The 144179-nt window shown below is 45.5% G+C and overlaps 1 protein-coding gene across 1 annotated transcript; it reads left to right on the plus strand.

Moving 5' to 3' along the window:
• The first annotated feature begins 22723 nt into the window (after positions 1 to 22723).
• Positions 22724 to 102691, plus strand: RCHY1 (ring finger and CHY zinc finger domain containing 1). Its single transcript, XM_069230291.1, has 9 exons — positions 22724 to 22876; positions 57361 to 57480; positions 61088 to 61203; positions 72350 to 72428; positions 76759 to 76803; positions 77234 to 77292; positions 77392 to 77418; positions 91500 to 91620; positions 102333 to 102691. Exons 1-9 carry the CDS (start codon positions 22814 to 22816, stop codon positions 102459 to 102461), a joined length of 759 nt encoding a protein of 252 aa, XP_069086392.1. The 5' UTR covers positions 22724 to 22813; the 3' UTR covers positions 102462 to 102691.
• The last annotated feature ends 41488 nt before the right edge of the window (positions 102692 to 144179 follow it).

The raw sequence follows: 144179 nt of genomic DNA on the forward strand, positions 1-144179 counted from the left end.
ACATGGCCCTGGAGGGCGAGACAACGGAGTCTGAAGTCACTAGTGGGACGGAGGGCGAGGGGAGTTCCACAGCGGGGACAGGAGCTGAGACCAGCGACACGGACTCCTCCTCTGATGGGAGCTCCCTTGCGGTGGCGGGTCCCTCTGTGCCCACCGCATCTACAGGTACAGCCGCCACCCCCCCTACCACCTACCAGCACCGCCCTCCCAGCAGCCCCTCAGCATGTGCCCCGTGGCCGCTCACCAGGAGGGTGGGCATCTCCTTCACCCCAGGCACCTCAGCCCCTGCCCCAGTCAGCCCTGCTGCCCTCAGTGAGGAGGCCATTGACCTCCTCAGGTCCCTCACTGTTGGGCAGTCTACCATTTTGAATGCCATCTAGGGTGTAGAGAGGCAGTTGCAACAGACCAAAGCATACCTGGAGGGCATTCATTCTGGTCAGGCAGCCCAACAGCGAGCTTTTCAGACTCTGGCCTCAGCACTGATGGCAGCCATTGTCCCTGTGTCCAGCCTCCCCCCTCCAACTTCTTCTACCCAGACCCAATCCCCAGTACCTCAGCCTATCCCAAGCACACCATCAGACCAGCATGCACACACCTCAACACACAAGGGAAGCTCTGGCAAACATAAGCACCACACATCCCACAGGCACTCACACAAGCATCATACCCATGCACACATACCAACATCCACTGCCTCCACTGTGTGCCCCTTCTCCACGTCTCCCTCCTCCCTCCCAGTCTCGTCTCCACTCACACCTGCATGCACTACATCTTCATCCACTACGTCCATCACCAGCACACCGATCACCACACCCCGCTCACTTGCACTCACCACCCCCACTACCATTCACACATCCCCTGTGTCCTCTCCCAGTGTGTCTGTGAGCCCACCTCCCAAGGTACACAAACGCAGCCACACACCCACCCAACAGCCATCCACCTCACGACAGCCTCCAGCCCATGCACCTTCACCCAAAGTCAGCAAACGTACACATCCTACAACCACTACCTCTTCCTCCACTACCAAACCCCCTCCATCTACCCGTCCCAGGGTGTCCAAAAAACTTTTCCTGTCCAACCTTGACCTCTTCCCCTCACCTCCCCCACCCCTTCAGTCCCCTAGGGCCTGCCTTTCCAGGTCCCAACCCAGCACCTCAGCCACCACATCACCGGGCACAGTGGTGCCAGCAGTAACCGGCTTCTGGAGTGCGCCAAGCAGCAGGGCAGCCAGTGTGCCAAGGAGCCAGACCACAGACAGTCCCCCACCTCAAAAGCATAAAAAGTTGGCCAGTGCCCGGCGGGAGAAAGGCAAAACATCTACCGCCAAAGCCTCTCCCAGGAGTACAATTGGGAGTGGGAAGATAGCTGCGCCACCATCCAAGGTGGGGAAGGGGCACAGAAAGACAGGCAAGTAGCCGAAACCCTGCACGGCGGACAAGAACGCCACCAGCACCGCTGCCAAGGACACCGCCACCACAAGCACCGCTGCCAAGGACACCGCCGCCACAAGCACCGCTGCCAAGGCCACTGCCGCCACAAGCACTGCTGCCAAGGACACTGCCGCCACAAGCACCGTTGCCAAGGACACCACCGCCACAAGCACCACTTCACAGGACACCGCCGCCACCAGCACCGCAGGCCAATAAGCGCCAAAAGCTCCGACGCTACTGGGGCGGCCACGAGCAGGATGAAGCACTCTGGGCACCAAGCCCCCTCCAGAACCAGTGGAGAGGTACATCCACTACCTCAGTCCTTGGCAGGATGAAGCACTCTGGGCACAAAGCCCCCTGCAGCACCAGTGGAGTATCCCATCCACTACCTCAGTCCTTGGCAGGATGAAGCACTCTGGGCACAAAGCCCCCTCCAGAACCAGTGGAGAAAGACATCCACTACCTCAGTCCTTGGCAGGATGAAGCACTCTGGGCACAAAGCCCCCTCCAGAACCAGTGGAGACTGTTATCCACTTGAGAGACTGTGGCTTTGCACTCCCCAGGATAAAGCAGTGGGCAAACCACCCACTGTATAGACTTGTGAGACTGTGGCTTTGCACTCCCCAGGATAAAGCAGTGGGCAACCCACCCACTTGAGAGACTTGTGAGACTGTGACTTTGCACTCCCCAGGTTACAGCAGTGGGCACACCACCCACTGTAGAGACTTGTGAGACTGTTGCTTTGCACTTTCCAGGATAAAGCAGTGGGCAAACCACCCACTTGAGAGACTTGTGAGACTGTGGCTTTGCACTCCCCAGGATAAAGCAGTGGGCAACCCACCCACTGTAGAGACTTGTGAGACTGTGGCTTTGTACTCCCCAGGATAAAGCAGTGGGCAACCCACCCACTTGAGAGACTTGTGAGACTGTGGCTTTGCACTCCCCAGGATAAAGCAGTGGGCAAACCACCCACTGTAGAGACTTGTGAGACTGTGGCTTTGCACTCCCCAGGATAAAGCAGTGGGCAAACCACCCACTTGAGAGACTTGTGAGACTGTGGCTTTGTACTCCCCAAGATACATCAATGGGCATGGAGCCCCCTTGTGGATCTGGTGTTGTGCACTCATCCGGTTGAGGTGCCCCCCATTCCCTTCCCCCTGAGGTGCCTGTTGTATTTCGAACTGATGCCCCAGCAGTGGTCTCTCCGTTTTGATCGGGTATCTTGTGTGGGCCTCGCCCATGCATTTTGGGCCCAGTGGTCCACAGACTTTAATGGTGGAATACCTTGGACTTATGTTATTGGTGTATATATTTGTTAATAGTGTATACATATATTTTTGAATGCTGAATTTTAATAGATTACAATTGTTCACCTCATTTAATTTTGTCTTTGCATTCTTCCGGGGGGTTGGAGGGTGTAACTGTAATGTATCATGATGTATTAGTGCGTGTGTTGTCGTGGGTGAGGGTGGGGGTGGGAGTTTTGCGTGTTGCATGTGTGTGTCACTCTCTTTTACCTCCCCCCTCCCCTCTGTCGTAGGTGCAGTACTCACCGTGGTCTTCGCCGCCGGCGTTCGTGCTCCTGGTAGAGGAGCAGGAACACAAAGGCAGGGAGTATCTGGAGTTCCGGTTCCATGGCGTCCTGGTTCCTCGTGGGGTGTGTAGAGGTGAGCGTTTTCCCTTCCAAGTCCTGTTTCCGCTGTGTTTTTGTTTGCGTTGAATCCGCCCCGGAAAAGGTGGCTGATTGGACTGTTGTAATACTGTGGGCAGTACTTTGTCCTCCGCCTGCCTGTTGGCGGTTACCGCCGCGGTGTTTGTTTGTACCGCCGTGGCGGTCGGAGTGTTAAAGTGGCTGTCTATGTTGGCGGTTTCCGCCACGGTCGTGATACCATTTTTTTTTACCGCCGGCCTGTTGGCGGTTTTACCGCCGCTTTAACACCAACCGCCAGGGTTGTAATGACCACCTTTATATCTAAAAGTATATTCGGACACATACACTGGCTTCACATGTCCTTTCTATATGGTCCTCCGAGGTATGTGGCTGCCATTCCAATGTCACATCTGCTCTAGGGAGCACAGTCAAATCAAATATCAGGTCCTCTGGAGTGGTATTCTGTGGGACCCTTTTAAACCATGCCACATTTCGAGTCACCTCTTCTTTAACTCCATTGACTCTTGCACTTTTTCAACTATCCATGGTTGGCTCTCAAATGGTGTGCAAAACGTCCATCCTGAGTGTCGATCCTTGAAGTGCACCTGATTCCCCACTTCAATCATTGGGACCTAAGCCCTTTTGGCTTTGCTGACCCAGATGTTGTTGTATCCCCTGATTTGGCATTGTCCATATCTAGAGCTGTCCAGAATGAGATTAGTCCCACTGGAATGCCATCTCCCTGGCTTGTTGAACATAAACGTAATGAGCAAACATTGTGTGGTTCTGTGAGGCATTTTCCTGTACATGCTCAGAAAACTGTGCAGGGTCTTCCCCTTGCTGTACCCCTACTTGGAGTACCTTATTCAGGGTTCTCATAAAGAGGCCACTGTGACTTTATTTTCCAGTGTCTCACCCTCAGCTGACTCAGTTAGTCACCGAATTCCACCCTAATGGGGTGTAAAATTCCCTTGCATGTGGAGGGCGTGCACCCCTACCCTGAATGACTCAATTCTAATGATGTCTGGATCCCTGATGCTGATTTTTGTTGTCATGGGCAAAGATGGATCATGCGTGTACGCCATCACATAGGCCTGTCTCACAGATTGTGGTCGTTTTTGAGTGGGAGAGGTACTCAAGGGACTGTCTTTGGACTTAAGCAGCACAAGTGTGGTGGAGGCAGCTTACCATGTAATGATCAGTAGGAGTCAACAGGTCCTTTTTTACCTGTGTCACTTGAGTGAGGATTACAGGCCCACTTATTTAAAGTTAAAGCTCACCCTTGGCCTACGTGGGTTTGGTGTATAATGCTTTGTAGTGCATGTTTGTTATGTATGTGCTGGGTGCATGTGTGCCTGTGAATGTTACAATACATGGATGGCGCAGTGCTGTGCAGTGCCACTACGTTATATGAATGTGCTGGATGTTTGCCTGTGAAAAGTACAACACATGAAAGATGTAGTGATGTGCATTACAAGTATGTTCTATGACTGTGCTGGGTGTATGTGTGCTTGTGAATTGTACAATACATAGATTCTGGGTTCCATTTTAGCATACCCAGGGCTAACTGGAAGAACATGAGGAAACAGAGAAATCTCCCCAGACAGATTTATGGATTACTGCATTCCATTGAGCTAGGTAGGACACACTGCAGGCAGACCCATGCTCTACAGTGCACTACAAAGGGTGATCTTTGATTCAGAGAGAGGTCACTATGAAAGAGCCTGGGCACATCTCAAGAATAGGTGGGTTGATAAAAGAATCATGAAGAGAAGGACTGAGGCCTTGGCATAATCTTTCTATACACATATCACTGTGGCTGACATCCAGGTATGAACCTCTAGTCTGTGTTTTGGGCTATCAAATGTGGTGTCTTCCTGCAGTGACAGACTGCTTTCTGGAGGAAGGGCAAGGCAGAGGAGAGAGTAGTTTAAAAGGAAGTAGAGCGCAAACATAAACTTCAAAGATTCATACTCTAAACACATTTGGTATCTGGACATGGACTATAAGGGGAGCAGGCGGCCACCCAAAATTGTCAACAGTCAAGCTGCCAGTCTGGCTATGTCAGGAGGAGATGCTCTGCAAGATATCTGCCTGTGACCAGGGCTGCAAGCAAAGGCCTGCCAGTCTCCCAGCAGGGTGAATGTAGGAAGTTGGCTCTGTATGTGCTATTTCAAAGTAAGGAATAGCATGCACAGAGTCCAAGGGTTCCCCTTAGAGGTAAAATAGTGGTAAAAATAGATAATACTAATGCTCTATTTTGTGGTAGTGTGGTCGAGCAGTAGGCTTATCCAAGGAGTAGTGTTAAGCATTTGTTGTACATACACATAGACAATAAATGAGGTACACACACTCAGAGACAAATCCAGCCAATAGGTTTTTATATAGAAAAATATCTTTTCTTAGTTTATTTTAAGAACCACAGGTTCAAATTCTACATGTAATAGCTCATTCGAAAGGTATTGCAGGTAAGTACTTTAGGAACTTCAAATCATCAAAATTGCATGTATACTTTTCAAGTTATTCACAAATAGCTGTTTTAAAAGTGGACACTTAGTGCAATTTTCACAGTTCCTAGGGGAGGTAAGTATTTGTTAGTTTTACCAGGTAAGTAAGACACTTACAGGGTTCAGTTCTTGGTCCAAGGTAGCCCACCGTTGGGGGTTCAGAGCAACCCCAAAGTCACCACACCAGCAGCTCAGGGCCGGTCAGGTGCAGAGTTCAAAGTGGTGCCCAAAACACATAGGCTAGAATGGAGAGAAGGGGGGTGCCCCGGTTCCGGTCTGCTTGCAGGTAAGTACCCGCGTCTTCGGAGGGCAGACCAGGGGGGTTTTGTAGGGCACCGGGGGGGACACAAGTCCACACAGAAATTTCACCCTCAGCAGCGCGGGGGCGGCCGGGTGCAGTGTAGAAACAAGCGTCGGGTTTGTAATGGAAGTCAATGGGAGATCTAGGGATCTCTTCAGCGCTGCAGGCAGGCAAGGGGGGGGTTCCTCGGGGAAACCTCCACTTGGGCAAGGGAGAGGGACTCCTGGGGGTCACTCCTCCAGTGAAAGTCCGGTCCTTCAGGTCCTGGGGGCTGCGGGTGCAGGGTCTCTCCCAGGTGTCGGGACTTAGGATTCAAAGAGTCGCGGTCAGGGGAAGCCTCGGGATTCCCTCTGCAGGCGGCGCTGTGGGGGCTCAGGGGGGACAGGTTTTTGTACTCACAGTCTTAGAGTAGTCCTGGGGTCCCTCCTGAGGTGTTGGATCGCCACCAGCCGAGTCGGGGTCGCCGGGTGCAGTGTTGCAAGTCTCACGCCTTTTGCGGGGAACTTGCAGGGTTCTTTAAAGCTGCTGGAAACAAAGTTGCAGCTTTTCTTGGAGCAGGTCCGCTGTCCTCGGGAGTTTCTTGTCTTTTCGAAGTAGGGGCAGTCCTCAGAGGATGTCGAGGTCGCTGGTCCCTTCGGAAGGCGTCGCTGGAGCAGGATCTTTGGAAGGTAGGAGACAGGCCGGTGAGTTTCTGGAGCCAAGGCAGTAGTCGTCTTCTGGTCTTCCTCTGCAGGGGTTTTCAGCTAGGCAGTCCTTCTTCTTGTAGTTGCAGGAATCTAATTTTCTAGGGTTCAGGGTAGCCCTTAAATACTAAATTTAAGGGCGTGTTTAGGTCTGGGGGGTTAGTAGCCAATGGCTACTAGCCCTGAGGGTGGGTACACCCTCTTTGTGCCTCCTCCCAAGGGGAGGGGGTCACAATCCTAACCCTATTGGGGGAATCCTCCATCTGCAAGATGGAGGATTTCTAAAAGTCAGAGTCACCTCAGCTCAGGACACCTTAGGGGCTGTCCTGACTGGCCAGTGACTCCTCCTTGTTGCTTTCTTTGTTCCCTCCAGCCTTGCCGCCAAAAGTGGGGGCCGTGGCCGGAGGGGGCGGGCAACTCCACTAAGCTGGAGTGCCCTGCTGGGCTGTGACAAAGGGGTGAGCCTTTGAGGCTCACCGCCAGGTGTCACAGCTCCTGCCTGGGGGAGGTGTTAGCATCTCCACCCAGTGCAGGCTTTGTTACTGGCCTCAGAGTGACAAAGGCACTCTCCCCATGGGGCCAGCAACATGTCTCTGGTGTGGCAGGCTGCTGGAACTAGTCAGCCTACACAGACAGTCTGTTAAGTTTCAGGGGGCACCTCTAAGGTGCCCTCTGTGGTGTATTTTACAATAAAATGTACACTGGCATCAGTGTGCATTTATTGTGCTGAGAAGTTTGATACCAAACTTCCCAGTTTTCAGTGTAGCCATTATGGTGCTGTGGAGTTCGTGTTTGACAGACTCCCAGACCATATACTCTTATGGCTACCCTGCACTTACAATGTCTAAGGTTTTGTTTAGACACTGTAGGGGTACCATGCTCATGCACTGGTACCCTCACCTATGGTATAGTGCACCCTGCCTTAGGGCTGTAAGGCCTGCTAGAGGGGTGTCTTACCTATACTGCATAGGCAGTGAGAGGCTGGCATGGCACCCTGAGGGGAGTGCCATGTCGACTTACTCGTTTTGTCCTCACTAGCACACACAAGCTGGCAAGCAGTGTGTCTGTGCTGAGTGAGAGGTCTCCAGGGTGGCATAAGACATGCTGCATCCCTTAGAGACCTTCCTTGGCATCAGGGCCCTTGGTACTAGAAGTACCAGTTACAAGGGACTTATCTGGATGCCAGGGTCTGCCAATTGTGGATACAAAAGTACAGGTTAGGGAAAGAACACTGGTGCTGGGGCCTGGTTAGCAGGCCTCAGCACACTTTCAATTGTAAACATAGCATCAGCAAAGGCAAAAAGTCAGGGGGCAACCATGCCAAGGAGGCATTTCCTTACACAACCCCCCCCCAAACGAAAGAGGATGAGACTAACCTTTCCCAAGAGAGTCTTCATTTTCTAAGTGGAAGAACCTGGAAAGGCCATCTGCATTGGCATGGGCAGTCCCAGGTCTGTGTTCCACTATAAAGTCCATTCCCTGTAGGGAGATGGACCACCTCAACAGTTTAGGATTTTCACCTTTCATTTGCATCAGCCATTTGAGAGGTCTGTGGTCAGTTTGAACTAGGAAGTGAGTCCCAAAGAGGTATGGTCTCAGCTTCTTCAGGGACCAAACCACAGCAAAGGCCTCCCTCTCAATGGCACTCCAACGCTGCTCCCTGGGGAGTAACCTCCTGCTAATGAAAGCAACAGGCTGGTCAAGGCCATCATCATTTGTTTGGGACAAAACTGCCCCTATCCCATGTTCAGAGGCATCAGTCTGCACAATGAACTGCTTAGAATAATCTGGAGCTTTGAGAACTGGTGCTGAGCACATTGCTTGTTTCAGGGTGTCAAAGGCCTGTTGGCAGTCCACAGTCCAGTTCACTTTCTTGGGCATTTTCTTGGAGGTGAGCTCAGTGAGGGCTGTCACAATGGATCCATATCCCTTCACAAACCTCCTGTAGTACCCAGTCAAGCCAAGGAATGCCCTGACTTGAGTCTGGGTTTTTGGAGCTACCCAGTCCAGAATGGTCTGGATCTTGGGTTGGAGTGGCTGAACTTGGCCTCCACCTACAAGGTGGCCCAAGTAAACCACAGTTCCCTGCCCTATCTGGCATTTGGATGCCTTGATAGAGAGGCCTGCAGATTGCAGAGCCTTCAAAACCTTCTTCAGGTGGACCAGGTGATCCTGCCAGGTGGAGCTAAAGACAGCAATATCATCAAGATAAGCTGTGCTAAAGGACTCCAAGCCAGCAAGGACTTGATTCACCAACCTTTGGAAGGTGGCAGGGGCATTCTTTAAACCAAAGGGCATAACAGTAAACTGATAATGCCCATCAGGTGTGGAGAATGCTGTCTTTTCTTTTGCTCCAGGTGCCATTTTTATTTGCCAGTACCCTGCTGTCAAGTCAAAGGTACTTAGAAATTTGGCAGCACCTAACTTATCAATGAGCTCATCAGCTCTTGGAATTGGATGGGCATCTGTCTTGGTGACAGAGTTGAGCCCTCTGTAGTCCACACAAAACCTCATCTCTTTCTTTCCATCTTTGGTGTGAGGTTTGGGGACTAAGACCACTGGGCTAGCCCAGGGGCTGTCAGAGCGCTCAATCACTCCCAATTCCAGCATCTTGTGGACTTCCATCTTGATGCTTTCCTTAACATGGTCAGACTGTCTGAAGATTTTGTTCTTGACAGGCATGCTGTCTCCTGTGTCCACATCATGGGTACACAGGTGTGTCTGACCAGGGGTTAGGGAGAAAAGCTCAGGAAACTGTTGTAGGACTCTCCTACAATCAGCCTGCTGTTGGCCAGAGAGGGTGTCTGAGTAGATCACTCCATCTACTGTGCCATCTTTTGGGTCTGATGACAGAAGATCAGGGAGAGGTTCACTCTCTGCCTCCTGATCCTCATCTGTTACCATTAACAGATTCACATCAGCCCTGTCATGGAAGAGCTTAAGGCGGTTCACATGGATCACCCTCTTGGGGCTCCTGCTTGTGCCCAGGTCCACCAGGTAGGTGACCTGACTCTTCCTCTCTAGCACTGGGTAAGGGCCACTCCATTTGTCCTGGAGTGCCCTGGGAGCCACAGGCTCCAGAACCCAGACTTTCTGCCCTGGTTGGAACTCAACCAGTGCAGCCTTTTGGTCATACCAAAACTTCTGGAGTTGTTGGCTGGCCTCAAGGTTTTTGGTTGCCTTTTCCATGTACTCTGCCATTCTAGAGCGAAGGCCAAGTACATAGTCCACTATGTCCTGTTTAGGCTCATGGAGAGGTCTCTCCCAGCCTTCTTTAACAAGGGCAAGTGGTCCCCTTACAGGATGACCAAACAGAAGTTCAAAGGGTGAGAACCCTACTCCCTTCTGTGGTACCTCCCTGTAAGCGAAAAGCAGACATGGCAGGAGGACATCCCATCTCCTTTTGAGTTTTTCTGGGAGCCCCATGATCATGCCCTTTAATGTCTTGTTGAATCTCTCAACTAAGCCATTAGTTTGTGGATGGTAAGGTGTAGTGAATTTATAAGTCACTCCACACTCATTCCACATGTGCTTTAGGTATGCTGACATGAAGTTGGTACCTCTGTCAGACACCACCTCCTTAGGGAAACCCACTCTGGTAAAGATACCAATGAGGGCCTTGGCTACTGCAGGGGCAGTAGTCGACCTAAGGGGAATAGCTTCAGGATACCTGGTAGCATGATCCACTACTACCAGGATATACATATTTCCTGAGGCTGTGGGAGGTTCCAGTGGACCAACTATGTCCACACCCACTCTTTCAAAGGGCACCCCCACCACAGGAAGTGGAATGAGGGGGGCCTTTGGATGCCCACCTGTCTTACCACTGGCTTGACAGGTGGGGCAGGAGAGGCAAAACTCCTTAACCATGTTGGACATATTGGGCCAGTAGAAGTGGTTGACTAACCTCTCCCACGTCTTGGTTTGTCCCAAATGTCCAGCAAGGGGAATGTCATGGGCCAATGTTAGGATGAACTCTCTGAACAGCTGAGGCACTACCACTCTCCTAGTGGCACCAGGTTTGGGGTCTCTGGCCTCAGTGTACAGGAGCCCATCTTCCCAATAGACCCTATGTGTTCCATTTTTCTTGCCTTTGGACTCTTCAGCAGCTTGCTGCCTAAGGCCTTCAAGAGAGGGACAGGTTTCTTGTCCCTTACACAGCTCCTCCCTTGAGGGTCCCCCTGGGCCTAAGAGCTCAACCTGATAAGGTTCAAGCTCCAAAGGCTCAGTTCCCTCAGAGGGCAGAACTTCTTCCTGAGAAGAGAGGTTCCCTTTCTTTTGCTGTGTTGCAGTTGGTTTCCCAACTGACTTTCCTGTTCTCTTGGTAGGCTGGGCCATTTTTCCAGACTCCAGCTCTACTTTTTCACCCTGTGCCTTGCATTGTGCTCTTGTTTTCACACACACCAGTTCAGGGATACCCAGCATTGCTGCATGGGTTTTTAGCTCTACCTCAGCCCATGCTGAGGACTCCAGGTCATTTCCAAGCAGACAGTCCACTGGGATATTTGAGGAGACCACCACCTGTTTCAGGCCATTGACCCCTCCCCATTCTAAAGTAACCATTGCCATGGGATGTACTTTTCTCTGATTGTCAGCGTTGGTGACTGTGTAAGTTTTTCCAGTCAGGTATTGGCCAGGGGAAACCAGTTTCTCTGTCACCATGGTGACACTGGCACCTGTATCCCTCAGGCCCTCTATTCTAGTTCCATTAATTAAGAGTTGCTGTCTGTATTTTTGCATGTTAGGCGGCCAGACAGCTAGTGTGGCTAAATCCACCCCACCCTCAGAAACTAGAGTAGCTTCAGTGTGAACCCTGATTTGCTCTGGGCACACTGTTGATCCCACTTGGAGACTAGCCATACCAGTGTTACCTGGATGGGAGTTTGGAGTGGAACCTTTCTTGGGACAGGCCTTGTCTCCAGTTTGGTGTCCATGCTGTTTACAGCTATGACACCAGGCCTTTTTGGGATCAAAGTTTTTACCCTTGTACCCATTGTTTTGTGAAGAGGCTCTGGGCCCACCCTCCTGTGCAGGTTTTTGGGGGCCTGTAGAAGACTCTTTACTATTTTTAGTTTTGGTTGTCTCATCACCCTTCTGCTGGGGAGTCTTTGTGACCCCTTTCTTTTGGTCACCCCCTGTTGAAGTCTTGGACACCCTTGTCTTGACCCAATGGTCCGCCTTCTTTCCCAATTCTTGGGGAGAAATTGGTCCTAGGTCTACCAGATGCTGATGCAGTTTATCATTGAAACAATTACTTAACAGGTGTTCCTTCACAAATAAATTGTACAGCCCATCATAATTACTTACACCACTGCCTTGAATCCAACCATCTAGTGTTTTCACTGAGTAGTCAACAAAGTCAACCCAGGTCTGGCTCGAGGATTTTTGAGCCCCCCTGAACCTAATCCTGTACTCCTCAGTGGAGAATCCAAAGCCCTCAATCAGGGTACCCTTCATGAGGTCATAAGATTCTGCATCTTGTCCAGAGAGTGTGAGGAGTCTATCCCTACACTTTCCTGTGAACATTTCCCAAAGGAGAGCACCCCAGTGAGATCTGTTCACTTTTCTGGTTACACAAGCCCTCTCAAAAGCTGTGAACCATTTGGTGATGTCATCACCATCTTCATATTTAGTTACAATCCCTTTGGGGATTTTCAACATGTCAGGAGAATCTCTGACCCTATTTATGTTGCTGCCACCATTGATGGGTCCTAGGCCCATCTCTTGTCTTTCCCTCTCTATGGCTAGGATCTGTCTTTCCAAAGCCAATTTTTTGGCCATCCTGGCTAACTGGATGTCCTCTTCACTGGAGTTATCCTCAGTGATTTCAGAGTTGTTGGTCCCTCCTGTGAGGGAACCAGCATCTCTGACTATTATTTGTGGAGTCAGGGCTTGAGAAGCCCTGCTCTCCCTAAGTAGGACTGGAGGGGGGGAATTTCCCTCCAAGTCACTATCTTCATCCTCTGAGTTGCCATCCTCAGAGGGGTTGGCCTTTTCAAACTCTGCCAAAAGCTCCTGGAGCTGTACTTTGGTAGGTTTGGGGCCCATTGCTATTTTCTTTAGTTTACAGAGTGACCTTAGCTCTCTCATCTGTAGATGGAGGTAAGGTGTGGTGTCGAGTTCCACCACATTCACATCTGTGCTAGACATTATGCTTCTAAAAGTTGGAATACTTTTTAAGAAACTAAAACTGGTTCTAGAATCTAATTCAAACTTTTAACAAACTTTTAAACTCTAAAAGAAATGCTAACCAGGATCTAACACAAGGCCCTAGCAGGTCTTTTAAGAATTTAGAAAACTTTTCAAATTGCAAAAATCAATTTCTAATGACAATTTTGGAATTTGTCGTGTGATCAGGTATTGGCTGAGTAGTCCAGCAAATGCAAAGTCTTGTACCCCACCGCTGATCCACCAATGTAGGAAGTTGGCTCTGTATGTGCTATTTCAAAGTAAGGAATAGCATGCACAGAGTCCAAGGGTTCCCCTTAGAGGTAAAATAGTGGTAAAAATAGATAATACTAATGCTCTATTTTGTGGTAGTGTGGTCGAGCAGTAGGCTTATCCAAGGAGTAGTGTTAAGCATTTGTTGTACATACACATAGACAATAAATGAGGTACACACACTCAGAGACAAATCCAGCCAATAGGTTTTTATATAGAAAAATATCTTTTCTTAGTTTATTTTAAGAACCACAGGTTCAAATTCTACATGTAATAGCTCATTCGAAAGGTATTGCAGGTAAGTACTTTAGGAACTTCAAATCATCAAAATTGCATGTATACTTTTCAAGTTATTCACAAATAGCTGTTTTAAAAGTGGACACTTAGTGCAATTTTCACAGTTCCTAGGGGAGGTAAGTATTTGTTAGTTTTACCAGGTAAGTAAGACACTTACAGGGTTCAGTTCTTGGTCCAAGGTAGCCCACCGTTGGGGGTTCAGAGCAACCCCAAAGTCACCACACCAGCAGCTCAGGGCCGGTCAGGTGCAGAGTTCAAAGTGGTGCCCAAAACACATAGGCTAGAATGGAGAGAAGGGGGGTGCCCCGGTTCCGGTCTGCTTGCAGGTAAGTACCCGCGTCTTCGGAGGGCAGACCAGGGGGGTTTTGTAGGGCACCGGGGGGGACACAAGTCCACACAGAAATTTCACCCTCAGCAGCGCGGGGGCGGCCGGGTGCAGTGTAGAAACAAGCGTCGGGTTTGTAATGGAAGTCAATGGGAGATCTAGGGATCTCTTCAGCGCTGCAGGCAGGCAAGGGGGGGGTTCCTCGGGGAAACCTCCACTTGGGCAAGGGAGAGGGACTCCTGGGGGTCACTCCTCCAGTGAAAGTCCGGTCCTTCAGGTCCTGGGGGCTGCGGGTGCAGGGTCTCTCCCAGGTGTCGGGACTTAGGATTCAAAGAGTCGCGGTCAGGGGAAGCCTCGGGATTCCCTCTGCAGGCGGCGCTGTGGGGGCTCAGGGGGGACAGGTTTTTGTACTCACAGTCTTAGAGTAGTCCTGGGGTCCCTCCTGAGGTGTTGGATCGCCACCAGCCGAGTCGGGGTCGCCGGGTGCAGTGTTGCAAGTCTCACGCCTTTTGCGGGGAACTTGCAGGGTTCTTTAAAGCTGCTGGAAACAAAGTTGCAGCTTTTCTTGGAGCAGGTCCGCTGTCCTCGGGAGTTTCTTGTCTTTTCGAAGTAGGGGCAGTCCTCAGAGGATGTCGAGGTCGCTGGTCCCTTCGGAAGGCGTCGCTGGAGCAGGATCTTTGGAAGGTAGGAGACAGGCCGGTGAGTTTCTGGAGCCAAGGCAGTAGTCGTCTTCTGGTCTTCCTCTGCAGGGGTTTTCAGCTAGGCAGTCCTTCTTCTTGTAGTTGCAGGAATCTAATTTTCTAGGGTTCAGGGTAGCCCTTAAATACTAAATTTAAGGGCGTGTTTAGGTCTGGGGGGTTAGTAGCCAATGGCTACTAGCCCTGAGGGTGGGTACACCCTCTTTGTGCCTCCTCCCAAGGGGAGGGGGTCACAATCCTAACCCTATTGGGGGAATCCTCCATCTGCAAGATGGAGGATTTCTAAAAGTCAGAGTCACCTCAGCTCAGGACACCTTAGGGGCTGTCCTGACTGGCCAGTGACTCCTCCTTGTTGCTTTCTTTGTTCCCTCCAGCCTTGCCGCCAAAAGTGGGGGCCGTGGCCGGAGGGGGCGGGCAACTCCACTAAGCTGGAGTGCCCTGCTGGGCTGTGACAAAGGGGTGAGCCTTTGAGGCTCACCGCCAGGTGTCACAGCTCCTGCCTGGGGGAGGTGTTAGCATCTCCACCCAGTGCAGGCTTTGTTACTGGCCTCAGAGTGACAAAGGCACTCTCCCCATGGGGCCAGCAACATGTCTCTGGTGTGGCAGGCTGCTGGAACTAGTCAGCCTACACAGACAGTCTGTTAAGTTTCAGGGGGCACCTCTAAGGTGCCCTCTGTGGTGTATTTTACAATAAAATGTACACTGGCATCAGTGTGCATTTATTGTGCTGAGAAGTTTGATACCAAACTTCCCAGTTTTCAGTGTAGCCATTATGGTGCTGTGGAGTTCGTGTTTGACAGACTCCCAGACCATATACTCTTATGGCTACCCTGCACTTACAATGTCTAAGGTTTTGTTTAGACACTGTAGGGGTACCATGCTCATGCACTGGTACCCTCACCTATGGTATAGTGCACCCTGCCTTAGGGCTGTAAGGCCTGCTAGAGGGGTGTCTTACCTATACTGCATAGGCAGTGAGAGGCTGGCATGGCACCCTGAGGGGAGTGCCATGTCGACTTACTCGTTTTGTCCTCACTAGCACACACAAGCTGGCAAGCAGTGTGTCTGTGCTGAGTGAGAGGTCTCCAGGGTGGCATAAGACATGCTGCATCCCTTAGAGACCTTCCTTGGCATCAGGGCCCTTGGTACTAGAAGTACCAGTTACAAGGGACTTATCTGGATGCCAGGGTCTGCCAATTGTGGATACAAAAGTACAGGTTAGGGAAAGAACACTGGTGCTGGGGCCTGGTTAGCAGGCCTCAGCACACTTTCAATTGTAAACATAGCATCAGCAAAGGCAAAAAGTCAGGGGGCAACCATGCCAAGGAGGCATTTCCTTACAGTGAAGGTATGTCAATGAGGAAACCCAAAACCACCTTCCCCTGGAGACTAAAGCATCAGTTTCTCCTTGCCAAGACCAGTGTCTTCTGCGAGGATCAGGAGACCTGTGAACGGAGTGAGGTCAAAGTGGAGGATTCTGGCGATTGGATCCATGTAGCGAGGTATGAGGTGATGGCTACTGCACCAATCGGGTCACTGCCTGTGGGCATGGAAACATTGGTGACTGCTGTATGCCAGAGAAGGCCCACCTTGAAGTGAGCAGTGAGCACTGTTGCACCAATAGGGTCTTCGTTTGAGTGCAGTTTGGAAGTCAGTGACCCCATTTGGCAGGTAGCGCCTCCATGAAGATTGCTGCCATGCCCGCTGGGCCTTTGCCCTTGCACAGAGTGAAGTGGGTAACCCTGTATGCCAGGTGGGGCTGCAGTGAAGACTACTGCTGTACTGCTCAGGTCGTAGCCCATGTACAGCGTGATGACGGTGACCTCCTATGTGGGGGAGGGAGGCACTGGGAGAAGACAAGGAGCATGGGCTGGTCAAGACGACTGCAGTGAGGAGGAGGCCGTCATGGTGAACTGAGAAAGCCCAAGCACCAACTGAGGTCCAGTACCAGGCGCGTCTCCCCCACCCTCCCGTTGGGAGGATGCATGGAAACTCACTAGCATCGGAGAAGCATTGAGGACCCCCCTCCGGGCTGCTGCCTTCGCTGGACTGCATGTGATGAACTATAGGACACCAAACTGCTGCCCCTTCCGGACCACGTGTGAGGAACTTACCAAGGACAGCTGCTGAAGTTTCAGCACTTAGGAAGGGGCGTGCTTAGAGACTCCGGTTGTTCAGATTCTGCTAATGCTGGTAAGTTTGATTTATGGGCCACTACCATTGAGAACACTGTGGATGCTATTACTTCCATTATCAGGAAAGAATTATTGTCCATCATAACTGTTATCCTTCCATCCAGAAAACATCCAAAGTCCATGTATATATCTGTTCCCAGGGACTCATATGGGCCTTTTAACACCATCAGGGCAAAGCAAGGGCCATTTAGTCATCTGGCAGGCCCCCACCTTTCTCTCCACTGCTGCATCCATACATGGGAACCACACCTTGTTTCAGAAGTGGACCTTGGGCTTGTTAACCACTTGGTGTTCTTGGTGGGCTAGCTCATTCATAAAAATCATGTGGCACTACATCCTCAAGGAGGCCATCAACTAACACTGAGTTCACGTCTCACATTCCACAGCTGACTCATCATCATCAAAAAGCTTTGTTCGATTATTTAAAAACAATCATAAAAGCAGCACATAAATACATCACTGTCCAAAAAGAACAATTTCAATAAATTACACATGCAAAAGTCAGACCTCTTTGAAATATGAGGGTCCTGCGCTTGGAAACTGCAGATTGTAAAAAACTACCAACATTAAAACAAACCTGAATGTTAGGCAATGTTCTTAAAAAGTGCAAGCTTCATTTGACAAAATCCATACATATTAAGCACAGGTTTTAAAAACCTTTAAGTAAAATCGACATAATATTTACAAAAGAAGATAAAATGCTCTAGGGATTGCGCTGTAGTCTCATTACATGGATAAACAAGCACAGAACCAGTATCAAATTAGCCTAGGAGAAAACAAATAAGCTATCTAATGGTCCCTTGGCGAAACTTAGATAAAAGGGAGCATTCCCAGTGGTTCACAACCCAACTCAAGTATTGCTCAGAGTTGGGTGAGGTCTGTATGACTGCATAATCCTGCATGAGAGATTTAGGTGTCTACTTCTGTTCCCTGCATGTCCTTTTATGAGACATGAAAAAGCTTTTAACTTTGAGTACATCGGCCTTAGTGAGCGAGGCCGGAGAAACGGTATCCTCCCACCCAATTTCTTTAGCCATTAACCTCACATCGCTCAACCAGGGAATAACAGGCCGCTTTTCACAACTCAATCAGTAAAATTTCCCCATTGAGGGAGCAAGCCTCATTTGTTCAGAGGGCGATTCAAAGAACCTAAAGAGGGTGTGGTGTAATGGCTTGAGCTGCTGACTTCAGAGAGGGAGGAAACAGGTTTGAGTCTCTGCATCGGCTCAACATCCTGTGATTCTGAGCAAATCACTTAATCTCCCTGTGCCTACAACTCAGCGCCTTGAGACCCTTACAGGTGATTTGCTGTGCTTTACAGATCCTGTATTTAGCCAAAGAACAAGAGAGGCCACCTTAATCTGGTCAGTTACATATGGAATGACAAATTCATCATGTAGGAAAAAATTAGGAGTCAAAGGAGATAATCCCAAAAGACAACAGCAAAAGAAGTTCTCCTCCACCTGCATCGAGCCCAGGTTGTCTCATGGGATGCTCTTTTGTATCCCTATCCAGAACCACAGAAGGTACAGTGTCAGAGCATTTCATAGTAACCTTCCTGTCCACAGTTGTATTTTTCAAGTTTGGCTTGTACTTCGTGATTGGGCTTTCGGCAATGGGGCGACACCTCTTCTGATGCACCCTGGACAGGTTCAACAAAAAGCATTACCTCGTCCACCATGGAGACAACAGGCTCCTCTTGCTCAACCAGATTCTGAACCGAAATACCCCTCAAAGGATGATCCAAAGTGACCCCAAAAAGTGGGTGTTGGGTAGTTTCATGTAACTGTATGGATTAACGGCACCTGACACTCAAAAAGTTGGACCTGAAACTTTCGTTATCAACCCATTTGCTCCAATTGCTTCAATCCATCTTCTACCAACGGTTTAAGGTTAAATGGCACTGTGTGCCTGTGCCGGATGGTCACAAACCGGACTGTCTTATCAATGTGGAGCTTGATCGGCTCATTCTTAAAGCACCCTAGTCCTTTCAGTAGTTGCATGAAGTCTTCGATAATTTCATTTGTCTGTCTGTCCTGTGTCCTCCTCGCAAAGAAAACCAACTCTAGGTTCCCCATAGTGTGGCAACTGAGAAACGTTCCCTTCCCTCCCTGTTAACATCGAACTTGGCCTGCTTCTAAAGGTTCCTGCTGTTGATTGTCAAACCATAACATAAACAATCTACAGCGGTTGTTGCCTCCATAATCATATATTTAGATGCGGGTCAATTGTGATCAGGGACTTACAGATGGGTAATGTTTGAGGTCCACCACATTTAAAGATGCACATGTGTCTATGAGGATGGTTACCTGCTGGCCATCGATCTGAAGTGAACATGTGGGCTGTGGCATCCACCCCTCCAGTTCTGTCCTGCACACAAGATCAGTAAGACCTCTTTGTCCTCCTCATCATGTATGTGGAGCTCCTCACTTAGTGGGGTACATATGGTTTTCTTCTGGTTCCCATCCAGAAGCAGTTGTTGCAGGACCATGGAGAGTCCTTGTCACCCCTGTGTCTTGCGACTCCATTCTCCTCCTTGACACACGCTGGCTGAGTGGATGGGTTTACTGCACCTCAAGCACACCTTGCAATGTGCAGGGCATTTCTCTATTTAATGGTGTTCTAGCCTGCAGTTTCCGCACCAGGTCGAGGTATCAGTTGGTGTTCCTTCTGTCAGGGTCCAGGTATTACTTCTTTGTATAGCCTCCAATGTTTTTTCTTCATTCATATGCTATTGGGACTGCTCGCCTGAACGCCTCCTTTGGCTAGGACCATTTTTATCTCCCTTGCCCAGCTCTCTGATAGCTCATGGGACCTAGCCAGGTGAGGATATCCTCAAAGCGTTTGTTTGATTGTTGTAGAATGAGGTGCTACAGTACCACGGGCCTGCATCCTTTGATGATTTGCACCCTCACGTCTTTGATCTAGTCATCTTCAGTACAGGTGCTGGCTAATTTTCAAAGGCCTGCATAGCAACTCATAGACCTGCATAGCAACTTTCCAGCGTTTTACTCTTTCTGTCTGGCACACTTTGTACCACTCAAAATCTGGGTTGAGTTGGGGGGGTCAAAATGTGCATTGAGGGCCACAATTGCTGCATCAGTAATACTCATACCCTGTAGCAGGAGGGTTTTAAAAAGCTTGCTAATCTTGTTTCCAGAGAATTAAATAGTAACGATCTCGTGACGGTGTTTGTTTCTCTTCTGGCCCTGAAGTGATTGTTCAGCCAACTCACCCAGATTTTCTATTTGGGAGCAATGGTTGCCAGTTCTGCCAGTTCGCTGAAGGGTGGCAGGACTGTCAAGGAGATAAAACTCCTATGGCGGCGGGGTACTTGAGTTTGTGCTTGAGGTGCGGGTAGATCATCGGCCATGTTTCCTGTGCACTGTTGCCCTTGGTGTAGATGTTATGTTCCACTACATGTCCGTGTTGCTTTGGTGTGTTTGTTATTGTCACTTCCTCCTGCTGTTTCTTTTATTGTCCCATGTGCACCCTCTCTTTAACTGTTCTTTAAAGTGCTGGAGTATGTGTCTTGTACTGTGAAATGTATCTCTCTCTCACTTAAGAGTGGGCACTGCACTCGACGGTGTCCTCTGTGTATGCACAAATGATCAGGAATTGTGTGGTGCTCAAGTACACATGCTCGACATCTGCCGCCTCTGTATCACCCCGTTTTGCATGCAGTGGCAAGGCGGCGGATACCAGGGGGCACACCAAATTCTCTCTCTCATCTCTTCTCCGTACGCCGCTCAGCCCTCAAGTTAGGGCATCCAGCCTTCACCTGGCTAGCAACGTGTGGTCCCTGGCGTGCAGTCCATGCTCTTCACTACTGCACAAACCTGAACCAGCTGCCTTTAGTCTCCGTGTACCAGTTAGTAGGATGGTGGAGGTGTAACAGCATGCTGTGGGCCTCTGTGTACTGCTGCCTTAAGTACGCCTGCTTGCTGTGATCATACTGTTCATCTCTTCTTCCAGCAACGGATTCTCCGACACTCAGCATTCATGAGAGGCCATGTCGGTGTTTCACTGCATGAGGATGCCTTCATGTTGCCAGTGTTGAGCACGTGTTGCAGAAGGAGCTGGGCTACACATTAAACCATATACAATGCTGGTAGTGTGGGAGTGACCATGCGTGGTCGTCTTCCCATTTAACAACTCTACCCCACCAGGCCCTTGGGGTGCATAGTGCATGCACACAAATTAGAGTAAAGCAAGGTTTCTAAAGACAACTGTCTACAATCCTGAACTTCGCCCCTGCAGATCATAGATCTCAGGTGTGTTACCCTAATTAGATCAAATGCAGTAAAGCAAAACCCCGAATGTGTTACGGTATCATAGTGATTCTTAAACTTTTGACTTTGGGGGAGAGGGGAGGAAATCGATGAATACCTACTGGACACCACGGTCCGCACCTAACTGCAAAACAATACACAAAACGATAGAAACAAGTATACGTTAAAGAAACACATAAATTATTAAATATTTTAATACACAGATAATGGATACAAAACATGTATAGTTTAATAGGAAGCATGGAACGTATACAAATGTGGATTTATTTCTCAAAGATAAAGCAATTTGACTGATTCTAGCATATTGCTTTGTCTGTTTTTTATTCTAATGCAAAGATACTCAAAGTACGGCCTGCCCTCTCGACCTTGACATCTAGCCCCCTGGTGCACTCTGCTGCTCTTTACACTAATAGATGCTAACAATAAAAAAAAAGATGTTAAAGAAACAGGCAAGCATGTATTTAAAGCATTATTAGTGTTAAAAAAAAGACGGTAACTGTTAAGTCCTGCATCATTTATCTTTAGGAGCACCTTAATTTTAAAGTAATCTTGTAGCTAAGTGCAAACATATGATAAAGTTTCAAAATTCAAACAGTGTATTTAATTAACATGCAGAACCTTTTCACTTCAGTAAATCAGATTATATCAGCGGATTGAGAAGTATTATTTTTAAAGTTATCCTTTTCAAACATGAAGTTAGAAACATCAGTTCTTCCCCCTACCCTGACAATGCCAACAGTGAAATATGCCAAGTAGGTTGTTGTGTGCACCCTTTGGGTGACTTGGGTTCCTATTATACAAGTAAAACATTATAGGTTTTTTAAATCAAACATAGGAGACGTTTTTGTACAGCGGACATCATGAAGTCATGCATTTTTAGGTCCTGTTTATGTGCTAATGAAGGGAAGAGAAATAAAACTATTGCCTAGGATCACACAATTTGGTAAAGTGGGGAAACCGGGATTAATCCAAGGTTTTCTGGTTTATTTTGGGCAATTCAGCAACTACATGTATATGCTTTGTTTCATCTACACCCACCTTACAACCAATGCCCCCCTCCCCCCCCAATACCTCCACCCCAACCACACCCCGCTGACATCAATGCAGCCCTCTGACACATAACAGACCACATCTTTTGGCCCCTGGGAAAATGTTTGTGAGTACCCATGTTCTAATGCACCATATTTTTGTCTGGCGTAGTAGTGCTTTGATTAAGACCAACAGCTGACCATGCTACTGTTTGGTTCACTTGAACTACTCCCACGAATCAAGCTAAGGATACCAACTAAAATATTTGCTTGCAAAAAATTCCTTCACTCTTTTAAATTGTCCTTTACATTTATCTTATCTATATGCATATACTTTATGAATCTGTAATACTGATTAAATTTTAAAACGTCGCGGACCCCGGTTAAGAAAAGGAGCCACTAACCTATAACACAACGTTCAAGACTGAAACCAGTGTCCGTAGAGATCTGGTGGAATGTGGACTCCCAAGTTCCAGCTTTCCCGCCAACTATTAATTTTATGAAAGAGAAGCTGTTTTTTTCAACTAACCATGACCACCCTAAATCATCCCTCACTACAACACAAATGACAAATAAAATGTTAACCACTACACCCCACCAATCTTCCTATTAAAACAGTTCGCCAATGTTACAGTGAGCAGTTACCACCACCTAACGGCACAATAGAGAATTGCAGGTTTCTACGCCACAAGCTGGCATTTACCCCGTTTTCAGTTGCTTAATGTAAAACGCACCCTGATCTGCCATATGTAAAAGCGCGTCGAGTCCGTACCAGCATGAAATAAAATATGATTAAATAAGTTGTACACAAATCAACGCAGCACTAAAGTAAATCTCTCGCGATAACACCCATTCCCTTACGTAAGTGAAGAAGGAGGAGCTTTGTTGCTGTCCTCTAGCGTCTAGCGTGTCTAACAGACTCTCGAGAACGTCACGTCCAGTTCTAGAAAAAAGGGCCTTCTAGAATGGCGGCACCAGCAGACATCAGAGAAGGGTGCGAGCACTATAAGCGAGGCTGCCTGCTGAAAGTGAGTTATTGCACGCACAACATACTCCTTGCCTAAGCTGGTAAAAGAGCGCGTACTTCAGGGTATAGAGAATAAGGCGCACGGAAAAATGGCAGTGTTTTAAATGTCAATTTAAGAATGACCCAGTTTCGTGTTGCCTGACTTCAGCATGGCCGACATCCAGTTGAACATGGATGATGGATAGTTTACTGGTAACTGGCGCCCCCTAATGACCAGCTCTGGTTCCAGCCTGCCCATTGGTTCCCTATATGGAACTAGGTCATCCCATAGCTGCCAAATTTTCAGATTGTTTACCTGTGACATCTCTATGTTCCCGGCACGTGTATGAGTGATATTCTTTTGCCAAATTTGTGACGCTTTTTGTAGATAAAACCATGTAAAGAAGACCATGTGATGAGATAAATTTCCGAGATAACCCTTTTGAGCAATGGGATGTTCAAAAGAGCCATTGCAATTGCCTCAAAACCCCTGAAATGGAAGGCCAGAAATCGACCTCGTAGTTAATGCACTTTTTTTTAGAACTCTATGAGTAGTTTAGACACCCCTTGACTCATCATAAAATGACACAGAAGATTAAGGCACAATGTATAACATGGAGGTCATAGATTTATATTTTGTGCAGACAGCTCAGTGGGTTACTGCACTTGCCACAGTGAGTTTTGCGCTATCAGCAGGTTACAAGTTAAAATCCTTGTAATACAGCTCAGTGGGGTCTGACCTGGCATGGAGCTACATGAAAGCCTAATTGCATAAGTGTAGAATGTTACTCTTTTTTTCCACAGTCTTTCATTATGCTAAGGTTGGTGAGTAGCAATAAAGAGTTATGTCTAAGTGATGTACTCACATACACATTAATATACACTCACAAGCATATTCCCACACAGGTTTATGTATTAATTAGTTATAAATGATAAAAGTTAATAGCAAATTATTAGCTGTTCGAACCCATAAAGTGACAAATGCTTTTGCCCCAGTAAACAGACCAACCTACATACTGTTGATACTTTTGTGGTTAAGCACATATCTCACTTCCAAGTGTCACATATCATGGACTACACAGGAGCACAACTACCCATGTCATTTGCAGCATGCAAAAAACACAGTTACATTTTCCTAGCTGATCAATTTTATAGACCAGTTTAAAAAAACATATTGACCACGGGGCTGAGATACAGAATGTTAATAATCTGTGTGAAACCCTGTCTGTAACGTTACAAATTGCTTTAGTTGTAGTCCTTTCTAACTCCAACAGCCTCTGAATAATCGAAATGCCCGCATTTGCTGCCACTGTGCACAACAATTTTCATACCTTCCTGTTTCACAGCAACCAGGCAACAGGGTTGCATTGGTTATTTTATAAGGCATCTGACACACATAACAAATAAGGAACAAAATAGGCATCTAGCCTCCAAATCAAAACTAACAGCAGAAGGATACAACACTGGTGCGTGTGCAATGAATGAAAATCTAGGGCATTTCACTTCTCAGTTATAAACAGGTACCTGTACTTCGATATTTGTGTTTCATGAACAAGAGAAGAAGCTATCATTTTCAGAAAGATAAGAGAAAGGGTTTGAAAAACAATGCACGCATACTTGTGTTTTAGAGCTGACCTCTTCCAGGGCTGCAGATTTCACACTATCATTGTAGAAAGTGCGAGCATGATCATCTTCACCTCACATCAGAGCAGCACCTTGGCGGGATGGAATTTCACAAGAGGGGAAAACAGATGCGAAGTAAACAAGCTGGGCCCAGGCTGAGATGAAACCAGTTACCTCTTACCCACCCTGGGCCTGGCTTGCACTGCCTGGGAAACACAGTAGAGAAGCGTCTCTGGCTGTTCAACTGAGAACAAACTAAAGCGTCTCAAGTAATTTTCTCTGAAAGGCGCTTCAAAAAGTGTGAAGTTACTTACATTTTACTGCGGTAATGTGGAGGCCAACACTAGAATAAGTTACCCTAACCCCTGATGCGTGGCACTTGGCAGGGCTGTAATCCTCTGATACACTTAAAATAATTGAGAAATATGTTGTGTGTATCATGGCGAGTCTTCACTAGGTAAACAACTTTGAACATACAGTTCTTTCATCTAAAATAATGTGTCCCGTTGTATATACCGAAGAACACGGTGCCCTCAGAAGCTCTTTGGTGCCCTCAGCAGCATCTCAGAGAGTGGTGTAAAATGATCTGGAAATAGCATTTTTGTTTTCTATAACGTTTATCTACCCACCTATGGGACACCCTACTCGCATGATTAGCAAACCGCATCGTGTATAGTGTGGTTGGTAGGATGTTGTCTTAGTTTTGAGGTGGTTTAGGCGAAGGTCTTCAGACAAGAATCTGGAGCCACTGTTGCAAGGGGGATAAAGCCTTAACTGCAACTATCAGGATATTGATGCAATAATTAGGATGTGGAGGCACATGGCACATGCTGAGGCATTTTGCGCATGTGGAGAAATTAGAAGATGTTTTTGTGAGCTAGAAGCCCTGTAGCACATTTTTAGACTTTAATTCTAAACCCACCCTGCTCTAAATCAGGCTGACCTATACATAACCCTTGGCTAGAGAATGTATACCAGGGTAAGAAGCATCGGATTATTCACTCTCAACTTTACTTCTATTTTACAGCAGTCATGTTACAGTAAACATTTGACAACATTGTAGATCACAAACTACTGTAACAATAAAACAAAAGAAACTGCAAGTCCCATTAGACCTGTTGTAATTTATCACAAGTAATGTTTTGTATAAAATGTAGATTCTCTATTTCCCCGTTCCTTGCATTTTGTACACGCCTGCCTGTAGGGGTCCAAGTGTACCATTCCATTTCTCCCCCATTTTCCCCTTGTCTTCCCAGTTGGTTCTTACCAGTATTCTATAACCGTTGCTGTGACAGTTGACAGCTGTGAGAAGAAATGTTTGCTATCCGTTGTGGCTGGAGGCAGTTGTTAATTCATCTTGCCAATAAATTATTACTTAAAGAACATTAATGGAACTAAGGAGCCTTCATAATACTGGTGACTAATTGCTGGTGGGGGACAGCAGTCACGGCCTCCTCCCTTAAAATTTATAGCCACTCTTCTTCAAGTCACTTGTCACAGACCGACGCTGGAAAAAACAAACAGGAGATCGAGAATAATTTCCCTGTGGTGAGCGGAACTTTCAGTCTGGGAATAATTTGAGGAAATACTGTCTGTTTCTACTTTTAACCTGTCACGCTGTCTGACGCAGTTTATTATAAAATATACTCTCAGCATAAAGACTTGAACAACCAAACCGAACCATTCAAGGGGTTTGGCTAAATATACTGAGTACCAAATGACAATTAATACTATCTAGCGCTGCTTATGCTTCAGCACGTATTTTTTAACATATAAGTACCGGCAAGTTTATATTTAACTTCAGAATTTCCGCTGTACTTTTTTCATATACAGCCTGTCAGAGCAGCAATTAAGTAAAATATTTTTAGCCCTTTGTTGGCAACAAAAAGGGAGCTTTATTAACCTTGCACTATAATCAGATCTGACAGGCACAGCTGATAAATGTGTCTTTCAAGGCTAAAATAAACTAATGATACGCACTGCATTTCTCAACCGATTTTTAAGATTATAAACAAAATGATATTCAGCTCAACTCTACGAGCACAGACAAACCACACTCGGACAGAAACTACTGATTTGAATGATTGCCTCTCAACATATAATTAAAAGAAAAAGGCTCTTGTAAAACTTGTGGATCCATCCAAGAATATTTATATCTGTATGCTAACAGGCATAGCTTTAAAATAGCCTGTCGCTGTTATCACCAATTCGCATTTCTAGAAAGAAATCCTTCATTTCCCTCACGTTGTGACTGGAATCACTTCAGTTTTTGGAATCTTACATTGCAACTGAAATCTTTTTCTTTGTACGTCTGATTGGAGTGAAGGGGCAAGGAAAGCCGGCCCCTCCTGCAGGAAACTAGAGAGTAAAGACTAGAGCGCACACCTCAAAAAACCCTAACAAAATATAGCACCATCTTTGATTTAGTACTATTGAGAGCCAGCACATAGTCGTCACGCTGATGGGCACAGCTCATCAGTTGTTATTCTGTCTGCTTTAAGAGAAGCCTGTCACGCTGATGGGCACAGCTGTCAAGCCTTCCTGACCAAATCTGAATCTCATGTACGTTCACTGGTAGACACAGCTCTTTTCTGCGTATTTGCTCTATTGCGTAGAGAGGCTAATGACACAGCCTCAATATCCAATATCTGTGCTGGCTTGATATTCTGTATCTACACGCTGATGAGAACAGCTTCTTCATTAGTGTCTTCTAACCACTTCTGAAGAAGCCTGACACGCTGACGGACACAGCTTATTTTAACATGTTATAGTAGTTATTAAATACATTCGCTTATGGCATAAGTTTACTCTGTCTAGTCCCTCCCATTTAAAAAGAATATATGTTGGCTGAGGGCACAGCTCAACAATGAACTCCTCCATTGTTATAGTAACATATTGTCGATGATTTTATATGCCTTTCTCTCCTGATGTTAACAGTGAACTTTAAACATTTACGAATATACAGGGAGTGCAGAATTATTAGGCAAATTAGTATTTTGACCACATCATCCTCTTTATGCATGTTGTCTTACTCCAAGCTGTATAGGCTCGAAAGCCTACTACCAATTAAGCATATTAGGTGATATGCATCTCTGTAATGAGAAGGGGTGTGGTCTAATGACATCAACACCCTATATCAGGTGTGCATAATTATTAGGCAACTTCCTTTCCTTTGGCAAAATGGGTCAAAAGAAGGACTTGACAGGCTCAGAAAAGTCCAAAATAGTGAGATATCTTGCAGAGGGATGCAGCACTCTTAAAATTGCAAAGCTTCTGAAGCGTGATCATCGAACAATCAAGCGTTTCATTCAAAATAGTCAACAGGGTCGCAAGAAGCGTGTGGAAAAACCAAGGCGCAAAATAACTGCCCATGAACTGAGAAAAGTCAAGCGTGCAGCTGCCACGATGCCACTTGCCACCAGTTTGGCCCTATTTCAGAGCTGCAACATCACTGGAGTGCCCAAAAGCACAAGGTGTGCAATACTCGGAGACATGGCCAAGGTAAGAAAGGCTGAAAGACGACCACCACTGAACAAGACACACAAGCTGAAACGTCAAGACTGGGCCAAGAAATATCTCAAGACTGATTTTTCTAAGGTTTTATGGACTGATGAAATGAGAGTGAGTCTTGATGGGCCAGATGGATGGGCCCGTGGCTGGATTGGTAAAGGGCAGAGAGCTCCAGTCCGACTCAGACGCCAGCAAGGTGGAGGTGGAGTACTGGTTTGGGCTGGTATCATCAAAGATGAGCTTGTGGGGCCTTTTCGGGTTGAGGATGGAGTCAAGCTCAACTCCCAGTCCTACTGCCAGTTCCTGGAAGACACCTTCTTCAAGCAGTGGTACAGGAAGAAGCCTGCATCCTTCAAGAAAAACATGATTTTCATGCAGGACAATGCTCCATCACACGCGTCCATGTACTCCACAGCGTGGCTGGCAAGAAAGGGTATAAAAGAAGGAAATCTAATGACATGGCCTCCTTGTTCACCTGATCTGAACCCCATTGAGAACCTGTGGTCCATCATCAAATGTGAGATTTACAAGGAGGGAAAACAGTACACCTCTCTGAACAGTGTCTGGGAGGCTGTGGTTGCTGCTGCACGCAATGTTGATGGTGAACAGATCAAAACACTGACAGAATCCATGGATGGCAGGCTTTTGAGTGTCCTTGCAAAGAAAGGTGGCTATATTGGTCACTGATTTGTTTTTGTTTTGTTTTTGAATGTCAGAAATGTATATTTGTGAATGTTGAGATGTTATATTGGTTTCACTGGTAATGAAAAATAATTGAAATGGGTATATATATTTTTTTGTTAAGTTGCCTAATAATTATGCACAGTGATAGTCACCTGCACACACAGATATCCCCCTAACATAGCTAAAACTAAAAACTACTTCCAAAAATATTCAGTTTTGATATTAATGAGTTTTTTGGGTTCATTGAGAACATGGTTGTTGTTCAATAATAAAATTAATCCTCAAAAATACAACTTGCCTAATAATTCTGCACTCCCTGTATGCCAGTGATAACAATATACTCACAGCAAAGAATTAGTATCTGTTTACTTTATACATGGCAGCGACAAATATGTCTCAACCCCCACCCTTTTTGGATGAAGCAGGCGAACAACCATACCCTGGAAGGAATGGGAGAAAATATTCATCTCATATCTGATAGCAATAGGAGGAGAAACATTCTCTCCCTTAAGGAAACAACACATATTACTTCAAAACTTAGGTATTCAAGGAAGAAAGGTTTTTGAGAATCTGACAGATCCTGAAAGTGAGGATGAAGATTCAGATAGCCAAGCAGATGTTTACTATAAAACTTCCAACTAATTAGAGAAACATTTTGGTCAAAGAATAAACATCGTATTAGAAAGGCACAAGTTGTTTTGCAGAATACAAGGAAAACAGAGAAAAGTTCTAGCTACATTGCTGTGTTAAGAGGTTTGGCTGGTATATGTGACTTTGGCCCATTGTGTGATTCCTTAATTAGAGACCAGCTAGTTCATTGCTCGAACAACCACAAGATTCAAGAAAAACTATTAGCAGGGAATCCAGACTTAAAGGAAGCAGTAGAAATGGCTAAAAGTATAGAACACACAGAAGAGTGCATTTGAGAAATGAAACAAAAGAACAATTCAGACACTATCCCCTTAGTGAAAGATCACCAAGGGAAAGAAGTACTAGACGTAGGAGAAAGGAAGAAAATCCCAGATTCTCTCAATAAAAAAAAGTTTGAAGAAGAGAGAAAAGACAAATTAAAATGTTTTTGCTTTGGGAAATTTTAATCATTTAGCCAACAATATCAATTGTCCTGCACGTTCTGTAGGAAATGCAATAAGTGAGGGCATTATACTAGACTATGTAAAAACCTAAAAGATGAAAGAAAAAGTGTGCATGTTGTGGGAGATGTGGGGGAATGTACTAACAAATATGTTTTCCAAGTGGTAAGTGAAGTATCTACTACTGGGAGTAGTTATCCCACTTGTGACGTAGTGTTGGATGGGGTATTGTTCAAAATGTATGCTGACTCATGCTCCCACTACACATTGGTCAATTACAACAATTTTCAAGAGAAATTTAAGGACAAAACTTATGTTATCCTACAGCCTGATGTAGAGCCTGGGGGGGGTACAACAAGGATCCCATACCATTAGTAGGAATGGTGAATATGAATATAACCTTTAAAGACTGTTCCACTGCAGGAAAGATCTATCTAACAAAAAAAGGATCTAATTTATCAGGTTAGGCTCACCAAAAAGCTTTAGGAATCAAACTTGATCCTAACAGCCAAGAACCTGTGTTATCAATTGTGGAAGAAAGAGAGAACTCAGGATGGTATGAGAAACTATGTGAAGAGTTCTCTGAAGTATTTGATGCTGATTTAGGCCATCTAAAAAATTTCCAACATAAAATCAAACTAAAAAACAACGCAGTACCAGCAATACATAAGGTAAGACCAATTCCCCATTCAATGCGTGGCCCTTTACAAGAGGAATTGGATAAACTGGTCAAGGAGAAATTCATATAACCTATAGAAAGTTCCTTAAGGCTAGCTGCAATTGTAGTCACCCAGAAGTCTGGAAGGAGTCTTCGTCTCTGTGTCGACTTAAGAGAGTTCAATACAAATGTTTGGTTGGATAGATTTCCCCTGCCCAGAATAAATGAAATGATCAGCATAATTGGAGAGGCAAACCATTTTAGCGTAATCAGTCTCTCCTCAGCATACCACCAAATAGAGTTACACAAAGATTCAAAATCCTTTACCTCATTTCTAACTGCATTCGGAGCGTACAGGTACTGCAGAATGCCCTTCGGTCTTGCTTCAGCAGTTGCAGTGTTCCAGAGAGTTATGTAATTTTTTTTAGAGGGGATAAAGAATGTTTTATGCTTCCAAGATTACATACTTATATATGGCAATTCTACAACTAATCATGACAACTCATTAAGGGAAGTTCTGTCAGCACTCAAAAAAGCAAGTCTAACCATAAGAAAAGACAAATGCCAGTTGGGAGTCCAATCAGTAGATTACCTAGGACATACGATTTCCAAACATGGTAGTAAACCTAAAATTGATTTAGTCAACGCTGTAAAAGATGATCCTCCTCCAACAAACAAGGAGGAATTAAAATCCTTTGTAGGGTTAGTTGAATACATGACTAAATTAATCAAGAATTTTGCAGATATTACTGCACCATTAAGAGCCCTCTTAAAAAAGTACTCATTTCAAACGGGATGGGGAATGCCATGAAGCCTTTGAGTCTATCAAAAAAGTCATGGTTTAGTGCCCCTTCCTTGGGAAATTGTGACACCAGACTTAAAACCATACTAACCACTGACACCAGTGGGAAAGGAATTGGAGCATCCCTGACTCAAATGGTGGAAGGCGAGGAAAAAATCATAGTGTTTGCTTCCAGAGCATTAAAAGATGCGGAATGTAATTACTCCACAGTAGAGCGTGAAGCACTTGCATGTACTTGGGCTACTTCACACTTTAAATACTTCCTTTGGGGATTACCATTTACTGTACGCACTGACCATAAGCCTCTGATTTTATATATTTTCAATGAAGGGGAGGGAGACCACTACTCCTCGAATAGCTAAATGGCTCATAGGTATGGAAGGTTATAATTTAAAAATCGAATATGTTCCTGATATAAAAAACTCTAAAGCGGATTGTCTATCCGGGCTACTGTGTGTAAAGGAGGAGGAAAATGCAAATAAATCTGAAGAGCCTGTATTAATGATTGATATCCCTAGCATTACAAGGGAGGAGTGGAACATTTGCATGGAAAACAATCCTACTCTATTAAATGTGAAGGTAAAGATAGTCCAAGGATGGCCCCCAAGGTCTAATAACCTAGATCAGGTCCTTAAACATTGTTGGGCTGTAAGACAAGAATTAAGTATTGTTGATGACAAAGTCATGACAGGGGAAAGGATAATACCACCTAAGGGCTTGTGGGATAGGATTATGGATTTGGCCCATGAAGGTCACTTAGGTAGAAACATTTCCAATGCTAAAGTCAGGGCCACGTACTGGTTCCCGAGCATGGACCAAATTGTGGAAAATAAAGTCAAGGATTGTTTGACCTATGCCATGAGCGACAAAAGCAAGAATACCAAATGCGCACCACTATCCCCCGCGAGTGTGCCATTCAAACCTTCGGATGAACTTGGTCTCAACATTATTGGTCCATTAAAACTTTCCATGTGGGCTGGTATATGTATGTTGGTACTGGTAGATTATCACTCTCACTGGATCACCATCAGAGTAGTTAGCAGCATCACAACTCAATCGCTGGTGAATTTCTTAACCAATACATTCATGACAGAAGGTGCGCCTAGCACTTAAGTAACAGACAACGGTGTCCAATTAACTTCTGAAGAAATGCATGAGTTCTTACAAAGATTATTGATCATACATCACAAAACAGCATTGTATTGCCCTAGAGCAAATGGGTTGGTGGAATACATCAATCATATGATCAAAGAGTGTATCCAAACCGCACACATATCAAGGAGTCCTCCTGATAAAGCACTTCAAAAAATGATTTTGTCCTATCACACAAACCCTAATTCAGTTGCCAATGTATCACCCTTCTTAGCACTCAAAGGGAGGTTACCTGGCACCAAATTGACCCCCAACTGGCTCGGTGGAGGAGAGCCTAAGTGGGTTCATAGAGATAAAATGAAGAATCAAGTCAAAAGACATCAGGAATGGTACAAGAAAAGAAATGACCAAAAACATGGTTCCAAGTCAGGAAGATGTAATGTTTGCGAGCGGGTAATGGTGAAACTACCAGAGATATGCCAAGGGTGTGAATCTAGATTTTCCAAACCTATAAAAATAACAGAGGTGAAGAAAAATGTAGTAACATTAGAGGATGGCAGAACTTGGAGCATGGACAGATTAACACCTCATTGTCCAACTCAGAAGTATTCATGTATGGATGGAAAGTCAAATGATGTTTTGAAATATGATGGAAATAATCGCAGAGCTAGGGTTCGTGCAGTTCCTGTCTGGCACAAAGATTACATGCTCACTTGATTTCCCAACAGGGCATTGCCTTCATACAATCTATATATGTCTTCTATGGGAAGGAGGAGTGTTGTAATTTATCACAAGTAATGTTTTGTATATAATGTACATTCTCTATTTCCCTGTTCCTTTCATTTTTTTCACGCCTGCCCGTAGGGATCCAAGTGTACCATTCCATTCCTCCCCCATTTTCCCCTTGTCTGCCCAGTTGGTTCCTACCAGCATTCTATCACCATTGCTGTGACAGTTGACAGCTGTGAGGAGAAATGCTTGCTATCGGTTGCTGCTGGAGGCTGTTGTTAATTCATCTTGCCAATAAATTATTACTTAAAGAACATTAACAGAACTAAGGAGTATTTATAATAAGACCCAACAGTCTGTAGTAAATCAACACTTAGAAGTACATTTGAAAACATGCTTGACCACATAAGAACCACCTCATTTGGTGCCTTGAGGCCGTGTTAAGTACACTTTTGCGTTATACTTTCATTATGTGAAATATCAAACTTTTGTCTTTAAACAATTTTCTTGCAGGTTTTCTAATTGTATTTGGCACCATGTATTACTATTTCTCCTTGTAGTCACTGCTCACGTCACAACAGGCTTTCTTTTTTTTTTTTTTTTACTGGGTTTTTACACTGCTACCATTTTGATCTTCTGAAGTACTCCCACGGAGACAGAGTCTTCATCAAAAGCATGCCTCTATCATTGCCATTCCATTTCTCCTTGTGTGCGTGCCTAAATTGGCTTTAATTCATCTCCCTCACAAGCTTTGACGGTTTATGGAGCAGTTGCGTCCGTGCGCTTATCAGAGCATACCATTACCTGCCTTTGACTCACCTACTCGCCTTTATACTCACCATTGGCATTCTTTGCCCTGTCCACAGAACAGGGCTTTGGGCCAATTTCCTATTTCTCATTTCCCCTTTTATAGTAAACATGCCTCTTGGGAGAGGCTTAGGGTTGTTTTGTCCCTCATTAACCCTTACCTCAACGTTCCAGTGTTCAAAACACAGATGCCCAGGTTTAAAAGAGTTCATGATTGGAAAACAAATAATTTACAGCATTGGCAATAGGAGCAAGTGCATTTGACCTGTACTAGCTTCTATCTCGCTGCCGGGTGCTCTCCTTCATTTTACATATTTTTCCTGTGGTATTGGTGAGTTGGCCATTTATATACATATTCTATGGTGAAAAGAGTAAAAATGTTACCACTATTGGTGGCTTAAATTGATACTGCCAGAACAAATACTGCCTAGCCGAACCAAAATTTCACAGCCTAACTCCTCTAAAGCAGCAGTCGATTTGAAAAGTGGCAACATTGCCGTTTTTGTTATTGGTCCCCTTAGGCCAGATTGTACAAAAAGATGACCATGTCACCCTCCTGGGGTAATGGAAACACTACTGTCTCTTCTTTCTGACTCCTATCCCCAGTTACCTGCTTAGTATTCAGGGAGTGTACAATAAAATACTTTATGATACTTTTGACCCAGAAGAAATTAGCCACCCAGCTATTGTGAGTGGAGTTCGACTCCTAGAGTAGCCTCAAACTTGAAAGGTAGACTTAAGAAGGCCTTTCTGAAAAAAGTCCAAAATAGAATTAGGGCTGAATGCTTAAGGTCTTCACCTCAGGGTCAAGTATCTCCGACAAAGGATACTGACCCCAAATTGACCACATTTTTTAGCAAGTTTATAAAAGACCCTAAAAAGGACATACCAAGGTATAAGTCTTGATTTGTTGGTCCTGCCTTCCAAAATTCTGGATTTGGCTTTCACAGCCAACGAGTACGATACCCCTATCGACCATGACATTATTGCTGGTTGGGCACAGAGACTCATTTGTTTCCTGGGCGTTGCCATTTGTACACTGTCTTCAGATTACCGTTGGAGCAGTCTCCTGCGAATAGACCCCAACCTCTTTGCCCTCACAACAAACAAGGGAGTTCATTGTAGGGTGGGGAAGAATTGTAAGAAGTGGCAAAATGTGTTAGTACCTTTATGTCCCTAAAGCAAGCCCAAACTGCCCTAAAAGGTTTTTCCGCCTCACATTTTCACTAGGGCTGGCAAAGGGAAGGACCGTTCCACCAACCACTTATTTTACCACACTACTTAGCAAGGAGATTTTCAATGCAAAGGTTTGTCCAACAGCTCCCAAAGGGGGGGACTCATTTCTTCCAAATCAGAGGTCATGGCTGCAAGGGATTCTAACGTGGTGGCTTCCACAGAAGTGTTACTGATCCTTCCTTTCAAGATAAGCATTCCATCTTCTTCCCCAATAGGGCTACGTGGGAGGATTCAGCACTACTTTCTCAATTGCCAATGGATCATGCAACATGCATGGATTCTACAGACAGTTCTGAGGTTTTACCTTTAGTTCTATTTCACTTCTTTCCAGACCAGACTTCCCAAACAAATTCATTTTTCACCCCAAAAACAGAGATTTTTTTCAGATTATGAAATTTCTTAATTAATACATAAACCTGCTGTCAGACCATGTTCTCAGAATCCCAGTGGTTTCCTCACCAACATAAATCTCTACAAATTCAACATTTGGATATTTTCCAGACACTTCAAGATGAAGGGAGTCCATCTACTGCTAGACCTAAAGAGAAACTTCATGGTCCGGTTAGACCCCCAGATGCCTGTCTAGTGGAACAAATGTACCATTCCATTACTGTTTTCTTCAGTTTCAGTGGTGGCAGATAACCTAAGAGTTTTTGGCGCTTCCATTTGGCCTTTCGTCATCTCCTTGGTGTTTCAACACATTACTGAAGCCGGTTTAGAAATTTCTTAGAGCTCATGGAATTCGTTGAATAATTTATTAAGACTATATTCTGATGATGTTTCAAGTTCAAATCATTCTAAAACCTCAACCAAACACAATGTTGCTCTTTTTCAGAAACGTGGGTTTGTAATCAACCAAGCCAAATCAGATCTCTACCCCTCAAATCAGATGACCACCTTGTGTTTTTCCAGCGGCTCCATCTCATTTCTTCTTACCGATTCAGAAGGGTTGCAACATCAAGAAAGAGATTTGCAGAGTCGTCACAGAAGACAGGATTACTGTCCGTGAGTAGTAAGACTAGTAGGCCCCTATCCTCTTCCATTCAGGTTATCTTTCTAGGTCCTTTACAATAATGCACCCCTCAGTGATCAATCACTTAGGAAATGGTCTCCCATTCTAAAACTAAATTCAACACACAACACAAGTACAACAAGAACTTCAGTAGTGGCTTGATCATTTGAAGGCTTGGAACAGGAGGATCATTTTTGGGCCCCTTTCAGGCGTGATTATTGAATAGGACACCACATAGTTCTTAGAAAGAACTTCTCTACATATCAACTGCCTGGAACCTTTGGCAGAATCTTTTGAGATCCGTTCCTCCTCCCCTCAGAAATTCTATTACTGTATTATTTTGCAAATCAGCAGTTTTTCTGCAGTAATGTATGTGTGCCGTTTGAGGGGAACAAAATTGCGACTACTTGCATACATCCTCAAAGATTTTTGGCTTTACTGCCTGACTCAAAGCACATCTGTCCTAGCAGTGCTTCTCCTAAGCAAAGAGAACAGTGTAGTAGACTGGATCCCCAAAATCTCAGCGATTCAAGTGACTACAAACTCATCATTATTTGCCGAGGTAAAGAAGAAGTGTGGCCCATGCAAAATATATATTTTCACTTTTCTCCTGACCTTCCAGCTATCATTGTTTTACAGTTGTTCTGGCGATGGATGATTTTCTGCTGCACTGGAAGTGAAGTATCTATTTCTACCCTTCTGTATGTTTTTGAGAGTATCACTAGACAAGGAAACAAACAGAAAGCAGAGGTGACTGTAATTTTTCCTTTTTGGAGGACTCAGAGTTGGTTTCCAGGCCTTTCAGAACTATGCGGCCAACAACCCCAGATTCTCTGTCTTTCTGACTCTACTCCTAAACCCATTGGGCCAAACACATTCTCTGATCATCCATCAATAACTGCTTCTTGTGGCTTGGAGACTTTCCGGAGATGTTGTCAAGTGCTGGGACCCTCAGAATAAGCTCTTACCCTTATCAATAAGGCCCAGTCTGATTCTGCTTAGAAAAGATACTGATCAGCCTTTTGGCAGATCGTCCTGCTGTTGCATGGAATGGGCACCGGATCCTATGGCAACAAATATAATATTTATAGTGACCGTATTTGCATCACCATCAGCTGAAGGTCTCTTCTATATGGTGGTGTGCTTCTAGTTCTATAGGTCATATCCCTATCGCAGAGCATCCCATTTCGGAATACTCTTTGGTATCTAAATTGTTGTGCAGAAACTGAAGGCTTGATTCTTGACGCAGGTTGGTTGCTGTGGAGGTTTCTTGCTGAAAAATTTCTAAGTCCCAATGCAGAATGGGACGAAGTCGTGTTGTTTGGAGGTGCTTGAAACCATGACCGAAATAAAGCTAAAATCAAACTGCTGGTCTGATACAATTTCCCACGGATCCATTTAAAGCTCTTGAGGATCATTTTCCAAATTTTCTTCTGATACCCAAACAGCCACAGAGATTCACTCCTAAGGCCCCCTAGGACCTTTGGGGAGGACAGTCAGAGACGTTCAGGCAAAGACCAACAGAAAAGTCTATTCCAGATCTAGTTGCTACGGGTCAGCTTGACACTATCAGAGAAAGGCCTTTTACAGCTTGTTGGGTCCATGTAGCCACACACTAGGTCAGCCAGCTGACCCCTTGAATCCACTTACTTGCCTGGGTACAAGAGGGAGCAGACCCAGTCCTTCAGGACCCCTCCCAAGTCATAGACAGCAGGTCCAGTTCTCTTCTGATCTTCTGCAAGGCTCAGTTCTGAGGATGGTGCCTAGGGATGCGACGTTTATGCCTTGCATGTGCTAGTGGGTGGGTGACTCATGGCCACTCCATAACCAGTGGGGTATAAGTTCCCCAGAGCAACCTTAACCACTTTTCAGCAGTAGCAAACAATTTTACAGCGCCCCTCACACTCAAAATCCACAATGGGGAAACCCTCTTCCCTTGTGCAAAGCCTGAGTTCCCATCCAGAGGTGTGGCCAGGGTAATGAGCAGTCCCCTCCTCTATGGCTACTCAAGAACAGTTCTGGGGCAGAATTTGTCCCACTCTGTGTGGTGCCAGTCTGGCTATAGGGATACATTCTGGGTCTTTCCAAGTGTCATCTAACATTTGCTTGTGACATGGCAGGCAACTTTGAAGTTAAGTTTCTATGCCCATTCGAGTTGGTCTTTCTGCCATAGGAAGAAACACCTTCCCACTCCCAGCCCACTGTGTCTGCTCTGTGAGCAGTTGTCGCACCTTATTCAGTGTGAGTACAGTCTGGGAAGTTGACGGAGAGTGAATGTAAACTACTGTCCAGCAACTTCAGGCGGGGTAAGGATACATTTCCAAAAGCTACATTTCTCATATATTTAATAGAAATCTAGTTTTACCATTAGATTGTATTGTTAATAATTATAAAAGTCGTCGAAGGGAGTCCTGTGAAGCTGGTGTAGGGCAAAAGTTATAGATTACAGTGTATAATCTACACTTAAAATTTCCCTATGAACCAGTTCCAGCCTGACCTGTGACAATGCCATTTTGGGCCTAATCACTGGGGAAACATACAATTTATTATGTCACATGTTCCACTTTTAAGTACTATGTGCCCTAGCTTATTAGCAACAAGATGTGCTTAGGGGTGACTTACTTAGTATTTAAATAGCTTTTCCTGCCTATTAAGAGGGTGATTTTGGCAGGTCTGGGAAGCAGGGTTTAAGCTGCTGCTTTAGGCTACACAGAGTAGACCTGCACTTATGCTTCCATGAGTTAATACAGGGGTACTCTGTTGTCCACCTCAAAATCAAATCATGGTAATTTCGGGATTGTATCCTTCCACCACTGTACTAGATTGGTGTGAAGGACTGTGAAGTGGTGTGGTTCAGCAGTGGCTGTGTATCTGAGTGGTAATGTGGGTTATCTGTGAGTATACGTCCAGCAGTGCTCATCTAAGTGGTCCTGTTCCTAGCAGAATATTAGTGTTCCAGTAAATTGGGATTGAGAGGGCTGATGGATCCCCATCGTAGCAGTGTGGCTCCTGGGTTGCCAGTGGTGTGATTTGTTGTAATGCAGTGTAGTATTGGCTGTAGTGGGGTATTGTGTCAAAGGTAGTGTTAATGGGAGCTTGTGGTGATTGTAGTGTGTAGTAAGGATAACAGGGTAACTTTGAGTAATGCAAATTATTATTTGCTGATGTGTTTACACATTGTGTTTAAGTGCAGTGTTTCATATGTTGTTGATTTTGATGCCTTGTGTGATGCGGTGCATTGTTAGGCATGGTGTTGGTGGGTGATGGCATTGTGTGTTTGTGGTGCAATGTATTATAATGTGTGTATTCCAAGTGGTGTTTGTGTATGTGAAACATCATGCAAATTGTGGTGTACACGTGGATGAGTTTATGTCGCTGGTGAGTTGTGATCTCTTGGGTCTGGTCAGTTGGGTGTTTAAGTTTTGTGAGGCATGCTATGTTGACTTATCTTGTTTGATGTATGTATTCTATGTTGTGTGTTTGGATGTCTTGAAGTTGGGGGTGTAGTGGATGTCATCGAAGGGCTGGGTGCATTTAGCAATGAAGGGTATTATTAGGATGGTATGATGTTTTAAATTATAACTTTTTTACATGGGTATCTAGCATTCCAAAAGCCCTTCGACATATATGAAGCATGTGTGGACTTCAGTTTACATTCTTCGCAGTTGTAATGAGAGTGTATGAGTGTGGCTGGGAGTTTGGGTGTGACCGGGAAACTGAAGGGTGTTGAACTGGACGTCCTTGCGTTTCTGGTGTTCACTGTCGCCACTAGGTAGAGTGACGATAGCGAACATGCTACTACTTCCCCGACTTCTTTACTTTTTTGCGGCATTGCCTGTTGTAGTGCCTAAAAGGTTCTTCCGTGAATTAAACACAGTATTTTTGGGACTTATATGGGGAGGGGGCAGAACCCGAGATGCTCTTGCCACCCTGCAGCGTCCATTAAGCGAGGGCGGACTGGGAGCCCCAAACTTTGAATTGTACTTTGCTGCTGCGCAATTGCAATGGATACTAAACTGGATACACAGACCCGAATCGGCTGAATCCACAAGGATCATGAAACAGCTGCATGGCGTGCCACTGATCACATGGCTGTTGAATACTTTAGCAAGAGGGTCCTCCGGTAACCCATTAATGATAGCTGCACACAAATGCTGGACACGGTATATACAAAAGGGCCGATCAGGGATCCCATACTCCCCTCTTATTCCCCTAGGACAAATCCCAGGAAGGGGGAATATAGCTGGTATGCATTCTACCACAGTTTGGGCAGAGGCGGGCATACTAACGGTAGGAGACTGCTTTGAGGAAGGTGTACTAATGTCGTTTGAATCCATAAAAGATCTCACTGCAGTGGGACCAGGGCACTTTATAGCATATTATTTTATATGCCACTTAATTAAGAAGGCGTGGTCATCAGATGACCAGGAACCAACTATCTCCCCAGCGCTGCACCATATGTTGTTATACAACAATCAAACTAAATATATATAAAGTTTTAAACACATTCCCCAAAAACGGATTCGAAAATGTTAGAACCCGATGGAATGCTGTTCTACCCAACCAGCTAACATCTGAAGAGTGGTCGCAGGCCCTAAACCACACCCGTAGGGTGTCAAGAAATCCCAGGTTTCGGTACACTCAATTCAATTACACACACCAGACATACCTCGCATCTGCGCGGCTGAAGCGTATGTTCCCTGGGGTGGACTTTCTTAGCCCTCTCTGTGGCTCCCCGTCAGCCCATTTCTATCATATGGTCTGGAAATGCGGTCCCCTGGAGATGGAACGGCGGGGAGTAGTGGGTGACATTTCAGAGATAACAGACCTTGTATTCACGCTAGATCCCGGCTCCTGTCTACTGGGAGTTAGGCTAAGGAAAAAAAAGCACAGATATATTCACAGGTTTGCAGACCTAGCTTTCATAATGTACAAAAGGTTGATTGCTATGAACTGGAAAGCCCCTAAAGTGCCAGATCTGAAAACATGGCGTGCCTTAACACTGCGCGGGGCACGCACAGAGTATCAGGTAATACGTAAGCTATTAGATGAAGGTCAGACGCACACTGGGTGTGATGCCTGGGAAACATTTTTCGCCAAACTGGAGGTTAAAAACGGTGAGTGCCCACCATGAAACCTGGTAGCACCACGAAAACGTAGACAGTGGACATCCCATACACAGCCCCGCACGGGCCACATGCGCTCCACAAGGAAGTAACAAACATACAATTGGAGCATGCACTATAACAGATGCTATTGTATATCGAACCCCGACACACATACACGAAAGGTGTAAAATAAACAACGGTTTCTGTCAACTGCTAATTATAGTTCTAGTTATAACTTGTGATTCAGTTGCGCACTGTAGAAGATGAATACTGTGGATTGTGATTGGACCTAAGTTGTTACTCACGTTATATGTTATCTCGGACCAGCTAAATTCTACTACGACAATGCTACAATTGTTGTCAATAAATGTGCAGAAAACAATAAAAAGATGTTGAACAGGTGTAGGAAGTTGGCTCTGTATGTGCTATTTCAAAGTAAGGAATAGCATGCACAGAGTCCAAGGGTTCCCCTTAGAGGTAAAATAGTGGTAAAAAGAGATAATACTAATGCTCTATTTTGTGGTAGTGTGGTCGAGCAGTAGGCTTATCCAAGGAGTAGTGTTAAGCATTTGTTGTACATACACATAGACAATAAATGAGGTACACACACTCAGAGACAAATCCAGCCAATAGGTTTTGTTATAGAAAAATATCTTTTCTTAGTTTATTTTAAGAACCACAGGTTCAAATTTAACATGTAATATCTTGTTTGAAAGGTATTGCAGGTAAGTACATTAGGGACTTTGAATCATTTCAATTGCATGTATACTTTTCAAGTTATTCACAAATAGCTATTTCAAAAGTGGACACAGTGCAATTTTCACAGTTCCTGGGGGAGGTAAGTTTTTGTTAGTTTTACCAGGTAAGTACGACACTTACAGGGTTCAGTTCTTGGTCCAAGGTAGCCCACCGTTGGGAGTTCAGAGCAACCCCAAAGTTACCACACCAGCAGCTCAGGGCCGGTCAGGTGCCGAGTTCAAAGTGGTGCCCAAAACGCATAGGCTATAATGGAGAGAAGGGGGTGCCCCGGTTCCGGTCTGCTTGCAGGTAAGTACCCGCGTCTTCGGAGGGCAGACCAGGGGGGTTTTGTAGGGCACCGGGGGGGACACAAGCCCACACAGAAATTTCACCCTCAGCGGCGCGGGGGCGGCCGGGTGCAGTGTTAGAACAAGCGTCGGGTTCGCAATGTAAGTCAATGAGAGATCAAGGGATCTCTTCAGCGCTGCAGGCAGGCAAGGGGGGGCTTCCTCGGGGAAACCTCCACTTGGCAAGGGAGAGGGACTCCTGGGGGTCACTTCTGCAGTGAAAGTCCGGTCCTTCAGGTCCTGGGGGCTGCGGGTGCAGGGTCTTTTCCAGGCGTCGGGACTTAGGTTTCAGAGAGTCGCGGTCAGGGGAAGCCTCGGGATTCCCTCTGCAGGCGGCGCTGTGGGGGCTCAGGGGGGACAGGTTTTGGTACTCACAGTCTTAGAGTAGTCCGGGGGTCCTCCCTGAGGTGTTGGTTCTCCACCAGCCGAGTCGGGGTCGCCGGGTGCAGTGTTGCAAGTCTCACGCTTCTTGCGGGGAGTTGCAGGGTTCTTTAAAGCTGCTTCTTGAAACAAAGTTGCAGTCTTTTTGGAGCAGGTCCGCTGTCCTCGGGAGTTTCTTGTCGTCGTCGAAGCAGGGCAGTCCTCAGAGGATTCAGAGGTCGCTGGTCCCTTTGGAAGGCATCGCTGGAGCAGAGTTCTTTGGAAGGCAGGAGACAGGCCGGTGAGTTTCTGGAGCCAAGGCAGTTGTTGTCTTCTGGTCTTCCTCTGCAGGGGTTTTCAGCTGGGCAGTCCTTCTTCTTGTTGTTGCAGGAATCTAATTTTCTAGGGTTCAGGGTAGCCCTTAAATACTAAATTTAAGGGCGTGTTTAGGTCTGGGGGGTTAGTAGCCAATGGCTACTAGCCCTGAGGGTGGGTACACCCTCTTTGTGCCTCCTCCCAAGGGGAGGGGGTCACAATCCTAACCCTATTGGGGGAATCCCCCATCTGCAAGATGGAGGATTTCTAAAAGTTAGAGTCACTTCAGCTCAGGACACCTTAGGGGCTGTCCTGACTGGCCAGTGACTCCTCCTTGTTGCTTTCTTTGTTCCCTCCAGCCTTGCCGCCAAAAGTGGGGGCCGTGGCCGGAGGGGGCGGGCAACTCCACTAAGCTGGAGTGCCCTGCTGGGCTGTGACAAAGGGGTGAGCCTTTGAGGCTCACCGCCAGGTGTCACATCTCCTGCCTGGGGGAGGTGTTAGCATCTCCACCCAGTGCAGGCTTTGTTACTGGCCTCAGAGTGACAAAGGCACTCTCCCCATGGGGCCAGCAACATGTCTCTAGTGTGGCAGGCTGCTGGAACTAGTCAGCCTACACAGACAGTCGGTTAAGTTTCAGGGGGCACCTCTAAGGTGCCCTCTGTGGTGTATTTTGCAATAAAATGTACACTGGCATCAGTGTGCATTTATTGTGCTGAGAAGTTTGATACCAAACTTCCCAGTTTTCAGTGTAGCCATTATGGTGCTGTGGAGTTCGTGTTTGACAAACTCCCAGACCATATACTCTTATGGCTACCCTGCACTTACAATGTCTAAGGTTTTGTTTAGACACTGTAGGGGTACCATGCTCATGCACTGGTACCCTCACCTATGGTATAGTGCACCCTGCCTTAGGGCTGTAAGGCCTGCTAGAGGGGTGACTGACCTATACTTGCATAGGCAGTGAGAGGCTGGCATGGCACCCTGAGGGGAGTGCCATGTCGACTTACTCGTTTTGTTCTCACTAGCACACACAAGCTGGCAAGCAGTGTGTCTGTGCTGAGTGAGAGGTCTCCAGGGTGGCATAAGACATGCTGCAGCCCTTAGAGACCTTCCTTGGCATCAGGGCCCTTGGTACTAGAAGTACCAGTTACAAGGGACTTATCTGGATGCCAGGGCCTGCCAATTGTGGATACAAAAGTACAGGTTAGGGAAAGAACACTGGTGCTGGGGCCTGGTTAGCAGGCCTCAGCACACTTTCAATTGTAAACATAGCATCAGCAAAGGCAAAAAGTCAGGGGGCAACCATGCCAAGGAGGCATTTCCTTACACAACCCCCCCCCCCCCAAACGAAAGAGGATGAGACTAATCTTTTCCAAGAGAGTCTTCATTTTCTAAGTGGAAGAACCTGGAAAGGCCATCTGCATTGGCATGGGCAGTCCCAGGTCTGTGTTCCACTATAAAGTCCATTCCCTGTAGGGAGATGGACCACCTCAACAGTTTAGGATTTTCACCTTTCATTTGCATCAGCCATTTGAGAGGTCTGTGGTCAGTTTGAACTAGGAAGTGAGTCCCAAAGAGGTATGGTCTCAGCTTCTTCAGGGACCAAACCACAGCAAAGGCCTCCCTCTCAATGGCACTCCAACGCTGCTCCCTGGGGAGTAACCTCCTGCTAATGAAAGCAACAGGCTGGTCAAGGCCATCATCATTTGTTTGGGACAAAACTGCCCCTATCCCATGTTCAGAGGCATCTGTCTGCACAATGAACTGCTTAGAATAATCTGGAGCTTTTAGAACTGGTGCTGAGCACATTGCTTGTTTCAGGGTGTCAAAGGCCTGTTGGCATTCTACAGTCCAGTTCACTTTCTTGGGCATTTTCTTGGAGGTGAGTTCAGTGAGGGCTGTCACAATGGATCCATATCCCTTCACAAACCTCCTGTAATACCCAGTCAAGCCAAGGAATGCCCTGACTTGAGTCTGGGTTTTTGGAGCTACCCAGTCCAGAATAGTCTGGATCTTGGGTTGGAGTGGCTGAACTTGGCCTCCACCTACAAGGTGGCCCAAGTAAACCACAGTTCCCTGCCCTATCTGGCATTTGGATGCCTTGATAGAGAGGCCTGCAGATTGCAGAGCCTTCAAAACCTTCTTCAGGTGGACCAGGTGATCCTGCCAGGTGGAGCTAAAGACAGCAATATCATCAAGATAAGCTGTGCTAAAGGACTCCAAGCCAGCAAGGACTTGATTCACCAACCTTTGGAAGGTGGCAGGGGCATTCTTTAAACCAAAGGGCATAACAGTAAACTGATAATGCCCATCAGGTGTGGAGAATGCTGTTTTCTCTTTTGCTCCAGGTGCCATTGTTATTTGCCAGTACCCTGCTGTCAAGTCAAAGGTACTTAAGAATTTGGCAGCACCTAATTTATCTATGAGCTCATCAGCTCTAGGAATTGGATGAGCATCTGTCTTGGTGACAGAGTTGAGCCCTCTGTAGTCCACACAAAACCTCATCTCTTTCTTTCCATCTTTGGTGTGAGGTTTGGGGACTAAGACCACTGGGCTAGCCCAGGGGCTGTCAGAGCGCTCAATTACTCCCAATTCCAGCATCTTGTGGACTTCCACCTTGATGCTTTCCTTAACATGGTCAGACTGTCTAAAAATTTTGTTTTTGACAGGCATGCTGTCTCCTGTGTCCACATCATGGGTACACAGGTGTGTCTGACCAGGGGTTAGGGAGAAGAGTTCAGGAAACTGTTGTAGGACTCTCCTACAATCAGCTTGCTGTTGGCCAGAGAGGGTGTCTGAGTAGATCACTCCATCTACTGAGCCATCTTTTGGGTCTGATGACAGAAGATCAGGGAGAGGTTCACTCTCTGCCTCCTGATCCTCATCTGTTACCATCAACAGATTTACATCAGCCCTGTCATGGAAGAGTGTAAGGAAATGCCTCCTTGGCATGGTTGCCCCCTGACTTTTTGCCTTTGCTGATGCTATGTTTACAATTGAAAGTGTGCTGAGGCCTGCTAACCAGGCCCCAGCACCAGTGTTCTTTCCCTAACCTGTACTTTTGTATCCACAATTGGCAGACCCTGGCATCCAGATAAGTCCCTTGTAACTGGTACTTCTAGTACCAAGGGCCCTGATGCCAAGGAAGGTCTCTAAGGGCTGCAGCATGTCTTATGCCACCCTGGAGACCTCTCACTCAGCACAGACACACTGCTTGCCAGCTTGTGTGTGCTAGTGAGAACAAAACGAGTAAGTCGACATGGCACTCCCCTCAGGGTGCCATGCCAGCCTCTCACTGCCTATGCAGTATAGGTAAGCCACCCCTCTAGCAGGCCTTACAGCCCTAAGGCAGGGTGCACTATACCATAGGTGAGGGTACCAGTGCATGAGCATGGTACCCCTACAGTGTCTAAACAAAAACCTTAGACATTGTAAGTGCAGGGTAGCCATAAGAGTATATGGTCTGGGAGTCTGTCAAACACGAACTCCACAGCACCATAATGGCTACACTGAAAACTGGGAAGTTTGGTATCAAGCTTCTCAGCACAATAAATGCACACTGATGCCAGTGTACATTTTATTATAAAATACACCCCAGAGGGCACCTTAGAGGTGCCCCCTGAAACTTAACCGACTATCTGTGTAGGCTGACTAGTTTTAGCAGCCTGCCACAAACCGAGACATGTTGCTGGCCCCATGGGGAGAGTGCCTTTGTCACTCTGAGGCCAGTAACAAAGCCTGCACTGGGTGGAGATGCTAACACCTCCCCCAGGCAGGAATTGTCACACCTGGCGGTGAGCCTCAAAGGCTCACCTCCTTTGTGCCAACCCAGCAGGACACTCCAGCTAGTGGAGTTGCCCGCCCCCTCCGGCCAGGCCCCACTTTTGGCGGCAAGGCCGGAGAAAATAATGAGAAAAACAAGGAGGAGTCACTGGCCAGTCAGGACAGCCCCTAAGGTGTCCTGAGCTGAAGTGACTCTAACTTTTAGAAATCCTCCATCTTGCAGATGGAGGATTCCCCCAATAGGGTTAGGATTGTGACCCCCTCCCCTTGGGAGGAGGCACAAAGAGGGTGTACCCACCCTCCGGGCTAGTAGCCATTGGCTACTAACCCCCCAGACCTAAACACGCCCTTAAATTTAGTATTTAAGGGCTACCCTGAACCCTAGAAAAATTAGATTCCTGCAACTACAAGAAGAAGGACTGCCTAGCTGAAACCCCTGCAGAGGAAGACCAGAAGACGACAACTGCCTTGGCTCCAGAAACTCACCGGCCTGTCTCCTGCCTTCCAAAGACCCTGCTCCAGCGACGCCTTCCAAAGGGACCAGCGACCTCGCCATCCTCTGAGGACTGCCCCTGCTTCGAAAAGACAAGAAACTCCCGAGGACAGCGGACCTGCTCCAAGAAAAGCTGCAACTTTGTTTCCAGCAGCTTTAAAGAACCCTGCAAGCTCCCCGCAAGAAGCGTGAGACTTGCAACACTGCACCCGGCGACCCCGACTCGGCTGGTGGAGATCCAACACCTCAGGAGGGACCCCAGGACTACTCTAAGACTGTGAGTACAAAAACCTGTCCCCCCTGAGCCCCCACAGCGCCGCCTGCAGAGGGAATCCCGAGGCTTCCCCTGACCGCGACTCTTTGAATCCTAAGTCCCGACACCTGGGAGAGACCCTGCACCCGCAGCCCCCAGGACCGGAAGGACCGGACTTTCACTGGAGAAGTGACCCCCAGGAGTCCCTCTCCCTTGCCCAAGTGGAGGTTTCCCCGAGGAACCCCCCCCTTGCCTGCCTGCAGCGCTGAAGAGATCCCGAGATCTCTCATAGACTAACATTGCGAACCCGACGCTTGTTTCTACACTGCACCCGGCCGCCCCCGCGCCGCTGAGGGTGACATTTCTGTGTGGGCTTGTGTCCCCCCCGGTGCCCTACAAAACCCCCCTGGTCTGCCCTCCGAAGACGCGGGTACTTACCTGCAAGCAGACCGGAACCGGGGCACCCCCTTCTCTCCATTCTAGCCTATGCGTTTTGGGCACCACGTTGAACTCTGCACCTGACCGGCCCTGAGCTGCTGGTGTGGTGACTTTGGGGTTGCTCTGAACCCCCAACGGTGGGCTACCTTGGACCAAGAACTAAGCCCTGTAAGTGTCTTACTTACCTGGTTAACCTAACAAATACTTACCTCCCCTAGGAACTGTGAAAATTGCACTGTGTCCACTTTTAAAACAGCTATTTGTGAATAACTTGAAAAGTATACATGCAATTTTGATGATTTGAAGTTCCTAAAGTACTTACCTGCAATACCTTTCGAATGAGATATTACATGTAGAATTTGAACCTGTGGTTCTTAAAATAAACTAAGAAAATATATTTTTCTATACAAAAACCTATTGGCTGGATTTGTCTCTGAGTGTGTGTACCTCATTTATTGTCTATGTGTATGTACAACAAATGCTTAACACTACTCCTTGGATAAGCCTACTGCTCGACCACACTACCACAAAATAGAGCATTAGTATTATCTATTTTTACCACTATTTTACCTCTAAGGGGAACCCTTGGACTCTGTGCATGCTATTCCTTACTTTGAAATAGCACATACAGAGCCAACTTCCTACAAAGAGCTTAAGGCGGTTCACATGGATCACCCTCTTGGGGCTCCTGCTTGTGCCCAGGTCCACCAGGTAGGTGACCTGACTCTTCCTTTCTAGCACTGGGTAAGGGCCACTCCATTTGTCCTGGAGTGCCCTGGGAGCCACAGGCTCCAGAACCCAGACTTTCTGCCCTGGTTGGAACTCAACCAGTGCAGCCTTTTGGTCATACCAAAACTTCTGGAGCTGTTGGCTGGCCTCAAGGTTTTTGGTTGCCTTTTCCATGTACTCTGCCATTCTAGAGCGAAGGCCAAGTACATAGTCCACTATGTCTTGTTTAGGCTCATGAAGAGGTCTCTCCCAGCCTTCTTTAACAAGAGCAAGTGGTCCCCTTACAGGGTGACCAAACAGAAGTTCAAAGGGTGAGAATCCTACTCCCTTCTGTGGCACCTCTCTGTAAGCGAAAAGCAGACATGGCAAGAGGACATCCCATCTCCTTTTGAGCTTTTCTGGGAGCCCCATGATCATGCCTTTTAATGTCTTGTTGAATCTCTCAACTAAGCCATTAGTTTGTGGATGGTATGGTGTAGTGAATTTGTAAGTCACTCCACACTCATTCCACATGTGTTTTAGGTATGCTGACATGAAGTTGGTACCTCTGTCAGACACCACCTCCTTAGGGAAACCCACTCTGGTAAAGATACCAAGGAGGGCCTTGGCTACTGCAGGGGCAGTAGTCGACCTAAGGGGAATAGCTTCAGGATACCTAGTAGCATGATCCACTACTACTAGGATATACATATTTCCTGAGGCTGTGGGAGGTTCTAGTGGACCAACTATGTCCACACCCACTCTTTCAAAGGGGACCCCCACCACTGGAAGTGGAATGAGGGGGCCCTTTGGGTGCCCACCTGTCTTACCACTGGATTGACAGGTGGGGCAGGAGAGGCAAAACTCCTTAACCTTCTGGGACATATTGGGCCAGTAGAAGTGGTTGACTAACCTCTCCCACGTCTTGGTTTGTCCCAAATGCCCAGCAAGGGGGATATCATGGGCTAAGGTCAGAATAAACTGTCTGAACGACTGAGACACTACCACTCTCCTAGTGGCACCAGGTTTGGGGTCTCTGGCCTCAGTGTACAGGAGTCCATCTTCCCAATAGACCCTATGTGTTCCATTTTTCTTGCCCTTGGACTCTTCAGCAGCTTGCTGCCTAAGGCCTTCAAGAGAGGGACAGGTTTCTTGTCCCTTACACAGCTCCTCCCTTGAGGGTCCCCCTGGGCCTAAGAGCTCAACCTGATAAGGTTCAAGCTCCAAAGGCTCAGTTCCCTCAGAGGGCAGAACTTCTTCCTGAGAAGAGAGGTTCTCTTTTTCTGACTGTGTTGCAGTTGGTTTCCCAACTGACTTTCCTTTTCTCTTGGTAGGCTGGGCCATTTTTCCAGACTCCAGCTCTACTTTTTCACCCTGTGCCTTGCATTGTGCTCTTGTTTTTACACACACCAGTTCAGGGATACCCAGCATGGCTGCATGGGTTTTTAGTTCTACCTCAGCCCATGCTGAGGACTCCAGGTCATTTCCAAGCAGACAGTCTACTGGGATGTTTGAGGAGACCACCACCTGTTTCAGGCCATTGACCCCTCCCCATTCTAAAGTTACCATTGCCATGGGATGTGCTTTAGTCTGATTGTCAGCGTTGGTGACTGTATAGGTTTTTCCAGTCAAGTATTGGCCAGGGGAAACCAGTTTCTCTGTCACCATGGTGACACTGGCACCTGTATCCCTCAGGCCCTCTACACTTGTCCCATTAATAAAGAGCTGCTGCCTGTATTTTTGCATGTTAGGCGGCCAGGCAGCTAGTGTGGCTAAATCCACCCCACCCTCAGAGACTAGAGTAGCTTCAGTGTGGACCCTGATTTGCTCTGGGCACACTGTTGATCCCACTTGGAGACTAGCCATTCCAGTGTTACCTGGATTGGAGTTTGGAGTGGAACTTTTCTTGGGACAGGCCTTGTCTCCAGTTTGGTGTCCAGACTGACTACAGTTTCGACACCAGGCCTTTTTGGGATCAAAGTTTTTACCCTTGTACCCAGGATTGTTTTGTGAAGAGGTTCTGGGCCCACCCTCCTGTGCAGGTTTTTGGGGGCCTGTAGAAGACTCTACTATTTTTAGTTTTGGCTGTCTCACCACCTTTCCCCTGGGGAGGTTTTGTGACCCCTTTCTTTTGGTCACCCCCTGTGGAAGTTTTGGACACCCTAGTCTTGACCCAATGGTCCGCCTTCTTTCCCAATTCTTGGGGAGAAATTGGTCCTAGGTCTACCAGATGCTGATGCAGTTTATCATTGAAACAATTACTTAACAGGTGTTCTTTCACAAATAAATTGTACAGCCCATCATAATTACTTACACCACTGCCTTGAATCCAACCATCTAGTGTTTTTACTGAGTAGTCTACAAAGTCAACCCAGGTCTGGCTCGAGGATTTTTGAGCCCCCTGAATCTAATCCTATACTCCTCAGTGGAGAATCCAAAGCCCTCAATCAGGGTACCCTTCATGAGGTCATAAGATTCTGCATCTTTTCCAGAGAGTGTGAGGAGTCTATCCCTACACTTTCCTGTGAACATTTCCCAAAGGAGAGCACCCCAGTGAGATCTGTTCACTTTTCTGGTTACACAAGCCCTCTCAAAAGCTGTGAACCATTTGGTGATGTCATCACCATCTTCATATTTAGTTACAATCCCTTTAGGGATTTTCAACATGTCAGGAGAATCTCTGACCCTATTTATGTTGCTGCCACCATTGATGGGTCCTAGGCCCATCTCTTGTCTTTCCCTCTCTATGGCTAGGATCTGTCTTTCCAAAGCCAATCTTTTGGCCATCCTGGCTAACTGGATGTCCTCTTCACTGGGGTTATCCTCAGTGATTTCAGAGTTGTTGGTCCCTCCTGTGAGGGAACCAGCATCTCTGACTATTATTTGTGGAGTCAGGGCTGGAGAAGCCCTGCTCTCCCTAAGTAGGACTGGAGGGGGGGAATTTCCCTCCAAGTCACTATCTTCATCCTCTGAGTTGCCACCCTCAGAGGGGTTGGCCTTTTCAAACTCTGCCAAAAGCTCCTGGAGCTGTACTTTGGTAGGTTTGGGGCCCATTGCTATTTTCTTTAGTTTACAGAGTGACCTTAGCTCTCTCATCTGTAGATGGAGGTAAGGTGTGGTGTCGAGTTCCACCACAGCCACATCTGTGCTAGACATTTTGCTTCTAAAAGTTGGAATACTTTTTAAGAATCTAAAACTGGTTCTAGAATCTAATTCAAACTTTTACAAACTTTTAAACTCTAAAAAGAAATGCTAACAGGGACTAACACAAGGCCCTAGCAGGACTTTAAGAATTAAGAAAACTTTTCAAATTGCAAAAATCAATTTCTAATGACAATTTTGGAATTTGTCGTGTGATCAGGTATTGGCCGAGTAGTCCAGCAAATGCAATGTCTTGTACCCCACCGCTGATCCACCAATGTAGGAAGTTGGCTCTGTATGTGCTATTTCAAAGTAAGGAATAGCATGCACAGAGTCCAAGGGTTCCCCTTAGAGGTAAAATAGTGGTAAAAAGAGATAATACTAATGCTCTATTTTGTGGTAGTGTGGTCGAGCAGTAGGCTTATCCAAGGAGTAGTGTTAAGCATTTGTTGTACATACACATAGGCAATAAATGAGGTACACACACTCGGAGACAAATCCAGCCAATAGGTTTTGTTATAGAAAAATATCTTTTCTTAGTTTATTTTAAGAACCACAGGTTCAAATTTAACATGTAATATCTTGTTTGAAAGGTATTGCAGGTAAGTACATTAGGAACTTTGAATCATTTCAATTGCATGTATACTTTTCAAGTTATTCACAAATAGCTATTTCAAAAGTGGACACAGTGCAATTTTCACAGTTCCTGGGGGAGGTAAGTTTTTGTTAGTTTTACCAGGTAAGTACGACACTTACAGGGTTCAGTTCTTGGTCCAAGGTAGCCCACCGTTGGGGGTTCAGAGCAACCCCAAAGTTACCACACCAGCAGCTCAGGGCCGGTCAGGTGCCGAGTTCAAAGTGGTGCCCAAAACGCATAGACTATAATGGAGAGAAGGGGGTGCCCCGGTTCCGGTCTGCTTGCAGGTAAGTACCCGCGTCTTCGGAGGGCAGACCAGGGGGGTTTTGTAGGGCACCGGGGGGGACACAAGCCCACACAGAAATTTCACCCTCAGCGGCGCGGGGGCGGCCGGGTGCAGTGTTAGAACAAGCGTCGGGTTCGCAATGTAAGTCAATGAGAGATCAAGGGATCTCTTCAGCGCTGCAGGCAGGCAAGGGGGGGGCTTCCTCGGGGAAACCTCCACTTGGCAAGGGAGAGGGACTCCTGGGGGTCACTTCTGCAGTGAAAGTCCGGTCCTTCAGGTCCTGGGGGCTGCGGGTGCAGGGTCTTTTCCAGGCGTCGGGACTTAGGTTTCAGAGAGTCGCGGTCAGGGGAAGCCTCGGGATTCCCTCTGCAGGCGGCACTGTGGGGGCTCAGGGGGGGACAGGTTTTGGTACTCACAGTCGTAGAGTAGTCCGGGGGTCCTCCCTGAGGTGTTGGTTCTCCACCAGCCGAGTCGGGGTCGCCGGGTGCAGTGTTGCAAGTCTCACGCTTCTTGCGGGGAGTTGCAGGGTTCTTTAAAGCTGCTTCTTGAAACAAAGTTGCAGTCTTTTTGGAGCAGGTCCGCTGTCCTCGGGAGTTTCTTGTCGTCGTCGAAGCAGGGCAGTCCTCAGAGGATTCAGAGGTCGCTGGTCCCTTTGGAAGGCGTCGCTGGAGCAGAGTTCTTTGGAAGGCAGGAGACAGGCCGGTGAGTTTCTGGAGCCAAGGCAGTTGTTGTCTTCTGGTCTTCCTCTGCAGGGGTTTTCAGCTGGGCAGTCCTTCTTCTTGTTGTTGCAGGAATCTAATTTTCTAGGGTTCAGGGTAGCCCTTAAATACTAAATTTAAGGGCGTGTTTAGGTCTGGGGGGTTAGTAGCCAATGGCTACTAGCCCTGAGGGTGGGTACACCCTCTTTGTGCCTCCTCCCAAGGGGAGGGGGTCACAATCCTAACCCTATTGGGGGAATCCCCCATCTGCAAGATGGAGGATTTCTAAAAGTTAGAGTCACTTCAGCTCAGGACACCTTAGGGGCTGTCCTGACTGGCCAGTGACTCCTCCTTGTTGCTTTCTTTGTTCCCTCCAGCCTTGCCGCCAAAAGTGGGGGCCGTGGCCGGAGGGGGCGGGCAACTCCACTAAGCTGGAGTGCCCTGCTGGGCTGTGACAAAGGGGTGAGCCTTTGAGGCTCACCGCCAGGTGTCACAGCTCCTGCCTGGGGGAGGTGTTAGCATCTCCACCCAGTGCAGGCTTTGTTACTGGCCTCAGAGTGACAAAGGCACTCTCCCCATGGGGCCAGCAACATGTCTCTAGTGTGGCAGGCTGCTGGAACTAGTCAGCCTACACAGACAGTCGGTTAAGTTTCAGGGGGCACCTCTAAGGTGCCCTCTGGGGTGTATTTTGCAATAAAATGTACACTGGCATCAGTGTGCATTTATTGTGCTGAGAAGTTTGATACCAAACTTCCCAATTTTCAGTGTAGCCATTATGGTGCTGTGGAGTTCGTGTTTGACAAACTCCCAGACCATATACTCTTATGGCTACCCTGCACTTACAATGTCTAAGGTTTTGTTTAGACACTGTAGGGGTACCATGCTCATGCACTGGTACCCTCACCTATGGTATAGTGCACCCTGCCTTAGGGCTGTAAGGCCTGCTAGAGGGGTGACTGACCTATACTTGCATAGGCAGTGAGAGGCTGGCATGGCACCCTGAGGGGAGTGCCATGTCGACTTACTCGTTTTATTCTCACTAGCACACACAAGCTGGCAAGCAGTGTGTCTGTGCTGAGTGAGAGGTCTCCAGGGTGGCATAAGACATGCTGCAGCCCTTAGAGACCTTCCTTGGCATCAGGGCCCTTGGTACTAGAAGTACCAGTTACAAGGGACTTATCTGGATGCCAGGGCCTGCCAATTGTGGATACAAAAGTACAGGTTAGGGAAAGAACACTGGTGCTGGGGCCTGGTTAGCAGGCTTCAGCACACTTTCAATTGTAAACATAGCATCAGCAAAGGCAAAAAGTCAGGGGGCAACCATGCCAATGAGGCACTTCCTTACAACAGGGATGTGGAATTCCTATCGCCCGACGCCCGGGACATCTTGTTTGGGGTCAAGGGCAACAAGTTTTTATGTTTACTTTGTCCTTGGGACAAGTAGGCCCAACCCTCTGCAGCACAAACCCTTTGGCTGCCTGTTTACAGAGAGTGGAACTCTCTGCAGTTGAAGTAATGTGTTTCCAAAAGATAATGCAGTTCGAACTTGTATTTATGGTTCATTATTTGAAAGCCTTCATTATTAGGGTGAGTGCTGTAAATAAATGTTTTAAGTTCACACTTCACTACTGACGTTGGTTCCAGTACAAAAAAAAAAAACGTGTATACACATGTTTGAAAAGTTTAGGGTATGAGTCTAAGTATAATGCTCCCAGAATGCTCTCTGATTAGATGCAAATAAAGTGTCATTTAGTAAAATGTTTTGATGCATGCTAGTATTTCCCAAAAATATTTCTAATGGAAAATCAGTGTAACCATTTTCAACATGATTATGGGAAGCATGAAAATAAACAAACACTGACAAAGCCAACTGATCTGACATATTTTTAGAAGTCTTTTAGTTTCATCAATGCGTGTCTTGTTTTGACATGGCTTTTGTAACACTTTATTGTTGTGGGAGCTACCAGGCCCTCAACATTGTAACAAACACTGGCAAAAAAAAACAAAAACGTTTTTTAACTCTAAAAGCACACGTTGCCACCAGTGGCATAACAAAGGCCCGCAGCTGCCCTCCAGGGGGGCCCTTCAGCACAGCACCTGCCCTGAGTGAGTCTGGAGAGGGGGCTCCTCCATGCTCTTTGCAAAGGAGCACCCTCCAGTTTTGTTACGTCACTGATTGCCACTGTAGTTCCTGACACTGAACAAAAATACTTTGTGTGCCACTATGCTCCTTGTGGAAGAGCAGAATGCGATCACTCACAGTAAAGCCAGCCGAAAGAGAGAGAAATAGAAGTTTAATAAAAACAAAATGTCTTTGTTAACACCAGACCTAATTAGGGACCAAGACCCACATGTAGGTAGCTTTTTGCATGTCGCAAACAGCGACTTTCGCTGTTTGCGACGTGCAAAAAGCACATTGCGATGCACAAACCCAGTTTTGCGATTCGGTAACCTGGTTACCGAATCACAAAACGGGTTTGCGATTCGCAATTAGGAAGGGGTGTTCGCAGTGCAATATAGGATTGTTTTGCGAACGCGGGCGCAAACCTATCGCAGTTTGCACCCATTTCAAATGGGTGCTAACACTTTCACAAAGGGGGGACCCCTTCCCCATTGTGAATGGCACTGTAAACATTTTTTCAGAGCAGGCAGTGGTCCAAATGTGGTCGTTTTTGTAATGCATCTCGTTTTCCTTTAAGGAAAACGGGCTGCATTACAAAAAAAAAAAAAACTGCTTTATTGAAAAGCATTCACAGACATGGTGGTCTGCTGTCTCCAGCAGGCCACCATCCTTGTGAGGCCGCCATTCGCACCTCATGATTATTCATGAGGTGGGCATTTGCGAAGCCCTTGCGAATCACAGATGGTGTCAGGGACACGATCCTACATTCGGATTTGCAACTCGCAATTTGCGGGTCGCAAATCTGAACATACCTACATGTGGCCCCAAATTCTTAAAGAAAGTCACAAAAGTGCACCCATGGTATATGTCGTACCCCTATAAAAGATTTGTGAACTGTATTTTAGCATGGGTAAATTCGCATGTGTAGATTTGCTCATGTGAAAATCTATTGAGCATTTGCAAGTTCATTTTCCCTCCAGCCACTTTCTTCCCAACCCTGGAAGAAGTTCTAATTCTGAAATTGTCAGGAGTAAATGTCCAACCTTTCTTATTATGGGAAAATATTAGAGAGAAGCTGGTGAAAATCTTTAAAACATGCAGGTTAGTAAGTTTGAAGACTCAAAGGCATTCCAGCCCTGGAACTATTGCTTACTGCTTCCTCCAGCCCCAGTATGCAGGTCTGCAGAAAGGTGGAAAAATAAGGAAATTGCTACTGTAGGGATTGAAACTGCAAGTATTCAAGCCCTACTACGGTAGTAGCCCTGGCATAATCAGAGAGGCTATTGTCAGAGCTCTTACATAATGAGATTGCTGCCATAATTTGGCGCCACACTACATGGCACCAAAGGGACAAGTAGATCTTTTTACAGGACAAGTAGATTTGAGAAGCAACCTGTCCCGTGGACAAGTAAATATTTTAATAAATTCCACACCCCTGGTTTAAATAAAAAAAAGGGTATTGAACTGGACAGCACAGAGCATAGAGAATGAGTGGTCGGAGGAGATAGTAAAATGCATTTTAGGGAGAGCCCATATTATTTACTCAGTGTTGGCTGTCAAAGCAGCCTGTGCAGAAGCAAGGCATTATAAACACAGGTATCTGTTTTTTTAGTCCTTTTGTACTTTTTGTTACCTCATAACTCAACAACCACTTATGCCCTGTCGGGAGCTAATTCTCCTGGCTGTTTATTTAGAAGGGATCCTATGCTTTCATATGAATAGGAGTGCCCTGCTGAGAAAGTTATCTGTTATCTACTGCTATTTTTTTTGTACAGACTGTTTTGTTGTATGCTGCCTTCTACACATTTGTAAGCCTGCACCATCTTGTCTTGCAGGCCCCATGCTGTGGTAAATTCTATGTCTGTCGCCTATGCCATGATAATAATGAAAATCACCAGATGGATCGCTTTAAAGTGAAAGAAGTGCAATGTACAAAATGCAAACAGCTGCAGCAGGTGAGACAACAACTGTGTTTTTTTGTAGTTAGGTTATGTCCAGAAAGAGACCGCAAAAACTGAGCACATGTAGTGTTATAATGCAAAATGACGTGGGACTTCTGCAAGCTAAGGTGATGTATCCTGACATTTTCACTTAGGATGCTAGCAGCCGCATACATATATGCATTTATTTGCTTTTTTATTTAAACAACACAAACGTTTCTTCAAGGAACACCAGCAACTGTACTAAAAGCACTGCCTCAGGTGAATCTGAAATTAGAGACATAACTTACACTCTGTCTGGACAGTTGTTAACCTACGCTGGATCTACTGCTCAATGTATAAAAAAAAAATTTGTGCTGCATGCCAACGGGCGTCTTAAAGACTAAATATCTGCTAGACGCTGCTTGCGAGGTTAGCACCTTAGATTTGAATTGCATGGCTAATACCTTTGATTCAAAATGCGTAGGCGGTGTGCCTATGTCCCTCATTTGTCACGGCATGCATGCTTTAGGCACATGATAATTCCTCCAGAAAGGGGTAGACTGGTAGCTAAGAGCAGCAGTAGAAATGTGTTCATTCTGATCTCTTATTAATGTAGCCAGTGAATCCGATTATACAATGAAGATTTGGACTTGGTGGTTGGAAATTATATGTGCCAACAGGAAAAAATTATATTTGTACTTGCAGCTATTTGCTGGATTGTATAGCTGTTGGTAAATCCCATCCATTGGCCCCTAAAAGCAGGCCCCTGGTCCTCAGCATACCAGGGCTTCATGTGTTCCATATGAGAAGTCCATCCCTACTGTAAGATGTGTGTTTGCATGCATTCAACACTTCGAGCCTTTCGAGGCAACTGTCCATCAGAAGCTTTGTCTATCTTCTTTGGTGAAGCCATAACGAGTAATGGCCCATTATGGAAAGCAGTCAAGAATCCTGCCTATGAAAGTAGTGGCTATAGATAAGATATCTCCACAAGAGAGTGCATATAGGAGTGGGGTCCACGACTATCCAGCCTCTGACCTTCTCCTAGATTCAAGGACTACATGACCACATTCCCCCCTGAAAACCGACCTGTTTATCCATTACCGCCTTTATCCATTATGTACACTACTAACACCATTCCACCCATCACTTGCTGTACATCTCCAAACATCTCTAGCCTGACTCCAACCTGGCTATACTTGCATTACATCAGACTACCTTCATGTTAATCGACAACCATTCTCAATATGACCCACCATCTGAACTCACGATACTGTACAGCTCTTCCTTTTTTCTTTCTCCTCTCCACATAAAACTAACAATGCTTCTGACTGCGCAGCTCTGTTTTCTCCCACATACTTATTTGCTCACAGAGTTGTAATACTCGATACTCTAATGCATTGGAATGCCCTGCAATTGCTGCTAAAGCTCTTAAAAAAGCAAACCATCTTTAAAAAATCGTTTTAAAATTTAATTAGCTTTGTTATGGCTCACTTGAAAACTTGAAGTGAATCTTAATTCTGCAAAATGTCATATGGTATGCCTGAGAATCTACTTGGAAGGGACAGGGCAATAAATACACAAATCTCCCACTCTCATGGATATATTCTGCTTCTATTACTCATCTAGCACATCTTGCGCCATGAATGCTGACAGTGCATTACCACTATTACGTTAGGGCAGTAGTTATCCAGAAATGTGTTTCCTCTTACCACGAAAACTCAAAATATTCTACAAATTATCACAAGGGCGTCTGGCCCAGGACATATTGAGAGATGGGTATCAACTTGCTAGGGATTCCGAGAATTAGCACTATTATGCTGGGGCCTGCATAGCTCCAGTACTTGTTTGTCTCACTCTAAACTGTTGCTCCCAACCTGAATCACAACCCTGTACCTACAACATGATCTACCTGTCACACTTACTGTAATTTACTAGGTAGGGCCTAACTGAAGGTCCTGAACTGTTAATCATGATGTTTGTTATAGCGCTTGCCATTGCTCACTGCAGATGCATAGCACCCTGCTAGAGACCTGCAAACCACGATTTCATGCCCCACCCAACAGAATGCTTTTCACTATTACAAATAGCACAAGCATGGACCTGCCATCTACCATAAATCCTGTTTGTGTTTTATTTCTCCTGCCACTCTGAGGGTCTGGAGCTGCACTTGCATTCCTCCCTTGCTGCATCTCTCGTTTCCCTCTGTCTTTTCTTTCTTGCTCATTCCAGCACCTATCTCTTTTTCTCTCTACTGCTATTTTCTCTCTTCCCCACTATTTCTGCTTCTTCTGGTCATCTTTGTACTCTCTCTTTTCTGTTCCACCTCCTTCACAGAGGACATTACTGCTCCAGTCTGCCAAAAATTACATTACCACTTGTGCTTTACTTTCAGTTTTGCAGGGTGCCACACTAACACATAAATTCCCCTCAATATAATTTCCTTCATGAAGCTTTGTATTTCCTGCCTCTTTCTCCATGTACTTCAGCTGTAGACGCTTTGCGAATTTCAACTTGAGAGGGTAGTCTTGGGGAAAATTCAATTTCCCAAAACTTTTGGTTATCATGTTGAGATTTTTCCCATCAACAGATTGGGAAGGCACTTCGGAGATTTTGGTGCTTGCAGTTCTAAATGTGTCTTTGACGTGTTACAGTCAGAGTTTGATTTGAATAACTGCGCACACAGCACAATTTCAACATTCCTGGTGCAATTTTCCAATCTCTTGTAAATCTTTTACAGTGGACTTCAAATATTAAACCACATTGGCTGTCGGTTTGAGGCCTCCTGCCATTTTGGTCAGCCACTGGTCTGCAATGACCCAAGTGGCTTCAGTAGATGTCTTTATGTTTGGGGTGGTGAATTTGCACACTCTGCAGAATCAGTGAGTCTTGAAGAACAGGTCTCTATGCATGCACCATCCAGCAATTTTCCATGCATGTCTCTACTAGATCTCTGCATGCACCATCTAGCAATTTGCCTAGCATGTCTCTACTATATCTTCTCTAGCTCTGTAGGTATCTTCTCCTCTGTAGTTCTTTATGCCACACCTACCAAGCGATAGTGAGGGCACCATTCGGTGGTTCTGATTTATTCTTTAAGCATCTTAACTCCAAAGGCATCAGACAGCACACCTATCCATGTGGCTGCCCAACCAGACATATTACTAATTCCTAGTGGCCTGGATTGTTCCATCTTGAGTCACCATATGCATCCTGTATGGAACATCCTTGCGGTCTCTGCAACCAGTAGTAGCCAAGTGGACCCTACATGCCAGAACATAAATGTTTCTCCTCTTGTTTCACTGCTGTTCAGTTACTTACCAAATGCAAATATACAAGTTCCTAAGTATTGGAGCGGTACTAGGAACTCCGAAAAGGTGCGTCTTCATAGACATACAGCTACCTAAGGTAAAAGTTTAAATGGTTTTCTGTGGTAACCCACAACAATTTTCTTTATGATTTCAAAAAGTCTATACTGGATAGTCCTATTCAAATTTCGATGCTATGTCAGGTTGTACTTAAAAATGTGCCTGGTCGGGAATATTGAGAATTGGGAGCAAGTCTACATCAATGTGTTTGTTTATGGTAGACTAAATAATTGTTTGCCTTCTTGAACAGTAACACGTTTGCTTACTTGTAGACTCGCCAGGTTTGTGAGGGATGCAGCAATATATTTGGGGAATACTACTGTGATATCTGTCATCTCTTCGACAAGGACAAGAAGCAGTACCACTGTGAGAATTGTGGAATATGCAGGTATGACTAAAATACTCATTTTGTGAGATGTATGAATAAAGAATTTTACTGTCATCCCAGGTACATTTCTAAGGAAATAGTAATGTTAAAGTATGTTATTTCACATAATGTTTTTGTTTTCGTTTCTTTTCATTTCCAGATTTGGTAATGCTTAATCAGTGTATCCTAAAAATTTGTTTTTACAGTACTCCAATTGCATCTTCTTAACGTGTTGTCTATAGGTTAAGTGACATTTGTAGGTTTTCTCACTTAAGCAGCACGGAGTTTGTCAAGTTACATTTTGTGAGTGCAAACAGTTTATAAAAGCTCACTTTATATTTGTATTAGAAATGTATTTTCCCCCTTATTTGTAAAAATGAAGCTTCAAAACTGCAGGGACTGTTGTATTGTTACATGTTACATTGTATTTCCAGTCGAATTTTGTTAGTCACGCGAGATTATGAGATTATAGTTATGTGCAATGCAAATTAATGGTGAATAACAGCAGCAGGTACCTTTTGGTGTACATTGCCAGGCAGAAGACTAAGTGGAAAGAACATATCATCGTTTTACTTGTCCAAGTGAAGGAGGGCAAATTAAAAGTAATATAGCTCTGTTAAGAGTGCCTTCTGAAGGATTTATTTACTCCATACTGAACCTCTTTGTTTTGCATGTCCGAACTCGCCTTCAGTTCCCCTTTCACCATTGTGAGGAGTCACCATCCGTGGAAGTTCTGCTTGACGAGCTGAAGACCCATCAATTAACTATAAAATAAAATATATTTATTTTGACAGGCAAAATATTTAGGACAGCTAAGAACCAATGCACTGCACCACCAGTAAATTACCTTCCTATTTGTGGCAAATGATTGCCCCCCATTTGGGGTTAACTGCTGAACATCCCAGTTCTTAGAATTGTACAACAAAATAGAGAAGTGGCAAAAACTTCCAAAGTTGAAAATGAGGACACCTGGGCTGGACGCTGCACACAGCATTTCAGCATATTGAGAACATCCTTTCATGAGAATGTATCAAATCACCAATTTCAGAATCAGATGCATAGATTACTGCAGACGTGTGACTTTATAACGAGTGTGGCTATAAACCCAGATGAAGTTGTTGTAAGTTGGCTCTTTTTTTCGGAAGACAGAACTAATAAATAACTACTTTTAACAACACCAGCTTTAAGTCTTTGGTGCTTTAATAAACAGATCTCTTTGTAATTGATTGAAAAACGTTGCCTCTATATTTGGTTGTATGACAGATATTCCTCGGAGGATTCTTAAAGTGAAAACCTCTTCTCTAATTCAGGAGACTCCCAACTACATTCCTACCCCTCTGTAATTGCATGCTTGCCTCAGAGCGAGTGACAAGTCACCTTTTTTTTTGCTAGTGTTTGGACTGTTCCCTCTCCAAATTTGGAGAAAAACTCTGCAACTCCATTAAGAGTACAGCCATCTCAATCTGGTCACAAGAAATCTTAATGCTGGGTGACCTGCAAGTCTGTTAACTGAAGCATTTACTCGAAAAAATATATTGTCACTGAAAAAAAACAAAGGTTGCAGGGACGTTATGGTTAGGTTCTAAATTTACTCGTACAAAACCATAGAAATTCAGCAGATATAGTTAAAGTTCTTTAAAGTAACTAAAACTCACTCCCTCAGTTAACTAACTCGCGCCCTGACCATGCACAGTTGTCTCATCAATAATTTTATTGCAAATGTTGCAGTGCGAGTTTTAGTTACTTGAAAGAACTCTTAACTATAACTACTGAATTTATAGAATTAAAAATGTATATATTTTTTAAAAATATTATATTTTGTTTTATTTGGAAAAAAAATATGGTAATGAGTCCAGCTGGACTTGAACACCGAAAGCGGGTTTAAAAGCTTTTTTTTTTTTTTTTTTAACCTTTTTTGGGCTTTCTGGGACTGTGATGGAAAACTCAAGGGCCCCCCTGCGGTCCCTACATATTTATGTATTTATTTTTTAAAACATTTTTTTTAAATAAAATGCCCTTATGTCTTAAGGCTTCCCCTGCAGTGCCATCACTTCAGCAAGCACCAAGCTGTTTTGACAGCAGCTCCATGCTTGCTGAAGCATTTCATCCCTGTCCTCTGTAAGTGTGCAGGGGACAGAGATAAAAGCTCTGCTGTTTGACAGCAGGGCCTGCTTTAACGGTCCTGCTCTCAAAAGCAGAGTCTTTGTTGTGACTTGGCTGCAGCCAAGCCCCACGAAACAGCTCTGTCCTGGGGTTGGGCACCCCGGGACATAGCAGAAGGTGGCCTTGGGGGGGTGGCGGTCCACAAGGACATCAGTGGCTCTCTGAGGGGGGCCGCACGCCCCCCTCCTCCAGCTAGAATAGTCATGTGGTGTTGATCCCCAATTTTCTTATTTTAAATTTGCCGTGGGGGTGGTGGTCCCTGGGGCAGTGGGGTGCTGCAGGCCCCCTGCATATTTTAAAAGGAAAGTCCTGTGAAGGTGCCAGGCCCCAGGACAGTGGGGGGCTGTGGGCCCTGCATATACTTTCATTAATGCCCACGGGGTGGTGGTCCACGGGGGGGCAGCCCCCCTGCATACATAAAAAGGAAAGCCCTGGGGAGATGGCAGTCCCTAGGGCAGCAGGGAAGCTGCGGGTCCCCCCACAAATACTTTTAATAATGCCCCGGGGGTGGTGGTGCCAGGTTAAACTTTTTTTCTGAGACTCGGCTCAAGCCAAGTCTTAAGATGGTTGCCAACATTTTGTGGTTTGAAGTGTTGGCAGCCAATCAGAGCTGTGCATTTTCCTTCACAAGCTTGTCTTTGTTTGTGAATACTTCGTGGCCAGAGATGTACAAATTTGAATTTCCCTACATTTCTCAAAAACTACTGAATGGATTTACTCCAAATAATCAAAAGCATAATCTGTGTTCTGACAGTTTTCTGCCAAATTTGGTGTAATTCCATCCAGTGGTTTGGACTGTAGACATGTCTAAAGAATTCTATTGGAATTAACATGGAAAACGCTATGTTTTTGGGCTCTCTTTTTCCCCTCCCCACTTGATGGATCACCCTGAGACTTTTTGTGTGCAACAAGACTCACCGCAACACCTTTTGTGGAAAAGTTTGTGACGATTCATCAAGCGGTGCAAAAGATATAGGCAAGTAAAAAACACTTCTTCTATGGAAACATGGTCCTAACTATAACTACCTAGTGGCGACCGCCACTAAGTAATAATGTGTACATTTTTTAATAATGTTTTGGAAAGGGAGGTAATTTAATTTTAGTTTTCAGAGGTGGGTAGTGGTAAAGGGAAGTACAGGTAATGTTTAGGGTTTGGTAGTAGTATAAGGAGGTAAGGAGAATTTTTGGGTTCGGGGGAGGGTCGTGGTAAAAGGAGGTAAGGGGAATTTTAGGCTTCAGGGATGGGAAGGAAGGTAGGGGTAACCATAGGGTTTAACTGCGAACAGTGGTAAAGAGCAGTAAGGGTAATTTTAGGAAACATAGTGGGTTATAATAAAGAGAGGTAAGAGTCATTTTAGTATTCAGGGATGGGTAGAGGTAAAGGCAGGGAACATACATTTTGGGGGTTAGGGAAAGGTAGTGGTAAAGAGAGGTTAGGAGTAAAATAAAAGCAAGGTGGGTTTGGGAGGGGTAACATTCCATCTGCAATGGATATTGTCCTCCAGTGAAATGGCTTAAAATATCTTTTGAGCAACTTGCAATAGCAAGAAGGATTTATTGTGGTTGATGTGGTAAGAAAATTATTTTGCCAGTCATACTGTTCCTTTAAATTTGTAGAAATTCTGCAGGCATGGAACCTTTGAGAGGCCGTGACCTAGTTCTGACTAGTGGGAAGGAACTGTCACTCTCTTGATGTAAGCATGAAAGTACCATGTCTCTTGATGACATTTCAGTGTACTCTTAGAAATCCTTGTTTTCACTTAGGCAATACTTGTTTGATGTCTTACTATTAATATAATTTATATTATATTACAGGCATTTCTGCCTCTACCAACCTCTGAAAGTTTGGTAGGAATGGGGCACTCGGTCACATAACTTCCTATTAGCACTTTGCCAAGTGTTAAACCCTTTGCCAGTTCCGACGTATTAGCAAATAGCAATTCACATACAGAGATGTGGAAGACCACCCTTTAAAAGAAAAAAGAAAAAATAGAAGTCCCATTTGTTGCTGACTACAATGTCCAGAGTAGTTAGAGATGACATATGGCCTGTGACAATTCGGTACCACTAAAGTCACCTATCAAGATCATCTCTGAGGGGCGAGCAGACTTAAAGTGAGTCTTCCACATGATAACATTACCGTTGACGGGCAGGCAAGATTCAGAAATAATCAGCCACATGCCAAGATAACTTGTGAAAGGATAGTAGGAGTGGCTAAGGGTCAGTAGCATGACATATTTGGTTCTGCAAGGCTTGTTGAATAGGTTTAGGGCCACTCGCACAACACTGAAACATTAGTAGAAGTAAGCATATTCAATCATATGCCAGGATCACTCTGAAAGATCAACTGGGCTTTCAGAGCAGAAAGGATCAGCTATATATCAGTCTTACAGTCACACCTGTGCATTTTCATACATGTCCGATTTCACCCAAGAACTGATATGTAGGAAAATTGACTTCTATTTACAGATGTCCCCCAGTGTTTGCCTCTCTTTGAGCTACTGGATGCTGGTTTTCAACTCTGGCAGTGCACTGAAACCTGCTAACCTCGGCGCCAGTGTTCTTTCCCCTAACAACAAAATACTCAGTTGTAACCCAATTGGTAAGGACTTTAAGCACCCCTGCAAGTTCTTAGTAAATTATATACTGGTACCCAGGGCATGGGTACTAAAGAGGGTCCCTCTGGGCTGCAGCATGCATTATGCCACCCTAAGGGACCCATACTAAAACGCATGCAGACTGCCATCTCAGAATGCCTGAAATGGTGCAAACCATTTTAAAAGCACAACATTGCACACACCCTGTGTGCAATGCCCAAATACACTGCATGTCTTGTAAGTAAGTCACCCCTGCAGCAGGCCTTCGGACCCTTAGGGCAAGGTGTATTATAATACATGTCAGGACATGAGCAGATATAGCCTTGTGATGTCTAGTTCTATTACCAGATATTACAAGAGAACAAGGAAGCCATCTTAAGGTATCTACTGGACACTGGTCATTAAGAGTTACTGAACTACATAATGACTTCACTTAAGCCTATGTTATTTGGTATCAAACACCTCCTATTAATAAATCCATTTTGATGCTAGTATTGTATTTATTATGACCCAGAGGGTATCTTAGAGGTGCCCCCTGAAACATACTAGTCTTCTAGTGTGCTGGCTGACTGGTATCAACCAGCCTGCCACCATAGACAAGTTTCTGACCCCTCCCTGGAGGTGAGAGTTCATGCTGTCAGAGGTCAGAAATGATGACTGCTCCAAAGGAAAGTGTTATTATCTCCTCCAGCAGGATGGCTAGTAAATCAGTATACCTGGGCTAGAGGCTTCAAAACATCTGCTGCCATTTGATATGCAACTCTGGCTTTCCCCAGACCTGTGAAATGCCATGCCCTGCTGTGAGGCCGATTTGGCACCAGGACAGGCGGGAAATTAGCTGTGCAGTAGGCGTGTTGCACCACCAGGCTAGTCACACCCCTAAGACAGGCTGCCTGAAGTGTTCCACGAAGGAAGGGTTCCACCATTTTCTTTTTTGTAGAATTAGGAACTCTGGGGCAGGGTTATTCCCTCTCCCCACAGGAAGTTCTCATCTATGGGGTGTAGTAACCCCACGGGTAAATAGCCCATTGGCTACTACACTACCCCTTAACACCTGTAAATTATTTATTTAGGTGGCCCCCTGAAACTAGGAATTCGGATTTGACTTCCTAGGAACCGAAGACACAAAAGAAGAGCAGTCACAACAAGAATTGAGGACTGACCACAGACTTGGCGCAAAACCCTGCCTAGCTGCTGCAATCTTGAGTTTCAAAGACCTGGCACGTCCAAAAGCTGTGCACCCTCTCCAGCGCTTGGAGGACTGCCTAGCACTTCAACAACCAGTTAGCATCTCCTTGGGGTGAAGGAGCCATCTCCCCCTGCAGCTGCAGAGACCAACAAGCATGTGCCCGGTCCACCATGTTGCTGGGCATCGGGCCTACTGAGGGAGCAGCACTCCAAGAAGAGGACTTCTCTGCTCTAGGAGGTCAGACCCCACCTCCCTACCACGTTTGGAGATGCAAGGACCTCCACGAGCCGCCTAGCACCAATACACTGGGTACAGGAGCATTTACAGCAGCCAAGGATTGTTAAGTGTCTAGTCTTGGCACCAACACTGCCCAAGACAGACCTACCAATTTGGGACATCAGCATCTCCAAGGCCGTCACTGAGAGTGGCCCAGTTATCCTGTTTTTTCCCCATTTCCAGGTTAACCTAAAAAGTGAGGGCCTCTAATGTAAGCGACCCACGCCACTAAGCACCTCTGAACCCCATAGCCAGAGTCCAAGCCTACTGACTGTGCACTCTTGCTCTAGAGACCCTTAAGAGCTAATTGCCCCTTTGGGTTCTGCTGGACTGGTCCTTAAGTCCCCACTTGCAGCCTTTTTCTGTTACAGGTTTCCCCATTGACTTCCAGGCTTCACTTGCGGCCAGCACCTTTGCACCTGGACACACCAGGGAAGATAACCTGAAACTGTTTGTGGTTCTAAGTACCTTGAACCCTACATTACTTAAGTTCAGAAGTTCAAACCTGTAATTCGTTTGCAAGTGACCCTATGCTTTGTATTTTTTCCCCGTAGGATAACTTTATCGCGTTCAGGACTCATGCCTCAAATCTGACAGCTGTATTAACTGTATTTTCAAATATCGCTAACTCAAAAAGTACTTACCTTATCTTGGTGTCTAAATTAATATAACATCTGCTTTTTTTTCTAAATTGGTCTTGAGTTTCTTGTGGAGTATGTGCCTCCTTTACTGTCTGTGTGTCCAACAAATGCTTAACACTACCCTCTGATAAGCTTAAACTTCCGTCCACACTACCACAAAAAGAGCATTTAGCATTATTAATTGAAGCCCATATTATCCTGCAACTCAATCAATCACAACTGTAATGTGGGAGTGCTCGTAGGGTCAACTACCAGGTCACACTCAAGCCTTTTTAGTCATTCCAGTGGCTGAACAGACACTACTAGATAAGGAAGAGTGGGTCGGACTAGTAATGTGTTCGGCGATTTAGGATTGGAGCACTGCGGTCCACACACCCAACCTATGTGCACTGCACAGAATTGGGACATGCCTATTGGCTAAGTCTGCATGTGCTGTCTAAACACTGTGAAAAGTTACTTAACGGTCTGAGAGGGTATGACACAACATACAGAGCTGCCAACTTTAGGACCATGGAACAGGGTTCGAGTCGCCCCGTGCTAGCAAAGACCATGCCAATCGAAACAAATAAAATGAAAACAAAAAACCTGCCGATCAGAACAAATAAAATGAATAGAAAAAAACATGCTGATCGGAACAAGTATAATGAAACACTGGTGGAACAGAAATAAAATTATAATTGCCGATCCGTACTGCAATGGTTGAACTCTCTTGGCGTGCACGCATAGAGGATCGGGTGAACACATCCTTTTGCTGGCCCGAGACCAATTCAGAGAATAAAAAAGTGCACCAAACAAGCCACAAACACGAGATCAGGGGGGGCATTCAATAAGGGCAGTAGCCATGAAAGTGAAAAACACACCAAAAGGCAGGACAAACTGAAATGTTTCACCAATGAAAAGAAAGGAATTTAGAAAGGCACATGAAGGAACAAATGAATAGTGATGGGCGTGATGAAAACCCACAGACTAAATATAGCATGTCTCGAAGAGGCAGCGCATTTGCTGCATGCACTGTCAACTGACACCTAAAAAAGGCTGAGCGGTGCCACAAGGATTTGAACTTGCGAACATTGGTTCAAACACAGTTCACTTCTGTGAATGCATGAATATACTGAGCCACCAATCCGGGCTTAATGCAATTAGTTTGATAAGTGAAAAAACTCTGTACTTCAAATATACTAAACAAACCCCTAAATAAAACAATGCTGACTGGTGACATGGTATGTCTAGTCATTTTTGTAATTACTTGGCCTGTAAATCCAGTTGTATATTATTCATTTTCAGTCCCTGACTGAGATATTTTACTGCCCTTGAAATTATTAAAAACAGTGTTCTTGTTGCTTTCCAATATTTTCAAAATGGTTGTATGAGAGCATTCTGAAACAAACATCCTAGATGCCAATTTCATGGATCACATACGGCTTTTTGTACCTTTTTTTTATCCACTCCGTTTGTAACTTCACGTAAAGTCTATAACTATTTCCCTCTCCCCGCCCCCCAATAACGATGGGCCAAGCCTAGCACATGGCATCTTCCCATCCAATCTTTATCTTTAGAATGTACGATAAAGATATATCTTTATATTTTCATGATTTGCCTTTCAGATTCTGTTAGCTCTAGTCGAGTTACTCAGTCTTTTACTTACCATTGTGGCATAATCTATAACATTCTTCTCAAGCCATGAGGCCAAGTTTAAGTCTCTTATCCATATTGGTTTGATGTCTTCTGTTCTTTGGCCAGTAGTTTGGCCTACTTGAGGCTTTGGCTAGAAAACCACTGTGTAAGGTTGTGAAAAAGAGATGGCTTGCTGATGGACCTCATCAGCTGTAATTTTGACATATGGACTCCTCTTTTAACAAATAATTTTAACAATTGTTCCATTTGCTTACATACTAGTCCACATCAGTTATAGTTCCATTTAAAAAAAAAAAGGAAATTAACTTGAACTTGTTGATTCGTCAGTGAAGATCTTAGACAAAGTTATGTTTAATAAAATGTCAAAGTCAGCTGATGATGAATTTTATGAACCCCTATCAGTGTGGCCTCAGGGAGCATTAAGGCACTAGGGTGCAATGCCTAAATCTTAATCTACTGGTTGGCAAGTATACTTTAGCCTATGCGTTGTCCTTAATATATGCAGTATTTATCAACCGCTTGAGTACCTTTTTCAAGGTAAACCACTCCAAGATGTAGCACCTTTTACTGGATCTAGTCTTAGATACTATTCACTTTTCTTTCCACTTTGCACAAAAATTTGATGGCAAGGGTAAAGTATGGACCTAAAGGGGAGTTAACCGAACAGTTAAGACTTGAAAAAGGTGTTCGGCAAGGTTGCATAGTGGCCCCTTTATTATTTATTTTGTATATTAATAATATTAGTTCTTATTTGCTGAAAAGTTGTGCTGATGTCCTAACAAGCAAAGGTTCTGCCCTAGCATTGCTTTACGCTGATGACACAGTCCTTTTGGCACGTACCCCCAAATTATTGAGAAAGCTAGTCGCTTGTTTTACTGACTTCATGTCTAGTTTATACCTGAGAACCAACTTCTCTAAATCACAGGTTGTCATTTGGCCCAGATAGCATATGTAACACAAACAAATGATATTAGAAAGGGTATACATTTCATTATCTGGGTATTGTATTTGATTACCCTTCTGCTTGGAGGCTTAATATTTCAGTGCGGTGTAAAAAACGTATTCCGTCTACGTGATTGCTCTTAAAATTATTGTCCAAGTTGGGAGGGAAACCCATTCCTGCAAAGATTAAAAATTATAAGCTTCAGTCCTTACCTATTGCCACATGGGGCAGGTATTTGGAGCTGTGTTGACCTTACAAATGAAGGGGAACCATTTTTTTAGAAGCATTATGTTAGTGCTACCTTGTATCTCACACTCTGTGCCATGAGACTTGGAATCAATTTTCTTGAGGACCGTATCAAGTTGTGACCCTTACTGTTGTGGATTTCTGTTTGGTTAAATCCTCTTGCACATCTTATTCAGTCAATCATGTTGGACTATTTAACCTGTGACAAAAGCCTGTCCCTTGGTTGAAGTATTTAAAAGTAAATTTTCTGAAACCCATCAACTATTATGAAAGAGGATAAACTCTGGGCAAAAATAACTTTTTTTTTACCGTTAACGTCTTAAGAGAGAAGACGTTGAATTGAAGCAACCAACTACAAGACGACACGAGATCGCAGTCATGCAGTGGTATAAATCCCTACCTGGAGCTGGTATCAGGAACTCGGTAGCGAGCACTACTCCTGTGATTTATTTCCGGGATTGTACAAAACACCTTGTGCTTCCTTTGTTATAGTATAGTTTGGCAGACATTGGCATTTGTCTTTGTGATGGTACTTCTAACTAGAGACTGCTGCAGTTGGAGCTGAGATGGGGCCCATCATGGGAGGGTCACTGGTTTCTCTCTTCCCCGTCTGTGATGCTCTCACACATCCCAGAGCCAACTAATTGACTTGCTACATAGGTATCTACATAGGCGACTGCTGTTAGCAAACGGGAATCAATGCCATCTGGTGGTATGTATGTGTGTCTGTGATGGCCACTGTGTGCCCCTTTTTCCTTTTGATGGCCACATCCCCTGTGAATGGGCAGGGGAACTATGACAGACCTGTGAGTGTTTTTCTTTTAGTTTTTTTTCACGTGGACGAATGTGAGATCCTAACCCCGTGGCCTTCGTGCCAGGCACTCCCCTGTTCGGAGTGCCTCCCTTTGTATGCCCCGCTCACTTCAGGAGGGTCCACCTTCCTGCCCCCCCCACCCTTATAAGGAGGTATGACCACCCATGCTGAACATTCTTCTATTAGAGGAAATGGATATTCTGAAGCTGCATAGTTGACTATCATTGTTGTTGACTTCTTACATCACTGTCTGTCTAGTAACTAGTGGAAAAATGTGAATATTCACATTAAAAAAAGGCTGCTGTTTCGTTTGCACTTATTACAAACTTTTCACAGTCCATTGTTTATTATTTTTATTGAGAAAGTACAGTTTTAAAAAGTGTCATGTTGCATTATGCTTTTTAGAGCCACTTAAAGATGAATTTGTATGTTTTACTATTGGCTTATTTTTAAACTCTGCCATACCCGATCATAACTCAATGTTGTTTTATTGTGTTCGTCTTCTTTTGTCTACTTGTACTTTTTACTTGTGCTTCTGAAACCCATATCTTATCTGGATCATTTGCGATATCAACTGTCAAGTGCAAATATATATATATATATATTTATTTTTTTCTTGTTTTTCTTGTCCAACCTAATCACATTGTTATTTTCTCTCCCTAGGATTGGACCAAAAGAAGACTTTTTCCATTGTACAAAATGTAACTTATGTTTAGCTCTTTCTCTCCAAGGGAAACATAAGGTATTCAATAGTTATCCCCTTTTTACAATATGTGCTTTTCTTATTGAAGATTTTCATGTTTCACATCGGTTTGCCCCTTTACAGAAAATAAAGCTACCTTGAATAGACAACGGCAATTAGTTAGTTCCCTAAGTCTGACAGGGAGAGACTTGTGGGTATTTTGCAGTTTCTAACACTGGTATTTAATCTATAATTTAGTATCCCGGGATTTGTTAAGACTTCATTGGGACTTTTATATAGAGACAATCCATTCTGAGTCTGTTGTGTAGAGTGCTCTACATTTACTCAAAACTGGTCACCACTGTGGAGCAAGGTTAGGAAATATTTCTGTTTCACTGCAGTGCTTATGCCAAATATATGTAGCACTTACCACAGTAAAAAACATCCTCTTGCTTCCATTGGCCCTATGAGGATCTCACATTCTAACAAATACATTTAAATGTATTTCAATCTAAATTTAAAACCAGGAGGGCTGTGCAGGGAGGATAGGTTTGGTAGTTGCCTGTTATTTGACACAGCTGCATCTCTGATTCCTGGGCTGCTTTTTCTTGATTTTGTATTAAGAGTCACTGATATATAGTGCCCTATTGTTGTAGCAGGAGAAATAGATTTTAACTCTTCTTTGTTCTTTACTTAGATATCTGTGTGAAAGTGATAGAAATGTGTTATATCCGCATTTGTGTGCATGTCTATAATATCTGCAGATTTCTGCAATACTTCAATTAAACATTATTGACTGCAGTTGCGGACAATAATGGCTGTTAATTATCCACCCCTGAAATATGGGCCAGAACATCAGGCAAGGGCTCATAAAGAGAGAGTGAGTAATTGACAGACAATAGCAACGGTGTATGCCAGATCGTTTGAAATACTTGCAATGCATTTTGCCATGGAATTGATCATTCCAATATTGTATGCCTGCTGCTGTGATATATTATTTTGTGATTATCCTTTGTGGAGTGGTTACACTATTGGTACTACACTAGTGGTGTGAGATTTTGGTTCCAGGGTTGACAGTCCTACTAAGTGAGAAAGATTCTACATAAATGCCAAGGTTCTGGAGTTTAATAACAGTTACTTCTGTGAATAGAGAGTTGGTGAAATTCATAATCTGTTTGTGAGTGAGCTACTTAAGCTTCAATAATTTCTGTTTCAGAAGGAATTTCTGTTTTCATGTTACTTAAGCTATTTATCTGAGTTCTAGATTTACAAAATACTCCATACCAGCAGAATAGAGCTTGCACACACCGCATCCTAACAGAACCATCCAGTAGTGTATGTTCAGAACTCTATTTCAGAATACAATGACAGGTTTTTAAACTGTTATGTAGTTATGTTAAAATGAAAAAAAAGCACATTCCAAGAGCAAATCACACAAGTGTTAATGTTGCCATAGCTATATTCTTGGTAATATTTCCCTTATGTAAATGTGCAAAGCTGAGAATGGTATGTCTGGTCCCTGTTGTACAATAATTACTGACTCTACTTTGATTGCAGGACATATAATTAAGACTGGAGACTCAACCTTAGAATTTCATTAGGGGACTGTATCAAATTCACCAGGTTTTCCACAAGTTAGACATAACTTATTATTTCATACAAGGTGTCTGGCTTTCCCCCTACTCTTGAAGTGGCAGAGACAGCCATCAATGTCAATGGTAGGAGTTCCTATCTTACAAAGCCACTGAGAAGTCAGTCTTCATCCAATGGTTGGCCTTCCAAGCTGCCTTAATTTTCCAGGTAGCTTTACCGTACACTCACTGCCTAATTAAAGTGATGTTGTGTGAAGTTGAGTTGAGGTACCTTACTAGCCAGTTAGCACACTTTCAATCAGAATGAGACTACAAAGGCAGAACTCTTATTTTATATACAAGACCAACACAATAATATCATCTAAAATGCATAAATGAATGAAAGCACAAAACTAAAGCAAATAACATAGTGAAATTGGGCACCCAAAATACAGAGAGGGTGTAATGTTCACAGTCACCAAGGAGAAAGGGTCTCCTTGGTTCTGTTAATAAGCCTGGGTTGGATTTTTAGGAGTCAGGCCTTGGCAGTCTCAAATCCCAGGTCAGCATGATTTAGTAGGAGCTCTAGTCCTGACCCTAGTGTCCTTTCTGTACCTGCCACAGAGAACCAGCAGTTGTCTAGGCCCAACAAGGATCGTTTGACTTTTGGAATAATATCAAGGATCCCAATCATTGTTCAACTCTAAACGCTCAAATGGGCTTGGAGCCGATACTACAAAGACCAATGTGCTAGGTCATAAAAACACACATGCAAGCAGGCAGATGTGCCCATATGTCTAAATTCTTGTCCAGGCTCCACACAGTGACTGGTATTCTTCAAATCATGAGTCTTTTCTGCTTGTGTTGTGAGAGAGCTGAAGTGATAATGGCAGCACATATCAGGCACTTGTGTAGAAGGTACTCAAATAGGAGGATTATTGTTACAGGTAATATGTTTCTTCTTAAGCCAAAGTGTAGAACTTCAAAGCGTAGTTGCAGATTATGTAAGTACATTTTTGTTGAGGAAGTTAATTGAGGTGCAAATGTAGCCTGTTAACAAATTTCTATTCTGCTGTATAGCTAGTAATAATTTTTAATCCGCATAAATGTATTATTGTTCACAGACGATGCCGTTCTCATGGCACGCACTGGAAATGCGGCCCATAGGTTGCTTGCCTGCTTTGTGAATTAAAGTGAGGAAAAATCATTAACCATGAATTGCATGAAGACCATTGGGATGACTCTACGGCCCTCTCCTAGTCTGCGGAGGAAGCTAACGATTAACCATGCCTCAATTGAGGTTACCAAGCACTTTGATTATCTAGGGGTGCGGTTCTCTGAGGACTTAAGCTGGGACTGACAAGTTCAGAAGGCAGCCATAGCCCTTAAACAAGCGGCTGTGGCAATACTGAGTTTTAAGGATAAGGCTGGAGGCCGTAGTGTCAGTATTATCCTGGAGATATATATTCGAAAAGCAGTGGCTTCAGGTCGCTGAGAATACTTCCCTGAGAGCCTTACTAGGGCTGGGGCCAGGAACCCCTTTGAAGGTTCTCTTTGCAGAGCTAAACTTGACACCGATTTCGGAACTAGCAGCCCAAAGGCCAATATTGTATTGGGTGAGACTAGTGCGTAACCCTAAGGCAGCAGTGTACTTAGAAACTTTAGAAGAAGTCACCACATATGGTAGATCTGGGGGGTGCTCCTGGGGAGCTCATGTTAAAAAGACTCTAGAGAACCTTTCGTTGGAGGACCTATGGGTGGATCCGGGTAGAGTTGCCAAGGATTCGGTGGGCCTGCTCAAAGATCGATATTGGAAATTCAATAAGATGAGGGTGTACCAGGAACTCAGGCCTGATTCAATGACGCACTATTATTTTAACAATGTTTACGAACCAACTCTCCAGGCTTACTTGGATATGTTGTATCCTGAATTGAAGCAGACTCTCTACATGAAATACAGGCTGGGAGTGCTGCCCCTAAGAGACTACCTGGTCCGTACTCGTAGGCTGGCGGCAGGTTTGGAGTTTTGTGACTGCACCCCGGGGAGGTGGATAACGTGGCTCACTTTACCTGGCCTGCAAGAAATTTGATGAGGCAAGGCATTGGTGGCTCCTCCCTCTTTTCAAGTCCACTGGAGCAAATTACACTAAAACTACACTTTGCGCAAGGCCGGGCAACATGAGCGAACATAACTTGATTGCTTCATATATATATATATGGGCCAATTGGCCCAAGCTAAGGGAATAGTCAACTCAATTAAGGGTGGCTGATTTATAAAATCCCACAAGACCTAACAGGGCCCTAGGCACCAGTGGTGAAATCGGACAATAGCTCCCCTCATGCTAACGTTGGGTTTCTTCTCTTCCCTCCAAAAAGCTCTGCAGCCATGTGAGTTATTGCTGCTAATATAAAATTTGTGAGCATAAGCACTTTGTCCCGCCCTGAGTAGAGGGTAAGTACTGATAAAGGGCTGCCCCTCTTCCAAGATATGTACAGGGGGAAAGGGACGGGGTAGCCGTTTCTAATTAATTATTCATATTCAATTGTTTAGGGATATGTGATTCTCCTTCCTCTTTTTAATGAATCTGGTAGAGTAGAGTGATTGCTGCTATTATGTTTTCAATTATGATCATGGTTCTCTTATGACATTTTAGTCTTTTTGATGTGTACTATTTTATATTATTGTAAGGCTTGTTGCTGATACAATTTAATAATAAATGACTAGTATTGCTTTGTTGCTAGTATGGCGAATACAGTGTATAGGCATTATCAATCTTAGTCATTCACATTTAATTTTTGTTTTTTTTCTTGTTGTGAAGTGCATTGAAAATGTCTCAAGACAGAACTGCCCGATATGTATGGAGGTATGTCAGACATGGTTGTTAAATTAAGTGGTAATGATGCTGAAAACAAATATTATTTTTACACAGAGTTGGTGCAGTTGTGGAGAAGTCATCTGCCAATTGAACTGCTAATAATGAGGGTGGAAGAAATTATTTTTACAAGGATTGGTGCAGTTGTGAAGGGGAATCTGCCAATTTAACTGTACATGATGAATAATTGTCCAACGTTTAAGGCATACTTTAAGTTTTATGTATTGAGCATGTAACATACAATATTTGTGTTGGACAAAACGTTTCTTCATTATGTATTATGAAATGCAATATTGCTTTTTACCTTTGTCTCATTGTGTCTATATAAAATTATCATACAAATAAATCATGTTGGTGGCAAAGGTTCCTATTTCATGGATTGTCAAGTGTTAGGAGTAACCTGTTTCGTATTTTTAAACAGGACATTCACACATCTAGAGTGGGAGCACATGTTCTTCCATGCGGGCACCTTCTCCATAGGTAAGGATCTTTTTGAAGGATACTACTTTCAAGTGTTCCAGCAAGAATGTGTTTTCAAATTGTTATATATGACCTAATGCAGTTTTGACTTTCTTCTAGGACGTGCTATGAAGAGATGTTAAAAGGGTGAGTGTTCCGGCTTCCATCTACTTGGCTAGTTTCTTGTGTTAACAAGCACCTTCGATCACATGAACATTTGAATCTACAATCTTAAGTCTAAGGTGTTATGTGGTATGAAAAGACAGTTTAAAATACTTTGCAGTCAGGCTTTCATAGTGACTGTAGGTCAATGATGCAATTAAAAGGGTAGCTTAACATACTTATCTTAAAATCATTTGTACTTCGTAAACAACACTTCTGTGAGAAACAAAGTTAAGTGGACAGGTTACAGGGACATAGATTGAAAGATAAGCCCAATTAATGGCAGTAGTTAGAAATTGGGTCTCTAGTTGGCAGAGGTATGCACTCTGTTAAAGCAGGTACCACAATCCTAGTCAGGTTAAGTCACAACACAAGGCAATGTGTAAAGTATTTGTGCAAAAACCCGTACAGTAACACAGCGAAAACACCACAAAATGTGCACCACACCTGTTTAGGAAAATAGATAATATTTATCTAACTAAAATAAGACCAAATTGACAAAAATCCAATATGCACAAGTCAAGATATCACTTTTTAAAGGTTTAAATGAATCTCAGTCCTTAGGAATCAGTGGTTGTATCCTTTTAACACACAGGACCTGAGGTGTGTCAAAAATAATCGTGTAGAGGAGGAGATGCCCCGAAAAGTAAAGCCTTGCATCAATTCTTCCGGTGCAGCAAAGGTGATGCGTTGTTTCTTTGCACACTGCAAGGCAATGCGTCAGTTTTCAGGAGCACACCCTTGGTTGATCACCCCAATGCATGGATATTTTGACACCCTGGGGAGAATGCTTGGTAAACCCAGAACACGTTGAGAAGAGGCAGCAGACTCTGCGTTGATCCAGCAGGCGATTTTTCAACAGCGAGGCAGGTGCTGCGTCAATCCGGCAGGCGTTGTGTCAAATTTTGCAGGCGGTGCGTTGATTTTCAGACGCACTGGATTTTCTTCTCTTTGGTGAAGTCTTTGATAGCCCTGAGACCTCAGAACAGGAGGCAAGCTGATACCAAGCCCCTGGAGAGCATTTGAGGAGGAAGGCACAGTCCTTCCATCAGCAGGCATTAGGGCAATAAGCAGGTCAGCAGCACTTCCAGCAAAGCAGTCCAGATGAGTCCTTTGGGCAGCCAGGCCCAAAGGACAAGTGGACTTCTGACATAGTCCACTTGTAGGTCTAGATGTCTCTTATTTGGTATGGTCAAAGACCGAGTATATTTATACCCAAAGTACCTTTGAAGTTGAGGAAACCTCAAAGAGTAGTTTTGAAGTGCACATGTTCCCCTTTCAACCCAGCCCTGTCTGCCAGGAGCCCTGTGGATGGTTATCAGTCCTTTTTGTGAGGGCAGATCACTGGCCTTTGAAGTCTAAGGGAGGGCCCTCCACCCTTCCTGCCGAGTGAGACCCATCAGTATGCAGATGAATGCAGATGCAGCTGAGTGTCCTGTGTTTATGGCTATCTTGCTGGAATGCACAAGGGGAGCTATCAACCAGCATAGACCAGACATGAATTGGAGACAGTCTGTAAGACACAGATGGCAGTAAGTGCAGAGAAATGTCTACTTTCTAAAAGTGGCATTTCTGAAATAGTAATGTAGAATCCAGCTTCACCAGTAAGTAGGATTTCTCACTACCATTCCAACCATACCAAACATGACAAGTCCATTCCTCTCAGATCAGCAATTACCACTTAAAAACAGATAAGGAAATTTCTAATCCTGGCCTATGAGAGGAGCAGCCTTCCAGGTAGTGAAAAATGACACAGTTTTTTTTCACTACCAGGACATGTAAAACATAAGTACATGTCCTGCCTTTTACTTATATAGCACCATGCCCTATGGGTTGCCTAGGGCCTACCTTATAGGTGACATATTTAAGAAAAGGATATCTTTTTTTATCATATTTCAGCCATGAAGAAGTCCTTTGTTAAGGACGAAACGCGTTGGCTGATGTGTTTTTATGTGCAATGAAAGCTAAATAAAAAGAAGATGACCATTTGACGTTATGGACTAACAGTAGTGATGAGACATTGCTGAGCTAATAATCTCTCAATGCTGATGCCTTTCTGGTATATTACCAGAATCATCACATGTCATGGGTTGGGTGGGAAATAGATTACCAGACAAGATGAATACTCCTGCAACTATCAGGGTGGAACAATGTATTACTTTTGACACAGAGATTGAATATGAGGGAGGCCATTTAAGTCACAGAACTACTGAAACATATTAAAATCTCTGGACCATAAAGTCTATGGGGGTTATTCTAACTTTGGAGGAGTGTTAATCCGTCCCAAAAGTGATGGTAAAGTGACGGATATACCACCAGCAGTATTACGAGTTCCATAGGATATAATGGACTCGTAATACGGCTGGTGGTAAATCCGTCACTTTTCTGTCACTTTTGGGACGGATTAACACCTCCTCCAAAGTTAGAATAACCCCCTATATGTATATTACTGTATGCTCTTTGTGCAGCTGAGGAATTCATGACAGGGTAAGATATTGTGATTATTCCAACCCATTTAAAGATGAACAAAGGTGCTTATTCCACTGGTCCATAGCTTCTCAATTTTGAATGTGGTGTTATATACCAAAATTCTCGTAAAATGGCTTGAAGGGGGGTATTGCTAGAATTAAATTACAAAGATTTGTTGAGCTTTGTCCTGGGTAGGTAGACCTTTGATAAACAGCAAGAGTCTCTCAGATTACATAGAAGTCAAACAAAAAAAAGAAATCTCTACCGCTTGGCGCTTGGCCACAAGGACGAAGCAATAGTCGCCCTGGGATGTTCTTTTGATGGCCCAGACAATTGTCACAAAACCTCTATTTTCAGATACCTAGCACCTTGATGGACTGTTAGGACTGTGTACAATTAAGAAAGGGCTTATTAGCTTGACCCTGTTACACAGTATACATGTGGTGTACTTACCCCATGTAGGAAGTTGGCTCTGTATGTGCTATTTCAAAGTAAGGAATAGCATGCACAGAGTCCAAGGGTTCCCCTTAGAGGTAAAATAGTGGTAGTGTGGTCGAGCAGTAGGCTTATCCAAGGAGTAGTGTTAAGCATTTGTTGTACATACACATAGACAATAAATGAGGTACACACACTCAGAGACAAATCCAGCCAATAGGTTTTGTTATAGAAAAATATCTTTTCTTAGTTTATTTTAAGAACCACAGGTTCAAATTTAACATGTAATATCTTGTTTGAAAGGTATTGCAGGTAAGTACATTAGGAACTTTGAATCATTTCAATTGCATGTATACTTTTCAAGTTATTGACAAATAGCTGTTTTAAAAGTGGACACTTAGTGCAATTTTCACAGTTCCTAGGGGAGGTAAGTATTTGTTAGTTTTACCAGGTAAGTAAGACACTTACAGGGTTCAGTTCTTGGTCCAAGGTAGCCCACCGTTGGGGGTTCAGAGCAACCCCAAAGTCACCACACCAGCAGCTCAGGGCCGGTCAGGTGCAGAGTTCAAAGTGGTGCCCAAAACACATAGGCTAGAATGGAGAGAAGGGGGTGCCCCGGTTCCGGTCTGCTTGCAGGTAAGTACCCGCGTCTTCGGAGGGCAGACCAGGGGGGTTTTGTAGGGCACCGGGGGGGACACAAGCCCACACAGAGATTTCACCCTCAGCAGCGCGGGGGCGGCCGGGTGCAGTGTGGAAACAAGCGTCGGGTTCGCAATGTTAGTCTATGAGAGATCTCGGGATCTCTTCAGCGCTGCAGGCAGGCAAGGGGGGGGTTCCTCGGGAAAACCTCCACTTGGGCAAGGGAGAGGGACTCCTGGGGGTCACTTCTCCAGTGAAAGTCCGGTCCTTCAGGTCCTGGGGGCTGCGGGTGCAGGGCCTCTCCCAGGCGTCGGGACTTTGGATTCAAAGAGTCGCGGTCAGGGGAAGCCTCGGGATTCCCTCTGCAGGCGGCGCTGTCGGGGCTCAGGGGGGACAGGTTTTGGTACTCACAGTATCAGAGTAGTCCTGGGGTCCCTCCTGAGGTGTTGGATCTCCACCAGCCGAGTCGGGGTCGCCGGGTGCAGTGTTGCAAGTCTCACGCTTCTTGCGGGGAGCTTGCAGGGTTCTTTCAAGGCTGCTGGAAACAAAGTTGCAGCCTTTCTTGGAGCAGGTCCGCTGTCCTCGGGAGTTTCTTGTCTTTTCGAAGCAGGGGCAGTCCTCAGAGGATGTCGAGGTCGCTGGTCCCTTTGGAAGGCGTCGCTGGAGCAGGATCTTTGGAAGGCAGGAGACAGGCCGGTGAGTTTCTGGAGCCAAGGCAGTTGTCGTCTTCTGGTCTTCCTCTGCAGGGGTTTTCAGCTAGGCAGTCCTTCTTCTTGTAGTTGCAGGAATCTAATTTTTCTAGGGTTCAGGGTAGCCCTTAAATACTAAATTTAAGGGCGTGTTTAGGTCTGGGGGGTTAGTAGCCAATGGCTACTAGCCCTGAGGGTGGGTACACCCTCTTTGTGCCTCCTCCCAAGGGGAGGGGGTCACAATCCTAACCCTATTGGGGGAATCCTCCATCTGCAAGATGGAGGATTTCTAAAAGTCAGAGTCACCTCAGCTCAGGACACCTTAGGGGCTGTCCTGACTGGCCAGTGACTCCTCCTTGTTGCTTTCTTTGTTCCCTCCAGCCTTGCCGCCAAAAGTGGGGGGCCGTGGCCGGAGGGGGCGGGCAACTCCACTAAGCTGGAGTGCCCTGCTGGGCTGTGACAAAGAGGTGAGCCTTTGAGGCTCACCGCCAGGTGTTACAGCTCCTGCCTGGGGGAGGTGTTAGCATCTCCACCCAGTGCAGGCTTTGTTACTGGCCTCAGAGTGACAAAGGCACTCTCCCCATGGGGCCAGCAACATGTCTCTAGTGTGGCAGGCTGCTGGAACCAGTCAGCCTAAACAGATAGTTGGTTAAGTTTCAGGGGGCACCTCTAAGGTGCCCTCTGTGGTGTATTTTACAATAAAATGTACACTGGCATCAGTGTGCATTTATTGTGCTGAGAAGTTTGATACCAAACTTCCCAGTTTTCAGTGTAGCCATTATGGTGCTGTGGAGTTCGTGTAAAACAGACTCCCAGACCATATACTCTTATGGCTACCCTGCACTTACAATGTCTAAGGTTTTGCTTAGACACTGTAGGGGCACAGTGCTCATGCACTGGTACCCTCACCTATGGTATAGTGCACCCTGCCTTAGGGCTGTAAGGCCTGCTAGAGGGGTGTCTTATCTATACTGCATAGGCAGTGAGAGGCTGGCATGGCACCCTGAGGGGAGTGCCATGTCGACTTACTCATTTTGTTCTCACTAGCACACACAGGCTTGTAAGCAGTGTGGCTGTGCTGAGTGAGGGGTCTCTAGGGTGGCATAATGCATGCTGCAGCCCTTAGAGACCTTCCCTGGCATCAGGGCCCTTAGTACCAGAGGTACCAGTTACAAGGGACTTATCTGGATACCAGGGTGTGCCAATTGTGGGATCAATGGTACATTTTAGGTGAAAGAACACTGGTGCTGGGGCCTGGTTAGCAGGGTCCCAGCACACTTCTCAGTCAAGTCAGCATCAGTATCAGGCAAAAAGTGGGGGGTAACTGCAACAGGGAGCCATTTCTTTACACAAGCCCCCCCCAGCCCACAGGCCAGGAGACTCAGCCCAAGCTGGGAGAGTCTTCCTAGTCTGTCAGGCGAGGAAGAGTAGGAGAAATAGGCTGGTTAGTTGCAGGGCCTACTCTGCCTTACATCCTTCTGTTCAGGTCATTCCCTTTGGGGAACTGACCTACTTCCACAGTGATAGGACCTAGTCTGAATTGCCTCTTGTCTGCCTCTTCAATGTCTCCACCCATTCTTTCTATTTTGGTCTTAGAGGTATCCACCTCTGCTAACCTTATCTTGGCCAGGGTTACCCCTAGCTTACCCAGAGAGGTTACCCAGAGCTGGAGTAACCCCACCATGACCAATAGGGTCAGGGGGCCTAACTTGCTATTTGGCATGGGGTCAGACCACCATGCTAAGGATAGTGCAGCTATAAAGGCTAACACCCAGCAGAGGCCACTGACAGCTGTCAGTGCCCAGAACCACACCTTTAGCTCTTCACCTAAAAGGGAAGGGGCTAAGTTACAGGCCTCTTTGGGTTCAGGTTGCCTGTCTGCTGTATTAGAGTGGGGGGTTACCACATCTTGTAGTAAACACCCTTCTTCCACTCTTTCTTCTGTTAGCTGAGGAGCCACCCACTCAGGTTTAACAGTTGCCTGACTAGCCAGGACTTCTTGTGGGTCAGGTTGGACTTTATCAGGGCCATTTTTGGAGTTCTCCCCTACTGGAGCAGAATCTCCTTGGCTTGCTGTAACCTTGGCTAAAGGTTGTCCACCCTTCCTACTCTGTTTTCTTTTCTTCTTCTTCTGGGGCCTGCTGGCATTTACTGCAGAGGCAGGACTTCCAGAATCCTTGGGAGAGGACTGGCACTGGACCAGTTCCTCTCTTGGGCTCTGACTAACCTCTGGGTAGTCATTTCCAAGGAGACAATCAAGGGGGAGGTCTGTACTGACTACTACCCTTCTCCAGCTAAGAGTGCCACCCACTTCTATGGGTACTAAAGCCACAGGCCTCTTAGTGACCCTGTCTAGGCTAACTCTTACCCTGGCAGTCTCACCTGGGATGTACTGGTTTGAGAGCACCAGCCTGTCATGCACAATAGTGTGACTGGCACAAGTGTCTCTCAGGGCAGTGGTTGGGATTCCATTCACCAGTAGGTGGTGGAAGTGTCTACTTCCCTCTGGAATCTCCAACTCACCTGTTGGGCCCTGTTTCCAGTTGAAGGCTATGAAGACCTCCTCATCTGAGGAGTCATCTCCCATGGCTACACTGGTTACCCCTGGAATCTTGTTCTGGGGTTTGTTTTTGGGACAAGAAGTGTCCTTGGTGTGGTGCCCAGACTGTTTACAGTTGTGGCACCATGCCTTAGTGGCATCCCAGTTCTTACCCTGGTACCCACCTTTGTTTTGGGTTGTGTCTTGGGGCCCACCCACCTGTTCTGGTTTTTGGGGGCCTACAGAGGACTCTTTTTCTTTGTTTCTAGTGTCACCCACTTTCTCCTGGGGAGTTTTTGTAACCCCTTTCTTTTGGTCACCCCCAGTGGAAGTTTTGGTTACCCTAGTCTTGACCCAGTGGTCTGCCTTCTTTCCCAATTCTTGGGGAGAAATTGGACCTAGGTCTACCAGATACTGATGCAACTTTTCATTGAAGCAGTTACTTAAAATGTGTTCTTTCATAAACAAATTATAAAGCCCAACATAGTCACACACTTCATTTCCAGTTAACCAACCATCTAGTGTTTTTACTGAGTAGTCTACAAAATCAACCCAGGTCTGGCTCGAGGATTTTTGAGCCCCCCTGAATCTAATTCTATACTCCTCAGTGGAGAATCCAAAGCCCTCAATCAGGGTACCCTTCATGAGGTCATAAGATTCTGCATCTTTTCCAGAGAGTGTGAGGAGTCTATCCCTACACTTTCCAGTGAACATTTCCCAAAGGAGAGCACCCCAGTGAGATCTGTTTACTTTTCTGGTTACACAAGCCCTCTCAAAAGCTGTGAACCATTTGGTGATGTCATCACCATCTTCATATTTTGTTACAATCCCTTTGGGGATTTTTAGGATGTCAGGAGAATCTCTGACCCTATTTAAGTTGCTGCCACCATCGATGGGACCTAGGCCCATCTCTTTTCTTTCCCTTTCTATGGCTAGGAGCTGCTTTTCCGAAGCCAATCTTTTGACCATCCTGGCTAACAGGGGGTCATCTTCACTGGAGTTATCCTCAGTGATTTCAGAGGTGTTGGTCTCTCCTGTGAGGGAACCAGCATCTCTGACTATTATTTTTGGAGTCAGGGTTTGAGGGACCCTGTTCTCCCTAGATAGGACTGGTAGGGGGGAATTTTCCTCCAAGTCACTATCCTCTTCCTCTGAGTTGCCACCCTCAGAGGGGTTGGCCTTTTCAAACTCTGCCAAAAGCTCCTGGAGCTGTATTTTGGTAGGTTTGGGGCCCATTGTTATTTTCTTTATTTTACAGAGTGACCTTAGCTCCCTCATCTTAAGATGGAGGTAAGGTGTGGTGTCGAGTTCCACCACAGTCACATCTGTGCTAGACATTTTGCTTCTAAAAGTTGGAATACTTTTTAAGAATCTACAACTGGTTCTAGAATCTAATTCAAACTTTTACAAACTTTTAAACTCTAAAAGAAATGCTAAACAGGATCTAACACAAGGCCCTAGCAGGTCTTTTAAGAATTTAGAAAACTTTTCAAATTGCAAAAATCAATTTCTAATGACAATTTTGGGATTTGTCGTGTGATCAGGTATTGGCTGAGTAGTCCAGCAAATGCAAAGTCTTGTACCCCACCGCTGATCCACCAATGTAGGAAGTTGGCTCTGTATGTGCTATTTCAAAGTAAGGAATAGCATGCACAGAGTCCAAGGGTTCCCCTTAGAGGTAAAATAGTGGTAGTGTGGTCGAGCAGTAGGCTTATCCAAGGAGTAGTGTTAAGCATTTGTTGTACATACACATAGACAATAAATGAGGTACACACACTCGGAGACAAATCCAGCCAATAGGTTTTGTTATAGAAAAATATCTTTTCTTAGTTTATTTTAAGAACCACAGGTTCAAATTTAACATGTAATATCTTGTTTGAAAGGTATTGCAGGTAAGTACATTAGGAACTTTGAATCATTTCAATTGCATGTATACTTTTCAAGTTATTGACAAATAGCTGTTTTAAAAGTGGACACTTAGTGCAATTTTCACAGTTCCTAGGGGAGGTAAGTATTTGTTAGTTTTACCAGGTAAGTAAGACACTTACAGGGTTCAGTTCTTGGTCCAAGGTAGCCCACCGTTGGGGGTTCAGAGCAACCCCAAAGTCACCACACCAGCAGCTCAGGGCCGGTCAGGTGCAGAGTTCAAAGTGGTGCCCAAAACACATAGGCTAGAATGGAGAGAAGGGGGTGCCCCGGTTCCGGTCTGCTTGCAGGTAAGTACCCACGTCTTCGGAGGGCAGACCAGGGGGGTTTTGTAGGGCACCGGGGGGGACACAAGCCCACACAGAGATTTCACCCTCAGCAGCGCGGGGGCGGCCGGGTGCAGTGTGGAAACAAGCGTCGGGTTCGCAATGTTAGTCTATGAGAGATCTCGGGATCTCTTCAGCGCTGCAGGCAGGCAAGGGGGGGGTTCCTCGGGAAAACCTCCACTTGGGCAAGGGAGAGGGACTCCTGGGGGTCACTTCTCCAGTGAAAGTCCGGTCCTTCAGGTCCTGGGGGCTGCGGGTGCAGGGTCTCTCCCAGGCGTCGGGACTTTGGATTCAAAGAGTCGCGGTCAGGGGAAGCCTCGGGATTCCCTCTGCAGGCGGCGCTGTCGGGGCTCAGGGGGGACAGGTTTTGGTACTCACAGTATCAGAGTAGTCCTGGGGTCCCTCCTGAGGTGTTGGATCTCCACCAGCCGAGTCGGGGTCGCCGGGTGCAGTGTTGCAAGTCTCACGCTTCTTGCGGGGAGCTTGCAGGGTTCTTTCAAGGCTGCTGGAAACAAAGTTGCAGCCTTTCTTGGAGCAGGTCCGCTGTCGTCGGGAGTTTCTTGTCTTTTCGAAGCAGGGGCAGTCCTCAGAGGATGTCGAGGTCGCTGGTCCCTTTGGAAGGCGTCGCTGGAGCAGGATCTTTGGAAGGCAGGAGACAGGCCGGTGAGTTTCTGGAGCCAAGGCAGTTGTCGTCTTCTGGTCTTCCTCTGCAGGGGTTTTCAGCTAGGCAGTCCTTCTTCTTGTAGTTGCAGGAATCTAATTTTTCTAGGGTTCAGGGTAGCCCTTAAATACTAAATTTAAGGGCGTGTTTAGGTCTGGGGGGTTAGTAGCCAATGGCTACTAGCCCTGAGGGTGGGTACACCCTCTTTGTGCCTCCTCCCAAGGGGAGGGGGTCACAATCCTAACCCTATTGGGGGAATCCTCCATCTGCAAGATGGAGGATTTCTAAAAGTCAGAGTCACCTCAGCTCAGGACACCTTAGGGGCTGTCCTGACTGGCCAGTGACTCCTCCTTGTTGCTTTCTTTGTTCCCTCCAGCCTTGCCGCCAAAAGTGGGGGGCCGTGGCCGGAGGGGGCGGGCAACTCCACTAAGCTGGAGTGCCCTGCTGGGCTGTGACAAAGAGGTGAGCCTTTGAGGCTCACCGCCAGGTGTTACAGCTCCTGCCTGGGGGAGGTGTTAGCATCTCCACCCAGTGCAGGCTTTGTTACTGGCCTCAGAGTGACAAAGGCACTCTCCCCATGGGGCCAGCAACATGTCTCTAGTGTGGCAGGCTGCTGGAACCAGTCAGCCTACACAGATAGTTGGTTAAGTTTCAGGGGGCACCTCTAAGGTGCCCTCTGTGGTGTATTTTACAATAAAATGTACACTGGCATCAGTGTGCATTTATTGTGCTGAGAAGTTTGATACCAAACTTCCCAGTTTTCAGTGTAGCCATTATGGTGCTGTGGAGTTCGTGTAAAACAGACTCCCAGACCATATACTCTTATGGCTACCCTGCACTTACAATGTCTAAGGTTTTGCTTAGACACTGTAGGGGCATAGTTCTCATGCACATATGCCCTCACCTGTGGTATAGTGCACCCTGCCTTAGGGCTGTAAGGCCTGCTAGAGGGGTGACTTACCTATGGCACAGGCAGTGTGAGGTTGGCATGGCACCCTGAGGGGTGTGCCATGTCGACTTAGTCATTTTCTCCCCACCAGCACACACAAGCTGACAAGCAGTGTGTCTGTGCTGAGTGAGGGGTCCCTAGGGTGGCATAAGACATGCTGCAGCCCTTAGAGACCTTCCCTGGCATCAGGGCCCTTGGTACCAGGGGTACCAGTTACAAGGGACTTACCTGGGTGCCAGGGTTGTGCCAATTGTGGAGACAATGGTACATTTTAGGTGAAAGAACACTGGTGCTGGGGCCTGGTTAGCAGGATCCCAGCACACTTCTCAGTCAAGTCAGCATCAGTATCAGGCAAAAAGTGGGGGGTAACTGCAACAGGGAGCCATTTCTTTACACCCCATGATACTGGAATTCTGCAAAGAGGTCTTAGGAACCATTAAACACATTTTGGGCTTAACCATCTCAGAGACCCCAAGCTTTGTAGTCATGGGATAAAGTTTTGATTCTTAAGAGGTGTGTGAAAAGCAGAATGTACTCTTGTCTGCCAGCTATTGCAGACACAACTGGTGATTATTAGAAGCAATGGCAAGTCTTCGTCACAGATGTTTGGGTGTTATTTGGTGGTGTGTGAGTACCCACCTCAAGGAATTATCACAACAGTTGTTAAGGTGAACCCTCAAAATAACTAAATTAATTTGAGCTCAACCCCATGGGAGTTCTGTCACAGAGAGACAGGCTTAACTTAAGGCAGTGTGTAAAATATTTGTTATACCAAAACAGTGATCAAGTAAAAAAACACAACAATAAAACCCACAAACCAAATTAAAAAATAGAGTGAAATGTAATAAAGGACATGACAAAAATCCAATGAGGGGAACTGGAGATATAATTTTTGTTAAAGTTTCAAGTAGGAATATCACCAGGAAGCACAAAGCACCAATGTTAGTCATTGGTTGCGCTAGACCGGGCCTAGGTGCAATGTGAGGCTGACCACAAGTGAGCACTGGTTGGATACACCAACCAGGTTTGTCCTGGTCAAATATTTAACTTTCTCACTTAGTCCTTTAAAACCCAATCCATCACAGGAGTATACATCTATCGGCCCCCAGGACCTCAGGGGAGGCTCCAAGAGATTCACAGTGCCATGCAGAGGCCAACATCAGGGTACAGTCTCCATTAGCAGAATATGATATCAGTCTTCTATTTAGAGTGTACAGTTGTTGGACGGTGTAGTGTTCCATGAGCAGTCTGTTTTGCATCTCTTGGAGAGGCGGAGCACACACACACACCCTAAATAGAAGAATGATCTCTTATTCTGATACTTGTTCTCATTTGAGAGCAGATTAATTGCATATACGTGAACATATTGTACTACCCACTTCAGCCTGAGACATCAACTTTACAGCCCCCTTTAAAGGACCTTAAAGATTAATTATTGATGATTGCTTATACCACAAGCAGCTTATACCTTGATGAAGTCATTGGTTAGTTAATGCGATAAAAAATGTGTTTGCTGGCTAGATCCTGATATGAGAAAAAAACTGTTTATAAAGAACTGTATTTCCTACAATTTCAAGACTTTCGGGTGATTTCTTCAGGTGTGCTCGCAATTGGTGTTGAATAGTTTTTTATATTGTTGCCTATGAATAGCTTCACCTAAAAGCATTGTCAAAGCCAATAGGTCTGAATTGGAAGTCAAAAGTCGAGATCTATTGGCTTTGCCAGTGCTTGCCTTATTTATGAGGATGATTTCATTTTTTTCTCACCCTTAGACTCAGTTCTTCATTCTTGTCTCTGTTTCTTTTGTCAAGTGCATGTTCTTTAACCATTCTCTTAGCAGGGAATTTTCTTCCTTACTTCCTTGCTTTATTGCAGTAATGGGTGACCCATACATGTTGCAGAAACCTAATTTTTAAGACTGTCTGACTAATGTTTATCAACCGCGTAAGCAGTGCCTGCTGTGCATGAATTGTGAATTTGGTCTTTGGGCTTCTCTACGAGGCAGAGAGCTGTGATCTTAATGCCATTGCTAGAAAGAACTGTTCTGTTAAGAATTTTAAATGAATTTCAGTATTTTGTGTTTACCTGAAAAAATAGGGGCCCTTTGGTTCTACTAGCTACCACATTAGCATGATATGGGATGAAAACTAGGGGTGTGTGAAATCCACGTAATTTGGTTTTGTGCAGTTAATGGAAATGTCAGCAAATTTACACAAATTACACATAATTAGGCGAAATCCAAATCTGTCATTTCGCTGTATATTTTGGAGTGAAATGCATCCTTGTGACAAATTTTGATGATACGTTTTGCACTAAAATAAATAGTGCAAATCAAAAGCACTGCAGACAACAGCAACTTGCACTCTGTTATCCTGTGCGTTTTTGGTAAATTTGTACCTCAAATGGCGGGTTCACAGTTATCATGCGTAATTATTAAAAATGGCATAATTTATGGAATTTAATGTAACAACATTTCCGAAATTATGAAATTACACTGACGTGCCCTAAATTTCGCCCAGGCCTAACTGAAACCTGGAGTGACTCCCAAGACGCCTATTGGGGCTAATATGCAAGCAAACCTCAAGATGCCCTGTGAACCTAAGTTATGTAAAAGAAACGTTGACCTTTTAAAGGTCTTAGACTTGCAGACATAAACTCCTGTCTCCCATACTTGTCCTCTACAAGTTTATAGTTATAAGAAGATAGCAAAATATTTTCCAGTTCATCTGCAGCGCCATGTACATGTACACCGCTTCAGGGTTATGCTGCAGAGCCTAACCTTTGTTATCATATAATAATATTAGGAGTACAGTTGACTAGTTTAATAACGAAGGATGCCAATACCGCACATGTTAGATATTTGGAATCCTGTATTAAATAGACATTAAATAGACCTAGGAGAAGATTGGGTGAGAACCCATTATCAATCAAGTGAATTTCCATGATCAGAGTGTTTGGGATACTCTGAGATTCTATTTGTGTCTATCTTCAATGTCGGGTGGAGCCAATTTGGTCTTCTAGGTGGCATTAGAGTAGACAGGTCTGTGTCCGCACTTCTTTCACAGAGAGAATTGATAGGGAATCTTCAGGATTGTCATAGAGAAGGCATTTCAGGTGTTTAAGTTTTTCTCTTTAGTAAGTTTTTTTAGCACGGTGTCTCTTCTGTATTGGAGACTGACTGCTTTTTTTTAGATATTTGTTTTTGTGTGTACAATAAAGCAGAGGAAATCGGCATGTCTGTTAGACTGAGGAGCCTTGTTGTTTGCGATTTTACATAATAAACCATTAGATGCAAATGAAATACACTAACAACAAGAAGATCAAAATATTTAGAATAAAATGACTTATTGGTTGATTCCTAATGTTTGAGTAATCACTCCTCTGTGTGGTGTTTCACATTGCTGAATTAATCTGTTCTACTCTTTCCTTGTAGCGGTTACAGGTGCCCACTGTGTATGCACTCTGCTCTTGATATGACAAGTTACTGGAAAGAGTTAGACGATGAAGTGGCCCAAACTCCCATGCCGCCAGAATATCAGAACATGACGGTTGAGGCAAGTAGGAATTCACTTCACCTCCATTGATGTGCCCAGCTAGCTCAAGTGCATTATCAGCACCCATTGTTGCAATATCAGCCACCCTCTTTCTGAGTGCGGCGTTAATTATTGCATTTGGGAAATAGGAAATTTGTCTAGTCATTTTCCTTTCGATCTGCAAATGCAACAATTTAGGCATTGTATTTCATTTATGCTTCCTGTGATGTCATTTTGTTCACATGTGCTTTGATTTGATGGTGTACTGAGCAAAATCTGTTTGACCAGATGATTCCTTGGTACAAGTATGAAATGCTGGTGTTCATCGAAGTCACCTATCTGCTGGAGTGGGACGGTTAGTTGAACTTTAAATTTGACCTTGAAGTTGATACGGGTAGTTAGTATGATCGTGTTCTGTCAACATTTACATGGCACAGTCATTTCTGTCACTGTTTGGAAAAGTAGGTGAGTAATTTATTGGGCCTCCTATAACTTTTTATTCTCTTTCTGGCTCTTAGAAGCCTGGCCACTCTGATAGAAATCCTAAAGCCTCCTCTAGGATATAAATATTTTGAACTAATAAACAATGTGGACTGTTCACATGCACGCATGTGGGACCATGCATCTTCCATGTCCAGGTTACTCTTCCAATTTGGAACCCATTGTTATGGTTGTTTACATGGATTGGTGTCTACTTTGTGGTTGTGTGAATCATGTATACTTCTATATCTCTGCCCACTTACTTCAGAACTTTGACTTGTCACCTCTGGTAAGAGAGGAGCACTTTCATGCAACATAAGAATTTGCTTTGAAAAATATGATCCTGGACATGAGTGAACCAGCCTTTTTGTGCCGTAGTGTCAAACCACAAAATCTGTGTCGTATTTACCCCAGGTTGTATTCTTTTCCCAGTTGTAATGACGGTTGGCTTCCACATTCAGCCTAATGTCATTAGTTCGCATCTCAGGTGGTCAGGAATTTGGGTTCTTTAGGAACACGTTTCTGATCTACTGTAGGCACAGCCTCTTTCTGGCTCCAATCTTTAACTCCAACTTTTAACATTCTATATAGATTATTGAAGACTTAGAGGCACTGTTCATTTCCCATAGCATCCTAGTAGCCAAATAGTCTCTGGTTCTCAGACCTCCAGAAGATGGCACAGTCCCCAAACCATATTCTGTCTACTCTACCACAAGATGTTTTGCTCTCGCAGCACTGAGGGCTAATTCTTCCTCCATTTAATCCCTTAGCATGGCTGCCTGATTGCTGAGGGTCTAGTCTTTGGGCATTGAAGGTTGCCTTAAGAAAATATTATGGATCTTCATGTGGTTAGACAAAACATCTACTTAGAAACCTATACAAGAGTAATTAAATGGGTCTGCCACTGGGACCTTAACAAGGAAGCAAATCCTTTGTATTGGACTGGTATTGAGACTGATCTGGAGTCAATAATTGCTTCTGGGTGATTGACTTTTTTGAATCACTTTAGTTGAATCTACCATTGGTTTGATTCCGTTGTTCCTTTTGAAATTGGGGCACAGTACCACATTACTTCTATTCCCTTCTACTTTAAGTGGCCTATTCTCCTTGTGCGTTTTCTGATTTATTTATTTTTTAGCCTACCTGCCTCCATCTCTTTCTCTTTCTCATGATGATGTCTATTTTCTCACATTTGCATAATACGCTTGGGACTGGGCAGGCCCTTCTGCATCTTCACATGTTCTCTGGTAGACTTCGGGAATGCTTTCAGAGTAAGAAGGGCTGTCATGACCCCATTCTTGTCAAAGCATCTTCCAGTTGTGGGGCTGATTTGAACATCGCTGATTTGAACATTTTTGCCATGACAGATTTTGGCTCCCTTTCTGGCCCTGCCTGCATGGACTCTTTCGTCTTGCTATTCCATCGTCCCATTTAGCTTATTCTATTTTTTATAGCGCTCTAATTCTTTTGTTCCTTAATCTCTCCTTTACATAGTTTAGTATCTCATTAATTAGATTTTAAGCTATGTGGTAGAAAACAAATGTAATTCAAACCAAATTATTTAATTTAGTCACTGGCCACCATCGTCTGTGAAGACCTCCTCGTTGCCTTTGATGATCATCCAACATTCTTGGTTCTCATTGACTCATCTGCTGCCTATGATATGGCATATTAACAGATTCTCCGAAAACACCTTTGATACTGGTACAGCTCTTAACTAGAATGACCCCTCATTAATCCTCTTGATCAGGACCACCTACTGTTCCAGTTGAACATGGAAAACATCCCAGATTTACCCCCTTTTCGCTTGGATCTGGCACCTAGAGCAGTGGCCCTCGCAATTTCTAGAACACTTCTGAGGGAAAGGAACTTGTTCAGTGGAGGCAAACAAAGGCTTTAATGTAGGGCAACAGTGCAAAACAACACATTCTCTTTCATTAATGCTGAGCAAGGGTGCAGTCCTAGTAACAAAGCTATGAATCTGTGTGTTTGGTATTGACAAAATATTTTTTTGATTATTCACATGTATGTGGTAGTTAAATGAGTCCTCCCCAGTCTGAGCATGCTGGAAAAACATGATCATATCTCATCATTACTCAAATTGCAGCAGTAGCTTCTGAATATGTAAAGGATGAACTTATGCCCCATGCACATGTTCATGTGTATGGGCCTGTATTACCTATAACCACTGACTATTCTCTATCCCAATCCAAAATCTGTCGTTCAGTCAAGCCCACCCAATCTATCCATTGATGTTCAAAAGACAGCTACATAGAGATGATCCCTGTGTTTTGTGGTTCACGCTACAGGAAAACCTCCCCTTGAGATGCCCTATCTCTTCAGACAATCCTAGTGTAGCAGGGGAATGACAGCTACATCTTGAATTCCCTGGGAAGCAGTTTTTAAGCCACTTTCCCTAATTCAGCTGTATAAAAATGGTAAATTGGCGTTGCTCCCAAAGGCTGTTTTATTTTATTTTTACAAAAACAACAAGTGATGGACGGAATGCTGAACATTGTCAAACATTCACCCCCAGTCACAGATCTGGGTTTAATCCATCGTTTTTTTGCTGCCCATGCCATTCCAGTTTGGACCCAGCCATATGCAAATCAGTCTTGACCCTGTTCCCCATGTGAACAGTCCAGCCCGAACTGCTAGGCCAGGTCTTCACTGGACTGGAAACAAGCATCCTGGGACCGGTTTCGGGGTTTCACCCCTCATCAGCCAGGCTAGCTTGAATCCAGTGGCATGGGAAGCACGGGACCCACGTCTGGGCATACCCTTCCCACTTAGGGCGACAAATGCAAAAACAACAAGTGATGGACGGAATGCTGAACATTGTCAAACATTCACCCCCAGTCACAGATCTGGGTTTAATCCATCGTTTTTTTGCTGCCCATGCCATTCCAGTTTGGACCCAGCCATATGCAAATCAGTCTTGACCCTGTTCCCCATGGGAACAGTCCAGCCCGAACTGCTAGGCCAGGTCTTCACTGGACTGGAAACAAGCATCCTGGGACCGGTTTCGGGGTTTCACCCCTCATCAGCCAGGCTAGCTTGAATCCAGTGGCATGGGAAGCACGGGACCCACGTCTGGGCATACCCTTCCCACTTAGGGCGACAAATGCAAAAACAACAAGTGATGGACGGAATGCTGAACATTGTCAAACATTCACCCCCAGTCACAGATCTGGGTTTAATCCATCGTTTTTGGCTGGGTCCAAACTGGGGTGGCATGGTGAGCAAAAGAACGATGGATTAAACCCAGATCTGTGACTGGGGGTGAGTGTTTGACAATGTTCAGCATTCCGTCCATCACTTGTTGTTTTTGCTTTGTCGCCCTAAGTGGGAAGGGTATGCCCAGACGTGGGTCCCGTGCTTCCCATGCCACTGGATTCAAGCTAGCCTGGCTGATGAGGGGTGAAACCCCGAAACCGGTCCCAGGATGCTTGTTTCCGGTCCAGTGAGGACCTGGCTTGGCAGTTCGGGCTGGACTGTTCCCATGAGGAACAGGGTCAAGACTGATTTGCATATGGCTGGGTCCAAACTGGGGTGGCATGGTGAGCAAAAGAACGATGGATTAAACCCAGATCTGTGACTAGGGGTGAGTGTTTGACAATGTTCAGCATTCCGTCCATCACTTGTTGTTTTTGCTTTGTCGCCCTAAGTGGGAAGGGTATGCCCAGACGTGGGTCCCGTGCTTCCCATGCCACTGGATTCAAGCTAGCCTGGCTGATGAGGGGTGAAACCCCGAAACCGGTCCCAGGATGCTTGTTTCCGGTCCAGTGAGGACCTGGCTTGGCAGTTCGGGCTGGACTGTTCCCATGAGGAACAGGGTCAAGACTGATTTGCATATGGCTGGGTCCAAACTGGGGTGGCATGGTGAGCAAAAGAACGATGGATTAAACCCAGATCTGTGACTGGGGGTGAGTGTTTGACAATGTTCAGCATTCCGTCCATCACTTGTTGTTTTTGCTTATTTTATTTTTAACCCAGTATGACCACTTTATTGACTGTCTTTTCGTGTTTTATGGTTTCTATTTAATGTTGATTGAGTATAGCAGTCATCCATCATCATCATCAAAATAACTTTATTCAGCCGAAGTTCCAGCCATAAAAGCACAGTTCATAAAATACAATAAAACATTTTTAAAATGGTCATAAAAGTACAATATATAAATATAAACGCACAAGATATCTCAGTATCACTTGCCCCCAGAGTTAATAAGCATTATTTGTCTAAAGCTTGTCCATGCCTCTTCCTTCTTCCTTGTAACTAATGCAGATTTAATTAAATTAATCACGGCATAACATGTCGGGGGCGTTATCCTGGATTTGCAACTTGGTTAACTCTGTTCTGTGCTGTCTGCAGTTAGTTGCTTGGAGGACTGGGGCCAGAAAGTGCTTCCTATGCGAAGGATACAAACTACAAAACTACATAAAGTGCTTTGTTTTGTAACATAGTCACAGGGACAGTTGGGGCGATTAACAAACCCGGTACTCTGAGAAGGATATGCTACCAGAAAATGATTTACATTAAAACGAAATCTGGTGAGATCAACTCTATGCCTCTCATTGTGAACTAGTGTCAGATAAAACTCCAGGCCTAGTGAGAGTTTAATATACACATAATTTAGAGCTATGTAGGATTGATTAAATATTTCTCTGGAGGCCTTCTTCTCTCCAGTTATAGAACATCTCTTTAACCAATGATTTGGTACCACTCATAATAATATCTGGGATTCAAAAATACCATTCAATTCCCAAATTCATAAAAAGAGATTTACCATATTTCAACCATGGAATGGGCCCATAGTTATGCAGATTGAGGCAGTGTTGTCTAATCTCCCTTGTAAGATTAGGTTCCATGGTCAACCAAGTCCTTACCCAAAAAAGGAACAGGCTAATTTTAATTATGTTCTCAAAATAGTTTGCACCAAATGGCAAGCGATAGAAGAAAGGGACTGTGGTACTGCCAGCAAATTACGCAATAACTTGTTTTCAATTATCTGAAGAGAATCATCTTTTTTTATTTTTTTATAACCCCACTCTCCTGCTCTGTAGGTCGCTATTGCAACACATTTAATTTTATAGATTGCAGAACGTTCCTTTGCTGTTTTTTGCCCCAACCATCTTGCATGCATGTTGCCCTACACAGTGCTGGGATTCCTTCACACCATATAGGTAAAGTAAGAGCAGCAGAGGGCCCAACATACAACCGTGCCGCACACTCATCCTGGACCTAATCTCCAGAGAAAGTTTTCTCGTGTATCCCATACCGGATTTTCACAAAAATGTCAGAGTGCATCATATACATCAGATTTATCAATGATTTATCAAACCCTTGTTTGTCCATAATGGACCACAAAATTGGGTGGTTTACCATATCAAATGCACTAGAGAGGTCCCGAAATGCGAGGTGGACGAACCCTCTCTTTGCACTGATGTATTTTCCCTAGATAAGCTGAAGGTTTAGGCATTGATCAATAGTACCAACACCTTTGCTGAACCCATATTGTTCTTTAGATACTAACTGCGTCTCCTTTATCCAGGCCTCCAGTTTTAATGCAGTAACCTTGCCCAGGATCTTACGTGAGCTGTCAAGAAGGGAAATTGCTCAGTAGGAGCTTGCCAGATTTTGTTGCCTTTTTACAAAATCGGTACCACCATTGCCTCCTTCCATGATGGGTTCAGATAACCTATAACAGCAGCCCTTAAAACCTTGGTTAAAATGGGCACCCAGAAAGTAACATTGGATTTGAAAAGATTCATAGGGACCCTGTCTGTGCCTGGCGCTTTTCCAAATCAGCCCTGATTGATTGCTTCTGCTACGTCCTTGAACTGAATTGACTGGCTAAGTAAATAAAGTTCTTCCTCACTCGGCTTTAGTTCAAGGGAAGTTACTGATAGGAAAATTTCCTTTTCACATCTAAATACAGCAGCAGTGATGTTAGTGCGGAGGCTGGGTTTGTGATATCCTGAGGAAAAGGGGGTTTATTCACAATCTTCCAAAAACTCACATTGTCCCTTAAATTGGTTGCCTTCTCCAGATCCTCCCAAGTGTCCCTTCTGATCTCAACTTTCCTTTGTTCTAAAGCCTTCCTATAGTCCTTCCTCCAGGACTTCATTTCGACATTGGAGCGTTTTTTTTTTTTCTCGCCAGGTCGCGTTTGAGTTACTTGTGTGCTAATATACAGGTTTGGTTAAACCAACCATTCAAAGGTTTATTACTTCTGGTTTTATTGGCTAACATCTTGGAAGAAATAGGTGAACAAACATCACCAAAAGCCTCAATAACTCTCACACAGGGTTCTTCACAGGAAGTTACGACTGAAAAGGCTACTTGATTCTCTTTAATAATATCATACATAAATTTATCCTTATCAATCTTTTCCCATTTCCATTACATACCCCCGTTGCGTGAATACTCTGTTGGGTGGCTGGCATCATTTCACCCTTCCTCAACCAGATGTAGGGGAAAAGAGACAATTAGCGGATTGTGGTCGCTACTACATCTGACCACTACCTCAAAATCTTGCACCAGGGATTGTTAGAGACAATAACTTGATCAATGTTACCACGCTTCCTATTGACAATAAATGTAGGAGTGAGCGATGCAGTTGAGTTTCTGTAATCTCTAGCAAAGGTCAAATAAAACTCGTTTGGCTGCATCCCCATAAGGTATGTGCTTAAAGTGTCACTTCCACCCCTTTCTGGTTTCTTAGCCCACATGATTTAATACAGCTATTCTCACATAGGTGCAAGTTAAACTCTCCCTCCCAAACAACAAGAACTTCCTTGCTGTGCACTTGCAATGTCCTCTTTAAAGTCATCAATAACTTTTGTTGAATTATCATCAAAAATACTCCAATAAAAAGTTATCAACATGATATCAAATTAATTAGGTAAAATCATTACCAATAACTGGTAAAAGGAGTTAGATTTAGCTTCCATAATTTTGAGTTTAGTCAGTTTGGTAGCATGGAAGTTAGTTAATCTAACTTTAGGTTTTACCACACTGGAGGGGATTGCGAGGGTGTTAAAAGACTGAAGGCCATTCAAATGGGACTCATCCAGGGCCCAGATTTACTGCAGGCAGAATGTATTATGCTCATTTATGAACAATACCCAATCTGTATTAACAAATTTTCAACGGATCCCCACCACATTCCATGACAGAATCTTGATGCCAGCACTCTTGGTGTAACTAACTAATTGTTGATCGTCCAGCCCTTTTATAGAAGAAGAGAAGGTGCTGGGAACTCCTTGAGAGTACACCTTGTGGGTGTTACTTGAAATCATGTGTCCTGCTACATAGCACGACCTGGGGGAAAGATGTATGAGCCATCCCGAGCAAGTTTCTTGTGTACATGACTTTCTCTGTTGCTTGCCTATAATGCCTCTGGTCAGTCAATCCTGGCCATCCAACGGCAACAAAACTTTGAAACTGTTCTTAATAGAATCACTAAAAACTAACTGGCATGGATAAACAAAAGGCCCAACTGCAAGGCCCCCATCCCCAGTGGGCCTGCACGGTCTATAAAAGTGCCCCAGTGGAAGAGCCTTGATTTTACTCTGTGATGATGTCCTTTGAGAACGACTCTGGAGCAGCATACCAACAATTTGAGGGTTCTTAAAGTTGCTAATCACACAGTCCCTTGGGGAGTCTTTGAGATGAATGCCCAGCCATGTAGTTCTTCTCACAGTGAAGACTTCCTTTGCTAGATCCTGCGGCCAGCCTGAGTTTGTTTTCAGCCAAAGGATAGATTAATTGTTTTCATATGTTCCTCATCTCTATGTGGTGGTAGTACTGGGATGTCCTTTAAAATATTCAGATATGATGCGCAATAAGAGGATAATTGTGGTTAGACTGTATTAGGCCTTCCAGAAATCCGTTTGCTATTGCCAGCAGGTGCATCTTTACTCTTACTTGACATTTGCACCCTCTCTGATAATTGGGCTATCCATCCAGAACTAGTCCCATTGTGCCCACTATGGCGGTCTTCCAGTATATTTGGCACTTGAGCGTGTTGCTGAATGGGAGCCTGTAGAATCTCTCTGGCATGAACAATGCGATCAGCACTTTTGAGCAGGAGCGAGCTTTATAATCCAGCGAGTTGGGCTTCAATCTAATCAAAGCAAGAGATTATGGGAAGAGAACTCCGTGTTTAACAGTTCCCTAAACCTTCCTAAGCAGCCCTCCATAAAATGGTTCAAACTTTGTGTGCTTGAAAGTAAAGTCTCCAACTCCCCCCCCAGGATGGGAATAGGAGGCAGGAAGGGCACAAGCCTCCACCCAAGCTACTGACAATGGATTGACCTTGGGTACTAAAGAGATGTTACCAGTTTGCTTACTAAAATTACCCCTCTTGACTTTCCTGGCTGGTGCAGTTTTGAGGCTCTCAGTATCACCCGCTGGCAATGACGCTGAGTTGGTGGCCTCTGAGGAGGTGGTAAAAATGGGATATGGGGTGATAGGGATATACAGTGTTGTTACTGCAGCTCCAGGGGCACTCATCATCAGAGGCATACCAGGTCAAGCGGTGCCCAATTTTAATTATAGCCTTATCCCAGTTATTTCTATCTCGTTATTACTCCCTCCAGGTTTTCTTTTGCCCATTGTAAGGCAGGGATAGAAATAAACCCAACCAAGCAATTCAGATAAATGTAACAGACTTACACTCTGAGGATTCAAAACAAGTCCCAATGGCAGCTTGAAAGAAGTTAAACAGGACTTTTGAACCAGGGAACCACAAGCGGTGTCTCTGCCTCTTCCTGGCTATGATGGGCAAAGACAGGCCCCTCTTGGTCTAGTCTTCACCCAGGCACTCGCCTGGGTGCGTCCTGCATACATCCTGCCCTGCGGGAGGGAAAGTGCTCTGACAAGTGCCGGGTAGGTGAGAAAACTGCAGAGAGTGCCTCCAGGTGCAATGGTTAGTGGTAGATTCAGTCCATATAAACGCACTGGTCCCACAAACAAAGTCAATCTCATTCCAAATATTAATGAACGTGACCCTCTTATGTAGGATCTTAGTCTGAATTATGCATCACTCTTTGTCAACTCCCAGAGGCTGCTAAGCTTCAAATACTTTGAATTTTTGTTGATGGTGTGCTCTTGGGGCAAGGTGGTGAGGAATCACTGCTCAGGCTGAATGAGCAGGCACCTCTCGACACCATATTCACGGCTGTTTTGATAGTAGAGTGCTCTGAGGAGCTGTATCAAGGAATCAGAAGGCTTACCTATCCTTTGTGGTCCCTTTTCCACTAAATTGGTTTAGAGGTCCTCGCGGGGCTTGGGCAGGGTTAGGCGGATGTCTGACGGTTGCAGTGAAGCTCTGGCCTTGAGTAGATGGAGTAGCGCTGCCCGACTCCTGAAGCATGTGCTACTCGAACAGCTGACTTCCAGTTCCTGGGAGTACAGGTGGGAGAAAAGTGAAGGCAGAGTTAAAACAGGCTGGTGCATACTAAGGGTGAGCAGGAGCAAGGAACAGAGGCCCCTTCCGGATGACAGAGTTCGGGGTGTAGACCGCATTCAATTTCGGAGGACTAACTTTAAGAGCCACAGGCCAGTAGCTTACAGCAGGGTCTGCAGTGGGGGAGGGGAAGCTGGACCCCAAGGACTGCCACATCATTCAGTCGTCTCCTTCCAGCAGCCCAATTGCCCTCACGTATCATCCACCACCTATTCCACTATTACTTATCACCCATATTGGATAGCATGTTGCCTTCATAAAGCAGTTTGCAATTTTTTTTTTTTTTAATGCTTTATTTAAAAAAAAATATGTTTGTTTTAAAGGATTGTTGTCCTAATTCGCATATGTCACGGATAATGGAATAAGAAACTTTTCATGTACTATACTTTCATAATATTATCTTAGTACAGTATCAGGAACGACTGAATGCCATCTCTTGTTTTTATTATTTGAAGCTACGGCATTATTGAGTAAGCTGGTATTACTGATTTTATTTTAGTGTTGGGACAGTGCTACATCTGAGTACCTACTTAATAAGATTTAAAGTGTTGTAGCATCCATCATTTAAACTTAATGAAAGGATAGCTGTGCACGCAAATACTTTTTTTTTGTGTACACCCCTTATCATTTCCCCCCATAAAATGTTATATGTGTCTTTCACCCCGTTTGGACAACTAGCTTGAGTGAGAACATCTAGAAAGGTCCAGCGTGCTGCCAACTGAAAGAATTATTTAGCTATTTTTTGCGTGTATTCTCATTTTGTTTTGGTTTGAATTACAGATTCTATGCAACGACTGTAGTGCACGATCCATGGTGCCATTCCATATTCTAGGAATGAAGTGTTTAAGTTGTGCATCGTACAACACTGCCCAAGATGGAAAGAAACACGTGCTGAACCAGCCTCAGTGACAGTTTTGCCTGCTGTAGAAAAAAATAGACACATATACGGAAAGACCAGCTTAAAGTACCTCGTTCCTTGTGGTGGGGCAAGAGCTTTAAAATATTGAAAGATAACCAGACGTCTGTTTCTAATTCAATCTTTCTGAAAAAACATTGGTTGTACAAAGTATAATCGCTGATATGTTTAATTTTTACTTGTCTACCATGCAGATAAGAAGTAAACGGCACTGCAGATATTATTTAAAGTGTGATTTAGCCGTTGTTTTTAAAATTGATTTTCACATGGAAATTAAAACAGTGAGATTGGATGCTAAATAACAAGTAACATGAAATTGGAATTATGCAAACTACAGGAATTATTTGGCAAAAGATGATCAAATTATATGGTAGATATGACTATATTATGCACAAAGCAAAGTCAAATTGTGCAGCAGGGAAAAGCAAATCATGAAGCTGTTTATGTGATTAATGTCAAATAATGCAGCACGTTCTGTGACATGTCAATATAAAGGAGGGTGATGTGGTGAGTAATTGGTGCTCCTATTCCCAATATTGGCTTCCTTTCTATAATGTATACACAGTGCACAAAACTATGGTGTCCACCCCCCAACGACACCCATACAATAAAACCGTCTGGTTTATCTAACAATTTCGATTATTGAGTAATGGCACACATGTAATAACCAAATCCCTACAAATTCTTATAAGTATATATCTAAGAGACAATGAAACATTAATTAAGGTAGTGTTATACACAAAATCCTTCTTTGCGTTTCATACATTATTTATTCCTTCAAAATTAAACCAGTTCCAAATTAAACATCCTTCCGGATCTTCATTAAGATAATTCGTGTTCTTCACAGTCCTTAGGTTAATTCATTAATCACATTTATATATCCTAACACAGCCATAAAGATAATTCGTGTTCTTCACAGTCCTTGGGTTAATTCATTAATCACATTTATATATCCTAACACAGCAAAACCTCCAACTCGCTTGTCCGTTTATTTGTGTCCAAGAAAAACAGAACCTCCAAATCACTTGTCCTTATCAACACGTGTTTCATCCAGGGGAGTGCCCCAGGGATTTCATCAGGACTACCTAAAATAATATTTTCATATGTAATAAATCATTTACAACATCCATTCTTATCCTCTGACCTTATTATCCCTCATATATCAACAAAATCCCATCTCGTAGTGAGAACCATGCATTTTACCATTATCCCTACTTCTGTGATTCTCTTTATTGTGAATCAAAATAACGCAGTTAATTTACCCCATTAAAAAGAACAGGAATGGGTGACAATAAATAAAAATAGAATAAAACTAAAACAAAGTGCAAACTAAAACAAATTTAGTTGAATATTTTAAGTTAAAATCATGTACTACTGTTAAGAGTGTGCCCCTTGTGTAACGCGTGCTCAAAGTAATTTTAAGAGAAATTCCCCCAACACGTGCTAAATATCGAGCATTAATCTAATGTATATTCCACAAGCCCATATGTAAGGAAATGCCTCCTTGGCATGGTTGCCCCCTGACTTTTTGCCTTTGCTGATGCTATGTTTACAATTGAAAGTGTGCTGAGGCCTGCTAACCAGGCCCCAGCACCAGTGTTCTTTCCCTAACCTGTACTTTTGTATCCACAATTGGCAGACCCTGGCATCCAGATAAGTCCCTTGTAACTGGTACTTCTAGTACCAAGGGCCCTGATGCCAAGGAAGGTCTCTAAGGGCTGCAGCATGTCTTATGCCACCCTGGAGACCTCTCACTCAGCACAGACACACTGCTTACCAGCTTGTGTGTGCTAGTGAGGACAAAACGAGTAAGTCGACATGGCACTCCCCTCAGGGTGCCATGCCAGCCTCTCACTGCCTATGCAGTATAGGTAAGACACCCCTCTAGCAGGCCTTACAGCCCTAAGGCAGGGTGCACTATACCATAGGTGAGGGTACCAGTGCATGAGCATGGTACCCCTACAGTGTCTAAACAAAACCTTAGACATTGTAAGTGCAGGGTAGCCATAAGAGTATATGGTCTGGGAGTCTGTCAAACACGAACTCCACAGCACCATAATGGCTACACTGAAAACTGGGAAGTTTGGTATCAAACTTCTCAGCACAATAAATGCACACTGATGCCAGTGTACATTTTATTGTAAAATACACCACAGAGGGCACCTTAGAGGTGCCCCCTGAAACTTAACCGACTATCTGTGTAGGCTGACTAGTTTTAGCAGCCTGCCACAAACCGAGACATGTTGCTGGCCCCATGGGGAGAGTGCCTTTGTCACTCTGAGGCCAGTAACAAAGCCTGCACTGGGTGGAGATGCTAACACCTCCCCCAGGCAGGAATTGTCACACCTGGCGGTGAGCCTCAAAGGCTCACCTCCTTTGTGCCAACCCAGCAGGACACTCCAGCTAGTGGAGTTGCCCGCCCCCTCCGGCCAGGCCCCACTTTTGGCGGCAAGGCCGGAGAAAATAATGAGAAAAACAAGGAGGAGTCACTGGCCAGTCAAGGCAGCCCCTAAGGTGTCCTGAGCTGAAGTGACTCTAACTTTTAGAAATCCTCCATCTTGCAGATGGAGGATTCCCCCAATAGGGTTAGGATTGTGACCCCCTCCCCTTGGGAGGAGGCACAAAGAGGGTGTACCCACCCTCAGGGCTAGTAGCCATTGGCTACTAACCCCCCAGACCTAAACACGCCCTTAAATTTAGTATTTAAGGGCTACCCTGAACCCTAGAAAATTAGATTCCTGTAACTACAAGAAGAAGGACTGCCTAGCTGAAAACCCCTGCAGAGGAAGACCAGAAGACGACAACTGCCTTGGCTCCAGAAACTCACCGGCCTGTCTCCTGCCTTCCAAAGATCCTGCTCCAGCGACGCCTTCCAAAGGGACCAGCGACCTCGACATCCTCTGAGGACTGCCCCTGCTTCGAAAAGACAAGAAACTCCCGAGGACAGCGGACCTGCTCCAAGAAAAGCTGCAACTTTGTTTCCAGCAGCTTTAAAGAACCCTGCAAGCTCCCCGCAAGAAGCGTGAGACTTGCAACACTGCACCCGGCGACCCCGACTCGGCTGGTGGCGATCCAACACCTCAGGAGGGACCCCAGGACTACTCTGATACTGTGAGTACCAAAACCAGTCCCCCCTGAGCCCCCACAGCGCTGCCTGCAGAGGGAATTCCGAGGCTTCCCCTGACCGCGACTCTTTGAACCTAAAGTCCCGACGCCTGGGAGAGACCCTGCACCCGCAGCCCCCAGGACCTGAAGGACCGGACTTTCACTGGAGAAGTGACCCCCAGGAGTCCCTCTCCCTTGCCCAAGTGGAGGTTTCCCCGAGGAATCCCCCCCCTTGCCTGCCTGCAGCGCTGAAGAGATCCCGAGATCTCTCATAGACTAACATTGCGAACCCGACGCTTGTTTCTACACTGCACCCGGCCGCCCCCGCGCCGCTGAGGGTGAAATTTCTGTGTGGACTTGTGTCCCCCCCGGTGCCCTACAAAACCCCCCTGGTCTGCCCTCCGAAGACGCGGGTACTTACCTGCAAGCAGACCGGAACCGGGGCACCCCCTTCTCTCCATTCTAGCCTATGCGTTTTGGGCACCACTTTGAACTCTGCACCTGACCGGCCCTGAGCTGCTGGTGTGGTGACTTTGGGGTTGCTCTGAACCCCCAACGGTGGGCTACCTTGGACCAAGAACTGAACCCTGTAAGTGTCTTACTTACCTGGTAAAACTAACAAAAACTTACCTCCCCCAGGAACTGTGAAAATTGCACTAAGTGTCCACTTTTAAAACAGCTATTTGTCAATAACTTGTAAAGTATACATGCAATTTTTATGATTTGAAGTTCCTAAAGTACTTACCTGCAATACCTTTCGAATTAGATATTACATGTAGAATTTGAACCTGTGGTTCTTAAAATAAACTAAGAAAAGATATTTTTCTATACAAAAACCTATTGGCTGGATTTGTCTCTGAGTGTGTGTAAGGAAATGCCTCCTTGGCATGGTTGCCCCCTGACTTTTTTGCCTTTGCTGATGCTATGTTTACAATTGAAAGTGTGCTGAGGCCTGCTAACCAGGCCCCAGCACCAGTGTTCTTTCCCTAACCTGTACTTTTGTATCCACAATTGGCAGACCCTGGCATCCAGATAAGTCCCTTGTAACTGGTACTTCTAGTACCAAGGGCCCTGATGCCAAGGAAGGTCTCTAAGGGCTGCAGCATGTCTTATGCCACCCTGGAGACCTCTCACTCAGCACAGACACACTGCTTGCCAGCTTGTGTGTGCTAGTGAGGACAAAACGAGTAAGTCGACATGGCACTCCCCTCAGGGTGCCATGCCAGCCTCTCACTGCCTATGCAGTATAGGTAAGACACCCCTCTAGCAGGCCTTACAGCCCTAAGGCAGGGTGCACTATACCATAGGTGAGGGTACCAGTGCATGAGCATGGTACCCCTACAGTGTCTAAATAAAACCTTAGACATTGTAAGTGCAGGGTAGCCATAAGAGTATATGGTCTGGGAGTCTGTCAAACACGAACTCCACAGCACCATAAAGGCTACACTGAAAACTGGGAAGTTTGGTATCAAACTTCTCAGCACAATAAATGCACACTGATGCCAGTGTACATTTTATTGTAAAATACACCACAGAGGGCACCTTAGAGGTGCCCCCTGAAACTTAACCGACTATCTGTGTAGGCTGACTAGTTTTAGCAGCCTGCCACAAACCGAGACATGTTGCTGGCCCCATGGGGAGAGTGCCTTTGTCACTCTGAGGCCAGTAACAAAGCCTGCACTGGGTGGAGATGCTAACACCTCTCCCAGGCAGGAATTGTCACACCTGGCGGTGAGCCTCAAAGGCTCACCTCCTTTGTGCCAACCCAGCAGGACACTCCAGCTAGTGGAGTTGCCCGCCCCCTCCGGCCAGGCCCCACTTTTGGCGGCAAGGCCGGAGAAAATAATGAGAATAACAAGGAGGAGTCACTGGCCAGTCAGGACAGCCCCTAAGGTGTCCTGAGCTGAGGTGACTCTAACTTTTAGAAATCCTCCATCTTGCAGATGGAGGATTCCCCCAATAGGGTTAGGATTGTGACCCCCTCCCCTTGGGAGGGGGCACAAAGAGGGTGTACCCACCCTCAGGGCTAGTAGCCATTGGCTACTAACCCCCCAGACCTAAACACGCCCTTAAATTTAGTATTTAAGGGCTACCCTGAACCCTAGAAAATTAGATTCCTGCAACTACAAGAAGAAGGACTGCCTAGCTGAAAACCCCTGCAGCGGAAGACCAGAAGACGACAACTGCCTTGGCTCCAGAAACTCACCGGCCTGTCTCCTGCCTTCCAAAGATCCTGCTCCAGCGACGCCTTCCAGAGGGACCAGCGACCTCGACATCCTCTGAGGACTGCCCCTGCTTCGAAAAGACAAGAAACTCCCGAGGACAGCGGACCTGCTCCAAGAAAAGCTGCAACTTCGTTTCCAGCAGCTTTAAAGAACCCTGCAAGCTCCCCGCAAGAAGCGTGAGACTTGCAACACTGCACCCGGCGACCCCGACTCGGCTGGTGGCGATCCAACACCTCAGGAGGGACCCCAGGACTACTCTGATACTGTGAGTACCAAAACCTGTCCCCCCTGAGCCCCCACAGCGCCGCCTGCAGAGGGAATCCCGAGGCTTCCCCTGACCGCGACTCTTTGAACCTAAAGTCCCGACGCCTGGGAGAGACCCTGCACCCGCAGCCCCCAGGACCTGAAGGACCGGACTTTCACTGGAGAAGTGACCCCCAGGAGTCCCTCTCCCTTGCCCAAGTGGAGGTTTCCCCGAGGAATCCCCCCCTTGCCTGCCTGCAGCGCTGAAGAGATCCCGAGATCTCTCATAGACTTACATTGAAAACCCGACGCTTGTTTCTACACTGCACCCGGCCGCCCCCGCGCTGCTGAGGGTGAAATTTCTGTGTGGACTTGTGTCCCCCCCGGTGCCCTACAAAACCCCTCTGGTCTGCCCTCCGAAGACGCGGGTACTTACCTGCAAGCAGACCGGAACCGGGGCACCCCCTTCTCTCCATTCTAGCCTATGTGTTTTGGGCACCACTTTGAACTCTGCACCTGACCGGCCCTGAGCTGCTGGTGTGGTGACTTTGGGGTTGCTCTGAACCCCCAACGGTGGGCTACCTTGGACCAAGAACTGAACCCTGTAAGTGTCCTACTTACCTGGTAAAACTAACAAAAACTTACCTCCCCCAGGAACTGTGAAAATTGCACTAAGTGTCCACTTTTAAAACAGCTATTTGTCAATAACTTGAAAAGTATACATGCAATTTTTATGATTTGAAGTTCCTAAAGTACTTACCTGCAATACCTTTCGAACAAGATATTACATGTAGAATTTGAACCTGTGGTTCTTAAAATAAACTAAGAAAATATATTTTTCTATATAAAAACCTATTGGCTGGATTTGTCTCTGAGTGTGTGTACCTCATTTATTGTCTATGTGTATGTACAACAAATGCTTAACACTACTCCTTGGATAAGCCTACTGCTCGACCACACTACCACAAAATAGAGCATTAGTATTATCTCTTTTTACCACTATTTTACCTCTAAGGGGAACCCTTGGACTCTGTGCATGCTATTCCTTACTTTGAAATAGCACATACAGAGCCAACTTCCTACATTGGTGGATCAGCGGTGGGGTACAAGACTTTGCATTTGCTGGACTACTCAGCCAATACCTGATCACACGACAAATTCCAAAATTGTCATTAGAAATTGATTTTTGCAATTTGAAAAGTTTTCTAAATTCTTAAAAGACCTGCTAGGGCCTTGTGTTAGATCCTGTTTAGCATTTCTTTTAGAGTTTAAAAGTTTGTTAAAAGTTTGAATTAGATTCTAGAATCAGTTTTAGTCTCTTAAAAAGTATTCCAACTTTTAGAAGCATAATGTCTAGCACAGATGTGAATGTGGTGGAACTCGACACCACACCTTACCTCCATCTACAGATGAGAGAGCTAAGGTCACTCTGTAAACTAAAGAAAATAACAATGGGCCCCAAACCTACCAAAATACAGCTCCAGGAGCTTTTGGCAGAGTTTGAAAAGGCCAACCCCTCTGAGGGTGGCAACTCAGAGGAAGAGGATAGTGACTTGGAGGACAATTCCCCCCTACCAGTCCTATCTAGGGAGAACAGGGTCCCTCAAACCCTGACTCCTAAAATAATAGTCAGAGATGCTGGTTCCCTCACAGGAGAGACCAACACCTCTGAAATCACTGAGGATAGCCCCAGTGAAGAGGACATCCAGTTAGCCAGGATGGCCAAAAGATTGGCTTTGGAAAGACAGATCCTAGCCATAGAGAGGGAAAGACAAGAGATGGGCCTAGGACCCATCAATGGTGGCAGCAACATAAATAGGGTCAGAGATTCTCCTGACATGTTGAAAATCCCTAAAGGGATTGTAACTAAATATGAAGATGGTGATGACATCACCAAATGGTTCACAGCTTTTGAGAGGGCTTGTGTAACCAGAAAAGTGAACAGATCTCACTGGGGTGCTCTCCTTTGGGAAATGTTCACAGGAAAGTGTAGGGATAGACTCCTCACACTCTCTGGACAAGATGCAGAATCTTATGACCTCATGAAGGGTACCCTGATTGAGGGCTTTGGATTCTCCACTGAGGAGTATAGGATTAGATTCAGGGGGGCTCAAAAATCCTCGAGCCAGACCTGGGTTGACTTTGTAGACTACTCAGTGAAAACACTAGATGGTTGGATTCAAGGCAGTGGTGTAAATAATTATGATGGGCTGTACAATTTATTTGTGAAAGAACACCTGTTAAGTAATTGTTTCAATGATAAACTGCATCAGCATCTGGTAGACCTAGGACCAATTTCTCCCCAAGAATTGGGAAAGAAGGCGGACCATTGGGTCAAGACAAGGGTGTCCAAGACTTCAACAGGGGGTGACCAAAAGAAAGGGGTCACAAAGACTCCCCAGGGGAAGGGTGATGAGACAACCAAAACTAAAAATAGTAAAGAGTCTTCTACAGGCCCCCAAAAACCTGCACAGGAGGGTGGGCCCAGAGCCTCTTCACAAAACAATGGGTACAAGGGTAAAAACTTTGATCCCAAAAAGGCCTGGTGTCATAGCTGTAAACAGCATGGACACCAAACTGGAGACAAGGCCTGTCCCAAGAAAGGTTCCACTCCAAACTCCCATCCAGGTAACACTGGTATGGCTAGTCTCCAAGTGGGATCAACAGTGTGCACAGAGCAAATCAGGGTCCACACTGAAGCTACTCTAGTTTCTGAGGGTGGGGTGGATTTAGCCACACTAGCTGTCTGGCCGCCTAACATGCAAAAATACAGACAGCAACTCTTAATTAATGGGACTAGAATAGAGGGCCTGAGGGATACAGGTGCCAGTGTCACCATGGTGACAGAGAAACTGGTTTCCCCTGGCCAATACCTGACTGGAAAAACTTACACAGTCACCAACGCTGACAATCAGAAAAAAGTACATCCCATGGCAATGGTTACTTTAGAATGGGGAGGGGTCAATGGCCTGAAACAGGTGGTGGTCTCCTCAAATATCCCAGTGGACTGTCTGCTTGGAAATGACCTGGAGTCCTCAGCATGGGCTGAGGTAGAACTAAAAACCCATGCAGCAATGCTGGGTATCCCTGAACTGGTGTGTGTGAAAACAAGAGCACAGTGCAAGGCACAGGGTGAAAAAGTAGAGCTGGAGTCTGGAAAAATGGCCCAGCCTACCAAGAGAACAGGAAAGTCAGTTGGGAAACCAACTGCAACACAGCAAAAGAAAGGGAACCTCTCTTCTCAGGAAGAAGTTCTGCCCTCTGAGGGAACTGAGCCTTTGGAGCTTGAACCTTACCAGGTTGAGCTCTTAGGCCCAGGGGGACCCTCCAGGGAGGAGCTGTGTAAGGGACAAGAAACCTGTCCCTCTCTTGAAGGCCTTAGGCAGCAAGCTGCTGAAGAGTCCAAAGGCAAGAAAAATGGAACCCATAGGGTCTATTGGGAGGATGGACTCCTGTACACTGAGGCCAGAGACCCCAAACCTGGTGCCACTAGGAGAGTGGTAGTGCCTCAGCTGTTCAGAGAGTTCATCCTAACATTGGCCCATGACATTCCCCTTGCTGGACATTTGGGACAAACCAAGACGTGGGAGAGGTTAGTCAACCACTTCTACTGGCCCAATATGTCCAACATGGTTAAGGAGTTTTGCCTCTCCTGCCCCACCTGTCAAGCCAGTGGTAAGACAGGTGGGCATCCAAAGGCCCCCCTCATTCCACTTCCAGTGGTGGGGGTTCCCTTTGAAAGAGTGGGTGTGGACATAGTTGGTCCACTGGAACCTCCCACAGCCTCAGGAAATATGTATATCCTGGTAGTAGTGGATCATGCTACCAGGTATCCTGAAGCTATTCCCCTTAGGTCGACTACTGCCCCTGCAGTAGCCAAGGCCCTCATTGGTATCTTTACCAGAGTGGGTTTCCCTAAGGAGGTGGTGTCTGACAGAGGTACCAACTTCATGTCAGCATACCTAAAGCACATGTGGAATGAGTGTGGAGTGACTTATAAATTCACTACCCCATACCATCCACAAACTAATGGCTTGGTTGAGAGATTCAACAAGACATTAAAAGGCATGATCATGGGGCTCCCAGAAAAGCTCAAAAGGAGATGGGATGTCCTCTTGCCATGTCTGCTTTTCGCTTACAGAGAGGTGCCACAGAAGGGAGTAGGATTCTCACCCTTTGAACTTCTGTTTGGTCATCCTGTAAGGGGACCACTTGCCCTTGTTAAAGAAGGCTGGGAGAGACCTCTCCACGAGCCTAAACAGGACATAGTGGACTATGTACTTGGCCTTCGCTCTAGAATGGCAGAGTACATGGAAAAGGCAACCAAAAACCTTGAGGCCAGCCAACAGCTCCAGAAGTTTTGGTATGACCAAAAGGCTGCACTGGTTGAGTTCCAACCAGGGCAGAAAGTCTGGGTTCTGGAGCCTGTGGCTCCCAGGGCACTCCAGGACAAATGGAGTGGCCCTTACCCAGTACTAGAAAGGAAGAGTCAGGTCACCTACCTGGTGGACCTGGGCACAAGCAGGAGCCCCAAGAGGGTGATCCATGTAAACCGCCTTAAGCTCTTCCACGACAGGGCTGATGTCAATCTGTTGATGGTAACAGATGAGGATCAGGAGGCAGAGAGTGAACCTCTCCCTGATCTTCTGTCATCAGACCCAAAAGATGGCACAGTAGATGGAGTGATCTACTCAGACACCCTCTCTGGCCAACAGCAAGCTGATTGTAGGAGAGTCCTACAACAGTTTCCTGAACTCTTCTCCTTAACCCCTGGTCAGACACACCTGTGTACCCATGATGTGGACACAGGAGACAGCATGCCTGTCAAGAACAAAATCTTTAGACAATCTGACCATGTTAAGGAAAGCATCAAGGTGGAAGTCCACAAGATGCTGGAATTGGGAGTAATTGAGCGCTCTGACAGCCCCTGGGCTAGCCCAGTGGTCTTAGTCCCCAAACCTCACACCAAAGATGGAAAGAAAGAGATGAGGTTTTGTGTGGACTACAGAGGGCTCAATTCTGTCACCAAGACAGATGCCCATCCAATTCCAAGAGCTGATGAGCTCATTGATAAATTAGGTGCTGCCAAATTTCTAAGTACCTTTGACTTGACAGCAGGGTACTGGCAAATAAAAATGGCACCTGGAGCAAAAGAAAAGACAGCATTCTCCACACCTGATGGGCATTATCAGTTTACTGTTATGCCCTTTGGTTTAAAGAATGCCCCTGCCACCTTCCAAAGGTTGGTGAATCAAGTCCTTGCTGGCTTGGAGTCCTTTAGCACAGCTTATCTTGATGATATTGCTGTCTTTAGCTCCACCTGGCAGGATCACCTGGTCCACCTGAGGAAGGTTTTGAAGGCTCTGCAATCTGCAGGCCTCTCTATCAAGGCATCCAAATGCCAGATAGGGCAGGGAACTGTGGTTTACTTGGGACACCTTGTAGGTGGAGGCCAAGTTCAGCCACTTCAACCCAAGATCCAGACTATTCTGGACTGGGTAGCTCCAAAAACCCAGACTCAAGTCAGGGCATTCCTTGGCTTGACTGGGTACTACAGGAGGTTTGTGAAGGGATATGGATCCATTGTGACAGCCCTCACTGAACTCACCTCCAAGAAAATGCCCAAGAAAGTAAACTGGACTGTGGAATGCCAACAGGCCTTTGACACCCTGAAACAGGCAATGTGCTCAGCACCAGTTCTCAAAGCTCCAGATTATTCTAAGCAGTTCATTGTGCAGACTGATGCCTCTGAACATGGGATAGGGGCAGTTTTGTCCCAAACAAATGATGACGGCCTTGACCAGCCTGTTGCTTTCATTAGCAGGAGGTTACTCCCCAGGGAGCAGCGTTGGAGTGCCATTGAGAGGGAGGCCTTTGCTGTGGTTTGGTCCCTGAAGAAGCTGAGACCATACCTCTTTGGGACTCACTTCCTAGTTCAAACTGACCACAGACCTCTCAAATGGCTGATGCAAATGAAAGGTGAAAATCCTAAACTGTTGAGGTGGTCCATCTCCCTACAGGGAATGGACTTTATAGTGGAACACAGACCTGGGACTGCCCATGCCAATGCAGATGGCCTTTCCAGGTTCTTCCACTTAGAAAATGAAGACTCTCTTGGGAAAGGTTAGTCTCATCCTCTTTCGTTTGGGGGGGGGTTGTGTAAGGAAATGCCTCCTTGGCATGGTTGCCCCCTGACTTTTTTGCCTTTGCTGATGCTATGTTTACAATTGAAAGTGTGCTGAGGCCTGCTAACCAGGCCCCAGCACCAGTGTTCTTTCCCTAACCTGTACTTTTGTATCCACAATTGGCAGACCCTGGCATCCAGATAAGTCCCTTGTAACTGGTACTTCTAGTACCAAGGGCCCTGATGCCAAGGAAGGTCTCTAAGGGCTGCAGCATGTCTTATGCCACCCTGGAGACCTCTCACTCAGCACAGACACACTGCTTGCCAGCTTGTGTGTGCTAGTGAGGACAAAACGAGTAAGTCGACATGGCACTCCCCTCAGGGTGCCATGCCAGCCTCTCACTGCCTATGCAGTATAGGTAAGACACCCCTCTAGCAGGCCTTACAGCCCTAAGGCAGGGTGCACTATACCATAGGTGAGGGTACCAGTGCATGAGCATGGTACCCCTACAGTGTCTAAATAAAACCTTAGACATTGTAAGTGCAGGGTAGCCATAAGAGTATATGGTCTGGGAGTCTGTCAAACACGAACTCCACAGCACCATAAAGGCTACACTGAAAACTGGGAAGTTTGGTATCAAACTTCTCAGCACAATAAATGCACACTGATGCCAGTGTACATTTTATTGTAAAATACACCACAGAGGGCACCTTAGAGGTGCCCCCTGAAACTTAACCGACTATCTGTGTAGGCTGACTAGTTTTAGCAGCCTGCCACAAACCGAGACATGTTGCTGGCCCCATGGGGAGAGTGCCTTTGTCACTCTGAGGCCAGTAACAAAGCCTGCACTGGGTGGAGATGCTAACACCTCTCCCAGGCAGGAATTGTCACACCTGGCGGTGAGCCTCAAAGGCTCACCTCCTTTGTGCCAACCCAGCAGGACACTCCAGCTAGTGGAGTTGCCCGCCCCCTCCGGCCAGGCCCCACTTTTGGCGGCAAGGCCGGAGAAAATAATGAGAATAACAAGGAGGAGTCACTGGCCAGTCAGGACAGCCCCTAAGGTGTCCTGAGCTGAGGTGACTCTAACTTTTAGAAATCCTCCATCTTGCAGATGGAGGATTCCCCCAATAGGGTTAGGATTGTGACCCCCTCCCCTTGGGAGGGGGCACAAAGAGGGTGTACCCACCCTCAGGGCTAGTAGCCATTGGCTACTAACCCCCCAGACCTAAACACGCCCTTAAATTTAGTATTTAAGGGCTACCCTGAACCCTAGAAAATTAGATTCCTGCAACTACAAGAAGAAGGACTGCCTAGCTGAAAACCCCTGCAGCGGAAGACCAGAAGACGACAACTGCCTTGGCTCCAGAAACTCACCGGCCTGTCTCCTGCCTTCCAAAGATCCTGCTCCAGCGACGCCTTCCAGAGGGACCAGCGACCTCGACATCCTCTGAGGACTGCCCCTGCTTCGAAAAGACAAGAAACTCCCGAGGACAGCGGACCTGCTCCAAGAAAAGCTGCAACTTCGTTTCCAGCAGCTTTAAAGAACCCTGCAAGCTCCCCGCAAGAAGCGTGAGACTTGCAACACTGCACCCGGCGACCCCGACTCGGCTGGTGGCGATCCAACACCTCAGGAGGGACCCCAGGACTACTCTGATACTGTGAGTACCAAAACCTGTCCCCCCTGAGCCCCCACAGCGCCGCCTGCAGAGGGAATCCCGAGGCTTCCCCTGACCGCGACTCTTTGAACCTAAAGTCCCGACGCCTGGGAGAGACCCTGCACCCGCAGCCCCCAGGACCTGAAGGACCGGACTTTCACTGGAGAAGTGACCCCCAGGAGTCCCTCTCCCTTGCCCAAGTGGAGGTTTCCCCGAGGAATCCCCCCCTTGCCTGCCTGCAGCGCTGAAGAGATCCCGAGATCTCTCATAGACTTACATTGAAAACCCGACGCTTGTTTCTACACTGCACCCGGCCGCCCCCGCGCTGCTGAGGGTGAAATTTCTGTGTGGACTTGTGTCCCCCCCGGTGCCCTACAAAACCCCTCTGGTCTGCCCTCCGAAGACGCGGGTACTTACCTGCAAGCAGACCGGAACCGGGGCACCCCCTTCTCTCCATTCTAGCCTATGTGTTTTGGGCACCACTTTGAACTCTGCACCTGACCGGCCCTGAGCTGCTGGTGTGGTGACTTTGGGGTTGCTCTGAACCCCCAACGGTGGGCTACCTTGGACCAAGAACTGAACCCTGTAAGTGTCCTACTTACCTGGTAAAACTAACAAAAACTTACCTCCCCCAGGAACTGTGAAAATTGCACTAAGTGTCCACTTTTAAAACAGCTATTTGTCAATAACTTGAAAAGTATACATGCAATTTTTATGATTTGAAGTTCCTAAAGTACTTACCTGCAATACCTTTCGAACAAGATATTACATGTAGAATTTGAACCTGTGGTTCTTAAAATAAACTAAGAAAAGATATTTTTCTATATAAAAACCTATTGGCTGGATTTGTCTCTGAGTGTGTGTACCTCATTTATTGTCTATGTGTATGTACAACAAATGCTTAACACTACTCCTTGGATAAGCCTACTGCTCGACCACACTACCACAAAATAGAGCATTAGTATTATCTCTTTTTACCACTATTTTACCTCTAAGGGGAACCCTTGGACTCTGTGCATGCTATTCCTTACTTTGAAATAGCACATACAGAGCCAACTTCCTACAGTGTGTGTACCTCATTTATTGTCTATGTGTATGTACAACAAATGCTTAACACTACTCCTTGGATAAGCCTACTGCTCGACCACACTACCACAAAATAGAGCATTAGTATTATCTATTTTTACCACTATTTTACCTCTAAGGGGAACCCTTGGACTCTGTGCATGCTATTCCTTACTTTGAAATAGCACATACAGAGCCAACTTCCTACATTGGTGGATCAGCGGTGGGGTACAAGACTTTGCATTTGCTGGACTACTCAGCCAATACCTGATCACACGACAAATTCCAAAATTGGCATTAGAAATTCATTTTTGCAATTTGAAATTTTTCTAAATTCTTAAAAGTCCTGCTAGGGCCTTGTGTGTTAAGTCCCTGTTTAGCATTGTCTTTTAGAGTTTAAAAGTTTGTTAAAAGTTTGAAATTAGATTCTAGAAACCGTTTTAGATTCTTTAAAAAGTCTTCCAACTCTTAGCAAAATAATGTCTGATACAGAGATGAATTTGGTGGAACTCGACACCACACCTTACCTCCATCTTAAGATGAGGGAGCTAAGGTCTCTCTGTAATATCAAAAAAATAACCATTGGCTCCAGACCTACCAAAATTCAGCTCCAGGAGCTGTTGGCAGAGTTTGAAAAAGCCAACCCCTCTGATGATGACCTCACAGAGGAAGAAATTAGTGACTTGGAGGCCAATGTCCCTCCTCCAGTCCTAAATAGGGAGAACAGGACCCCTCAAGTCCTGTCTCCAACTGTGTTAGTCAGAAATAGTGAGTCCCTCACAGGAGGGTCCCACATTTCTGAAATCACTGAGGATGCTCTCAGTGAAGATGACCTCCTGTTAGCCAGGATGGCCAAAAGATTGGCTTTAGAGAGACAGCTCCTAGCCATAGAAAGGGAAAGACAAGAGATGGGCCTAGGACCCATGAATGGTGGCAGCAATATAAATAGGGTCAGAGATTCTCCTGACATGTTAAAAATCCCAAAAGGGATTGTGACAAAATTTGAAGATGGTGATGACATCACCAAGTGGTTCACAGCTTTTGAGAGGGCTTGTGTAACCAGAAAAGTGAACAGATCTCACTGGGGTGCTCTCCTTTGGGAAATGTTCACTGGAAAGTGTAGGGATAGACTCCTCACACTCTCTGGAAAAGATGCAGAATCTTATGACCTCATGAAGGGTACCCTGATTGAGGGCTTTGGATTCTCCACTGAGGAGTACAGGATTAGGTTCAGGGGGGCTCAAAAATCCTCGAGCCAGACCTGGGTGGACTTTGTTGACTACTCAGTGAAAACACTAGATGGTTGGATTCAAGGCAGTGGTGTAAGTAATTATGATGGGCTGTACAATTTATTTGCGAAAGAACACCTGTTAAGTAATTGTTTCAATGATAAACTGCATCAGCATCTGGTAGACCTAGGACCAATTTCTCCCCAAGAATTGGGAAAGAAGGCGGACCATTGGGTCAAGACAAGGGTGTCCAAGACTTCAACAGGGGGTGACCAAAAGAAAGGGGTCACAAAGACTCCCCAGGGGAAGGGTGATGAGACAACCAAAACTAAAAATAGTAAAGAGTCTTCTACAGGCCCCCAAAAACCTGCACAGGAGGGTGGGCCCAGAGCCTCTTCACAAAACAATGGGTACAAGGGTAAAAACTTTGATCCCAAAAAGGCCTGGTGTCATAGCTGTAAACAGCATGGACACCAAACTGGAGACAAGGCCTGTCCCAAGAAAGGTTCCACTCCAAACTCCCATCCAGGTAACACTGGTATGGCTAGTCTCCAAGTGGGATCAACAGTGTGCCCAGAGCAAATCAGGGTCCACACTGAAGCTATTCTAGTTTCTGAGGGTGGGGTGGATTTAGCCACACTAGCTGTCTGGCCGCCTAACATGCAAAAATACAGACAGCAACTCTTAATTAATGGGACTAGAATAGAGGGCCTGAGGGATACAGGTGCCAGTGTCACCATGGTGACAGAGAAACTGGTTTCCCCTGGCCAATACCTGACTGGAAAAACTTACACAGTCACCAACGCTGACAATCAGAAAAAAGTACATCCCATGGCAATGGTTACTTTAGAATGGGGAGGGGTCAATGGCCTGAAACAGGTGGTGGTCTCCTCAAATATCCCAGTGGACTGTCTGCTTGGAAATGACCTGGAGTCCTCAGCATGGGCTGAGGTAGAACTAAAAACCCATGCAGCAATGCTGGGTATCCCTGAACTGGTGTGTGTGAAAACAAGAGCACAGTGCAAGGCACAGGGTGAAAAAGTAGAGCTGGAGTCTGGAAAAATGGCCCAGCCTACCAAGAGAACAGGAAAGTCAGTTGGGAAACCAACTGCAACACAGCAAAAGAAAGGGAACCTCTCTTCTCAGGAAGAAGTTCTGCCCTCTGAGGGAACTGAGCCTTTGGAGCTTGAACCTTACCAGGTTGAGCTCTTAGGCCCAGGGGGACCCTCCAGGGAGGAGCTGTGTAAGGGACAAGAAACCTGTCCCTCTCTTGAAGGCCTTAGGCAGCAAGCTGCTGAAGAGTCCAAAGGCAAGAAAAATGGAACCCATAGGGTCTATTGGGAGGATGGACTCCTGTACACTGAGGCCAGAGACCCCAAACCTGGTGCCACTAGGAGAGTGGTAGTGCCTCAGCTGTTCAGAGAGTTCATCCTAACATTGGCCCATGACATTCCCCTTGCTGGACATTTGGGACAAACCAAGACGTGGGAGAGGTTAGTCAACCACTTCTACTGGCCCAATATGTCCAACATGGTTAAGGAGTTTTGCCTCTCCTGCCCCACCTGTCAAGCCAGTGGTAAGACAGGTGGGCATCCAAAGGCCCCCCTCATTCCACTTCCAGTGGTGGGGGTTCCCTTTGAAAGAGTGGGTGTGGACATAGTTGGTCCACTGGAACCTCCCACAGCCTCAGGAAATATGTATATCCTGGTAGTAGTGGATCATGCTACCAGGTATCCTGAAGCTATTCCCCTTAGGTCGACTACTGCCCCTGCAGTAGCCAAGGCCCTCATTGGTATCTTTACCAGAGTGGGTTTCCCTAAGGAGGTGGTGTCTGACAGAGGTACCAACTTCATGTCAGCATACCTAAAGCACATGTGGAATGAGTGTGGAGTGACTTATAAATTCACTACCCCATACCATCCACAAACTAATGGCTTGGTTGAGAGATTCAACAAGACATTAAAAGGCATGATCATGGGGCTCCCAGAAAAGCTCAAAAGGAGATGGGATGTCCTCTTGCCATGTCTGCTTTTCGCTTACAGAGAGGTGCCACAGAAGGGAGTAGGATTCTCACCCTTTGAACTTCTGTTTGGTCATCCTGTAAGGGGACCACTTGCCCTTGTTAAAGAAGGCTGGGAGAGACCTCTCCACGAGCCTAAACAGGACATAGTGGACTATGTACTTGGCCTTCGCTCTAGAATGGCAGAGTACATGGAAAAGGCAACCAAAAACCTTGAGGCCAGCCAACAGCTCCAGAAGTTTTGGTATGACCAAAAGGCTGCACTGGTTGAGTTCCAACCAGGGCAGAAAGTCTGGGTTCTGGAGCCTGTGGCTCCCAGGGCACTCCAGGACAAATGGAGTGGCCCTTACCCAGTACTAGAAAGGAAGAGTCAGGTCACCTACCTGGTGGACCTGGGCACAAGCAGGAGCCCCAAGAGGGTGATCCATGTAAACCGCCTTAAGCTCTTCCACGACAGGGCTGATGTCAATCTGTTGATGGTAACAGATGAGGATCAGGAGGCAGAGAGTGAACCTCTCCCTGATCTTCTGTCATCAGACCCAAAAGATGGCACAGTAGATGGAGTGATCTACTCAGACACCCTCTCTGGCCAACAGCAAGCTGATTGTAGGAGAGTCCTACAACAGTTTCCTGAACTCTTCTCCTTAACCCCTGGTCAGACACACCTGTGTACCCATGATGTGGACACAGGAGACAGCATGCCTGTCAAGAACAAAATCTTTAGACAATCTGACCATGTTAAGGAAAGCATCAAGGTGGAAGTCCACAAGATGCTGGAATTGGGAGTAATTGAGCGCTCTGACAGCCCCTGGGCTAGCCCAGTGGTCTTAGTCCCCAAACCTCACACCAAAGATGGAAAGAAAGAGATGAGGTTTTGTGTGGACTACAGAGGGCTCAATTCTGTCACCAAGACAGATGCCCATCCAATTCCAAGAGCTGATGAGCTCATTGATAAATTAGGTGCTGCCAAATTTCTAAGTACCTTTGACTTGACAGCAGGGTACTGGCAAATAAAAATGGCACCTGGAGCAAAAGAAAAGACAGCATTCTCCACACCTGATGGGCATTATCAGTTTACTGTTATGCCCTTTGGTTTAAAGAATGCCCCTGCCACCTTCCAAAGGTTGGTGAATCAAGTCCTTGCTGGCTTGGAGTCCTTTAGCACAGCTTATCTTGATGATATTGCTGTCTTTAGCTCCACCTGGCAGGATCACCTGGTCCACCTGAGGAAGGTTTTGAAGGCTCTGCAATCTGCAGGCCTCTCTATCAAGGCATCCAAATGCCAGATAGGGCAGGGAACTGTGGTTTACTTGGGACACCTTGTAGGTGGAGGCCAAGTTCAGCCACTTCAACCCAAGATCCAGACTATTCTGGACTGGGTAGCTCCAAAAACCCAGACTCAAGTCAGGGCATTCCTTGGCTTGACTGGGTACTACAGGAGGTTTGTGAAGGGATATGGATCCATTGTGACAGCCCTCACTGAACTCACCTCCAAGAAAATGCCCAAGAAAGTAAACTGGACTGTGGAATGCCAACAGGCCTTTGACACCCTGAAACAGGCAATGTGCTCAGCACCAGTTCTCAAAGCTCCAGATTATTCTAAGCAGTTCATTGTGCAGACTGATGCCTCTGAACATGGGATAGGGGCAGTTTTGTCCCAAACAAATGATGACGGCCTTGACCAGCCTGTTGCTTTCATTAGCAGGAGGTTACTCCCCAGGGAGCAGCGTTGGAGTGCCATTGAGAGGGAGGCCTTTGCTGTGGTTTGGTCCCTGAAGAAGCTGAGACCATACCTCTTTGGGACTCACTTCCTAGTTCAAACTGACCACAGACCTCTCAAATGGCTGATGCAAATGAAAGGTGAAAATCCTAAACTGTTGAGGTGGTCCATCTCCCTACAGGGAATGGACTTTATAGTGGAACACAGACCTGGGACTGCCCATGCCAATGCAGATGGCCTTTCCAGGTTCTTCCACTTAGAAAATGAAGACTCTCTTGGGAAAGGTTAGTCTCATCCTCTTTCGTTTGGGGGGGGGGTTGTGTAAGGAAATGCCTCCTTGGCATGGTTGCCCCCTGACTTTTTTGCCTTTGCTGATGCTATGTTTACAATTGAAAGTGTGCTGAGGCCTGCTAACCAGGCCCCAGCACCAGTGTTCTTTCCCTAACCTGTACTTTTGTATCCACAATTGGCAGACCCTGGCATCCAGATAAGTCCCTTGTAACTGGTACTTCTAGTACCAAGGGCCCTGATGCCAAGGAAGGTCTCTAAGGGCTGCAGCATGTCTTATGCCACCCTGGAGACCTCTCACTCAGCACAGACACACTGCTTGCCAGCTTGTGTGTGCTAGTGAGGACAAAACGAGTAAGTCGACATGGCACTCCCCTCAGGGTGCCATGCCAGCCTCTCACTGCCTATGCAGTATAGGTAAGACACCCCTCTAGCAGGCCTTACAGCCCTAAGGCAGGGTGCACTATACCATAGGTGAGGGTACCAGTGCATGAGCATGGTACCCCTACAGTGTCTAAATAAAACCTTAGACATTGTAAGTGCAGGGTAGCCATAAGAGTATATGGTCTGGGAGTCTGTCAAACACGAACTCCACAGCACCATAAAGGCTACACTGAAAACTGGGAAGTTTGGTATCAAACTTCTCAGCACAATAAATGCACACTGATGCCAGTGTACATTTTATTGTAAAATACACCACAGAGGGCACCTTAGAGGTGCCCCCTGAAACTTAACCGACTATCTGTGTAGGCTGACTAGTTTTAGCAGCCTGCCACAAACCGAGACATGTTGCTGGCCCCATGGGGAGAGTGCCTTTGTCACTCTGAGGCCAGTAACAAAGCCTGCACTGGGTGGAGATGCTAACACCTCTCCCAGGCAGGAATTGTCACACCTGGCGGTGAGCCTCAAAGGCTCACCTCCTTTGTGCCAACCCAGCAGGACACTCCAGCTAGTGGAGTTGCCCGCCCCCTCCGGCCAGGCCCCACTTTTGGCGGCAAGGCCGGAGAAAATAATGAGAATAACAAGGAGGAGTCACTGGCCAGTCAGGACAGCCCCTAAGGTGTCCTGAGCTGAGGTGACTCTAACTTTTAGAAATCCTCCATCTTGCAGATGGAGGATTCCCCCAATAGGGTTAGGATTGTGACCCCCTCCCCTTGGGAGGGGGCACAAAGAGGGTGTACCCACCCTCAGGGCTAGTAGCCATTGGCTACTAACCCCCCAGACCTAAACACGCCCTTAAATTTAGTATTTAAGGGCTACCCTGAACCCTAGAAAATTAGATTCCTGCAACTACAAGAAGAAGGACTGCCTAGCTGAAAACCCCTGCAGCGGAAGACCAGAAGACGACAACTGCCTTGGCTCCAGAAACTCACCGGCCTGTCTCCTGCCTTCCAAAGATCCTGCTCCAGCGACGCCTTCCAGAGGGACCAGCGACCTCGACATCCTCTGAGGACTGCCCCTGCTTCGAAAAGACAAGAAACTCCCGAGGACAGCGGACCTGCTCCAAGAAAAGCTGCAACTTCGTTTCCAGCAGCTTTAAAGAACCCTGCAAGCTCCCCGCAAGAAGCGTGAGACTTGCAACACTGCACCCGGCGACCCCGACTCGGCTGGTGGCGATCCAACACCTCAGGAGGGACCCCAGGACTACTCTGATACTGTGAGTACCAAAACCTGTCCCCCCTGAGCCCCCACAGCGCCGCCTGCAGAGGGAATCCCGAGGCTTCCCCTGACCGCGACTCTTTGAACCTAAAGTCCCGACGCCTGGGAGAGACCCTGCACCCGCAGCCCCCAGGACCTGAAGGACCGGACTTTCACTGGAGAAGTGACCCCCAGGAGTCCCTCTCCCTTGCCCAAGTGGAGGTTTCCCCGAGGAATCCCCCCCTTGCCTGCCTGCAGCGCTGAAGAGATCCCGAGATCTCTCATAGACTTACATTGAAAACCCGACGCTTGTTTCTACACTGCACCCGGCCGCCCCCGCGCTGCTGAGGGTGAAATTTCTGTGTGGACTTGTGTCCCCCCCGGTGCCCTACAAAACCCCTCTGGTCTGCCCTCCGAAGACGCGGGTACTTACCTGCAAGCAGACCGGAACCGGGGCACCCCCTTCTCTCCATTCTAGCCTATGTGTTTTGGGCACCACTTTGAACTCTGCACCTGACCGGCCCTGAGCTGCTGGTGTGGTGACTTTGGGGTTGCTCTGAACCCCCAACGGTGGGCTACCTTGGACCAAGAACTGAACCCTGTAAGTGTCCTACTTACCTGGTAAAACTAACAAAAACTTACCTCCCCCAGGAACTGTGAAAATTGCACTGTGTCCACTTTTAAAACAGCTATTTGTCAATAACTTGAAAAGTATACATGCAATTTTTATGATTTGAAGTTCCTAAAGTACTTACCTGCAATACCTTTCGAACAAGATATTACATGTAGAATTTGAACCTGTGGTTCTTAAAATAAACTAAGAAAAGATATTTTTCTATATAAAAACCTATTGGCTGGATTTGTCTCTGAGTGTGTGTACCTCATTTATTGTCTATGTGTATGTACAACAAATGCTTAACACTACTCCTTGGATAAGCCTACTGCTCGACCACACTACCACAAAATAGAGCATTAGTATTATCTCTTTTTACCACTATTTTACCTCTAAGGGGAACCCTTGGACTCTGTGCATGCTATTCCTTACTTTGAAATAGCACATACAGAGCCAACTTCCTACAGTGTGTGTACCTCATTTATTGTCTATGTGTATGTACAACAAATGCTTAACACTACTCCTTGGATAAGCCTACTGCTCGACCACACTACCACAAAATAGAGCATTAGTATTATCTATTTTTACCACTATTTTACCTCTAAGGGGAACCCTTGGACTCTGTGCATGCTATTCCTTACTTTGAAATAGCACATACAGAGCCAACTTCCTACATTGGTGGATCAGCGGTGGGGTACAAGACTTTGCATTTGCTGGACTACTCAGCCAATACCTGATCACACGACAAATTCCAAAATTGGCATTAGAAATTCATTTTTGCAATTTGAAATTTTTCTAAATTCTTAAAAGTCCTGCTAGGGCCTTGTGTGTTAAGTCCCTGTTTAGCATTGTCTTTTAGAGTTTAAAAGTTTGTTAAAAGTTTGAAATTAGATTCTAGAAACCGTTTTAGATTCTTTAAAAAGTCTTCCAACTCTTAGCAAAATAATGTCTGATACAGAGATGAATGTGGTGGAACTCGACACCACACCTTACCTCCATCTTAAGATGAGGGAGCTAAGGTCTCTCTGTAATATCAAAAAAATAACCATTGGCTCCAGACCTACCAAAATTCAGCTCCAGGAGCTGTTGGCAGAGTTTGAAAAAGCCAACCCCTCTGATGATGACCTCACAGAGGAAGAAATTAGTGACTTGGAGGCCAATGTCCCTCCTCCAGTCCTAAATAGGGAGAACAGGACCCCTCAAGTCCTGTCTCCAACTGTGTTAGTCAGAAATAGTGAGTCCCTCACAGGAGGGTCCCACATTTCTGAAATCACTGAGGATGCTCTCAGTGAAGATGACCTCCTGTTAGCCAGGATGGCCAAAAGATTGGCTTTAGAGAGACAGCTCCTAGCCATAGAAAGGGAAAGACAAGAGATGGGCCTAGGACCCATGAATGGTGGCAGCAATATAAATAGGGTCAGAGATTCTCCTGACATGTTAAAAATCCCAAAAGGGATTGTGACAAAATTTGAAGATGGTGATGACATCACCAAGTGGTTCACAGCTTTTGAGAGGGCTTGTGTAACCAGAAAAGTGAACAGATCTCACTGGGGTGCTCTCCTTTGGGAAATGTTCACTGGAAAGTGTAGGGATAGACTCCTCACACTCTCTGGAAAAGATGCAGAATCTTATGACCTCATGAAGGGTACCCTGATTGAGGGCTTTGGATTCTCCACTGAGGAGTACAGGATTAGGTTCAGGGGGGCTCAAAAATCCTCGAGCCAGACCTGGGTGGACTTTGTTGACTACTCAGTGAAAACACTAGATGGTTGGATTCAAGGCAGTGGTGTAAGTAATTATGATGGGCTGTACAATTTATTTGCGAAAGAACACCTGTTAAGTAATTGTTTCAATGATAAACTGCATCAGCATCTGGTAGACCTAGGACCAATTTCTCCCCAAGAATTGGGAAAGAAGGCGGACCATTGGGTCAAGACAAGGGTGTCCAAGACTTCAACAGGGGGTGACCAAAAGAAAGGGGTCACAAAGACTCCCCAGGGGAAGGGTGATGAGACAACCAAAACTAAAAATAGTAAAGAGTCTTCTACAGGCCCCCAAAAACCTGCACAGGAGGGTGGGCCCAGAGCCTCTTCACAAAACAATGGGTACAAGGGTAAAAACTTTGATCCCAAAAAGGCCTGGTGTCATAGCTGTAAACAGCATGGACACCAAACTGGAGACAAGGCCTGTCCCAAGAAAGGTTCCACTCCAAACTCCCATCCAGGTAACACTGGTATGGCTAGTCTCCAAGTGGGATCAACAGTGTGCCCAGAGCAAATCAGGGTCCACACTGAAGCTATTCTAGTTTCTGAGGGTGGGGTGGATTTAGCCACACTAGCTGTCTGGCCGCCTAACATGCAAAAATACAGACAGCAACTCTTAATTAATGGGACTAGAATAGAGGGCCTGAGGGATACAGGTGCCAGTGTCACCATGGTGACAGAGAAACTGGTTTCCCCTGGCCAATACCTGACTGGAAAAACTTACACAGTCACCAACGCTGACAATCAGAGAAAAGTACATCCCATGGCAATGGTTACTTTAGAATGGGGAGGGGTCAATGGCCTGAAACAGGTGGTGGTCTCCTCAAATATCCCAGTGGACTGTCTGCTTGGAAATGACCTGGAGTCCTCAGCATGGGCTGAGGTAGAGCTAAAAACCCATGCAGCAATGCTGGGCATCCCTGAACTGGTGTGTGTGAAAACAAGAGCACAATGCAAGGCACAGGGTGAACAAGTAGAGCTGGAGTCTGGAAGAATGGCCCAGCCTACCAAGAGAACAGGAAAGTCAGTTGGGAAACCAACTGCAACACAGCAAAAGAAAGGGAACCTCTCTTCTCAGGAAGAAGTTCTGCCCTCTGAGGGAACTGAGCCTTTGGAGCTTGAACCTTATCAGGTTGAGCTCTTAGGCCCAGGGGGACCCTCAAGGGAGGAGCTGTGTAAGGGACAAGAAACCTGTCCCTCTCTTGAAGGCCTTAGGCAGCAAGCTGCTGAAGAGTCCAAAGGCAAGAAAAATGGAACGCATAGGGTCTATTGGGAAGATGGACTCCTGTACACTGAGGCCAGAGACCCCAAACCTGGTGCCACTAGGAGAGTGGTAGTGCCTCAGCTGTTCAGAGAGTTCATCCTAACATTGGCCCATGACATTCCCCTTGCTGGACATTTGGGACAAACCAAGACGTGGGAGAGGTTAGTCAACCACTTCTACTGGCCCAATATGTCCAACATGGTTAAGGAGTTTTGCCTCTCCTGCCCCACCTGTCAAGCCAGTGGTAAGACAGGTGGGCATCCAAAGGCCCCCCTCATTCCACTTCCAGTGGTGGGGGTTCCCTTTGAAAGAGTGGGTGTGGACATAGTTGGTCCACTAGAACCTCCCACAGCCTCAGGAAATATGTATATCCTGGTAGTAGTGGATCATGCTACCAGGTATCCTGAAGCTATTCCCCTTAGGTCGACTACTGCCCCTGCAGTAGCCAAGGCCCTCATTGGTATCTTTACCAGAGTGGGTTTCCCTAAGGAGGTGGTGTCTGACAGAGGTACCAACTTCATGTCAGCATACCTAAAGCACATGTGGAATGAGTGTGGAGTGACTTATAAATTCACTACACCATACCATCCACAAACTAATGGCTTGGTTGAGAGATTCAACAAGACATTAAAAGGCATGATCATGGGGCTCCCAGAAAAACTCAAAAGGAGATGGGATGTCCTCTTGCCATGCCTGCTTTTCGCTTACAGAGAGGTACCACAGAAGGGAGTAGGATTCTCACCCTTTGAACTTCTGTTTGGTCATCCTGTAAGGGGACCACTTGCCCTGGTTAAAGAAGGCTGGGAGAGACCTCTCCATGAGCCTAAACAGGACATAGTGGACTATGTACTTGGCCTTCGCTCTAGAATGGCAGAGTACATGGAAAAGGCAACCAAAAACCTTGAGGCCAGCCAACAGCTCCAGAAGTTTTGGTATGACCAAAAGGCTACACTGGTTGAGTTCCAACCAGGGCAGAAAGTCTGGGTCCTGGAGCCTGTGGCTCCCAGGGCACTCCAGGACAAATGGAGTGGCCCTTACCCAGTACTAGAGAGGAAGAGTCAGGTCACCTACTTGGTGGACCTGGGCACAAGCAGGAGCCCCAAGAGGGTGATCCATGTAAACCGCCTTAAGCTCTTCCACGACAGGGCTGATGTCAATCTGTTGATGGTAACAGATGAGGATCAGGAGGCAGAGAGTGAACCTCTCCCTGATCTTCTGTCATCAGACCCAAAAGATGGTACAGTAGATGGAGTGATCTACTCAGACACCCTCTCTGGCCAACAGCAAGCTGATTGTAGGAGAGTCCTACAACAGTTTCCTGAACTCTTCTCCTTAACCCCTGGTCAGACACACCTGTGTACCCATGATGTGGACACAGGAGACAGCATGCCTGTCAAGAACAAAATCTTTAGACAATCTGACCATGTTAAGGAAAGCATCAAGGTGGAAGTCCACAAGATGCTGGAATTGGGAGTAATTGAGCGCTCTGACAGCCCCTGGGCTAGCCCAGTGGTCTTAGTCCCCAAACCTCACACCAAAGATGGAAAGAAAGAGATGAGGTTTTGTGTGGACTACAGAGGGCTCAATTCTGTCACCAAGACAGATGCTCATCCAATTCCAAGAGCTGATGAGCTCATAGACAAATTAGGTGCTGCCAAATTCTTAAGTACCTTTGACTTGACAGCAGGGTACTGGCAAATAAAAATGGCACCTGGAGCAAAAGAGAAAACAGCATTCTCCACACCTGATGGGCATTATCAGTTTACTGTTATGCCCTTTGGTTTAAAGAATGCCCCTGCCACCTTCCAAAGGTTGGTGAATCAAGTCCTTGCTGGCTTGGAGTCCTTTAGCACAGCTTATCTTGATGATATTGCTGTCTTTAGCTCCACCTGGCAGGATCACCTGGTCCACCTGAAGAAGGTTTTGAAGGCTCTGCAATCTGCAGGCCTCTCTATCAAGGCATCCAAATGCCAGATAGGGCAGGGAACTGTGGTTTACTTGGGCCACCTTGTAGGTGGAGGCCAAGTTCAGCCACTCCAACCCAAGATCCAGACTATTCTGGACTGGGTAGCTCCAAAAACCCAGACTCAAGTCAGGGCATTCCTTGGCTTGACTGGGTATTACAGGAGGTTTGTGAAGGGATATGGATCCATTGTGACAGCCCTCACTGAACTCACCTCCAAGAAAATGCCCAAGAAAGTGAACTGGACTGTGGAATGCCAACAGGCCTTTGACACCCTGAAACAGGCAATGTGCTCAGCACCAGTTCTAAAAGCTCCAGATTATTCTAAGCAGTTCATTGTGCAGACTGATGCCTCTGAACATGGGATAGGGGCAGTTTTGTCCCAAACAAATGATGATGGCCTTGACCAGCCTGTTGCTTTCATTAGCAGGAGGTTACTCCCCAGGGAGCAGCGTTGGAGTGCCATTGAGAGGGAGGCCTTTGCTGTGGTTTGGTCCCTGAAGAAGCTGAGACCATACCTCTTTGGGACTCACTTCCTAGTTCAAACTGACCACAGACCTCTCAAATGGCTGATGCAAATGAAAGGTGAAAATCCTAAACTGTTGAGGTGGTCCATCTCCCTACAGGGAATGGACTTTATAGTGGAACACAGACCTGGGACTGCCCATGCCAATGCAGATGGCCTTTCCAGGTTCTTCCACTTAGAAAATGAAGACTCTCTTGGGAAAGGTTAGTCTCATCCTCTTTCGTTTGGGGGGGGGTTGTGTAAGGAAATGCCTCCTTGGCATGGTTGCCCCCTGACTTTTTGCCTTTGCTGATGCTATGTTTACAATTGAAAGTGTGCTGAGGCCTGCTAACCAGGCCCCAGCACCAGTGTTCTTTCCCTAACCTGTACTTTTGTATCCACAATTGGCAGACCCTGGCATCCAGATAAGTCCCTTGTAACTGGTACTTCTAGTACCAAGGGCCCTGATGCCAAGGAAGGTCTCTAAGGGCTGCAGCATGTCTTATGCCACCCTGGAGACCTCTCACTCAGCACAGACACACTGCTTACCAGCTTGTGTGTGCTAGTGAGGACAAAACGAGTAAGTCGACATGGCACTCCCCTCAGGGTGCCATGCCAGCCTCTCACTGCCTATGCAGTATAGGTAAGACACCCCTCTAGCAGGCCTTACAGCCCTAAGGCAGGGTGCACTATACCATAGGTGAGGGTACCAGTGCATGAGCATGGTACCCCTACAGTGTCTAAACAAAACCTTAGACATTGTAAGTGCAGGGTAGCCATAAGAGTATATGGTCTGGGAGTCTGTCAAACACGAACTCCACAGCACCATAATGGCTACACTGAAAACTGGGAAGTTTGGTATCAAACTTCTCAGCACAATAAATGCACACTGATGCCAGTGTACATTTTATTGTAAAATACACCACAGAGGGCACCTTAGAGGTGCCCCCTGAAACTTAACCGACTATCTGTGTAGGCTGACTAGTTTTAGCAGCCTGCCACAAACCGAGACATGTTGCTGGCCCCATGGGGAGAGTGCCTTTGTCACTCTGAGGCCAGTAACAAAGCCTGCACTGGGTGGAGATGCTAACACCTCCCCCAGGCAGGAATTGTCACACCTGGCGGTGAGCCTCAAAGGCTCACCTCCTTTGTGCCAACCCAGCAGGACACTCCAGCTAGTGGAGTTGCCCGCCCCCTCCGGCCAGGCCCCACTTTTGGCGGCAAGGCCGGAGAAAATAATGAGAAAAACAAGGAGGAGTCACTGGCCAGTCAAGGCAGCCCCTAAGGTGTCCTGAGCTGAAGTGACTCTAACTTTTAGAAATCCTCCATCTTGCAGATGGAGGATTCCCCCAATAGGGTTAGGATTGTGACCCCCTCCCCTTGGGAGGAGGCACAAAGAGGGTGTACCCACCCTCAGGGCTAGTAGCCATTGGCTACTAACCCCCCAGACCTAAACACGCCCTTAAATTTAGTATTTAAGGGCTACCCTGAACCCTAGAAAATTAGATTCCTGTAACTACAAGAAGAAGGACTGCCTAGCTGAAAACCCCTGCAGAGGAAGACCAGAAGACGACAACTGCCTTGGCTCCAGAAACTCACCGGCCTGTCTCCTGCCTTCCAAAGATCCTGCTCCAGCGACGCCTTCCAAAGGGACCAGCGACCTCGACATCCTCTGAGGACTGCCCCTGCTTCGAAAAGACAAGAAACTCCCGAGGACAGCGGACCTGCTCCAAGAAAAGCTGCAACTTTGTTTCCAGCAGCTTTAAAGAACCCTGCAAGCTCCCCGCAAGAAGCGTGAGACTTGCAACACTGCACCCGGCGACCCCGACTCGGCTGGTGGCGATCCAACACCTCAGGAGGGACCCCAGGACTACTCTGATACTGTGAGTACCAAAACCTGTCCCCTCTGAGCCCCCACAGCGCCGCCTGCAGAGGGAATCCCGAGGCTTCCCCTGACCGCGACTCTTTGAACCTAAAGTCCCGACGCCTGGGAGAGACCCTGCACCCGCAGCCCCCAGGACCTGAAGGACCGGACTTTCACTGGAGAAGTGACCCCCAGGAGTCCCTCTCCCTTGCCCAAGTGGAGGTTTCCCCGAGGAATCCCCCCCTTGCCTGCCTGCAGCGCTGAAGAGATCCCGAGATCTCTCATAGACTAACATTGCGAACCCGACGCTTGTTTCTACACTGCACCCGGCCGCCCCCGCGCCGCTGAGGGTGAAATTTCTGTGTGGACTTGTGTCCCCCCCGGTGCCCTACAAAACCCCCCTGGTCTGCCCTCCGAAGACGCGGGTACTTACCTGCAAGCAGACCGGAACCGGGGCACCCCCTTCTCTCCATTCTAGCCTATGCGTTTTGGGCACCACTTTGAACTCTGCACCTGACCGGCCCTGAGCTGCTGGTGTGGTGACTTTGGGGTTGCTCTGAACCCCCAACGGTGGGCTACCTTGGACCAAGAACTGAACCCTGTAAGTGTCTTACTTACCTGGTAAAACTAACAAAAACTTACCTCCCCCAGGAACTGTGACAATTGCACTAAGTGTCCACTTTTAAAACAGCTATTTGTCAATAACTTGTAAAGTATACATGCAATTTTTATGATTTGAAGTTCCTAAAGTACTTACCTGCAATACCTTTCGAATGAGATATTACATGTAGAATTTGAACCGGTGGTTCTTAAAATAAACTAAGAAAAGATATTTTTCTATACAAAAACCTATTGGCTGGATTTGTCTCTGAGTGTGTGTACCTCATTTATTGTCTATGTGTATGTACAACACATGCTTAACACTACTCCTTGGATAAGCCTACTGCTCGACCACACTACCACAAAATAGAGCATTAGTATTATCTATTTTTACCACTATTTTACCTCTAAGGGGAACCCTTGGACTCTGTGCATGCTATTCCTTACTTTGAAATAGCACATACAGAGCCAACTTCCTACACCATAGATTTTACCTTAATATTTCTCCAAAACCGTTCACTTCTTTGGTTTCACAGAATAGTCACTCTTTATTGAGAATTATACTCTATCTACTAGTGCAGTAAAGAAGAACATTTCATTTAAATTAATTTAATTCATGTGTTTTACATGTTTCCAGTTCTGATTGTAGTGTCAAATTAAATGTCCAAGACGCTCACCTACTTTTGTTAAACGTTTTCATTCCTCTCTTGTGCTTCGTAACCTTGTCTATTTCTCCCTCCTGTAGTATCTGCCATAAGACAAGCCATATTAGTTGTCTCCCCAATCCTAATCCCTCCAATATACTCTCCTGTGTATGCTAGGTTTTATGTCTTAACTAGAAAGAGTTATTTTCTTGCTGCGAGTACGCTATCCCAGAGTCTAACCGAAGTTCCCTGAGCGCGGGATTTTGTTGATATATGAGTGATAATAAGGTCAGAGGATAAGAATGGATGTTGTAAATGATTTATTACATATGAAAATATTATTTTAGGTAGTCCTGATGAAATCCCTGGGGCACTGCCCTGGATGAAACACGTGTTGACAAGGACAAGTGATTTGGAGGTTCTGTTTTTCTTGGACACAAATAAACGGACAAGCGAGTTGGAGGTTTTGCTGTGTTAGGATATATAAATGTGATTAATGAATTAACCTAAGGACTGTCAAGAACACAAATTATCTTTATGAAGATCCGGAAGGATGTTTAATTTGGAACTGGTTTAATTTTGAAGGAATAAATAATGTATGAAATGCAAAGAAGGATTTCGTGTATAACACTACCTTAATTAATGTTTCATTGTCTGTTAGATATATACTTATAAGAATTTGTAGGGATTTGGTTATTACATGTGTGCCATTACTCAATAAACGTTCTGTGACATGATTATGTAGTTAAATTGATATTTTAACACACTAAATTATACGCATTCAGCAGATTCCTATTAAATATGGATTTCATTTTGCAAGTCCGCAGATTTATTAAGAATGTCATTTTTACCTCTCAGAATAAAATATTTAGTGTAAAACATACAGTCGTGAACCCTGCAGCAAACGAGCCTGCATATACTCACATTTTGTAAAGGAAGATGTGCTCACTTATGTTCTAAAGCCTGCCTTAAGTTTTGGATTCCCTCTATATTGATCCTTTAAGTTTTCTCCTTGAAGTACCTCTTTTTATTAGAAACTGTTTAATATATTGAATGCCCTACTTTTTCCATATGTGTCTTACTTAGCGGTATTTTAGAAGAACCCCCCAAATGTGGTGCAGCTATTTTTAAGGTCGACTGTTCTGAATCCTAACACGTGAGTGTCCTATTGAAAAAAACTGCACCCTTTAGAACCGTGTCTTTGATGTAAACATGAATTTGTGTGAACAGTTAAACAAAGCACAACATTTTCATGGCAGTGATGAAATCATTCGTGTGCTGTTCTAATTAAATTTAAGTGTTTTGTGGTTTTGTTTCCTGCTGCTCGCAAAATCCTTCAACTAGTTTATCCTTTAGCAGTGTTTAGGCTATCTGGAAGCACTGTCATCTCCAGCAATCAATAGCTGAAAGGTAGCCAGCTAACCTATGCAAAATGTCAAGCGTGGTATCGTTCTCTGCAACAGTTTTAATAACTTTTGATATAAATGCAGTAAAAGCTGTAACTTCGGAATCACATTTTCCAAGTGGCCTTGCATGCGAGATTCTCCATGATTTTAACAAGTCGTTTTTTTGCTGCTTTAAAATAAATTAACATTTTGTTTCATAATATTTCAAGGTACAGGATAAGGGTTTTTAAGGAAAAGCATCAGTTAAATGCACTTACTGAGAGAAGTATAAATGGGGCTAGCGCAAACATAGTGGGACTTGCAAAGCAAATGCAATGCTATAAAAGTTCAGAAAATGTAACATGTGGAATGCGTAGGTAAGACTGGTTCAAAGCCTAATTGAGACCTAATCCTCTATTCTAAATTAGAGGCATAACTGAGTTTAACAAGTGTCTGCAAGATTACTGAAGACAGCCTGCTTTTGTGTACATTCATTTTATCCAGCCTATCAAAGTGCGTGTGACGTGAGCATGCCACATGGTATGTCTGTGTATGTGTGGCATACTTCTGAAGCTTTCTAAGGATCTTGGATGTTACAGGTGAGGTGATAAGGCACCAAAATCGCTGGTTTCCTGCTGGGCACTGTTTGGAGGCAAAAAATGGAGGCTAGTAGGTTGTTGCAGCTAGATGAAGCCACCCACAGATAGATGGAGGTAGCTGCAGATAGATGGGGATCGCCAGATAGAGATGCCCTGTAGAGGCAGATATATGAGGTTACTGCATGTAGATGGAGATAGCTTCCGGGTTGATAGAGTTAGTGTCAGACGGAGGTAGCGGTCTATACATACAGATGGCTTCTGATAGATGGAGGTAGTTAGATACTAGAAGCCGCAAATAACCTCATATAGATACTGATAGTCATGGAGATGTGTAGGTAGCTGCTGGGAGCTACAGATACATTTAGGTAGCTGGAGATAGATATTGGAAGGCAGAGATTTTTACAGAGAGCTACATATACCTACAAATATCTACTTTAAGATACAGATAGTTATAGATAGATATTGTTAGCTGTAGCTTGTTACCGGTAAATTGATATGGATGGAGATAGCCACAGATGGCCTCATATATATATATATATATATATATAGAGAGAGAGAGAGAGATACAGATAACTGCAAACAGATGGGTGTAGCAGCACTTAGATCCATAGCTACAGGTCGATGAGGGTACCCACAGACAGATTCAGATAGATTCAGATAGCCACTGATATACTTCGCTAGAGATGGATGGAGGTAGCCGCAGGTAGATACAAAAAGCTGAGATGGATACCAGTAGTTGCATATAGCTCCAGAGATTGGAGGTAACTGCTGGTAGCCACAGATTGAAGGAGGTATCCACTGATGGATACTGGTAGGTAGGTAGGTAGGTAGGGTGGGTGACTAGGGAGGTAGGGAGGTAGGGAGGTAGGGAGGTAGGGAGGTAGGGAGGTAGGGAGGTAGAGAGAGAGAGAGAGAGAGAGAGAGAGAGAGAGAGAGAGAGAGAGAGAGAGAGAGAGAGAGAGAGAGAGAGAGAGAGAGAGAGAGAGAGAGAGAGAGAGAGAGAGAGAGAGAGAGAGAGAGAGAGAGAGAGAGAGAGAGAGAGAGAGAGAGAGAGAGAGAGAGAGAGAGAGAAAACAAACAAACGAACATACAAACAAATATCTGTTTGTAGGTAGCTGCATAAAGATAATGGAAGCTGCAGATTGTTTGTGGTAGATTCATATCTATGGAGGTAGTCACAGGTAGCTTCTTATATATACAGATAGCTATGGATAGATAGATGTATCCACACATAGATACATAGCTGCAGATAGATGGAGGTAGCTACAGACAGATTTGTATAGAATTCATACACCACAAATATAGGTCAGCTGATGTTAGAAATTGGGCTTTTGATTGATTGGGAGGTGAAAACCCTTCTCGAACAACAACCACAATCCTGGTCAGGGTGAACCACAAAAGTCAGTAAATTAACCTGTGCTGAACCCTCTGGTAGCTTGGCACAAAAGCAGTCAGGCTTAATTTAGAGGCATTGTGGTAAGTATTTATGCAGCGCACTAACAATGATAAAGTATAAACAAATCACTAGCAAAATCTCACTCCAATTTAGAAAAAAATGAGGACATTTTAATAAACTATTGGACACCAAAATGACGAGAATCCAATCAGTAGAACCGGAGTTATAAATTATCAACATTTTAGAAAAACGACCTAAAAGATCAGAGAGCCAACCACAGGCCTCTAGTCGCTCAAGACCAGGGCAAAGTCCAACGTTATGGCCTATTCCATCGGAGAGGTTCTGATGCAATAGGTGGATTGAGCCCAGGCTTGGCTTACCCTCCAAATTAGAAGTAATTTTGAAGAAAACATCCTGAGAAAGTGAGGCTGAGCAGGGCAAAGCAACCGGTGGTGTCCGAGGAGGAGGCATTGTAGTCGGGGAGCCGATGGATAAGGTTGCAGTAAAGATTTCTGCATTCAGACTTTGCCACTGTTTTGAAAGTTGAACATCTCCAGTGGGCTGAAGCTGCAGGCTGTAGCCGACAAGGGCTCTACGAGGCCGGATAACCCATTCTGCAAGGAGCTACTGAATATGATTTGCTGCTGCAGAGAAAAACATAGCAGGAGCTACCTCAAAGTCAAGGTGACCGGTGATGCACTGTGGATGGATCGGCAAGCAGGTAGGTCCCAGACTCCTGTTGGATCTCCGTGCACTTTTTGGCTGAAAACTTGATAATTCCCAAACTTTTTGATTTTTTTTTTTTGGCATTTTGAGCAACACCTTCAAGGGTCTAGGACTGGGTGGGCACCACTTGGAGGGTAGGGCTCACTTCAGGCAAGGCCCAAGTGCAGGGTTCAAGTTGTTGGAGCTTTTATGTGTCTCTGTAACTCAGAATAGGAGGCCAGCCAACTAGCTTGTGGAGGCACTCTTGTAGTCCTGGGTTCAAGGAGCAAGGCGGCCCTCAACTAGCTGGGCAGTCCTCTGAGAGTTCAAGACAAGCAGAAGAACACTACTTTGGGAGCAGCAGGCAGTTATCTGAAGTATAAAGCAAGCCTCATACAGCAGGGCTGTCCTCTGAAGTACAAGGCTAACATTCTGAGTGTGCTCCATAGGACGAGTAGTGAACTGAGGAGTGGGTCTCAGGATCCAATATTTATACCTGGTGCCAGATTTTGAAGTGCAGGAATCTTCTAGGCCTTTCTACATCTGGTTTCTGGAAACATGCCCCCTTTCTAGGCTGCAGGAGGTATGGAGTGCCAAAAGGCTGGTGTGAAGTTCTTTCTGAGTATGCTGAGGCAGCTCCTTTGAAATGTAAGTGTGTCAGGGATTAGCTCCATCCCACGCATCCCGGAAGGGAGGCCCATCCTGCCAAAACATAGTCCCCCTTTGTCCCACTTTCTGGGACAAATTCGCAAAGGTCAAGTGCCATACTAATCTCAGTCATGTGACCTAGGACAAAGGCCACAGACACCAAATGGTTAGGACAAGAAAATGCCAGCTTTCATTTTCAGAATTGTGACTTAAAATCATCTGACTTTACAATTAACAAGGGTTTTAAATTACAATTCATTTGAAACTACACATGACATTTCTACCTATACCCAATCAAAAGCTAACACTTATTAAATGTAATAAGGTACCCCAACGTTATCCTATAGGAAAGTTGGGCCTCACAGTAGAGAAAAACAAATTTAATAAAACTTAAAAGTACATTTTAAATAGAATGCGCCCTTCTCTGTGGGCTGTTTAGGGCCTACCTTAGTGGTGGCATGTGAATTATAAGCATTTGCAATGAAATAGGTCTCATATTTCGAACAAGTTAACTGTCATTTTTTGACAACAGCGCCCACAAGCAAAAACAAATGAGTGGAAACTGAGAAAAGACGACAACAAAATAAAATAAAGTTAGCTTTAAAAAAATAAAACTTTCAATTTTGTTTGTCCTGGTGGGCACGTTTTTGCCATGCACAAGCCTTCTGTTTGCAGGGCACTGGAAGATAAAACAAAATAGTACCTCAATCATGTCCAGAGCAGCGGGCGGGCACAAATTTAGTTAGTGCTTGATCCCTGCTCCAAGCAGAAGAACGGAAATAATGCCAGACATGCCTTGATGAATTTGAGGCTGTAAAGAAGAGTGCCACGCAAACCAACAAATGGTGAGCGACAGGCGGGTTCCAAGCACTTTACTGAACACAACAGTGTCTCGCATGCAAGACACATGGGCAAGTGCATCACAGGCTTGGCCATAAAAGATTGAGGTTTAGGCCTGGCAAAAGATTTATTTTTTCAGGTCTAATTAACAGTTTAAAACTGCATACAAGCTGCAATGGCAGACCTTAGACATGTTTAAGGGGCTTCTAAAGTGGGCAGCACAAGTGCTGTAGGCCCACCAATAGCATTTAATTTATAGTTCCTGGATACATGTAGTACCACTTTACTATGGACTTAAAAGTAAATTAGATGTACAAATTGGGTGTAACTCAAATTTACCATGTTTAAAGGTGAGAGCACAAGCACTTTAGCACAGGTTAGCAGTGGTAAAGTGCAGAGAGTCCTAATGCCAACATAAACTAAATTCAGAAAACAGAAGGGGGAAAAAGGCAGAACGTTTGGTGATAACCCTGCAAAGATGGCCCAGTCCAGCACCTGAGATAGATGGAGGTAGCCGTAGATGGATGGAGGTAGCTACAGATAGCGGTAACTGCAGATACTAATAGCTGCAGATAGATGGAAGTAGCTGCATAAATCTGAAGGTAAGTGCAATAAAATAGAGATAGGTACATTTATGTGCAGGTAACCACAGCTATATACGGATCGCCACAGCTAGATATATATGTCTGTAGATCGATTCAAGTAGCTTCAGGTAGATAGAGGTAGCCAAAGATATATGGAGGTCACTGCAAGTAGCTAGAGGTTGCCATTAACAATATATACAGAGGTAGCATCAGATAGTTGGAGTTAATCACAGATAGCCTCAGATAGATGACGGTAGCTGGAGATGCATATAGCTGCAGATAGATGGAGTTAGGCGCAGATACATATAGATACCTACTGAGAGCCGCAGACAGATGCAAGTGAGCACAGGTCTACATAAATGCATATTTATACACATAGCCACATGTCAATTTAATTAGCTGCTGCTTACACTTGTAAGTAGGTGCAGGAAGATGGATGTAGGTACAGTTAGGTAAATTTAGCCGCAGATAGCCACAACTAGATACAGATAGCTGCAGATAAATGGAGGTAACTGCAGGTAGGTGAAATTAGCCGCTGACAGCCACAGCTAGATACAGCTAGCCAAAAATAGATAATAATAGCGGCAGGTAGATGAAGGTAGTGACCCATAGACACATATAGAGAGGGAGCTAGCTTCATATAGCCATAGGTAGATGGATGTAGCTGCTGATAGATTCAGATAGCCACATATAGATGGCGGTTGCTTTAGCTAGATTGAGGTGCCACAGATAAATACAGATAGCTGCAGATAGATGGAGATACCCACATATAGTTACAGATTGCTGAATATAAATACACATAGCAGCATATACATGGAGATACCACAGATGGATATACATAGCTGCAGATAGTTACAAATATCCACAGATAGATGGAGTGTGAGAAAGTCATCCTTTTTTGCCCTGATCACCCCCCATTTTGTGACTGATACTGGTGGTTACTAACTCTGACTATGCTCTGGGTTCTGCTGTCCAGGCCCTTAATTAAAGTAACTTTTGACCGGAATGAGCTTGAACGGCAATTCCAAGTATCAGAATAATAGTTACAATAAATCCAACAACTTGCCAAGGTCAAATTTATTATAACTATTGCAGAAAAGTAGTTTTAGATCTTGCTTTCCTGAAGTTACGTAAAAGAGCCCCATAGCAGCCTCTTCTGATTGGCCAGCCTTTGATAGCCTGAGTCAAGCTGCTCCCTGATTAGATGTGAAGAGGCACGGGACTGACGCAATAGAGACATCTGGTAGGTGGAGATCTGCCGATGCCAGAACAAGGAGAAGTCTGGGTAGCCAAACGGTCTTCAAAGGGAGAAGCACAGGTAGTACAGGATCCAGCCCGACCCCTCTTCCTGCACCCCCAGCCAGATGGGAGCCTCTAATTAGATCAGAAGAGGGTCTGGAAGGGGACTAAAGGGAAAAGCTAGCCATATCTGTGGGTTGGGTTAGCCAGAGATTTTCTCCATTTCGATTTTTGTGAAGATGTGCATCCTGGGACAGAAATATGCCACATTTTCCGTGCAGTGGTCATCACGGAGCTTGAACCCCATTGGTTGGGGATGCCCCCCCTCTTTGCCAGCCCAGAAGGTGGATAAATATGGGAGAGCTACAGAGTACCTCAGACCCCTACCTGGAAACATCTGGAGAGGAAGGACTGCCTTGCTGAACCCTTGGACTGCACAAAAGAAGTTTGCACTCACATGACCTGCACCCGCTGCACTCAAGGTTTTACAACAAAAAGACTTTGCCTGGTTTAAAGGATACAGGAGTACACTCCCTGAACAGCAACAGGTAGAAAAGTGCTGGAAGAGCTACCCGCAACATCAACAATGAGGACAAATCAAGCTGACCAGCTTCACCTGGATGTTACTTGGATTGACCAGGATCATTTTGGGAGTCTCAGACCGCAAGAGGTAAACTAGAGCTTCTGAACCCTTGGGTTGTACCCTGGCCACTTTCTGTCACCAGGAAACCTTCAGAAAAGTACTTCTGAAAATGTTGTAACTTTTGGTAAACTCATGTGAAAAGCTTCACAAGCAGACTATTCTTGACGACAAGAAACAAGCCGGTGACATCTAACTACGACTCGGTCTGACCATGCAGGTTTGCCCTGATGAAAGCTCTGGAGCTCTTCGATGTTGACGACAGAGATAAAGATCTCCAGGAACCACCAAGACATTGTGCTGTAGCAGGCTGGCATCGTCGAGCAGAAGTCCGGATCCAAGGACCCTCTTGCTTGATGTCAAGAGAAAAAGATCCATAAAAATGACTAAGTCAGAAGGTAAAAACTTGACCGTGCCCTACTGCTCATTGTAGCTGGCCCACGCTCCATCACGGTCTGCCTGAAACTTTGATTTTGTCCCTATCCAACACAACCAGATAACTGAGGTTGGCGCTTTTCACTTTTAAGTGCTTGAAAGCACATTTCTGCATTTAATCTTTAAAAAGGTATATCTCTGCTTCCCTACATTAGATATTTGTAATTTTACTGTCATTTAAAAGATAAAAATGTTCTCTATTTTTATAAATTGGTGTTGGATTTTATTGTGTTTTGTGTCTTACTTAGTTACTGTTTTGGTGATATTAAATGCTTTACACACCTGTCTCCTACGTTAAGCCTGACTGTTCGTCAGCCAAGTTACCAATGGTTGAGCAATGATTAATTTATTGAGACTTGACTTCACCTTATATGTGATTTTGGTGTTATCAATAGCTGTAGGTATCTACCTACACTTAAACCACTTTCCAACATGGAGGTAGTCACAGATCGGCACTAATAAATAGTGGTAGCTGCCAATAGATACTGATAGCTGCATAAATAGAGGTAACTGCAAATAAATGGCTGTAGCTCGAGATAGATGGAGGTTGCCACAGGAAGGAGGTAGCTGCATAAAGATGGTGATGACCACAAATAGATAAAGATAGCTCCAAATAGCTGGTAGTGGCAGGTAAATGCCAATAGCTGTCTATAGAAACAGATATGCACAAATAGTTACACATAGATGGACATACATTCATGTACCCACAGACAGGTACACACAGACGGAGATAGATAAACATAGCCTCAGATACATACAGATAGCCACAGATAAATGGAGGTAGCCACCAATAGATACTGATAGCTGCATATAGCTGTAGGTAGCTTCAGATAGATGGAGGCCACAGCAGAAAGATGAAGGTTGCTGCAGATAGATGGAGATAACCGCACATAGGTAAAGGTATCTGTAGACAGGTGGAGGTAGCTGCAGATAGAACTGGGTAGCCACAGATAGATACAGATAGCCACTAATAAATAGTGGTAGCTGCCAATAGATACAGGTAGCTGCATAAATAGAGGTAACAGCAAATAAATGGCGGTAGCTCGAGATAGTTGGAGGTTGCCACAGGAAGGAGGTAGCTGCATAAAGATGGTGATGACCACAAATAGATAAAGATAGTTCCAAATAGCTGGTAGCTGCAGATAAATGCCAACAGCTGTCTATAGAAACAGATATGCACAAATAGTTACACATAGATGGGCATACATTCATGTACCCACAGACAGGTACACACAGACGGAGATAGATAAACCTAGCCGCAGATAAATGGAGGTAGCCACCAATAGATACTGATAGCTGCATATAGCTGTAGGTAGCTTCAGATAGATGGAGGTCACAGCAGAAAGATGAAGGTTGCTGCAGATAACCGCACATAGGTAAAGGTATCTGTAGACAGGTGGAGGTAGCTGCAGATAGAACTGGGTAGCCACAGATAGATACAGATAGCCACTAATAAATATTGGTAGCTGCCAATAGATACAGGTAGCTGCATAAATAGAGGTAACTGCAAATAGATGGTGGTAGCTCGAGATAGATGGAGGTTGCCACAGGAAGGAGGTAGCTGCATAAAGATGGTGATGACCACAAATAGATAAAGGTAGTTCCAAATAGCTGGTAGCGGCAGGTAAATGCCAATAGCTGTCTATAGAAACAGATATGCACAAATAGTTACAAATAGATGGGCATACATTCATGTACCCACAGACAGGTACACACAGACGGAGATAGATAAACATAGCCTCAGATACATACAGCTAGCCACAGATAAATGGAGGTAGCCAGCGATAGATAGTGATAGCTGCATATAGTTGGAGGTAGCTTCAGATAGATGGGGGTCACAGCAGAAAGATGGAGGTTGTTAGAGATAGATGGAGATAACCGCACATAGGTAAAGAAATCTGTAGACAGGTGGAGGTGGAGGTAGCTGCAGATAGATCTGAGTAGCCACAGATAGCGAAAGACAAACTTAGGTAGCTTCATACACATTCAATAGGATGGAGGTAGGTACCAGTTAGATGCAGGCAGCGTCAAATAGATGCAGATAACTGCAGGTAGATAGAGGTAGCCGCAGGTAAATTCAGTAAGCCACATATTAATAGAGGTAGCTCTAGGTATTTGGAGGTAGTACCAGATAGATCTAGCCACAGATATATACAGATAGTTGCAGATATGGAGAGATAGCTTCCGATAGTTAAAAGTATCACAGTTAGATACAGATAGCCACTGATACAGAAAATGCAGATAGCTGCCTACAGAAACATATTCACAGATACACATAGATGCCGATAGTTACACATAGCTGCAGAAAAATACAGATAGCCACAGAGAGGTGGAGGTAGCCACCTAAAGATTCAAGTATCTGCATATAAATAGCTGCTAGTAGGTGGAAGTAGCCGAGAGAAAAAGGCGGTAGCTGCATATACCTGAAGGTAGGTCCAGTAAAATGGAGGTAGGTATAGTTAGATGCAGGTAGCTGCAGATAGATACAGATAGCCGCACATTGAAGGAGGTAGCTTCGGAAAATGGAGGTAGCTGCAAATAGATACAGGTAGCCGAAATTAGAAAGCAGTAGCTTCACAAAGATGGAGGTAGCTGTGAATAGATGGGGGTTGCTACAGATAAGTGAAGATACTCCCTGAAAGCGGCATATAGAGATAGCCACTAATAGATACCGATCACTGCACATAAATGGAGGTAGCTTTAGATAGATA

The sequence above is a fragment of the Pleurodeles waltl genome, chromosome 1_1, assembly GCF_031143425.1.
Source record: "Pleurodeles waltl isolate 20211129_DDA chromosome 1_1, aPleWal1.hap1.20221129, whole genome shotgun sequence".
NCBI lineage: Eukaryota > Metazoa > Chordata > Amphibia > Caudata > Salamandridae > Pleurodeles > Pleurodeles waltl.

What these genes read in the sequence shown, in the direction of transcription:
- RCHY1 (XM_069230291.1), top strand. Translation starts at nt 22,814, where the DNA reads ATGGCGGCACCAGCAGACATCAGAGAAGGGTGCGAGCACTATAAGCGA. An exon ending in GAGAATTGTGGAATATGCAG is followed by an intron (nt 61,204 to 72,349) that starts GTATGACTAAAA and finishes TTCTCTCCCTAG; the next exon opens with GATTGGACCAAAAGAAGACT. An exon ending in TATGAAGAGATGTTAAAAGG is followed by an intron (nt 77,419 to 91,499) that starts GTGAGTGTTCCG and finishes CTTTCCTTGTAG; the next exon opens with CGGTTACAGGTGCCCACTGT.